General features: G+C 45.8%; 3 protein-coding genes across 3 annotated transcripts in view; 1 reads left to right on the top strand and 2 right to left on the bottom strand.

Annotated features, from left to right (window-relative positions):
- Positions 1-8,893, bottom strand: part of LOC113429182 (uncharacterized) — a 54,163-nt gene extending 45,270 nt beyond the window's left edge. The window contains exon 1 of the mRNA XM_087968948.1: positions 8,757-8,893. Coding sequence (XP_087825074.1) covers positions 8,757-8,814 — 58 coding nt within the window. The 5' untranslated portion in view covers positions 8,815-8,893. The remainder of the gene's footprint in view (positions 1-8,756) is intronic.
- Positions 8,894-17,155: 8,262 nt separating this feature from the next.
- Positions 17,156-50,151, bottom strand: TMEM209 (transmembrane protein 209). The gene is made up of 15 exons (XM_087968947.1): positions 50,132-50,151; positions 49,147-49,286; positions 46,901-46,959; positions 44,529-44,660; positions 42,525-42,763; positions 38,539-38,743; positions 31,621-31,796; positions 30,114-30,185; positions 29,725-29,821; positions 26,876-27,001; positions 25,729-25,826; positions 23,974-24,088; positions 21,742-21,839; positions 20,160-20,233; positions 17,156-17,669 (listed from the first exon to the last, which is right to left on the bottom strand). The coding sequence occupies exons 2-15, from the start codon at positions 49,281-49,283 to the stop codon at positions 17,615-17,617; spliced, it is 1,683 nt and encodes a 560-aa protein (XP_087825073.1). The 5' UTR covers positions 49,284-49,286; positions 50,132-50,151; the 3' UTR covers positions 17,156-17,614.
- Positions 50,152-69,262: 19,111 nt separating this feature from the next.
- On the top strand, positions 69,263-95,986 carry LOC113431429 (carboxypeptidase A2-like). Its single transcript, XM_087968942.1, has 11 exons — positions 69,263-69,504; positions 74,345-74,426; positions 77,238-77,372; positions 79,062-79,160; positions 81,371-81,472; positions 84,962-85,063; positions 85,796-85,906; positions 89,196-89,286; positions 90,698-90,897; positions 92,096-92,180; positions 95,452-95,986. Exons 1-11 carry the CDS (start codon positions 69,440-69,442, stop codon positions 95,637-95,639), a joined length of 1,260 nt encoding a protein of 419 aa, XP_087825068.1. The 5' UTR covers positions 69,263-69,439; the 3' UTR covers positions 95,640-95,986.
- Positions 95,987-105,756: the final 9,770 nt, after the last annotated feature.

Below are 105,756 nucleotides of genomic sequence, written 5' to 3'. Positions count from 1 at the left end.
GGCCGCAGAAATCTGGGGCTCAAGGACTGCCTGAAAATAGATGAAGAAATAACTCAGGACCACAACGGAGCTCAAAATTTCTGTTGCTGAGCGAGACGTTTGTTGAGTGAGAATTTTGCTCCATTTTATGACCTTCCTTGCCACCTTGTTGTTAAGTGAATCACTATCAGCTGATAAAACAGCAATCCGGTTGTTAAGTGAATCCGGCTGTCCCCATTGACTTTGCTTGTCAGAAGGTCACAAAAGGGGATTACGTGACCCCCGGGGACACACTGAGCGACCGTCATAACTATGAATCAGTTGCCAAGTGTCTGAATTTTGATCACCCAACCACAGGGACGCAGCAATGGTCGTAAGTGTGAATAACAGCCTATTTCAGAGCAGTTGCAACTTCAAACAGTCATTAAAGGAATGGTTGTAACTCAAGGATTACCTGTACATAAATAAATAAATATTCTATGCTGTGTTTCAGTTTATGTCCTGTTTGGGGAACTGCCCAGAAGCAACTGGCTGAGAATCGCTGGAATTCGATTGTAGGACCGCACCTCTTTTTTGTTTTTTTCCAGCAAAAATATATATATATCATAATCTCCTGCCCTTTGCAAAGAGAAAAACAAACATGGTCACAAACAGCATTGGAAAAACTAAAATGCAGACAAACTCAGCCAAATTCGGTCACAAGTTGTTATTGGCCTCCATGTTTATCTAAGAGATAAGCAAGGAGTACGGCTTTGCAAAATTCAGGTAATCCTCAACTTACGACCATAATGGAGGTTAGTATAGAAAACAATATAGAATAGAATAGAAAATGGAACAGAACAGGGTAAAATAGAATAGAATATAGAATAGGATAGAATATAGAATAGAATAAAACATAGAATAAAATATAGAACAGAATAAAATATAGTATAGAATAGAAAGGATACAATAGAATAGAATATAGAATAGAATAAAATATAGAATAGAACAGAATAAAATATAGAACAGAATAGAACATAGAATAGAATAGAATGGAATATAGAATAGAATAAAATATAGAATAGAATAAAATATAGAATAGAATAAAATATAGAATAGAATAGAAAAGGATAGAATAGAATATAGAATAGAATGAAATATAGAATAGAATAATATAGAATAGAATAGAATAGAATAGAATATAGAAGAGAACAGAATAGAATATAGAACAGAAGAGAATATAAAATAGAATAAAATATAGAATAGAATGAAATATAGAATAGAATAATATAGAATAGAATAGAATATAGAAGAGAACAGAATATAGAATATAGAAAAGAAGAGAATATAAAATAGAATAGAATATAGAATAGAATATAGAATAGAATAAAACATAGAGTGAAATATAGAATAGAATAAAATATAGAACAGAATAGAATGTAGAATAGATAATAATATAATAAAACAGAATAGAGAATATAACAGACTATAGAATAGAACAGAACAGAACAGCCTTGGATGGCGACCGCCTGCAATTACGACAGTCATGAAAAAAGTCCCCTTTTTCACAGTTACGACCTTTGCAGCCTCCCCAGGGTCACAAGGTCAAAATTCAGGCACTTGGCAACCGTCTCATACTTATGACGGTTGCAGCCTCCTGGGGTCACCTGATCCTCTTTTGCCTTACCTTCCGACAAGCAAGGTCAATGGGGTGGGAGCCAGATTCGCTTAACGACCGGCTTCCTAACTTATCAGCTGCAGCCATTCACTTAACAACGGCGGTGAAGAAAGGTCATAAAATGGGGGCAAAAACTCACTTAACAAACATCTCACTCAACAACCGAAATCTCGGGCTCCATTATGGCCATAATTCGAGCACTTCCTCTAAAGCAAAGAAAAACCCAAAGTCAGATCCTCAAGCGCAGTGATTTCACTTGAGCGACTGCTTCGCTTAATGACCAAGGGACCAGTCCCAATTGTGGTTGCTAAACAAGGACTATCTCTACAGTTTTAAATCTAAATAAATAACCTGGATTGGCTCTCAATCTGCCTTTATTCTGAACTGCGTTTCTTTCATTCTTGCAAAAACACCATTTAAAAGAGAGAGAGAGAGAGAGAGAGAAAGACGCCACGGTGCATAGCACCTGATTGCTAAGTTGTGTCGTTGCACTCCTTATTGCATTTTTCTGCCACAACTAGGTGCCAAATAGTTACAATATTTTGTATGGGAGGTGAGAGGAATGAGGAGCGTCAGCCGAGCGATCGATGGGCCCAGGATCCCGAACAAAATTTAAATCTTTCCTAAAAATGGATATTTTTCAGGAGACCTGAGGGATGAAGGAGAAGAGAAAATGGCCAGGGAAAAATAACAGATAACAGATAATCAGAGTTGGAAGGGACCTTATAGGTCATCTAGCCCAACCCCCCGCCCAAGTGGGAGTAATATAACTTACTATGGTATTGCGGGAAAGAAAAAGAAAAAACAAATTCAGTGAAAACAGTGAAGACTAGTCACTCTCATAGTCCAGGCTTACAGATTAGATTAGAACAATTTCAGTTTAAGTGTGGTGGTTTTTAGACAGGCTACTAATAAGAGGGATTGTATGGATGTATTTATGGGGTCCCTGGTGCTCACTTGGTGGTTTTCTTGCAGACGTTTCATGACCCAACTAGGTAACATCATCAGTGCTAGAAGGGAGTGAGGCTTACAGGGAGGAGGAGGAGGAGGAGGAGGAGGAAATGGACTATGGGGTCCTTGGTGTTATGTGAGCTTGGTTGTTTTCTTGCAGATGTTTCATGACCCAATTAGGTAATATCATCAGTGCTAGGCCTAGGAGGGAGTAAAGTTTGTGGAGTGGAGGAAGAGGAGGAAAAGGAGAAGGAAGAGAGGAGGAGGTGGAAGAGGAGGAGGAGAAGGAGGAGGAAAATGGATATGGGATCTATTGTATTCGCTGTGCTTGGTTGTTTTCTGGTAGATGTTTTGTGATCCAACTAGGTAACATCATCAGTGCTAGAAAGGAGCAAGGAAATTTTAGCACTGATGATGTTACCTAGTTGGATCATGAAATGTCTGCAAGAAAATAACCAAGCCCAGAGCGCATCAAGGACCTCACTGCTCTTTTTCTCCTTCCTTCCTTCCTTCCTTCTTCCTCTTCCCTTCTCTTTCTTCTACTCTTTCTCCTCTGCTCCATCAACCCTTCCAACACTGATGATGGTACCTAAACGTCTGCAAAAAAAACCACCAAGTTCAAGAGACCACCAAGGACCTCACTGTTCTTGTCTTTTTCCTCCTCCTCCTTCCTTCCTTCCTTCCTTCCTTCCTTCCTTCCTTCCTTCCTTCCTTCCTCCCTCCCTCCCTCCCTCCCTCCCTTCCTTCTCCCTCTTCCCTTCCCTTCTTTTTCCCTTCCTCCTCTACTCCACAGACCTCATTCCATTCCAGTGCTGCTGATGTTACCTAGCTGGATCACGAAACGTCGGCAAGAAAATCACCAGGACCCCACAGATCAACCCTGAGCTACAAATATTCTCTCCTTTTCTTACGGATCAGATTTCTACCTCTCTTCTGTTTGCAACACAGCAGCAAATCATTCTGATAGTTAAGGAGGGAACATCGGCGATCGCTCCAAAACAACAGCAAAGGTTGCACGCTGGAGCCACCAAAGCCCGCTGGAGTTTGCAAATGTCCAGCTTTGGCCATATTCCCAGTGGCCACTGATGTGGCTGCAGAAAGCAAACAAGCCAGACATCTCTTCGGAAAGCACACTAGGTGAGACTGTCCCACAGGTGCTTTTCCAGGAGGCAACTGGACTTTCTGTTTGTTTGTTTGTTTTTTCTTTGAAGAGGTTTCGCTTCTCCTCCGAGAAGCTTCTTCAGCTCTGACCGAATGGTGGGGAATGAAAGGACTGATATTCCTTGCAGGCTGCTGGTCATTTCTATCCTTTTGAGAGGGTCGTTCAGGCCATTTGGAAGTTTACCTGTGTACTCAGAGCCACCCCAGTGGTGCAAATGGGTGTGGAGCCTTTTTGGAATTGCACAGTCCTTTTATTCCGCACCCATTTGCACCACTCAGGTGACCCTCAGGACAGAGACAAACCATTTGCATCCTTTGAGAGGGTCGTTGAGGCCACTTGGAGGTTTATCTGTGTCATTTGAATAGTACAAAGGGGTACGGAGCCTCCTTGGAACTGCTGAAAGGACCGTGCAATTCCAAGAAGGCTCCACACCCATTTGCACCACTCAGGTGACCCTGAGGACGCAGACAAACCTCCAAGCGACCTCAATGACTCACTAAAAGCCTGCAAATGATCTGCAAGGAGTATCAATCCTTCCATTCCTCACCATCCATTCAGAAGGCTCCACATCCACTTGCACCACACAGGTGGACCCTGAGGACACAGACACACCTCCAAGCGGCCTCAAGGACTCTCTAAAAAGGCTGCAAATGACTTTCAAGGAGTATCAATCCTTCCGCTCCCCACCATCCAAGAAGCTTCTTGGATGAGAAGCAAAATCTCTTCAAAAGAAAAGAAAAAAAAAACAAGAAAAGTCCAGTTGCCTTCCTGAAAAAAAATGCACCTTTGGAACAATCCTGACCTGGAGGATGGAGGACTTTTGGAGGACAATCCTGACCTGGAGGACAATCCTGACCTGGAGGACAGACTTTTAGGTGAGGCTGGTTTTGTAGATAAAGTGGGAAAACAAGAAAATGCACACAGAATCTGACGCAGCAGGAGCAACACAACGTTGTGATCTCATTTGTAGAAGCCTTCAAGGTGACAGTATCTCTGGGGTTTGGTCACCTTGATGGGAGGGGAAAAGGACGAGTGGTGGGCTTAGCCTGGATTGTTGAAGAAGGAATGTTTTATTGAGATTAAGATCACCTTTTTATCTGGAAAGGTCCCAAAATGCACGTCCGGGTGGAAAACTCCACACCTGTCCCGTCCCGTCCCTGGCTGAGATCACTCACCTATCGAAGGAAGGCTGTTTTTTCCATGATCTGCCACCAAACTGTGGCAAAACACCTCTATAATACCGATAATGGAGAATATTTGTAGCTCAGGGCTGAAATGTGAGGTCCTTGGTGCTCTCCGAGCTGGGTGGTTTTCTTGGAGACGTTTCATGACCCAGCTAGGTAACGTCATCAGTGGTCGAAGGGAGTTGGATTTGGAAGGGAGGAGGAGGAGGAAGAGGAGGAGATGGGGAGAACTGTGGGCTCCTTGGGGATCTGTGAGCTCGGTTGTTTTCTTGCAGACATCTCATCACCCCACTAGGTAACATCGTCAATGTTGGAAGGAAGTGGGGTTTGCAGAGAGGAGGAGGGAGAGGAAGAAGAGGAGGGAGAAGGGGAAGAGAAGGAGAAAGAGAAAGAGAAGGACGACGATGACCGTGGGGTCCTTGGTGCGCTCTGAGCTGGGTGGTTTTCTTGGAGACCTTTCTTGACCCAACTAGGTAACATCATCAGTGCTAGAAGGGAGTTGGATTTGGAAGGGGGGCGGGAGGAGGAGGAGGAGGAGGAGGAGGAGGAGGAGGACGAGGACCACGACTATGGGGTCCTTAGTGTTATGTGGTGGTTTTCTCTGAGACGTTTCATGACCCAGCAAGGTAACATCCTCAGTGATAGAAGGGAGTGGGGTTTGTGGAATAGAAGAGGAAGAGAAGGAAAGAGGGAAGGAGACGAAGCAGGAAGAGGATAGGTATAAATAGGAGGAAGAAGAGGAGGAGTAGAATTCTGAGGTGGTATCTATAAGGTCTCCTGCCTTAGGGAAGGGATTGAACATTACTTTATTATTATACAGCTTTATTACTCTACTTCACACAATATATTTAACAAAGACATTTATTTAATATTGGATCAAGTTCTTGACTTAATGACCACAATTGAATAAAGATATTCTAAAGACAGAAGAAGCCAAATGTAGTCCAAATGAACCCAGCAGGCTGATAAATCATTAACCGAAGCCTGCATAATGTGCGAAAAAGCATATTAAAAACATTCTTAGAGACCAACATCACTTATTTTAACTTGCTCCCCTTTTCTCTCTTTCAAAACTGATTTTCCCGCCCCCCAATTCTACTTCCTCCAAATTCTGTCCCCGGGTTTTCTGCTACTTTCTCTATGCTAATTTATTCACTGGCTTAATTTTAACACCTGGTTGAAATATAAAAATATACAGATATCACAAGACAGAATATCAAGGTTGGGTTTTTCCCATTTGCCTTCAAAATACTGATATGGAATTTGACTCCATCAATAAATGATCTTTATAGGTCAACATTTTTTTAAAAAAATATATAAATTTTATTTAGGTGCGACACTTTCGGGTCAACATTTCTGACAATGGGACGACAATTTAATTTCTTTTGTTTTATATTTAACGCCTTTATATAGATCTCATATACGTGAGTCTGGAGGGCTGATTGTTAAAACATGATTAAAACACAACAAATTATGAACATAAATGAATTTAAATTAAATTAAGTTAAATTAAAGCCAAACACAGCATTCCGCAATCAATAGATGGAATTCCTTGGTCGTCCCTGAGCTGGGTGGGTTTTTATTTTGCAGACGTTTCATTACCAAGCTAGGTAACATGATCAGCACACTGAGCAGTAAGGATGTGAAGCTTGGCAATGAAATGTCTGCAAGAAAATAACAGAGCTCAGATATCACCAAGGACTCCACAGTGCTCCCCCTCCTCCCATTCCCTGTGTCAGCCTTCAAGATTTTCTCCCCTTGCTTTGCATCTTTCGGCTGTCATAAGTAACGGAGGGGGAGGAGGGGGGAATGGTTATGGGAAGTGAGCTGGAGGTGTTACAAACCAGAACTGTATAAGCTGGGGGGGGGGGTAGATTCTTGCTTAGGTTTCTATCCTATGCTATGCGCAGCTGCAACCCTTTATCAAACTATGTCAAGGTCAACGGACAGAGGCCTCATCACCACCTGGAGATGCCCACATGATGATCTACTCAACTTTTAATTGGATGAGCCAATTGAGCTATTGGGGGTGGGAACGTTGCCATCACTTTGTATGTGTGATTTACGCACCTATTTTCTCAGATTCAGAATTCTTTTGTTGCTACCACTTGATTTCCAGTAAAAGATATCTTTTCTCTGATTAAAGGAGTCTTAAGTATTTCTTTCTTGGATTTTGAATGGAGCACCAGCTGACAACCCCTTCCAGCACTGATGCTGTTACCTAGTTGGGTCGTGAAATATCTGCAAGGAAACCACCAAGCTCTCCTCCTCCTCTCCTCCTCCTCCTCCTCCTCCTCCTCCTCCTCCTCCTCCTCCTCCTCCTCCTCCTCTCCTCCTCCTCCTCCTCTTCCTCTCCTCCTCCTCCTCCTCCTCCTCCTCCTCTTCCTCCTCTTCCTCCTCCTCCTCTTCCTCCTCCTCCCTCTTCCTCCTCCTCCTCCTCCTCTTCCTTCTCCTCCTCCTCTCCCTCCTCCTCTTCCTCCTCTTCCTTCTCCTCCTCTCTTCCTTCTCCTCCTCTTCCTCCTCCTCCTCTTCCTCCTCCTCCTCCCTCCTCCTCCTCCTCCTCCTCTCCTTCTCCTCCTCTTCCTCCTCCTCCTCCTCCTCCTCCTCCTCCAAAACCCCACTCCCTCCCTTTTAGCCCTGATGATGTTCCCTAGTTGGGTCATGAAATGTCTGTAAGGAAACCACCCAGCTCAAAGAGCACCAAAGACCCCGCAGTCCCCCCCTCTCCTCTTCCTCCTCCTCCCAATCAATCAATCAATCAATCAATCAATCACAGAAACCCAAAGCTGCCCAAGGAAAGTTTCTGAGGTTCACTCGTGCTTTGCAAATTGGTGTGCAAGAGGAGGTTTCCTCCAGAGGTGGATTATGGGGGACCCTCGCCTGCCCATCACACCACGGCCAGCCCTCAGCCCCTCTGGGGTGGGCTCAGAAAGACCCTTCCCCAAGACCCCCCCCACACACACACACCATGAACAGAGGAAAAACTTTCCCTAAGCCCAGGCTGCCCCCCCTCCTGCCACACCAGCCGGTGCTGGACTCCCATCCTTCCCAGCCCCCCTCCTCCACCTGGGGGCAGGACTCCCATGCCCATCCTTCCCAGCTGGGTGCAGGACTCCCATGCCCATCCCTCCCAGCTGCCCTCCCTCCACCTGGGAGCAGGACTCTCATCCCCATGCTTCCCAGCAGACTCCCATCCCCATGCTTCCCAGCGCCCCCTCCCTCCACCTGGGAGCAGGACTCTCATCCCCATCCTTCCCAGCTGGGTGAAGGACTCCCATCCCCATCCTTCCCAGCGGGTGCAGGACTCCCATGCCCATCTGTCCCAGCTGCCCTCCCTCCACCTGGGAGCAGGACTCTCATCCCCATCCTTCCCAGCTGGGTGAAGGACTCCCATCCCCATGCTTCCCAGCGCCCCCTCCCTCCACCTGGGAGCAGGACTCACATCCCCATCCTTCCCAGCTGGGTGCAGGACTCCCATGCCCATCCTTCCCAGCTGCCCTCCCTTCCCCCAACTGGGAGCAGGACTCTCATCCCCATCCTTCCCAGCTGGGTGCAGGACTCCCATCCCCATGCTTCCCAGCCGCCCCCCCACACCCCACCCCAGCCTGATAGCCAGGACCCTTTCTCGCCCCCGACCCACTCCAGCCTTGGGGCCTCCGGACTCCCTCTGCCCTCCTCCCCCGCCAGCAGCCGATGGGCTCTGTAGTCCCGGAGGAGGAGGAGGGGCGGGGAGAAAGGCAGGCAGGCGGAGGAGGCTCCCCGTCCCGCAGGCTCCGCAGCCGGGCAGCGGAGGACGGGAGCCGGGGCCGGCAGCCCCACTCACCGTAGCCGTCCTGCGCGGAGCGGCGGCGGCGGCTGCCCAGCTCCCACTCGCGGGACATGACGGCCGGGGAGAGAGAGAGAGAGAGACCCGGCGGGGCGGCGGCGGCGGCGGCTGCAGAGAAGCCGCGGCGGGTCTGGGACTCCCCGGTCGAGGCAGGCACGGCGGGGCGCGGCGGAGGTTGGACCGGGGCGGGGAGGGGGGAGGAAGGCACCGCCCCTGGTGGGTGGGTGGGGGAAGGAGACCAAGAGCCCCTCGGTGGAGGAGGTGGGAGGGGCGGGGGGCTCCGAAGGTGATAAAGGGAGAGAGGAGAACCGCTGTAGCTCAGGGGTTGGAGGGGGGTCTTTTTGCAGACGTTTCATGACCCAACTAGGGAACTTCATCAGCGTTAGGAGGAGTAAGGTTTGCAGAGAGGAGGAGGAGGAAGAGGAGGAAGGGAGGAGGAGACTGCAGAGTCCTTGGTGCTCTCTGAGCCTGGTTATTTCCTGGCGGACGTTTCATGACCCAACTAGGGAACTTCATCAGCGTTAGGAGGGAGTAAGGTTTGCAAGGAGGAGGAGGAGGAAGGGAGGAGGAGACTGCAGAGTCCTTGGTGCTCTCTGAGCCTGGTTATTTCCTGGCGGACGTTTCATGACCCAACTAGGTAACATGATCAGTGCTAGAAAGGAGTGGGGTTGAAGGAGGAGGAAGAGAAGCAACGAAGAGAAGGAGGGAGGAGGAGGAGGATGGCTGTGGGGTCCTCGGTGGTCTCTGAGCTGGGTGGTTTCCTTTCAGACGTTTCATGACCCAACTAGGGAACATAATCAGTGCTACATGAGTGGGGTTTGTGGAGAGGGAGGAGGAGGAGGAGGAGGAGGAGGAGGAGGAGGAGGAGGAGGAGGAGGAGGGAGGAGGAGGAGGAGGAGGAGGAGGAGGAAGACAATTGTGGGATCCTTGGTGCTCTCTGAGCTGCGTGGTTTCCTTTCAGACGTTTCATGATCCAACTAGGGAACTTCATCAGTGCTAGGAGGGAGTGGGGGAGGAGAGGAGGAGGGGAAGAAGGAGGAAGAGGAAGAACTGCAGGGTCCTTGGGGATCTCTGAGCTGGGTGGTTTCCTTTCAGACATTTCATGACCCAACTAGGTAACATCATCAGTGCTGGAAAGGAGTGGAGTTTATGGAGAGGAGGAGGATGGGGACTGGGGCTCTTGGTAGTCTCTGAGTTTGGTTTCTTTCTTGCAGATGTCTGACTGGCTGGGGGATTCTGGGAGTTGAAGTCCACAGGTCTCAATGTAATGTGCTTCACACGTTCCATCTTTCCTCCCTTTTATTTCTATACAGCCAATATGAATTTTGGGGCTATAAGACTCTGGCGGCACTAGCCGACTTTCAGAGGTAGTGAGTAGTGCTCTGATACAATTCCCCCCCACACACACACCTCCCATCTAACCTAGTTTAATTTCCCTCTTTTTCGAAAGGTGCGAACCAGAAGTCTGGGACAAGCAGGACTCGGTTATGACCCGTTGCTTAGCTCAAAGTTACGACAGAATCCTCCAAAGATACTTATAACTTGGTTCTGAAGTTTGGACAATCATGTGACCGGCATGTGGCCAACAACTGGCCAGCATTTCCCGCTGTTTGCAGCCACGTGACCAAGTTTTATAAGTTTTTTTTTTTGCAGAAAACTGACCCTTCTGCTTTCCTTCAGAAATGCTCCACGGTGGTCCAATCGATTTAATGGGTTAATTCATTCGATGTATTGTTAATAAATGCAGCCAATTTATACACAAAAAAGGCTTTTGCCAACCGACCTGATTAGTCATTTGCTAAACGATGGCTGGCGTTCTCTTTTACGATGGCCGCTAAATAAAATTAAAAAGATCGTAACGTCAGGTGGGTCAGGCGAGCGACCTGCTTTGCAACCGTCACGACTTAACAACCGCCCATTTCAGCCGTTAAAAGTCGAGGACTGCGAGATACCAACTGCATGAGATGGACGGCACCTTCTATTGTATTCTACATTTTTTATCTGTATATATAAAAGTGAAATACAATTCACGCATCATCACAAAATCTCCAGAACCGTAAAGGCTACAAACTTGAAATTAGGCACTTATGTTCCTCTTGGCTTCTAAGGGCTCACTAAGAAAGGATTTTTCGAAATGACCATCAGAGCAATTAGAGTATTTCCTATATTATTATTATTATTATTAACACGCTCTGATGCTAAGGAGTTCGACTTCCCCTCCCCACCTGAAAAAAAGAAATCTCTTCCAAATGCAAAACAGAAGCAGAGGAGTTTCAGTTTCCGTTTCAGAGCACCAACCAGCTTTTAGTACAGAACAGTTGAGCTAAGCCACGCCCAGGCTCCTTGCTGTCTCCTTCTTGCTCATACAGCAAATACTGTTTCAGTTTCCAAACAGCCCTCAACTCTCTCACACACTGACAGGATGCTAGCCAGATGAATCCCGATGGATGCTGGCAGGCAGAGGCAGAATTTTTTTCTCCCTTATTTTCCTCCCCCAAAACTAAGCCCCACCACATAGTTTCATAGCAGGGGCATCGAGCTAGTAAATAAATACTAGTAAATAAATATGGGTATCGAGCTAGTAAATAAATACTAGTAAATAAATATGGGCATCGAGCTAGTAAATAAATGCTAGTAAATAAATATGGGTATCGAGCTAGTAAATAAATACTAGTAAATAAATATGGGTATCGAGCTAGTAAATAAATACTAGTAAATAAATATGGGCATCGAGCTAGTAAATAAATGCTAGTAAATAAATATGGGTATCGAGCTAGTAAATAAATACTAGTAAATAAATATGGGCATCGAGCTAGTAAATAAATGCTAGTAAATAAATATGGGCATCGAGCTAGTAAATAAATACTAGTAAATAAATATGGGCATCGAGCTAGTAAATAAATACTAGTAAATAAATATGGGTATCGAGCTAGTAAATAAATACTAGTAAATATGGGTATTGAGCTAGTAAATAAATCACCAACGTGGCGAGAATAGTTGCAAAACGGAGCAAACTCACTTTAATCAATTTCACACTGAACAACATAAATTGGTAAGTTTCACAGCCCCAAGCAGCTTTAGCACAGAACAGTTGAGCTAAGCCACACCCAGGCTCCTTGCTGTCTCCTTCTTGCTCATACAGCAAATACTGTTTCAGTTTCCAAACAGCCCTCAACTCTCTCACACACTGACAGGATGCTAGCCAGATGAATCCCGATGGATGCTGGGAGGCAAAGACAGAATTTTTTTTCTCCCTCCCCAAAACCTAAGCCCAACCACATAGTTTCGTAACGAAGCACGGGGTCTCTAGCTAGTATTTTTATATTTATACTTCTATTTTAAAAACCTTTTTTTCAAAAAAGCCTTGCATGGAGCTTATTGTTAAATAATCGAGGCAGCATCCTTAAAAGTTCATGCATAGATAAGTGATTTGACAAGAACTGAAGTCGAGGCCATCCGGACGGCCAACATTTTTAATTTGTACGGCTGCGGCGTATCTCCTGATGCGAATCACAAGAGGGCTGTCATCCCATCTTCCCCTTTATAATCAATTATTATAAATTTAAGCCTTTTTTTAAAAAACAAAAATTGAGGTGGGGCAGAGAGATGTGCTCAGGGTTTAAGAACCTAGGGACGGCTGGATGTTACAGCTACGTAGTCCCTGACTTAACAACAGTGGAAACCAAAGTTTCCATTTGCTAATGAAGCAAGACAGCTCTGCGATGACTCATTTGCCCCATTTTTAGCACTTTGTTTGTCACGGATGTTGTGAATCCCCGCCATGGTTAAGTTAGCAACATGGTCGCTAAGCGAATCTGGCTTAGTTGACTTTGCTTGCCAGGTCACAAAAAAAAGGGAACGCTGCAACCATCATAAATGCTGCAACGGTCATAAGTATGAAAAATGGCCCTAATTCACCTTTTTTTCCAGTGCCATTGCGACTTTGAACAGTCACTAAATGAACGGTTGTAAGTCGAGGACTGTCAATAACGGGTCTCTCAACGTTTATGACCTGGCCACCTGGAGCTACCGGATGTCCATTCAAAAGGGCAGCACGCAGGGAGTCCTCGACTTATGACGGTTATAAGTTGAGAGGATCCTAATGCGGGTCACTCAGAAAACCAACCTGTTTTTACGATTGGTTTTTTTCCCCACGCCGGTCATTAAGTGAACACTGGTTAGTAAACCCTTTTTTTTGCCACGGTCGCTAAGCAAACCACTGCAGTTGTTAAGTGAACCGTGCAGAATTTTAAGCAAACCCAACTTCTCTATATCGACTTGGCGCGTCGGATGGGAAGGTCACAAGAGGGGATCGCGTGGCCTCCCACCAGGACAGTGCAACCGTCGTTAAGTACATGCCAGTTGCCTGAATTTTGATCAGGTGAGCGTGGGGGTGTCATGATGGTCGGTAAGTGTGAAACACACCATGTTCTGGCCCCCGCCCTTTTCCAACAAATCAAACCCAATCCAAAGGGAACAGAAACCTTTTAATGCTTCTGCAAAATAATTAGCTGTGATAAGCACAAGCCTTGCCAAACTGTGCGAGGCTTCCCAAAAGATAACAGACAAGAAATAATTTTGCAAGACATGAATCTTCAAATACAAACTCGGGATACTGGAATGTCCACGAGGCTGAGTTTCAAAACGTTTTTGCTTCCTGCAAAGAACGTCCGATTCACAGCTGGTTTTATCTTCTTGAAGGAGGGGCCATTACCTTGCAGCCTTACTCCCGAGTTGCCCATGCTGTGGTAACTGCTGTTTTCTCTGAGCAATCCTGCGCTCACGCGCAGTTACACAGACTCCTCGGGAATCTCCTCATCACTGCTGCCAGCCCCCACAATCTCTGAAGGCAGAAGTCCACTCCTTAATGGTCCTGGCCCCTCATCTGAGTCCTCGCTCTCCTCAGCCATCCGCACCTGCTGCCAGCTAACCACAACACACCATCATAACTGATGTCAACTAAAAAAATACTCCTTTGGTCTTTTAAGTTGCCAGCAGAAAGGGAGTGTGGGGGGGGGGAAAAGTAGTGCATTCCTTAAATGCTTCAGATAATTGCGAGGCAGCCGAAGTTGTTGGCACGCAAGATTATTACTGGAGAGCATGATTGATGATTCTTGGCTATTCTTGATTGTACCCTATGACTATCATTAAGTGTTGTACGTTATGATTCTTGATTCTTAACGAATGTACCTTTTCTTTTATGTATACTGAGAGTATTTACACCAAGACAAATTCCTTGTGTGTCCAATCACACTTGGCCAATAAAATATTCTATGGATGTGTCTCATTGGAGAATATGCATCCAGGGGATAGGGTGGGGAAGACCAGGGTCAAGGGGGAAATGTACGATGTGTCTCAGAGTCGGTTGCAACCAGGAAACACGGATACATTAACTCCTAATAAATCAATCTTTTTTATTCTGAGAGACTTATGATTTGAATGGGAATGGGATGACCCGGAGTGTAACACAAACGTAGCAAAATCCAAAATGTACATAAATGTCCTTTAATGCCCCCAACTTGGCCTCACTGTTCAATAATACTCAGTTAAAGATAAAACGTACTCAAAAATAGTCTTCAAAAGAAAGCAGTACAGTCCAAACTTAGTGATCAGATAGAGGTGAAATAGAAAACCAAACAAACTACAATGATGAAATTTCCACAACAGAACAGAAGTATTTACCAAATTCAAGGAGATAACAAGGCAGAGTCTGTTGGAAGGACGCCAACCAAGATAGCTTCAGCCCAAAACAAAACACACTTTGATTCTGGCAACGCTGTGTTGTAACCGTCTCTCTTATATACTATTCTCCCCAGCTGCAACCAATGAGGGGATCATGGCCGCTTCCTCTTTCGTAAGCCAAGTTGTTGCTTTCTCCGTTCCTCCCTGCGTGCCCTAGGATGAAGAGGGGATGGGCCTGGTTCTTCCTCTGACTGCCCAGCCGGCCTTTGCCCTTCCCCAGCCTCCTCCACGACCTCCGGAGCCACACCTCCGCTCCCTGTCGGCTGTTTCTCCTCTCCCTCGGAGTCCGACTCTACCAAGGGCATGGCAGGGCGTGCATGTCGGTGTCTTGACAGCTGACTTTTTTCCGTGCGATTCTAACTTCAAACAGTCTCTAAGCAAATGGTTGTAAGTCAAGCACTACCTGTATGGGCTAATGGCAGAAAACCTCACTTCTGCTTTTGAGTTACGTCGAAAAAGAGGACGGGATTAAATGCACAAAAACCAGAAAGAAATAGCAGGAAAGTCAGGGAATCTGTTCTGATCCTGGGATCTGTTCCCAAGATCATGAAGCCGACTCCTCGTCCAGATAAAACCCCTTTTATTTAGGTTAAAGGGAAATCCTCTCCAGCAAAGTCCCGGCAAACAGCCTTTCAAGAGATTGCACAATGACAGGCCTTTATCAGGCTTGGAGAGCTGCCAGGCCGATAGCTTTCAAACGCCACGCTGTAGCAGCAGTGACTTGGAAAGAAGTCAGGAACAGATCTTCACACTAATTAAATGAACTAATTGTCTCCTACAAACCCCATTCCCCTTTTGCTCCTCTTTTAATCCCTATGGGAGGGGCCATTCACTGTCCACCTGTACCCTTACTCCCTTGTTCCTTAACTGTGCCCTTCTTCTGGCAGCTCTGCGCATGCCAACACTGGGAACAGGCTCCAGCTGTTCTTCTTCCCCACCGATCTCCAACTCCAAAGGCAGCTGATAACTGTCAGACAGCCCTGGCCCCATCTCTGCCTTGTGTTCCTTAAATGTTCCCTTCTTCTGGCAGCTCTGCGCATGCGAACACTGGGAACAAGCTCCAGCTGTTCTTCTTCCCCACTGATCTCCGATTCCAAAGGCAGCTGATAACTGTCAGATGGCCCTGGCCCCATTTCTGCCTTGTGTTCCTTAGCTGTTCCCTTCTTCTGGCAGCTCTGCGCATGCGACTCTGGGAACAGGCTCCAGCTGTTCTTCTTCCCCACTGATCTCCGATTCCAAAGGCAGCTGATAACTGTCAGATGGCCCTGGCCCCATTTCTGCCTTGTGTTCCTTAGCTGTTCCCTTCTTCTGGCAGCTCTGCGCATGCACACTCTGGGAACAGGCTCCAGCTGTTCTTCTTCCCCACTGATCTCCGATTCCGAAGGCAGCTGATAACCGTCAGACGGCCCTGGTCCCCATCTCTGCTTCCGACACAGAGCCCTCGTCAGAGCCTCCCCCAGACTCCAGGACCGGCCCATGCTCCTCCCCCAACCTCCTCACTCACTTCGAGTCCAACAGGCATCGAGACAAGATTAACCAAAATAATTCCATTTAATATCAAGACATTTAATATCAAGATAATCAAGACAATCCCCAAATGTCTCGGCACCGACAAGGAAGACCCACAATTACAAAATAGTACATTCCTCAGCTGCAGACACACCCCTGCCATATCACGCTAGCTCTTGTTGTAAACACAATGCACAAAGAGTCGTTAAAGGCAACTTGCTTTACAATCGGGACGCAACTAGTGAGAAACACGATCGGGTAACGTTTTGTAGCACTGGACGTGTTAAGATGCGTAGCAAAAAAATTTTTTTTCTTTAAAAAGCACTCCATTTGCTAATCTTTTAGTGGAATATTAGCTAAAATCACCTTTTAAAAAAGTTGCTTTGAAGAGAAGTGGTTAAGATATATATACAATACATATTTGTGAGCCGCTGCAGTAAAAGAGGTAGTTTTTAAAACTTCTACTGCGGGGTGACAGAGGATGCAAGTAATTTTTCCGCTCTTGGGTGAGGTCTACTATTTTGGAGGAAAATCAATTGCAGGATTTTCTATCAAGATGTCCACAATTAGGTGGGTTTTTTCCCACACCCCTGCAACCTTGGGGGTGTGAATGCTTGTAGGCATTCTTGAATGCATTGCTCAATTTTGGCAAGTGTTAAGATAGGTGGACTTCAACTCCCAGCATTCCCCAGCCAGCATGTCTGGCTGGCTGGGGAATTCTAGGAGTTGAAGTCCACCTATCTTAAACTTGAGAAATACTTTTATACCTATTGAAAAAAAAAAAGTACATTATTCTCACAATGTCGTTTCTTCCATTGCCCAGTTACACAGAGGGGAAAAATTCCTATTTTCTTTTTTCCAGAATGAACTCTTGATAGGACAGCATAAAGTTTGATATTTTTAAGAATCCTGCAAAAAAAACACCACCCCAATCCTGTTAAAAAAAACAGACCTTTAAAAAAAAAAAGTTTTAAAATAATGTTTAGGAGTGTTCTCAAAGCGAAACCGGATGCAAAACCCGGCTCTGGAAATAACATAATATTTTCACCTCAAACCACGCACACGGAGTCAGACAAACACATTACAACTTTTCTGTGCTAGTTGTCGAAAGCACATACTTTTGTGAAAAGGAGAACACAAACGGCACAGGATCCAGATTTTAATATATCTTTCTCGATTAGTGTTATTTAATGCATCGGTTGTAGAGAAGGAACAATCCTTAATATATTTAGGGACTCCGTATTCGATTCAAAAGTATGATTTGGGGTTTGGGCTCCAGATTGATCAATGGAAAGTAGCAAACCAGATTTTGTTTTTTCAGGCTGATTTCCTCCAAAATTTTTTCCAAAAAAGCAGTTCCGTTCATCGAGTAAGAATTAAACATCCCTTCCGTTTAAAACTCCTGCTTAGAAACAGCATTTAAAATATGTCTTTTTTCCCCCCTGGACTCTTCCGTTGTTGTAAAACTAATAATAATAAAACACCCCTCTTCTCTTTGTGTGGCCGTGAAATCCAAGGCAGTTACAATCTCAGAGCTAAATTCCCATCCTAGGGAAGGAATTTATCCTCTCGGAGTTAAAAAGAGTTCGTGGCTGGGAATTCAGCTAGTCTCCAAAAATCCAGAGAACATTCACGCCGGATAATCCAAGGTTGACTCGCCTGTGAAGAAAAGGACATGATTAGATCACAAAAATTCCATTGGAATTTCACATTTTATTTTATTTTTTTGCTCTAGCTAGAAATGAACTGTGCTGAATAATGGAAAAATGAAGGATTATGTGTTGACATAGTTTATATATGACAACATTAGATCGAAGTAGCAACTTTCTTGGCCGTATTAATTATTAGAATAGATACAAGAATTTAGAAATGGGGGAACATTGTTATACATACTAGCTCGATATTCCTGTGTTTCGCTATGAAACTATGTGGTGGGGCTTAGTTTTTGGGGAGGAAAATAAGGGGAAAAAATTCTACCTCTGCCTACCAGCATCCATCGGTGTTCATCTGGCTAGCGTCCTGTCAGTGTGTGAGAGAGTTGAGGGCTGTTTGGAAACTGAAACAGTATTTGCTGTGTGAGCAAGGAGACAGCAAGGAGCCTGGGCGTGGCTTAGCTCAACTGTTCTGTGCTAAAGCTGCTTGGTGCTGTGAAAGTGAAACTGAAACTCCTCTGCTTGTGTTTTGCATTTGGAGGAGATTTCTTTTCAGGTGGGGAGGGGGAGTAGGACTCCGTAGCATCAGAGCGTGTTAATAATAATAATAATAATAATAATAATAATAATAATAATAATAATAATAATAATAATAATAATAATAATAATAATAAATAATGAAATACTAATGCTCTGATGATCATTTTGAAAAATTCTTTCTTAGTGAACACCTAGAAGCCAAGAGGAAGATATGGGCCAAATTTCAAGTTTGTAGGCTTTACGGTCCTGGAGATGTTGTGATGATGAATGAAGGGTATTTCACTTTTAAATATATAGATTAGAATAGATTAAAAATTTTAGAAATGGGGGGAACATTGTTATACATACTTTTATTCAATATATATAAAGTGAATATTAAAGGTTAAGATCCGAATTTGAAAGAGGATGTTACTAGGTAGGCTCAAAAGTAAAAGTTATTACTATCAGAAGAATGGGGCAAATATTAATAATTGAAAAAACGGAGGAGTAAGTGCTGATACAATTATGTGTAACAACATTAAGACTACACAAGCTGGACTAATTGAGTAATGTTTTTATGTATTATTCTTGCTTTTGTGTCAAAATGATGACACTCGGATACCACACCGTTCACAAAATGATACTGATGTATGTTTTTAAGAATAAAAAAACATATATATATATATATACACAGACGAACACAATACAGAAGCCTGATGATGGCAGATGAGATTCTGCCAAAACGTTGCTACAACTTTAAAAGCACAACTACAATGACGTGGGAAAATACCTGAACAAAGCTGAATACCATTCATGTAAGTACCCGCGAAAACTTAAGAAAACATATATGCTGCTCTATTTTTAAATCTTGTTATGCACCCAAAATCACATTTTGGGTTTTCTTTTCTTTCTTTCTTTCTTTTTTTTTTTTTTTTTTTTTTGGGGGGGACAGAACATTTGCACCAAGACTTGGTGTGTTCAATCCTTGAACACAACAAGACCTTGTGTGTTCAATCACACATGGCAAATAAAGAATTCTGTTCTATTCTGTTTCCATTCCCTATTCTATTCTTATTCCATTCTACTCTACTCTTATTCCATTCCCTATTCTATTCTTATTCCATTCTACTCTACTCTTATTCCATTCCCTATTCTATTCTATTCTATTCTATTCTATTCTATTCTATTCTTATCCTATCTTATCCTATCCTATCCTATCCTATCCTCTATTCTATTCTATTCTATTCTATTTTATATTCTCTTCTCTTCTCTTCTCTTCTCTTCTCTTCTCTTCTCTTCTCTTCTATTCTATTCTATTCTATTCTATTCTATTCTACTCTACTCTTATTCTATTCTATTCTATTCTATTCTATTCTATTCTATTCTATTCTATTCTATTCTATTCTATTCTCTACCCTATTCTAATTCTATTCTAACTACTGGGGAAGAACAGGTTTGAAAAAGCCACCTGTTTAGTTGTAGATTAAGTTGGGAAGTCGGAATTGGGCCGTGGGAATGGCTGTCCGGAACCCCTGTATGGGCAGCACAACTTGTGAGCACATCGGGCCGGTGGGCATTTGTGTGTGTGTGTGTGTCAGCCCTCCACTCACACAAATCTAACTGCATTGCGTGCACACTGGCCCACTGTTGTAGATTGGTGTGTGTGTGTCTGTGTGTGTGTGTGTGTGTGTGTGTGTAACTGGATTTCTTCGAGAGCTGGATCAGCTCTGAAGTTCTCCGTGGGCCGGCTGGGGGTGGATGGATGGGAGACGGGTCAGGCGCCTTCTGCAGCAACAATTTAAGAACGGCAATTTGTTTAACAACTGTGGCGAGGAAAGTCGTAAAACGGGGCAAACCCCATTCAACAGATTTCTCTCTCTCGGCACCATGGACGTTGGCCTTCATCGTGGTCGTAAGTCGAGGACCACCAGTATTAGCTGTAGGGACAGGAATAGATATAAAAGAGAATCCTACGTACCCGAGCATCCCCGATTCCTTGGTCTTGATGATGTACAGGAACATAAGCAAGGTGTGGAACAGGTTGTTTCTGCCCTAAACAGGAGGGACGAGAAGAAGGCAAACAGGTGAGAGCCTGACCAGTTTACGCTTGCAACAAGGTGTGTCTTTTCCCCCCCTCTTCCCTTGGGCCTAGTTTTGTTTTTACCCAAAGCTGTTTGGCTTTGCTAAAGAATGTCAGAAAGGGTGTCAGGGTTGAAGTCTACGCATCTTAAAAATGGCCAAGGTTGAGAAACATTGCTATGGGTATGAAAGGAGGAGGAGGAGGAGGAGGGAGGAGGAGGAGGAGGAGGAGGAGGAGGAGGAGGAGGAAGAAGAAGGAAGGAAGAAGGAAGAAGGAAGAAGGAAGAAGAAGAAGAAGAAGAAGAAGAAGAAGAAGAAGAAGAAGAAGAAGAAGAAGAAGAAGAAGAAGAAGAAGAAGAAGAAGAAGAAGAAGAAGAAGAAGAAGAAGAAGAAGAAGAAGAAGAAGAAGAAGAGGAGGAGGAAGAAGAGGAGGAAGAAGAGGAGGAGGAAGAAGGAGAAGGAAGAGAAGGAGAAGGAGGAGGAGGAGGAGGGACTGTGGGTTCCTGAGTGCTCTCTGAGTTTGGGGGTTTTCTTACAGACGTTTCATGACCCAACTGGGTAACGTCATCAGGGCTAGAAGGGAGGAGGATAACAACTGTGGGGCCCTTGATGCTCCCTGAACTTGGTTGTTTTCTTGCAGACATTTTATTACCCAACTAGGTAACAGCATCAGGGCTAGAAAGGGAGGAGGACGGTGAGGCCTTTGGTGCACTCTGAGCTTGGTAATTTTCTTGCAGACGTTTTATGAGCCAACTAGGTAACATCATCAGTGCCAGGAGGGAGTGGGGTTTGCAGACAGGAGGAGGAGGAGGAGGAGGAGGAGGAGGAGGAGGAGGAGGAGGAGGAGGAGGAGGAGGAGGAGGAGGAGGAGGAGGAGGAGGAGGAGGGGAGGAGAACGACAACTGTGGGGTCTTTGATGCTCTCTGATCTGGGTGGTTTCTTTGCATACCTTTCATGACCCAACTAGCTAACATCATCAGTGCTACAAGGGAATGGGGGGAATGAGGTTTGCAGAGAGGAGGAGGAGGAGGAGGAGGAGGAGGAGGAAGAGGATGACAACAACAATAATTGTATGTCCTATGCTTTCTGAGCTTGCTGTTTTTCTTGCAGACGTTTTGTGACCCAACTAGGGAACTTTATCAGTGTTAGGAGGGAGTGGCATTTGTGGAGAGAAGGAGAAAAAGGGAAGGAGGGAGGAGAAAGAGATGGGGAGGAGAAGGAGGACGAGTGTGGGGTCCTTCGTGCTCTCTGAGCTTGGCTGTTTTTCTTGCAGGCGTCTCGTGACCCAACTAGCTGTAATATCAGCAGCTAGAAGTTTCCCTCCTCCCTTCTAAGCACTGATGATATAACCTAGTTGGGTCACGAAACGTCTGCAAGAAAAACAGCCAAGCTCAGAGAGCACGAAGGACCCCAGAGACATATCAATCCACCCCCCACCCCCCTGTTCTGGGAAAGTCAGAGAGAAGTTGCGATACTCCCACCTTAGGAAGATTGTAGACCTGTTGTTGATAAACCAGCTCATAATGGGGAGGATTGACGCTACTCTGGTAGACGCAGAACAGGTTCTCGTTCGACATATCTGCGAGTGAGAAGAATCGGATCTGGCCTCAGTTGAAAGCCCGATGAAACAAGATTAAATGAAGTTCTATTGCAACATGGAACGAGATGCCATCTGGATCAGGGGGTCTCCAACCTTGGTGACTTTAAAGACTTGTGGACTTCAGCTCCCAGAATTCCTCAGCCAGCAAGTCTTCAAAGTTGCCAAGGTTGGAGACCCCTGATCTAAATTACTAACTGGTGGAGCCCAGCTGGTTATACCTAAATGCTTGCTTCCAGCAAGGAGTTGTGTGCAAACCACCCCACTTATAGCCTGTTCTCCCAGCTGCAACTAAGGAAAGGGATCGGGGCCTTTTCCTCTCCCGTAAGCCATGTTGCTCCCTTCTCCGTTCCTCCCTGCATGCCCTAGGATGAAGAGGGGGTGGGCCTGGGTCTTCCTGTGAAGGCCCAGCCGGACTCTGCCCTTCCCCAGTTTCCTCCACAGCCACCGGAGCCTCACTCCCACTCCCTGTGGCCTTACTAAGGCTTTGTAAAGTGGTACTAACCCTTCACACAATCTAATGATGTTCGTGATGGCCCTATCTGTGCATTCAACGATTGTGGAATCCAGGCCTTCTAGTTACAACCGTTCATTTAATGACTGTTTGAAGTTGCAAACGGCCCTGAAATAGGCTGTTAATTCACACTTACGACCATTGCCGCATCCCCGTGGCTGGGTGATCAAAATTCGGAGGCCTGGCAACTGATCCATATTTGTGACGGTTGCACATTCCCATGTAAGTAATATCCAATATTTTTTATTTCACGAGCTTCTCTTACTGCTTTATAAATACATCTAGTCCATTTTAATTTGTTTTAGTTTCTAACCACTGATAAAACAATGTAATATTCAGATTCTTCTCTTTAATTTCCAACGTTCACCTATTCCTTTCTGCACATTCAAATGTTTTCTCAATTACTTTTCCTTCTATCGGTATCACTTTTCCAACACTGAGCAAATACAATTCTAGGAGCTGTTAATACATGTATGATTAAATATGTTTTTTTCTTTATTGCAACCTTCGGGTACCATTCCTAATTAAAAAATACTTCAGGTTTCAAATCTATACGTTATTTGATCATTTTTTTCCAACCGTATGTGTATTTTAGTCCAATATCTTTTAGCTTCTGTGCAAGGCCACCACATATGGTAGTATGTTCCTGGTGTTTGATGACACTTCCAGCATTTGGCTGATTTTATCTTTAAACGTTTTCGCTAGTTTTACTGGTGAACTGATTCATATTTATGACGGTTACAGTGTTTCCCAGGGTCACGATTCCCCTTTGGCGACCTTCTGATGAGGAAAAGTCAATGGAGGAAGCTGTCATGCCCCGGTTAGAATCTGACTCCAAGGGAGAGGAGGAACAGCCAACAGGAGAGTGGGAGTGTGGCTCTGGAAGTTGTGGAGGAAACTGGGGAAGGGCGCAGGCCAGCTGGCCATTCAGAGGAAGACCCAGGCCCACCCCCTCTTCATCCTAGGGCACGCAGGGAGGAACGGATAAGGGAGAAATGTGAATGGCGTGGTCTACGGGGGAGGAAAGGGCCCTGATCCCCTTCATGGGCTGCAGCTGGCATGGGCCAATGCTGGAAGCAAAGCGTGAAAAAAATTATAGTCTGTCAGTTCTTATCTGAGTTCTGGCATCCTTCCCAGTGTGTATTTCAATATCCGTGGACGTCTTCAAGCCCTTATCCTGCCTTGTCTCCTTAATTGCTTCAGTGTGGTTTGTGTTGTTGTTTTTTCTATTTATAATTTATATGTAAAGTTTGAACGGAATTTCTTCCTTTTCGCAACTGTTTGTGGGGGAGTTTTTTTTCTCCAATCAATGATAATTGGACCTTGGAGGCCCAAAGTTGAAGGAATTAAAGGGACTTTTACCTATTTGGGTGACTTTGTTGCTTTTGTATCCCACCCCGGGTTATCACAGAAGCCAGGTTTGCTTAACGACTGCACAATTCACTTAACGACCCCAGGGATTTGCTTAACAACAGTGGTGAAACTCACGTAACAAACTTAGCAATAGAAATCAGGAGGTTCTGAAAATCTGAAATTTGTGGTTCTTAAATTGAAATTCTACTCATGTTTTATTTTTTTTTTAAAAAGGACACCCTACATTACCTGGTTTATCAGGGGTTTGAATGAAATGCTGGGAGGTGAAGGTTTTCCCGTCGGGATACTTAGGATGGGGAGGCAGCCTGGAGTCAAGATACGTGCAGAATATGTGCATGAGGATCTGGAGGGAAAGAAGGGAAGGGAAGATTTAGCACCACGTCGGACATTTCAGAAACACACACGGTGAGTTCTAGTTCCACTTTAGGTGTGAAAGGCAGCTGGGCGACTTTGGGCCAATCGTCTGGAGACGGTGAATTCTAATTCTACCTTAGGTGTGAAAGTTGCTTGGTTGATTTGGGGCTAATTAGCAGGCGCGAGTGAGTTTTAGTTCCACTTTAGGTGGTGAAAGCCAGCCCGGTGGACTTTGGGCCAGCCACTGGGAGAAGGCGAGTTCTAGTTCCGCCTTAGGCATGAAAGCTGTTTGGGTGGACTCTGAGCCAATCACCAGGAGACGGTGAGTTCTAGTTCCGCCGTAGGCATGAAAGCTGTTTGGGTGGACTCTGAGCCAATCACCAGGAGACGGTGAGTTCTAGTCCCACCTTAGGCATGAAAGCTGTTTGGGTGGACTCTGAGCCAATCACCAGGAGACGGTGAGTTCTAGTTCCGCCTTAGGCATGAAAGCTGTTTGGGTGGACTCTGAGCCAATCACCAGGAGACGGTGAGTTCTAGTCCCACCTTAGGCATGAAAGCTGTTTGGGTGGACTCTGAGCCAATCACCAGGAGACGGTGAGTTCTAGTTCCGCCTTAGGCATGAAAGCTGTTTGGGTGGACTCTGAGCCAATCACCAGGAGACGGTGAGTTCTAGTTCCGCCTTAGGCATGAAAGCTGTTTGGGTGGACTCTGAGCCAATCACCAGGAGACGGTGAGTTCTAGTTCCGCCGTAGGCATGAAAGCTGTTTGGGTGGACTCTGAGCCAATCACCAGGAGACGGTGAGTTCTAGTTCCGCCTTAGGCATGAAAGCTGTTTGGGTGGACTCTGAGCCAATCACCAGGAGACGGTGAGTTCTAGTCCCACCTTAGGCATGAAAGCTGTTTGGGTGGACTCTGAGCCAATCACCAGGAGACAGTGAGTTCTAGTTCCGCCTTAGGCATGAAAGCTGTTTGGGTGGACTCTGAGCCAATCACCAGGAGACGGTGAGTTCTAGTCCCACCTTAGGCATGAAAGCTGTTTGGGTGGACTCTGAGCCAATCACCAGGAGACGGTGAGTTCTAGTTCCGCCTTAGGCATGAAAGCTGTTTGGGTGACTCTGAGCCAATCACCAGGAGACGGTGAGTTCTAGTTCCGCCTTAGGCATGAAAGCTGTTTGGGTGACTCTGAGCCAATCACCAGGAGACGGTGAGTTCTAGTTCCGCCTTAGGCATGAAAGCTGTTTGGGTGGACTCTGAGCCAATCACCAGGAGACGGGGAGTTCTAGTTCCGCCTTAGGCATGAAAGCTGTTTGGGTGGACTCTGAGCCAATCACCAGGAGACGGGGAGTTCTAGTCCCACCTTAGGCATGAAATTTGGCCGGGTGACTTTGGACCGATCGTTCTCTCTTTCAGCCCAGCCCACCTCACAGGGTGGTTGTTGTGGGGGAACGCAGGAGGAGGAAGACATGTTGTATACGTTCACTGCCTTGTAAGTTATTTGTAAAAATAATAAAAGACGGGATACAAATAACTCTGCAAGCCGACTTGCTGGGAACAGAAAAAGCGACAACGAATCGGATGCAGCTGCTTTGACTGACTTAAGGAGGCTTTTGGACCAGGTGGTGGACTTACTCCGGAGTCTGTGGGTAAATCCGTATCCCACGTGCGTGCTTTGAAGTCTCCTCCTCGGTTCCATCGGAACGAACTCATGCACCCGCCTTGGGAAAGCTCTGTCGGTTAGCAAAAAAACAACACTGTGAAGGGCCAACATGGGGGAAATAATTTTTTTCCCAGCTCTTTTTCGTTTGTTTCACTGTCAGCTCTACTACAGGTAGTCCTCGGGTTACGACAGCAATTGGGAAAGGGATTTATGTATTCATCGTATATCCGTAGGACTGGGAGTTCTAGTTCCGCCTTAGGCCCGAAAGCTGGCTGGGTGACTTTGGGCCAATCACCAGGAGACTGTGAGTTCTAGTCCCGCCTTAAGCATCAAAGCCATCTGGGTGATTTTGGGCCAATCACCAGGAGACTGTGAATTCTAGTCCCGCCTTAAGCATCAAAGCCATTTGGGTGACTTTGGGCCAATCACCAGGAGACTGTGAATTCTAGTCCCGCCTTAAGCATCAAAGCCAGCTGGGTGACTTTGGGCCAATCACCAGGAGACTGTGAATTCTAGTCCCGCCTTAAGCATCAAAGCCATCTGGGTGACTTTGGGCCAATCACCAGGAGACTGTGAATTCTAGTCCCGCCTTAGGAATAGAAAGCCATTTGGGTGACTTTGGGCCAATCACCAGGAGACAGAGAGTTCTAGTCCCACCTTAGCCACAAAAGCCAGCTGGGTGACTTTGAGACAATCACCAGGAGACAGGGAGTTCTAGTTCCATCTTAAGCATCAAAGCCATTTGGGTGACTTTGGGCCAATCCCCAGGAGATGGTGAGTTCTAGTCTCACTTTAGGAAGGAAAGCCAATTAATTGACTCTGGGCCAATCCCCAGGCGATGGTGAGTTCTAGTCTTGCCTTAGACAGAAAAAGAGCTCATTAGGTTTCTTTGGGCCTATCCCCAGGAGACAGCGAGTTCTAGTCCTGCCTTAGGCATGAAAGCTGGCTGGGTGACTTTGGTCCTATCGCTCTCTCTCTCTCAGCCCAACCCGCCTCACAGAGTTGTCGCTGTGAGGAGAACAGGATAACTGCTGGGGACTATTCAGTTACGTTCGCTGACTTGAACGATTCAGAGACCAACAATTAAAGGCAGGAGAGAAATAAAACAGCAATTTTCACCTTTGATCCTCTCGACTAAATATTCCTGGTTTGGGGTCAGGTCCAAGTATTGCACGATGGTGTTCAGGGTGGGAATAAGGGGTCCTTTCACCAAAGCTGCTTGCTTCAGGCTGCTCAGGCTGGCCTCTGCAAAAAATAAAAAATAAACACACGCGCACACATGTTGTGACTCTGAGACTTGAACCTGATCAGTCAGCAGATGTGGGTTCGAGCGAGGAAGAAGATCTGGCACTGAGATTCGAGCCTGCATTATTAAGTGACTTGGAGGGGAGTCAGGTACAGGGAGAGGAGTTGGATTCGAGAGATGAACCTGATTTATTGGAGGTTTCAGAGTCCATTCCCTCCCCTGAAGCTACTTCCCTAGTTACACCTCAGGTGTTAACTGTTAATCAGGAAAGTGTGTCGGAGGCTTCAAGCGGTGACGAAACTGCCGGACGCTGGCTGGATGCCAGAACTAGGAGAAGATTGAGACGTCAATCTCAATTAGAAAAGAGCCGTCCAGCAAAGGATTAATTAATGAGACTGACACGCCCTCTCTCAGAGGATACAAGGGAGCGTACGAGTTCGTAATCTTTGCTGGAAAACAAAGTGAATTTTGCCTTGGAAAGTTTTGCGTCTGACTACAGCGTTGTGATTTACGAACTATACAGAATTGCCGGACAGATTCTAGGAGGATCGCCAAAGGACTGTGAAAACAGAGCAATTGAATCTTCTGTCTCTGGTTTTGTTTGCGTAAAGTATTTGAACTCTGTAACTCTGTATTTGAACACACACACACACACACACACAGAGAGAGAAACTATTACCTTTGTCATCATCAAGAAAGTCCCCCCGTTTCGTGTCTCGGTAACAGCTGAGGACTTTCTTTTGCTCAAGCGACAACCTCACAAATGGGAAGTAAGTAGCTGCGACCGAGAGTTCTTGATTCTGCAGCGCAAAACGCTCGAGAGGCCTAAAAGTCTGTGGAAATTCCCACTCCACCAGGTTACGGTTGTCTCAAGGTGCCTTCCCCCAAGAGGCAATTGGATTTTCTGGGTTTGTTTGTTTTGTTTTGCCTTTTGAAGATGTTTCGCTTCTCCTCCAAGAAGCTTCTTTGGCTCTGACTGGATGGTGGGGAACGGAAGGATTGACCCTCCTTGCAGACAAAACTGGTCATTTGCTTCCATTTAGAGGGTCGTTGAGGCCGCTTGGAGGTTCCTCTGCGTCCTCAGGGTCACACCTGAGTGGTGCAAACGGTTCCTTATGTAGGCTGCAATTTTTCTTCTCTGGAAATCCATTCCTCCTCCCAGGCCATTCCAAGGGTGTCCATCCCAAATTGCAGGCCGCTGGTCATTTCCGAAAAAACTGCAGAATAGAGGAACCCTTGGCCCCACTCGCGTGACTCTGAGGACACAGGTAAGCCTCCAAGCGGCCTCAACGGCTCGCTAAAAGGATGCAAATGACCAGCGGTCTCAAAATTAATATAATAATATAATATAATATAATATAATATAATATAATATAATATAATATAATATAATATAATATAATATAATATAATATAATATAATAATATAATATAATAATATAATAATATAATATAATAATATAATATAATATAATATAATATAGTAATATAATATAATATAATATACTATAATATAATAAATATAATATAATATAATATATTATAATATAATAAATAAATATAATAATATAATATAATATAATATAATATAACAATATAATATAATATAATATAATATAATATAATATAATATAATATAATATAATATAATATAATATAATATAATATAATATAATATAATATAATATAATATAATATAATATAATATAATATAATAAATATAATATAATATAAATATAAAATATAATATAAACCCTTCCATTCTCCACCATCCAGTCAGAAGCTGAAGAAGCTTCTTGGAGGAGAAGGGAAACGTCTTCAAAAGAAAAACCAGAAAGTCCAGTTGCCTCTTGGGAAAAAAAAAAAAGGGTACCAATAGGACAAGATTCAGCAGTCCATCTGCATTTAAAAGACAGCTAGCTGGCTGGGGAATTCTGGGAGTTGAAGCCCATCCATCTTCCATCTTCTATCAATGGAACTGTATAAAACATTCTATCATCGTATGTTTTCCCCCCACTACACAATTGACAACTTCAGATGCTTCCAAGCTAGGAAAAGCCCTTTTCTCTAGAACGCTGCTACATTCTAAGCTCGTTTGTAAAAATATCATGTTTCCCCCCCAAAATAAGACCCTGTCTTATATTTTTTGCCACCAAAAAAAGGCACCAGGTCTTATTTTTGGGGGCGAAGTCTCATCCACTGACTAATCTCACTTGTGTGCGTCGCTCCCGGCCTCCTTTTCGCTGTCCGAGGCCTTCAGGAATTTCTTCTTCTGCGGCCGGCAAGGCTTTCCTGAAGGCCCCTGCAGCCTTCAGGATCGATCCAGAGCTTTGTTCTCAGCTCCAGAGGCCTTCAGGAAAGCCTTTCCGGCCGCGTAAGAAATGGGCCGGCCAGGCAGGTGTCGGGGTGTGTGAGGCCTGGCTACACCTGTCCAAAGGTAAGTAGTAGGGCATCTCCACCCCCCCTATCCCCACCTTAGCTTAATTTTTACCTGTGCACTCTGGAGTGGGAGGGATCTTAATTAGGGCTTATTTTGGGGGTAGGGCTTATAATTGGGTGCATGTGTAAAAAAAAAATCTTGCTAGGACTTACTTTCAGGGTGGGTTGTGTTTTCGAGGAAACAGGGTAAATTACAATTTTAATCCCTATATTTTAGTTGGAGCACATGATTACGGACCAAAGGTTTTTTGTGTGTGTTTTTTTCCCCGCAGAGTCACCGTACCTCCAATCTGTAGCTCTGGACACCCCATTCTCCGCAGCTGGGTGCTTACGGAGTCCATCTCTTGAACCAGCGGCACCAAAATCGTCTCGTTGACCCACTGTGGGATCCAAAAAGGATTTGAGAGGTGGGAGGATGGGGTGGAGTGGGGAGAAAGGACAACAGAAGTTAGAAGGGCGACACGTTCTGGATGCTTTTCTAGGTTGCTATGTCTCGTGAAGGGACCGGTTGTAAGGAGCGGACCAGGTGCACTTCGGGTCCAATGGCCCCCATTTAGCCTGAGTCGCCCACTTCCCTGAGCTCCAACCTCAGAAGGGGATTTCCAGGGCTGTGTCACATTTGAACACACACACATACGCACGCACACCCCCGAGGCCAAAAGCAAAACTCACGTTTCTGAATTTGGCAGTCCAAGAATCCATGTGATCGAACAGCTGTCTGCTTGTTGAAACCCGGGCCCAGACCTGGCCAGGAAAACACAAGAAGTTTTGAAGGATCTCTCTCTCTCATCTATCTATCCATCTATATCCACCCACCCACCCACCCACCCATCTACTCTTTATCTGTCATTGTCTATCCCCTGTCTGTCTGTCTGTCTACCTACCTCTATCTATCATCTATCTATCTCTATCTTCTCTATATCATCTATCATATCTATCTCTTATCTATCATCTATCTAATCTATTTCTACCTATCATATCTATCTCTATCTCTCTTATCTCTATCATCTATGTATCTATCTTATCTATATCATGTATCTCATCTCTATCTCTATTTCTGTCATCTATCTATCTATCTATCTATCTATCTATCCATCCATCCATCCATCCACCCACCCACCCACCCACCCACTCTTTATCTGTCACTGTCTGTCTTATCTATCATATCTATCTCTTATCTATCATCTATCTATTTCTACCTATCATATCTATCTTTATCTCTTATTTCTATCATCTATGTATCTCTCTTATCTCTATCATCTATGTATCTATCTTATCTATATCATGTATCTCATCTCTATCTCTATTTCTGTCATCTATCTATCTATCTATCTATCCATCCATCCATCCATCCATCCACCCACCCACTCTTTATCTGTCACTGTCTGTCTTATCTATCATATCTATCTCTTATCTATCATCTATCTATTTCTACCTATCATATCTATCTTTATCTCTTATTTCTATCATCTATGTATCTATCTTGTCTATCTATATCATGTATCTCATCTCTATCTCTATTTCTGTCATCTATCTATCTATCTATCTATCTATCTATCTATCTATCTATCTATCTATCTATCTATCTATCTCTATTCATCCACCCACCCACTCTTTATCTGTCACTGTCTGTCTTATCTATCATATCTATCTCTATCATCTATCTAGCTATATCTATCACATCTATCTATTTCTATCATCTATCTATCATCTATCTCTTATCTATCTATCATCTATCTAATCTTTATCTATTTATCATATCTTTCTATCTCTATCATCTATTGATCTACCTATCTTATCTCTATTATCTATGTAGCTATCTATCTTGTCTATCCATCTATCATCTTATTTCTATCTATATCTCTATCATCTATCTCTGTCTGTCTGTCTGTCTGTCTATCTCTATCTTTCTATCTATCTCTGTCTCTCTCTCTCTCTCTCTCTCTCTCATCTCTGTTTCAGTTTGAACAGGGGCACCAGCTGGCTATCTCCAGATGTAGTTAATAGTAGGAACACAGTATACGCTTCCATTAACTCCACCAGCTGTAATTTACAGGTAGGTCCTCCACTTACAACAGTCCATTTAGTGTCCTTTTGAACTTAAACACCTCTGAAAAAGTGGCTTATGACCATTTTTCATAACGGAGAACCAACAGTTTCCCGTCGAGGTTTTTTTTACCTCTTCGGCAGCTTGCTTGGAACTCAGGTCGGCTTCGTCCTTGTGAGCCGAGGGGGCCTGGGACCTGTAGGCCGGCTGGTACTGAAATTTCCGGAGCATCTGGGCGTAGTCAGCCATGGAGCGACCGTAGCTCCAAAAAGTTGGGCTGTTTGACGGAGAGCTGGAATCTGAACTGCCTGCAACGAGCCAGAGAAACTTGAGCAAGGCAGGTACTGGATCTTACTACAGCTGTTGTGGTTAGCCGGCAGCAGGTGCGGACGGCTGAGGAGAGCGAGGACTCAGGTGAGGGGCCAGGACCATGAGGGAGTGGGCGGCTGCCTTCAGAGATTGTGGGGGCTGGCAGCAGCAATGATGAGGAGGTTCCCGAGGAGCCTGTGCCAAGTGCGTGTGCACGAAAGATTGCTTGGAGGAAAGAACAGTTACAACAGTATGGGGGACTCGGGAGTAAGGCTGCAAGATGATGGCCCCTCCTTCAAGAAAATAAAAGCCAGCTGCGAAATTAACCGTCTTTGCAGAAGGCAAAGACGTTTTGAAACTCGGCCTCGTGGACATTACAGTTAGTATTTAAAACTATTGTGTTGTAAACTATTTCTTATCTATTGTTTTTTGCCAGCCTTGCAAAAACTTGGCCAGGCTCTTTCTTGTCGGAGCTAATTAGTTGGAAGTAGCCTTTTATCTGTGAAAAAACAGAATTCATAGATGAAACATTAAAAGGTTGTGCTGCTGCCTTTGTCTTAGAACCAGGTTTGGGTCAGAACAACAGCCTCCTACGGCTGGGTGGCAAAGTCAGAGAGCCAGATTGAAGAGGTGGTGAAGATGGTGACTAGAAAACTAGGAGACGGTGAGTTCTAGTCCCGCCTTAGGCACAAAATCCGGCTGGGTGACTGGGCTTATCACTCAAAAAGACTAGAACTCACTGACTCCTAGTAATTGGGCCAAAGATGCCCAACTGGCTCTCATTCCTAAGGTGGGACTAGAACTCCTCGTCTCCTGGTGATTGGCCCAGGGTCATCCAGTCAGCTTTCATGCCTAAGATGGGACTAGAACTCCCAGGCTCCTAGTAACTGGACCAAATGTCACCCAGCTGACTGTCATGCCTAAGGGGGGGACTAGAACTCCCAGTCTCCTGGTGATTGACATAGTCACTCAGTCAGCTTTCATGCTTAAGGCGGGATTAGAACTCCCAGTCTCCTGGTGATTGGCACATAGTCACTCAGTCAGCTTTCATGCTTAAGGCGGGATTAGAACTCCCAGTCTCCTGGTGATTGGCCCAAAGTCACCCAGCCCGCTTTCACGCTTAAGGCGGGACTAGAACTCACCACCTCCTGATTTCTAGCCTGAGGCCTTAACCTATGGACCAGAAGACACACCGAACGGCGAGCAACTTATCTTCTGAGGAGCTTCGGTGAAGGCAGCCACTCACCCAGCTGCACCCTGTGCTGTTTCTCCTCCTCGTTTCGAAGGAAGCTGTCGAGCGACTTCAAATCCGTCATGTAGTCAGCTTTTCCCGTGGGAGAGTTGTAGACGGTGGGCGAGGAGCGGTATCTGGCTCTCATCCCGCTGCCGTCCATGGGCCCAAGGCTAGCGGGGTACATCAAGGGACCCGGAGAAGGGCTGAAGGGCGGCACCTAAACGGGACGGAACGAAAAAGCTGCAATCACCTATCGCAGGGGCGGCTAACCTTTTCGGGCTCCTGGGTCAAAAATTGCGCGTGTTAGGGTGCTCGTGTTAGCATGCCAGCACCCAGAATGCCATGTGCCCCCCATGCTCCCTGCGCAGGCACGCGCAATCCCCCCACTGCCACCCCCTTAGCTGCATTGCGCCTCACAGCTGATTTTTCGGCTGGTTTGAGGCCTTTTTCGGCCTCCCAGAGGCTTTTCAGGATGAATAATAGGCCTGTTTCGTCACTTCCGGTATTACAGTGAGGTAAGTTTGCCTGCAGCTCGTGCGCCGCCACAAATGGCTCTGTGTGCCACTTGTGGCACGCGTGCCATAGGTTCGCCATCACGGGCCTATCGGAAGCCACCTTTTATTGACGTTCACTCTCATACAGGTAGTCCTCGATTCGCGACCACAATGGAGCCCCAAATTTCTGCCACTAAACGTGAAAGTTGCCATGTGAGTATTGCTTCCTTTTACTACCTTTCTTCCCACGTGTCAACTTGTAAAACATTCCTATGCCTGTTTTCGAGTTGCCATAAACAAGGGGGAGGAAGTCTGAAGGGGCAGTATGGCAGGGGTTGGACTGGATGACCTCCAAGGTCCCTTCCAACTCTGTTATTCTACGTTCTATTTTTTTAATAAATAATTTTTATTCTGAGTTTCAAAAAATTAAAAAAAGAAACATATTCTCAATTTTGCAGCATTGTCATAATAGTATATATATCTATTAAGTGTCAATTAAGTTCATTTACTTCATATATATCTATAACTTATTTGCTAAATCCTTATTTGTATTGTTATTAAGTTACAATAGTTATTTACTATTATGTATATGTAAATAATGTAGTTGGGTTGACAATATATAAACTACAAATATATATGTTTGTAGCTTTAAGGAAAAATACTGTATATTATGCTGTGTTCTGGTTGGTTGATTATGCTACAAGTTGCCATAAGAGGGAGCTATAGATCATGGTTTAATTCTCTTTCTCTTTTTCACTGAAGATCTCTCTTGATACTAATACTTACTGATTACGGACTGATACTGACTAACTTTGTTTATTTTGATATTCTGTTGATATCGAAGGATACATGTTGTATTATGGTTTGATATTTGTCTGCTGTAAAAGACGTGAAACCGGTAAGAAGACTTTATAACTGGATACTTCTGGACTGTTAAAAACGTGTATGACATGGACTGTTTATTGGACTGTGCTATTTCTTCAAGTAAACATTAATACCACTTGTTTAACTCTGTGTGACTGTACATCTATTCATAACTGCTCTCATAAACCGTTTCCGTGTGCATCTCCTTTTTATATAAGGGTTACTCTGCACATATCCTAACAATTACTTTACATGTATACATGTCTATATACCGTATTTGCCGGCGTATAAGACGACTTTTTGCCCTGAAAAACATGCCTCCAATTGGGGGTCGTCTTATACGCCGGCAAATAGTAATTGGGAAGCACTGCGGCTGCCGCGGCTGAGGCACTTTGCGCACCGTGGAAACGAATCCCGTGAAGCCGAAAGGAGCAGCCAGCCTTCTCCCAGCTCCCAAGGAAACGAGGCTCGCACCGCCCGAGCTCCGCTGAGGTATCCGGCTGGGGCTGTCAGGAGTTGTTACCGCTGGGGCGGCTCCCGCGGCTCCAGTCGCGCTTTTGCCTTTCCCTTCCCGAGGCAACGTGGGACTGGAGCCAGCGCCAGCGGTAACAACTCCTGACAGCCCCAGCCGGATACCTCAGCGGAGCTCGGGCGGTGCAAGCCTCGCTTTCCTTGGGAGCTGGGAGAAGGCTGGCTGCTCCTTTGGCTTCACGGGATTCATTCCACGGTGCGCAAAAGTGCCTCAAAAAAAAAAGTGCAAAAGTGGAAGGCATGCGGAAGAGGGGGCGAGTATATAACAAACTATATTTTGAGTGGAAATGTTGGGGGTCGTCTTATACGCTGGCATATACGGTACATATTCGTCCTTTTTCCTATTTCTTTAATCATTTTCACTAAACATCTTTACTTCCATTTTACTCAACCATTTGTACCATATATTCCATATGGTGAAGAAGTCCCCTTCTTCCTTGTTTTTTAATATCATGGTTAATCTAATCATTTCTGCGCATTGGTGAATTTGATTGATTACTGCCAAATCTGTGGGAACCGTTGTCGATTTCCAGTTTTGAGCAAATGCTATCCTGGCCGCTGTAATGATGTGTAATATTAAATGCTGATGCTTCTTGTCCCATGTCGGTCTGACATTCCCAATAAGAAGGTCTCTGGGTTAAACTTAATATTTTGTTTTGTCAATTCTTCTAGCCGTGCCTGGATCTTAAGCCAGAACTATGTTCTATGTTCTAAGTACATTCCAGCATTATCTTAAAAAGTGCAGCAGTTTAAAACCAGAAGTACATTCCAACATTTATCTTACAAAGATTGTAGCTCGGCTACCGGATCTTCTGCCCTTGAACACCCTTAATTGGAGAACGTGATTGATGACACCCAGCCTGTGAATGGGCTTAATTGGAGAATCTGATTTATGACACACGGGGGGGGGACACGGGACAGGGTCACAGGGGACTGTGAATTATGCCAGAGTTGGCTTAATGCCGGCATGTTGCTCCTACTAAATCAGTGATGGCTAACCTATGACATGCGTGTCACTCGTGACACGCCGAGGCACTTTGACTGACACGCCTGTTGGTGTGGGAAAACCTGCACATTTAGAGGCTGCCTGTGCTCTGCTCCAATCCCTGCTCCCTGCTTGTTGCGTGGAGGCGTGGTGTCACCGCTCCCGCAAGATCTTTGCAGCAGAGAACCAGTTTTAACCGCCATAAACTGAGGTTTGTCAGTTTCATTACCTCAGGAACGCTACAGGAGGAAAGGAGATCCATGAGGTTCACAGCCCTGTAAGGTGGCCTTCCGATCCCCACATCCTGCACCTGCAGCCCTGAGACCAGGGAGACGACTTTCACAGCCCTGTGTGATCACCCCAGCCCAGTCCGTCATAAACCAAGTTATTGATATTTCTTGAAGTGACACACGACCCGAGGAAGGCTACACTTTTCCCCGATTTTCGACACACCAAGCTGAAAAGGTTAGCCATCACTGTACTAAATCTTTTGGATTCCTTTGAAGCTTGGCTCTGAGGCTCGTAAATTTAATTAGGGCAATCACCGGAACCCTGACATCACGGTTGTTAAGTGAATCTGGCTTCCCCACTAACTATTCTCAGGGTCACTGCAACCATCATAAATACGAGTCAAAGCGTCTGAATTTTATTCACGGGATGAGGGGGATGCTGCAATGGTCGTAAGTGTGTGAAAAACTATCATTATGTTGCTTTTTTCAGTGCCGTAGCTTCGGTCACTACTGTTGCAAATCGAGGACCACTTGTATATAATAGAAGGAAAATATGGGAATGCAGATGGGGAAAAAAGGGGGAAGAGTTAAGACCTTCAGATTTCAAGGGTCTCAGTCTCGCTTAGCAACGGAGTTTCCGATCCCAATTCTGGTCGTATGACGAGGAACTACTTGTAAATGAAACCATAGTAAATGTCTATGGACATTTGTCCCAACGGTGCATTTTTTTTCAGGCAACTGGACTTTCTTGTTTTTTTTTCTTTTGAAGATGTTTTGCTTCTCATCCAAGAAGCTTCCTCAGTTCTGACTGAATGGTGGGCAATGGACGGATTGATACTCCTTGCAGACAGCTGGTCATTTGCATCCTTTTAGAGGGTCATTGAGGCCAGTTGGAGGGCACAGGGAGGGCAAAGATAAACCTCCAAGTGGCCTCAACGACCCCCTAAAAGGATGCAAATGACCAGCTGTCTGCAAGGAGTATCAATCCTTCCCTTCCCCACCATCCAGTCAGAAGGCTCCACACCCATTTGAACCATTCAGGTGACTCTGAGGACATAGACACACCTCCAAGTGGCCTCAAAGACTCTATAAAAGACTGCAAATGACCAGATGTCTGCAAGGAGTGTCAATCCTTCCATTCCCCACCATTCAGTCCGAGCCGAGGAAGTTTCTTGGGTGAGAAGCGAAACGTCTTCAAAAGAAAAAACAAGAAATGTCCAGTTGCCTCCCGAAAAAAGCACTTTTGGGACAACCACGGCATGGAGGACTGAGAATCTCTACAGACATTTAGTTATACAATTTGGGATCAACGCCCTTTGAGTGGTGTGAGAGTAGGAATGGATTTCCAGAGGAAGAATTGAAGACTGCGGGAATCATTTGCACCGCTCAGGTGATCCTGAGGACACAGAGAAACCTCCAAGTGGCCTCAACGACCCTCTCAAAGGATGCAAATGACCAGCTGTCTGCAAGGAAGATAAATCCTTCCATTCCCCACCATCCGGTCAGAGCTGAAGAAGCTTCTTGGATGAGAAGGGAAATGTCTTCAAAGAAAAAGGAAAAAAACAAAACAAGAGAAGTCCAGTTGCCTCTTTGGGAGAACTGTCAAGAGTTCTCTGGAATAGAGTTTAGTAACAAGGTCAGCCAATGAGAGCTGAATTGAAGGCTGAGAGAATCTGGGCCTGGTTTAATCCTCTGTTCTGGTGATTGGCACATAGTCACCCAGTCAGCTTTCATGCTTAAGGCGTTATTAGAACTCCCAGTCTCCTGGTGATTGGCACATAGTCACCCAGTCAGCTTTCATGCTTAAGGCGGGATTCTGGAACTCCCAGTCTCCTGGTGATTGGCACATAGTCACCCAGTCAGCTTTCATGCTTAAGGCGGGATTAGAACTCCCAGTCTCCTGGTGATTGGCACATAGTCACTCAGTCAGCTTTCATGCTTAAGGCGGGATTAGAACTCCCAGTCTCCTGGTGATTGGCACATAGTCACTCAGTCAGCTTTCATGCCTAAAACGGGACTAAAACTCCCAGGCTCCTAGTAACTGGACCAAATGTCACCCAGCTGACTGTCATGCCTAAGGGAGGGGAATAGAACTCCCGGTCTCCTGGTGACTGGCCTAAAGTCACCCAGTCAGCTTTCATGCTTAAGGCGGGATTAGAACTCCCAGTCTCCTGGTGACTGGCCTAAAGTCACTCAGTCAGCTTTCATGCTTAAGGCGGGATTAGAACTCCTTGTCTCCTGGTGATTGGCCCAAAGTCACCCAGCCAGCTTTCACACTTAAGGCAGGACTAGAACTCCCAGTCTCCTAGTTTCTAGCCTGAGGCCTTAACCTATGGACCAGAAGACACACTGAACCGCAAGCAACTTATCTTCTGAGGAGCTTCGGTGAAGGCAGCCACTCACCCAGCTGCACCCTGTGCTGTTTCTCCTCCTCGTTTCGAAGGAAGCTGTCGAGCGACTTCAAATCCGTCATGTAGTCAGCTTTTCCCGTGGGAGAGTTGTAGACGGTGGGCGAGGAGCGATATCTGGCTCTCATCCCGCTGCCGTCCATGGGCCCAAGGCTAGCGGGGTACATCAAGGGACCCGGAGAAGGGCTGAAGGGCGGCACCTAAACGGGACGGAACGAAAAAGCTGCAATCACCTATCGCAGGGGCGGCTAACCTTTTCGGGCTCCTGGGTCAAAAATTGCGTGTGTTAGGGTGCTCGTGTTAGCGTGCTAGCACCCAGAATGCAATGTGCCCCCCATGCTCCCTTCGCATGCACGCGCAATCCCCCCCACTGCCACCCCCTTAGCTGCATTGCGCCTCACAGCTGATTTTTCGGCTGGTTTGAGGCCTTTTTCGGCCTCCCAGAGGCTTTTCAGGATGAATAATAGGCCTGTTTCGTCACTTCCGGTATTACAGTGAGGTAAGTTTGCCTGCAGCTCATGTGCCGGCACAAATGGCTCTGTGTGCCACTTGTGGCACGCGTGCCATAGGTTCGCCATCACGGGCCTATCGGGAAGCCACCTTTTATTGACGTTCACTCCCATACAGGTAGTCCTCGATTCGCGACCACAATGGAGCCCCAAATTTCTGCCACTAAACGTGAAAGTTGCCATGTGAGTATTGCTTCCTTTTACTACCTTTCTTCCCACGTGTCAACTCATAAAACATTCCTATGCCTGTTTTCGAGTTGCCATAAACAAGGGGGGGAGGAAGTCTGAAGGGGCAGTATGGCAGGGGGTTGGACTGGATGACCTCCAAGGTCCCTTCCAACTCTGTTATTCTACGTTCTATTTTTTTTTAATAAATAATTTTTATTCTGAGTTTCAAAAAATTAAAAAAAGAAAAGAAACATATTCTCAATTTTGCAGCATTGTCATAATAGTATATATATCTATTAAGTGTCAATTAAGTTCATTTACTTCAAATATATCTATAACTTATTTGCTAAATCCTTATTTGTATTGTTATTAAGTTACAATAGTTATTTACTATTATGTATATGTAAATAATGTAGTTGGGTTGACAATATATAAACTACAAATATATATGTAGCTTTAAGGAAAAATACTGTATATCATGCTGTGTTCTGGTTGGTTGATTATGCTACAAGTTGCCATAAGAGGGAGCTATAGATCATGGTTTAATTCTCTTTTTCACTGAAGATCTCTCTTGATACTAATACTTACTGATTACGGACTGATACTGACTAACTTTGTTTATTTTGATATTCTGTTGATATCGAAGGATATATGTTGTATTATGGTTTGATATTTGTCTGCTGTAAAAGACGTGGAACCCGTAAGATGACTTTATAACTGGATACTTCTGGACTGTTAAAAACGTGTATGACATGGACTGTTTATTGGACTGTGCTATTTCTTCAAGTAAACATTAATACCACTTGTTTAACTCTGTGTGACTGTACATCTATTCATAACTGCTCTCATAAACCGTTTCCGTGTGCATCTCCTTTTTATATAAGGGTTACTCTGCACATATCCTAACAATTACTTTACATGTATACATGTCTATATACATATTCGTCCTTTTTCCTATTTCTTTAATCATTTTCACTATACTTCCATTTTACTCAACCATTTGTACCATATATTCCATATGGTGAAGAAGTCCCCTTCTTCCTTGTTTTTTTAATATCATGGTTAATCTAATCATTTCTGCGCATTGGTGAATTTGATTGATTACTGCCAAATCTGTGGGAACCGTTGTCGATTTCCAGTTTTGAGCAAATGCTATCCTGGCCGCTGTAATGATGTGTAATATTAAATGCTGATGCTTCTTGGGACTGACATTCCCAATAAGAAGGTCTCTGGGTTAAACTTAATATTTTGTTTTGTCAATTCTTCTAGCCGTGCCTGGATCTTAAGCCAGAACTATGTTCTATGTTCTAAGTACATTCCAGCATTATCTTAAAAAGTGCAGCAGTTTAAAACCAGAAGTACATTCCAACATTTATCTTACAAAGATTGTAGCTAGGCTGCCGGATCTTTTGTCCTTGAACACCCTTAATTGGAGAACGTGATTGATGACACCCAGCCTGTGAATGGGCTTAATTGGAGAATCTGATTTATGACACACCCAGGGGGAGACAGGGTCACAGGGGACTGTGAATTATGCCAGAGTTGGCTTAATGCCGGCATGTTGCTCCTACTAAATCAGTGATGGCTAACCTATGACACGCGTGTCACTCGTGACACGCCAAGGCACTTTGACTGACACGCCTGTTGGTGTGGGGAAAACCTGCACACTTAGAGGCTGCCTGTGCTCTGCTCCAATCCCTGCTCCCTGCTTGTTGCGTGGAGGCGTGGTGTCACCAATGCTGCCGCGAGATCTTTGCAGCAGAGAACCAGTTTTAACCGCCATCAACTGAGGTTTGTCCGTTTCATTACCTCAGGAACGCTACAGGAGGAAAGGAGATCCATGAGGTTCACAGCCCTGTAAGGTGGCCTTCCGATCCCCACATCCTGCACCTGCAGCCCTGAGACCAGGGAGACGAGTTTCACAGCCCTGTGTGATCACCCCAGCCCAGTCCGTCATAAACCAAATTATTGATATTTCTTGAAGTGACACACGACCCGAGGAAGGCTACACTTTTCCCTGATTTTCCACACACCAAGCTGAAAAGGTTAGCCATCACTGTACTAAATCTTTTGGATTCCTTTGAAGCTTGGCTCTGAGGCTCGTAAATTTAATTAGGGCAATCACCGGAACCCTGACATCACGGTTGTTAAGTGAATCTGGCTTCCCCACTAACTATTCTCAGGATCACTGCAACCATCATAAATACGAGTCAAAGCGTCTGAATTTTATTCACGGGATGAGGGGGATGCTGCAATGGTCGTAAGTGTGTGAAAAACTATCATTATGTTGCTTTTTTCAGTGCCGTAGCTTCGGTCACTAAATGAACTGTTGCAAATCGAGGACCACTTGTATATAATAGAAGGAAAATATGGGAATGCAGATGGGGAAAAAAGGGGGAAGAGTAAGACCTTCAGATTTCAAGGGTCTCAGTCTCGCTTAGCAACGGAGTTTCCGATCCCAATTCTGGTCGTATGACGAGGAACTACTTGTAAATGAAACCATAGTAAATGTCTATGGACATTTGTCCCAAAGGTGCATTTTTTTTCAGGCAACTGGACTTTCTTGTTTTTTTTCTTTGGAAGATGTTTTGCTTCTCATCCAAGAAGCTTCCTCAGTTCTGACTGAATGGTGGGCAATGGATGGATTGATACTCCTTGCAGACAGCTGGTCATTTGCATCCTTTTAGAGGGTCATTGAGGCCAGTTGGAGGGCAAAGATAAACCTCCAAGTGGCCTCAACGACCCTCTCAAAGGATGCAAATGACCAGCTGTCTGCAAGGAGTATCAATCCTTCCATTCCCCACCATCCGGTCAGAGCTGAAGAAGCTTCTTGGATGAGAAGGAAAATGTCTTCAAAGAAAAAGGAAAAAAACAAAACAAGAGAAGTCCAGTTGCCTCTTTGGGAGAACTGTCAAGAGTTCTCTGGAATAGAGTTTAGAAACAAGGTCAGCCAATGAGAGCTGAATTGAAGGCTGAGAGAATCTGGGCCTGGTTTATCTCTGTTCTGTGCTCCGCTCTAAAGTGAAAGAGAAACTAACTTGCTTACTTTGCCTGCTGAACTAAAGTGAAACTGAGGTTCTGTTTCTGAGCTCCTGAGTTGCTGCTGAAGCTCTGAACCTGTAACATGTCTGCTTCTGTTTGAGTTTGGAGAAAGTCTACGACTGGTACTGTAAAATTCACTTTATGTGTTTATAAAGAAGTGAAATGAAGCCGAAGCCTCAGCTGCGTTTCCTTTTCTGGCGCTGAATTTCCACTGCAATGCTCCGAACAAGAACCACAGCTAATAAATCCTTAGCTCTCTTACCTTGCTATAGCTGCTTCCTGGGGAGTAACTGGCCGCCGTGCCGTAGGACCCGCTGCTTCCTGACAAGGCCTGCAGCTGAGGGCTGTAACCGGAGATGCAGCCCGTGGCAAATTTGGGGCTGGTGCTGGGGGAGCGGGATGGGCTGTAGCTCAGGACGCTCTGCCCCTGGATGGGAGGGGAGGGAGGCGAAGGGGGCGTCTTCCTGGGCATCAACTCCCGGGGTGGCGTAGTCTGGACCGCTGGAATTAAAATCCCATTATGGAAGGTTGAAGAAAGAACAGCACACGGACAGACAAATTATAATTGTTGGTGTGTGTGTGGGGGGGGGAATAAAAATTAAAAGTTTCTGGAGGAAGGCAGAGCAGAAACGTTGGAGGTGATTTAAGAAACGTGGAATTTCAAGGACAGGTCGTCCTCAACTTACAAGGGTTTATTTAGTGGCCGTTCAAAGTTACGACGGCATTGAAAATTACGTGACTGATGGTTGTTTTTTGGGGGGGTTTTTACACTTACGACCGTTGCATAGTCGCGTGTTCAAAAGTCAGACCCTTGGCAACGGGTTCCTCTTTCAGTCAAGGAGAATAGAGCTGGAAGGGATCTTGGAGGTCAAGTAGTCCAACCCCCTCCTCTGGCAGGAGGCTTGATACCAGCAATGGCGAACCTTTTCGGCACCGAGGGCCCAAACCGGAACGTGTGTGCATGCCCGTGTGTGCTGGAGCCGGAAAGCCAGCTGGCCTGTTTTTGGCCATTTCGGGGGGCATTTTTAGGCTGTTTTCTGGGCTGTTTTCCAGGCAATTTCAGGCTGTTTGGGGGGCCATTTTCAGGCTGTTTTCTAGACCATTTCAGGCCATTTTTGGCCCGAAAAAAGGCCTGAAAGCAGCCTGAAAACCACCTGGAAAATGGCCTGGAAAAGGCCCCAAAATGGCCGTTTTGGGGGCTGTTTCCCGGTGCTCCGGCACCTGCAAGGACCAGCTGGCCGGCGCACATTTGCGTGCCAGAAACCAGAAGAGCGGCTGGCAACGGCGCCCACGCCCACAGAAAGGGCTCTGCGTGCCACTTCTGACACATGTGCCACAGGTTCGCCATCCCGGCCCTATAGAGAAGGGACTGTCCAGGCTCTTCTTAAAAACCCTCCAGGGATAGAGCCCCCACAACTTCTAGAGGCACGTGGCATCCCATTGGTCACGGGATGCAAAATTCAGACGCTGGCAACCAGTTCATATTTACAATGGTCGCGGCGTGCCGGGGTCAGGTTATCTGGCCTTGTCATGCGCCTGGTGGAGATTGACTCTGAGGGAGAGGAGGAACAGCCGACAGGGAGTGGAAGGGTGGTGGAGGAGGTGGTGGAGGAGGCTGGGGAAGGGCAGAGGCTGGCTGGGCAGTCAGAGGAGGACCCAGGCGCATCCCCTCTCCATCCTAGGGCACGCAGGGAGGAGCGGATAAGGGAGAAACGTGAGTGGTGTGGTCTACGGGGGGAGGAAAGGGCCCTGATCCCCTTCATGGGCTGCAGCTGTGACAACTGAATAAGAGGACGGACCTGCGTACTGGCGAACGCTGGGAACAAAGCGTGTAAATATCTCTAGTTTATGGTTCCTCTCTGAGTTTGGCGTCCTCCCCAGTGTGTGTTATCTGTGGACATCCTCCAGTCCTTTATCTTGTCTGGTTTGTGTTGCTTTTTTCCTTCTTCGTGTAACTGTTTGTGTGGGAGTGTTTTTTGTCTTCCGTCAAAAGATATTCGGAGCTTGGAAGCAAACTGAAGGAATAACAGGGGTTTTTCACTTGTTTTCTGTGACTCTGTTTTGTATCCCACCCTGGGCCAGCACAGCACTTGACCAGCAAAGTCACTGGAGAAGCCACATTCGCTGAACAGCCGTGTTACTAGCTTAACCAATGCAGTGATTCACTCAACAACAGGCTGGCTGGGGAATTCTGGGAGTTGAAGTCCACGAGTCTTAAAGTGGCCGAGGTTAGATTAAAAAAAGAACAAAGCCAAACAGGCCCCACCTGCGTTCTGCAACCCCAGCAGGGACTGTTGTCCAGGACTCATAACTAGGCTGGTGGGAGCCATGGTATACTTGAAGTACCTCCAGAAATCGAATAAGGCGTTGAGGCTGAACAAAGAAGCAAACCCAAGTTCTGGAAATGGAAACAAAACAAAACACGAAATTACAGTGAACCGTTAAAAGAAAAAAAGATCAGTTTGGTTGGGGATGGAAGGAAAATGCATTGTTAAGATAAGGTTGTGGGATCTTTGGTGCTCTCCGAGTTTGGTGGGTTTTTTGCAAGGCGTTTCATGATCCAATTAAGTAACACCATCAATGCAAGAGGGAGAAAGGACAAGGGGAAGAAAGGGAAGGAGAAGGAGGAGGAGGAGGAGGAAAAGGAGAGGAGGAGGAGAAGGGGGGGAGGAGGAGGAGGAGGAGGAGGAGGAGGAGGAGGAGGAGGAGGAGGAGGAGGAGGAGGAGGAGGAGGAGGAGGAGGGAGGAGGAGGAGGAGGAGGAGGAGGAGGAGGAGGAGGAGGAGAAGGAGAAGGAGAAGGAGAAGGAGAAGGAGAAGGAGAAGAAGAAGAAGAAGAAGAAGAAGAAGAAGAAGAAGAAGAAGAAGAAGAAGAAGAAGAAGAAGAAGAAGAAGAAGAAACAATAGCAACTGTGGGGTCCTTGGTGCTCTCTGAGCTGGGTGGTTTCCTTGCAGATATTTAATTACCCAACTAGATAACACCATCAGTGCTAGAAGTGAGGTTTGTAGAGGAGGAGGACTGTGGGAAAAAGAAGAAGGGGAAAAAGGAGGGGAAGATGAAGATGACAATGATGAAGGAGAAGGAGGAGGGGAAGAAGAGGAAGGAGGAGGAGGGGAAGAAAAAGGAGGAGGAGGAGGAGAGAGCGGAAGAAGAATAGAGGAGACGCTTCATGACCCAACTAGGTACCATCATCAAAGGGAAAAGGAGGAGGAAGAGTTTTCTTACAGACGTTTCATGACCCGACTAGTTAATATTATCAGTGCTAGAAGGGGATGGGGCTTGTGTCAAAGAGGAGAAGGAGAAGAGGAGGAAGAGGAGGGAAGAGGATGAGGAGAAAGGAGTAGGAAGGGAAGGAAGGAAGGAAGGAAGGAAGGAAGGAAGGGGAAGTCCTCTGAACTTGGTTGTTCTCTTGCAGACATTTCATGACCCAAGTAGGGAACATGACAGAAGTAGAAGGGGAGGTTAAGTTCTGTGTATATATTGGTGGCTTGCCCTGCCAAGGTTGGTGGGAAGGTCCTTGGGGATCCCTTGACAAAGCTGTTGCTTATTGTTCAATTGTTCATTTGAATTGATAGTCCCTCGACTGGGGCCTTGTTTACACCTCGGTGTTAACCTCTGCTTATCGGGACCTTGTTTGCTGGTGAGGAGGTTCGACCCTGAGCTACAAATATTATTTTCTCTGGGTGGGAGATAAGGTTAGTAGAAAGTCTGTGGAGACTCTCCATCATCCAGGTCGTAGCTGTCCCAAAGGTGCCTTGAGGGAACTGGACTGTCTGCTTTTTTCTTTTAAAGACGTTTCGCTTCTCCACCAAGAAGCTTCTTCAGCTCTGACTGGGGAACGGAAGGATTTCTACTCCTTGCAGATAGCTGGTCATTTGCATCCTTTTTAGAGAGTCATTGAGGCCACTTGGAGGTTTGTCTCTGTCCTCAGTTGTCCCAGAGGTGCTTTTTCAAGAGGCAACTGGACTTTCTTTGTTTTGCCTTGAAGACGTTTCGCTTCTCATCCCAGAAGCTTCTTCAGCTCTGACTGGATGGTGGGGAAGGGAAGGATTGACACTCCTTGCAGACAGCTGGTCATTTGCATCCTTTTTAGAGAGACGTTGAGGCCACTTGGTGGTTTGTCTGTGTCCTCAGGGTCACACCTGAGTGGTGCAAAGGGGTTTGGAGCAAAAGGACTGTGCAGTTCCAAGAAGGCTGCACATCTCTTGGCACCAACTCAGATGACCCTTAGGCAGATAAACCTCCAAGGGGCCTCAATGACTTGCTAAAAGGATGCAAATGACCAGCTTTGTCCGCAAGGAAGATAAATCCTTCTACTCCCTACCAGCCCAGTCAAGAGTTGAAGAAGCTTCTTGGGTGAGAAGCGAAACGTCTTCAAAAGAAAAAGCTAGCAGAAAGGGAATTTCGCCAGAAAATGAAGAGGGGTGGAGGGAACTTCAGGCTACCAGGTGTGTAACTAAAGTCAACACATTAGGCCGAGTGTAATAAGGATGGAAGGTAGCAACGTGGAAAGGAAGTCTTTCAAAGACAGCAACAGAGGACTGGCAACTTGCTTAAAACAAACGAACAAGCAAACAGAGACAAAGGCAGATATCTTAAGGCACTGAAATGAACCATCATTTTCTTGCTGGATACTTACCTACATACCAGACGATCCAGCACGAAATATTGTAATAGGAACTTATCAGTTTTCCAGACCTAGGACAAGAGAAAGGCACAGGTTGGCATTCTTATTTCTGTTTTTTTCAGACTTTCACAATGCCATAAGATAGTCCTTGACTTATGACAACGGAGACCCGAATTTCTGTCGCTAAACAAGGCGGTTATTAAGGGAATTGTGTCAAATTGATGCCCTGTGTTTTTTTTAACCGCCATTACGAAGCACAAATAGCTACAGTTGTTCAATGAATTAGATGGTCATTCCTTCATGGATAGAGCCCTAATTTTGATTATGTGACCTTGGGGATGCTGGGATAGTCGTAAGTGTGAGGACTGGTGGTAAGTCACCTTTTTCCCCCTGGTGTCGTTGTAACTTCAAACAATAAACGGTTGTTAGCCAGAAAATACAGGTAGTCCTTGACTTACAACCATAATGGAGCCTGCCATTATCAGGGTCGTAAGTCGAGGACTATATTTTCAGACAGTGATAAAACAAATCATGGTCGTTCAATGGAATCCACAGCCATTAAATCATCATGTGACTGCATGTCATAACTTGGGACAGTCATACACACGGAGGATAAAATATATGAAGAACCGTTGCAGGAACTGAGAACATCTACTTTATTGAAGAGGAACGTGGGGGCTCAGGGGCTAAGACGCTGAGCTTGTCGATCAGAAAGGTCGGCAGTTCGGCGGTTCGAATCCCCAGCGCCACGTCACGGAGTGAGCTCCCGTTCCTTGTCCCAGCTTTCTGCCAACCTAGCAGTTCGAAAGCAGGTTAAAAAGGTGCAAGTAGAAAAATAGGGACCCCTTTGGTGGGAAGGGAACGGCGTTCCGTGCGCCTTTGGCGTTGAGTCCTGCTGGCCACATGACCACGGAGACGTCTCCGGACAGCGCTGGCTCTTCTTCGGCTTTGTAACGGAGGTGAGCAGCGCCCCCTGGAGCTGGAAACGACGAGCACGTATTTGCGAGGGCAACTTTTACCTTAATGAAAAGCAGGACTGGGAGTGACATGATAGCAGCGTTCCAGTATCTCAGGGGCAGCCCTAAAGAAGAGGGAGTCAAACTATTCTCCAAAGCACCTGAGGGCAGGACAAGAAACAATGGATGGAAACTGATCAAGGAGAGAAGCAACTTAGAACTAGGAGAAATTTCCTAACCATGAGAACAATTAACCCGTGGAACAACTTGCCACTAGAAGTTGTGGATGCTCCCAACATTTTTTAGGAAGAGCAACCATTTGCCTGGAACGGTCTAGGGTAGTGTTGGCGAACCTTTTCGACATCGAGTGCTGAAATGGGAGCATGGGAGCGCATGTGTACACCAGAAACTGAAAGAGCAGCATGCGTACTCTTGGAAGCCGAGCTTCCGGTTTCTGGCGCTCCCGCGTGCATGAAGTAGCAACCGGCCGACGCGCATGTGCTCCCCAGAAACCGTAAGAGCAACAGGAGACGGCTGATGTGCTCGGAGAGAAGGCTCTGCATGCCACTTCCAGCATGTGTGGCAGTCATGCCCTTGTTGGAATCTGACTCTGAGGGGGAGATTGAGCAGCTGACAGGGAGTGGGAGTGTGGCTCCTGTGGGAGTGGAGGAAACTGGGGAAGGGCACACAGCCCGGCTGGGCATTGAGAGGAAGGCCTTCATCCTAGGGCAGGCAGGGAAAAATGGAGAAGGGAGCAAGGTGGCTTACGGGAGAGAAAAAGGCCCTGATCCCTTTCATTAGTTGCAGCTGGGAGAACTGGATATAAGTGGGGCGTTTGCACACAGCTCCTTGCTGGAAGCAAAGCGTGCATTATCTTGGTCAGGCTTACCTGGGTTTTAGCGTCCTCCCAACTGTGGGTGCTACGTTATCTTTGGAAGTCTGCAATTTATCATCCTGGTCTGTCGTGTTAAGTGGTTTGTGTTGGGTTTTTTAAATTTCTAATTATCTTTACTTTGGGTTTAGACTGCATTTCTGCCCTTCATAGACTGTTTTCTGAAGAGTTTGATATCCAGCCGAGGATAATTGGACATTGGGGGCCAAGCTGGAGGCAATAAAGGGAATTTATTCTACGTTGGTGACTTTTGTTATTTTTGTGTCACACCCTGGGCCGTCACAGTGGCGTAGGTTCACCATCACGGGTCTAGGGTCTCCTGCTTCAGCAGGGGGCTGGACTAGAAGGCCCCCGGGGTCCCTTCCAACTCTATTATTCTGTTATTCAGTCAAGCAAGCTCTCCAGCTTACATTTCCGTGTAGATCATGCCAGCGAGTGACAGGTTGAGAATCCCCCAGACCAAAAGGACTTTTCTGGCTTCCGTTTCCTTCCTCATCTTGATGGTCCTGTCAATCAGGCACTCGGGTGGATTTCGTTCCCCCTGCATTGTCTAGAAAGAAGAGGAAGAGAACATAAAATCGTTATTCCTTCCACTCGTATGCCGTCCCTTTGAGTACAGGTAGTCCTCGACTTACAATACATTTATGATTATGATTATTTGATAATAATAATTATTTGAAGCTACAACAGGATGGGAAAGTAGGGACTTAGGACCGTTTTTCACTCTTACGACCGTTACAGCCTCTCCATGATCTATTCTGACCTCGGCTTCCCCAAAAAGCACTAAGCAGACTCTTTGTCCTGGCAAAAAAAAACCTTTTATGAAACGAAGGTGAATTTCTTGCATTCGCATTCAGCCCTTTAAAGGCCTGGCAAACTGTCTTTCAAGGGTCTGATTAGGAGCACAGACCTCATCTCGCCTGGAGAGCTGCCAAGTAACTATTTCCAAACGCAGTGCTGACAAGGAAGGACTCAGCACAGAGACCTTGAGATGCACAGACAGATCTTCCCACGGCTGCAACCAACAAATGGTTTCCTGCAAAAGACCCCTCCCCTTTTGCTTCTTTTTTAATCCCTATGGGAGGGGCCATTCACCATCCACCTGTGGCCTTACTCCCTTGTTCCTTAGCTGTTCCCTTCTCCTGGCAGCTCTGTGCATGCGCACACTGGGAACAGGCTCCAGCTATTCTTCTGCCTCACTGATCTCCGACTCCGAAGGCAGCTGATAACTGTCGGATGGCCCTGGCCCCATCTCTGCCTCGTGTTCCTTAGTTGTTCCCTTCTTCTGGCAGCTCTGCACATGTGCGCACTTGGAACAGGCTCCAGCTGTTCTTCTGCCCCACTGAACTCCGAAGGCAGCTGATAACTGTCGGATGGCCCCAGCCCCATCTCTACCTCCGACGCAGAACCTTCGTCAGAGCCTTCCTCAGCCTCCATGACTGGCCCAGGTTCCTCCCCAACTTCCTCACTCTCCCAGTCTGCTGCCAGCTCCACTAGCCAGTGGTGGGGCCACAACACGATCATCGGATCAGAATTCAGATGCTTGGCAACGGACTCATAATTATGACGGTCAGTGTCCCTGGGGTTTATAGGGATCCCCTTTTGCGACCGCCTGATCAGCCAAGCGTTGGGGGACAAAAGAGAAAGAGAAGTTAGAAGAGTGACATGTTCTGTATTTACTGTAGGGAGTCCTCTTAGTGACAGTTCGAAGTTACAAGAGTATTGAAAAAAGTGACTTACGACCATTTTTCACACTTACGACCATTGCCGCATCCCTACAATCACGTGATTTACATTCGGATGCTTGGCAATGGACTCATATTTACAACGGTTGTAGCATCCCCCCTCCGGGTCCCATGATTCCCCTTTCGCTCCCTTCTGACAAACAAAGTCAAGGGCGAAGCCAGATTCACGTAACATTCACTTAAGAACTCTGACAAGAAAGTTCATAAAACGGGACACAATTCACTTAACAACTGCCTCGCTTGGCAACCCAAATTTTCAGGCTCAGTTGTGGGTCGTAAGTAGGTGAGTTACCTGTACTTCCTTTTTGTAGAAACCCTGTTTTGCATCAGATTCACTTAACAACTGGGCTACAATCGCAGCGATTCACTTCACCGCCATGTGCGAATAGGTAGCAATATAAATTTTCTAAATAACAATAAATCTATCTATATAAAAGCAAAATTCCACTCATGCATCATCACAAAATCTCCAGGACTGTACGCAAAGCCTACAAACTTGAAATTTGGCACGTAGGTTCCTCTTGGCTTCTAGGGGCTCACTAAGAAAGGAATTTTTGAAATGGCAATCGGAGCATTTAGAGTATTTCCATTATTATTAATTATTATTATTATTATTATTATTATTATTATTATTATTATTATTATTAACACGCTCTGATGCTAAGTTCTACTCCCCTGTCCCCACCTGAAATCTCTTCCCAAATGCAAAACACAGAGGAGTCTCAGTTTCAGAGCAGCAACCAGCTTTAGTGCAGAACAGTTGAGCCAAGCCGTGCACAGCCTCCTTGCTGTCTCCTCCTTGCTCACAGCAAATACTGTTTCAATTCCTGAACAGCCCTCAACTCTCACACACACATTGACAGGATGCTAGCCAGATGAATACTGATGGATGCTGGTAGGCAGAATTTTGCCCCCTGCCCCTTATTTTCCTCCCAACACTTAAGCCCTATCGAGCTAGTAAATAAATCAATCACCAACGTGGCGAGAATAGTTGCAAAAGTGGAGCAACCTCACTTTAACAAACTTCATACTTAACAACATAAATCGGGCTCCACTGTGGTGGTAAGTTGAGGACTAGCTGGGTTTGAGAGCGTTTCGCCTAAGTTGGGATCAACAGCGCCATCGTGAGGCTGCCCAGGGAAAAATCAATGAAATGAATGAATGAATGAATGTTATCTGAGTCAACGGGGAGGGGTTCCCTGTCCCCCCCCCGCACGCTCAGCCCCACAAAACCTAACCACCATTGTGCCTACCCCACGTTCACACGTTGCGCGCACGAAGACGCCAGATCGGATCCAAGCATGCCATCTCCCGCTGCAAAGACAAAACGCGGCGGCGCGTTTAGATGACGCAGGGCAGAATCGGGAGGACGCCTTTTAAGCGCGGCGTTGGGAAACGACGCCGTGGCGCGAGGGATCCTGGGAGTCGTGGTCCAACTCCTCTCGCGGGCGCCATATTGGGAGGCGGGGCTTCACGTGGATTAGCTTTTTTTAACCTCGTGGTGCCGGTCGGAGGGGGCTGCGGGGCTAGGAGATCCCCATTCCACACACACACATACGTCAAAACGGGGCGGAAAGAGCATGCGCGCTCCCGATAACGGAGGAGAAAAATACAATCAAGCGACACCCCCAAATTATCCCGCACCCTTCCTCTCGCTTACCAGCACGGATTCGCCTTCTTTGCCCGAACTGCGCCTGCGCAGCGAGATTTTCCTTCCTTTCCCCCCCACTCCACTTTTACGGGCAAGCGAGGAACGAGGACGCCGCGGCGAAGGCGGGCTTTGTTGTCGAGGCGACGGGCGCTTAAAGGGGAGATTTGTGGCCGTCCTCGTGATCACCGCCGATTGGTCGAGCCTCTCTGACGTTTTGGCGGCAGAATTTGAAAGGGTCAAATGCCTGCTGGGTTTGAGGCGATTTTTCTGATTTCCTCAAAATGTTTTATGAGGCGCTGAGTTTGGGATTTTAGCTGGATTCATGGAGAGGGAGGGTTCCAAGAGGAATCCACCCTTGTGATAGATCTTCAAGGAGTAGAATGCAAGCACAAAAGAAATAAACCATGGCTTGTCTAACCATGATAGCATTCATACAATATCTGTCAAGCCATCAATCCAGTTGAGGTTTACAATCACCAACTGGGTTTACTCAGACATGCCTTGTCTAACCATGATAATATTCACACAGTTCTAAAGTTCTGTCAATCCAATTGTGATTTACAACAAGCTGTGTTCACAAAGGACCTTAACCCTGGCTTCTTTAACAATATCATTCAGGCTATATTGACAGCCATTGATCCAATCATGCTTATAATCACAAGCTGAATTCATACTACAGGGTCTAGACCATAGCTTGTCTAACTATGATAGCATTCACAATGTCTGAAGCCATCCAATCATAGTTCAACCACAAGCTGGTTCACTCAGGACCTAAACCATGCCTTGTCTAACCATAATAGTGTTCACACAATGTCTGAAGCCATCAATCCAATGATGGTTTAACCACAAGCTGGTTCACTCAGGACCTAAACCATGCCTTGTCTAACCATAATAGTGTTCACACAATGTCTGAAGCCATCAATCCAATGATGGTCTAACCACAAGCTGGTTCACTCAGGACCTAAACTATGCAGGTCTAACCATAATAGTATTCACACACCATCTGAAGCCATCACCCCAATCATGGTTTGTCTACAAGCCAAGTTCACTCAATTCCTAAACCGTATGGCTCATATAACCACGATAGCATTCCCACAATGTCCAAATATAGCAATCCATCCGATTCATGTTTTCACATTGTGGTGGCTGGATTGTCCTAACAGGCTAAGCCCTAATTCACCCAGCAATGTTATTTATTATGACTGTGTCATCTGAATGTGACCACACCAACCCAGAAAATCTTGTGCAGCATTTTATGAGCTTGCACAAGTCCTAATGGCATGTTGCATGCCATGATACCATGATATGTCACTCCCCACTCCACAGACATGCATGCATTGCCTTGTCTTCCATCATTTGTCCTTGATTATGAGAACATGTCCCTTCATGTTTTTTCCAAACCCAGGGAATTATTTGCTCCTTCAGGTGACATGGATGGATATACCTCCATATGCCAATCAATCAATCAGAATAGAGCTGAAAGGGCCCTTGGAGGTCTTCTAGTCCAACTCCTTGCTCACGCAGGAGACCCGATCCCATTTCAGATAGGTGGCCATCCAGTCTCTTCTTAAAAATGGAACACCCACAACTTCTGAAGTTTAATTGTTCTCTCTTCCGGTTAATTGTTCTTCCTGTTAGGAAGTTTCTCCTTAATTCCAGGTTGCTTCTCTCCTTGATTAGTTTCCACCCATGGTTTCCTTTTGACAATGATGTTATCCATTCAGTTGTATCCAACTCTTGATGATCCTATAGACCAGGTATTTCCATGTATTTTGATCTTGCAATGCTTCTTTGAGTTGTTTTCTGCTCTGGCTGGTGTCAGCTTTGATGGTGCCGACCTCCTTTGACCACTAATTCTTCCAGGCAAAATTGCTTTCTCCAGTGAATTCCTCTGCATGATGTGGCCAAAATAAGTTGAGACGCAATTTCGTGATTTTGCCTTCCAATAATACGTCTGGTGTTATGCATTCCAGAGCTTGCTTGTTAATCGCCTTTGCTGTCCAAGTGTGGAAGTGTGGGAGTCTTCAATAGCACCAACAGCTCAAATGATTTTCTTCCTGTCTTCCTTTCTTAAGGTCCAACTTTCACAACCATAGGTAGCTACCGAGAACATCATGTGGGCTAACGTGTGTTTTGGTTGCCAGGCTGAAGTCCTTTGTCTTCCAGCAATCATGCAACAATCCATATGCAACAATTTGTTTGTAAAGTGCATTCTTCACTTCCAAAATTGCTACAAGGTGTGATGGCCACTAAGACGGCCATTTTAAGAGGAGATTGAATACATTCATTGGTGACAGGCCCCACAGTATTAGCGTACTTTTAGATTGGGGCCAGCCAAACTTCAACTATAGGAGAACAACCGTAAGGAGAGAGATGGATCTCCATCTTCTTGTCAACATCTGCAGGTATCAAGTAAGGAGAAACCAAACCTGAACTAGGATAGGTGTTGGCCTGATCCAACAAACCTGTTCCTAGGTTTTCTGAACATCTTTCCCACAAGACAATGTTGTGGGCCATCATCTTGGGCAGCTTGTAACTAGAGATGGGATAAATTCATGAAGGAACGGTCAATTGGGCCTTGAAGACTCCATACTACGTCTAGGTTGGGGGCATCATTTCTCCAAATAGCAGCTGTAGAAGACCAACAGTGGAAGAGAGAGATGGGTCTCCATCTCCTGGTTGAGAACATCTCAAAACCCCCTGCGAAAAAGCAGATTTACAGATTAACAGAGTTGGAAGGGACCTTGTAGGTCATCTAGTCCACCCCCCGTCTACACCACAACTTCCGGAGGCAATTTCTGTTCCATTGGTTGATTGCTCTCATTGTCAGAAAATTCTTCCTTATTTCTAAGTTGAATCTCTCCTTGATCAATTTCCATCCATTATTCCTTCTCTGGTCTTCAGGTCCTTTGGAAAACAGGTTGACCCCTTCCTCCTCTCTGTGGCAGCCCCTCAAATATTGGAAGGCTGCTATTCTGTCTCCCCTGGTCCTTCTCTTCACTAGACTAGCCAGGCCCAGTTCCTGCAACCATTCTTCATAGGTTTTAGCCTCCAGCCCCCTAATCCTCTCTTCACTCTTTCTAGAGTCTCAACCTCTTTTTTATAGTGTGGTGACCAAAACTGGATGCAGTACTCTAGGTGTGGTCTTACTAAGGCTTTGTAGAGTGGTATTAGTACCTCACTTGATCTTGATTGTATCCTTCTGTTAATGCAACTTAGGGTTGCATTGGCTTTTTTGGCTGCTGCCGCACACGGCTGGCTCCTTAGTTGGGCAACTTAGCTGGACAACTTTAGCTGGTTGTCCACTAAGACTCCAAGATCCCTCTCACAGTTACTGCTACCCAGCTGGATCTTGACCCGTTCCAGCAATGATAATCTTCTGATACCCAACAAGTTCATTACAGCATCGCAAAACACAACAAGTCCATTACAAACTCCAAAAGTTAGACAGGCTATTCAAAGAAAGCTTGGTGGTCTCCACAGTTACAAGAATGCTCCAGAACCAAGGTTCTAGGTCTTGCAGATCACAGCTTGGGAAACTGGGCGTGTCAACACAATCCGTTGCTTGGCCACTGGACCGCTTGCTGCCTTGGTTCCCATTTTCTCGGGAGCCTTTATTTGACATTTTCTGCAAAGCAAGGTTTTTCTCTGATGGCTTTTCCTTTTCTTTATTCCTGGTGGCATTATTCCGACAAAGGGCATATGGTCTCCGACCCCCGCCAGGAAATCCCTTGTGAGGAGGAAGAGGAGGAAGATGAAGAAATTTGTTGGTTCCTGGGAGAGATGCTGCTTTTTTACTGTTTGGCTGTCCTCGTTCTAAAACTCGGTTCCCTCGGGGCAAAGAGGGTAAGAGTTGGTGATTCGTTGTATTGTGTTATTTGAGGAGAGGACCTCAAGCGATTAAAAAAACAACCTTCCTTGAAACAGCGCGGCTGTGTTATGCCCATAACAGACAACCAAAACATCCAAAAAGATTCATGGAACCAGTCCTCAAAAGCTAAAATCTGCTGGTATGGTTGCAGGAACCTACAGATAGACTGCTCCTGCACGTGAAGCCTGATGTGATGACGCAACGGGGCACGACACAAAGGCAACACAGTCAGATAATCAGTAGAGTCCTTTTATTAGCTCCAAGTTTTCCCCCAATGTCCTGATTACCTTCTGGCTGCAATAAAACTCTCCCAAGAACAGCCTTTGGCTGCAGGGAATCGAGTCCAAAACGTGGTCAACAAAAGCTGTAACTATAAGTCCAATCAAGGCAAGATGAGGTAATTAGTCAGGAGCAAGAATTCCAGACATAAAGGCGTGGCAAAACTCACATGGTTGGGAAGACACCAGGAACACAGATAACTAAAGTCAACACAAGATAAACTCATGGTTGCTCCCAGCGGCCGCCGCATTCAGCATGCATTTCTTTTAAACTCTCATTCCCAGCTGTGGCTAATGAAGGGGATCAGGGCCTTTTCCTCCCCCATAAGCCACGCAATCCACGTTACTCCCTTCTCCATTCCTCCCTGCGTGCCCTAGGATGAAGAGGGGGTGGGCCTGGGTCTTCCTCCAAATTCCCTCTCCCTTGTTCTACCTCTTCCTTGCTCTGCCCAGTTGGACTTTGCCATTCCCTAGTTTCCTCCACAGCCGACGGAGCCACACTCCCACTCCCTGTCAGCTGTTCGTCTTCCTCCTCGGATTCAGACTCCGACAGGGGCATGACACCTCCTCGTGATAAGCTGAAAACAACACAGGTAGTCCTGGACTTAACAGCTGCAGCGATTCACTTAACAAGGGTGGCAAGAAAGGTTGTAAAACGGGAAAACTCACTTAACAACAGCCTTGCTTAGCAATCAACATTTTGGAGTCAATTGTAAGCCAGGGACTACCATATTTCCCTGAAAATAAGACCCTGTCTTATATTTTTTTTGCCACCCAAAAAGGGAGTAGGTCTTATTTTGGGGGGACGTCCTCCACTGACTCACCTCACATGTCGTGCTTTTCCCCCAGCCTCCTTTTCGCTGTAGGGACAGATAACAGATAACAAATAATCAGAGTTGGAAGGGACCTTATAGGTCATCTAGTCCAACCCCCCCACCCAAGTGGGAGACCCTACACCATTTCTGACAAATGGCAGTCCAATCTCTTCTTGAAAGTCTCAAGTGATGAAGCTCCCACAACTTCCGAAGGCAACTTCTGTTCCGTGGGTTGATTGTTCTCACTGTCAGAAAGTTTCTCCTTATTTCCAGGTTGAATCTCTCCTTGTTCAGTTTCCAGCCATGATTCCTTGTCTGGCCTTCGGGGTGCTTTACAAAATAGCTTGACCCCCTTCCTCCTCTCTGGGGCAGCCCCTCAAATATTGGAAGACCTCTATCATGTCTCCCCTGGTCCTTCTCTTCCCTAGACCAGCCAGGCCCAGTTCCTACAACTGTTCTTCATATGTTTTAGTCTCCAGTCCCCTCATCATCCTGGTGGCTCTTCTCCGTACTTTTTCTAGAGTCTCAACCTCTTTTTTATAGTGTGGGGACCAAAACTGAATGCAGGACTCTAGGTGTGGTCTTACTAAGGCTTTATAGAGTGGTATTAGGACCTCCCTTGATCTGGATTGTATCCCTCTGTTAATGCAATTTAGGATGGTCTTACTAAGGCTTTATAGAGTGGTATTAGGACCTTCAGGAACCACTTCTTCTGCAGCCGGAAAAGCTTTCCCAAAGGACTCTGCATCCCATAACTGAGCTCTGGATTGATCCAGAGTTTTGTTATTAACTACAAAGGCGTTCAGGAAAGCCTTGCCAGCTGCAGAAGAAATGAGCCAGCAAGGCAGGTGTCGGGGTGTGCGAGGCCTGGCTACAACTGTCCCAAGGGAAGTAGTAGGGGCAGCTCCACCCCTCCACCCTCACCCTACCTTAATTTTTACCTGTGCACTCTGGAGTGGGCAGGATCTTAATTAGGGCTTATTTTGGGTGCACCTGTAAAAATCAAGCCGGGACTTACTTTTAGGGGAGGTCATATTTTGAGGGAAACAGGCTTCCTGTAGACAAATTTTGACGTCTCCCAAAGGGAACTACTATGGCTTCCAATTTCACATTGGGACCCGGTTCAAATCCATAAGCCGTGTTCACACAACACGCTAAGGTCATAGTTAATGGAACAATGGCTTGGAATGTTGCGTGAACGCAGCCTATGGTTCTTCAACACCCCCTTATCCTATGTCCACATGACCCTGATCCTTAAACTCTGAATGAATCAACCATCAACAATGTGATCTGTTTTTCGCCTATGCAGTTTTCCCGTTCCTTTCAAAATCGATAACTCAAAGTTTCCATGTTTCCCGCCGCAGTTTTTCCTGAAACAACCTTGTGGAACTCTGTCTTGCAACTGGAAGGTCCATTCGAAAGGTAAATAACTACGTTTCTCCGAGCATCACACCAAGGTTGTCCCAACCTTGTCAACTTTTAAGACCTGTGGACTTCAATTCCCAGAATTCCCCAGCCTGCCTGCCAGGCAGGCTGGGGAATTCTGGGGATTGAAGTCCACGAGCTAAGTTAAAACTTTAACAAGGTTTCTACCAACTTCTACCAACTTTCAACTTCTACCCAAAAAAAACAATGCTATAGGGCACTGCACACCAGAACAACTAGACACAAGGACGGTTTTTTCCCCACACGCCATCCCTCTGCTAAACAAATAATTCCCTCAACACTGTCAAATTATTTAGTAAATATTCTTCTTCTCATCTTTCCTATTACCTAACTCCTTTTCTACTTATGAACTACAACTTTGTTGCTTGTATCTTTACGATTGATATTCTTTTATTTAGTTTCCTAGTACGGTTTAATGTTGATTCTTATCACTAAGTGTTGTATCTTCTGGTTTATGACGAATGTATTTTTAGGGTGATGATGATCATGATTTATCACATATTATAGCTTTTATGTACAATGAGACCTTATGCATTGAAGACAAATTCCTTGTGTGTCCAATCACACTCTGTTGAATTCTACTGTATAGTACAGTGGTCTCCAACGAGTGGGCCAGGGACCACTGGTGGTCCACGAGAAAATTTGGATGGTCCGCAGAGAAATGTCCCCCCCAAAGCAATTAATCCAGGCTGCGTGGGAACACAAGGCTTGCGTCGCTTGCATTGTGAACACCACGAGGTAGTGAGGGAGGAGGGAAAAGGCGGAGGGGGAACTTGCCTCATGCGCCTGGCCTGGCCACTGGGCTGCTTCTTTCTGCTTCTTTCTTCTTCTGCTTTTGGCTGCACACAATGAAAGCAGCCAAAGTCTCTTTTCTCTCCCCAAACTCCACCAGAAACGAGTCTTTGGGACCCTGCAAGGCCTCCTGCTCCAAGAGGCTGCAAAGACTCATTTCTGGTGGAGTTTGGGGAGAGAAAGAAAGACTCTGCTGCTTTCCTTGCATGAAGCCAAAAGTCGGATCTCTCTTTCTCTTTTTCTTTCTCTTTCTCTTTACCTCTCTCTCTCTCTCTCTCTCCCCCGCCCCGAGAACAGAGCTGGAGACGGTATCCTGTGATCCCAAATAAAGAACGATCGATCGGTAGGAAAACGGGGTGGAGAATTTTGCTGCAGACATTTCTGGGGATTTTCCTGGTGTGAGAAAAATCACACAACACAACTGGAGAAAGTAAACAAGAGATTTATTATTAAGCTTTTGCAAAAGGGAATTCCACTCAGAGCAGAAGGCATCTTTCCCAGGAAGGCTGGGGAATATATATACAGGTTCAGATATTCCCCTTTCCTGGGTTCACAATCTATCCAACTACGTAAGTCCTTATGCCAAACCCATTCGTATCACCTGTTTCCCTTTCTTTGGAAACCACCCTTGTTCTCATGGCATCTTCCTGTAATGTTCTTCTGAACACAATGGATCATTATTCAGTTCCGTTCAGGTCTGAATGATCCTAACATCAGCCAAGGAACATGACATTTTACTTCAGAACACAACAACATAACAAGTTACAAAACACTATTTGTTTGTTAGATACAGTTTTATATAACCAGTAATCATTCTAGAAGGTCACATCTTGAACAAAAATGGAGTCCCTTTGATTCTATGCTTTTGTAGGTGTAACAGGCAAATATATACATATATATATATATGGTAGTCAGCTTTGTTCAGGTATTTTCCCATGTCATTATAGTTGTGCTTTTAAAATTGTAGGCGCAACGTTTTCGCAGAATCTCATCTGCCATCATCAGGCTTCTGTATTGTGTTCGTCTGTGAGTCAGACTTTCACAGCTGTTTCTGTTTTAAATTTGGGGCTAGTCTACTGCTGTGCCAGAATGTTTTTTTCTTCACCCTGATTGGTTGGGAGTCTTGGTCTGTGTTTATTGGTCTTGGAGTTTGCTGTGTTCTGCTTGATGGGTTTCTCTGATATCTTCTGTCTGTTTTTTGGCTCTTTTTGTATCTTGATTGGCTGGCAAGCATTGTGTTACTTTATTGGAGGCCTTTAGTGCAGCTTGGCTTCGGGTAAATGGACGGCTATCATTAGTTAGGAAGCTGGGTTTCATCTGGGTGCCTGGTTGGGGTGTGTTTGAGCTGGAGGTATCAGGGGGATCTGTTTGTGCCCAGGTGTTTGCCTGGCTTGTGGTGTGAGAATTTTTTTGTTTGTGAGTGCAGGCTTCCAAATGATTGACAGTCTGGTGGAATCATCTCTTCTATTCATGCTTTCAGGTCTTTTTTCACACCCCAACCAGGCACCCAATACAGAAACACAATGTTGCCAGCCAATCAAGACAAAAAAAATGCTACAAAACAGACAGAAGATATTAGAAACCCCAATCAAGCAGAACACAGCAAACTCCAAGACCAATAAACACAGACCAAGACTCCCAACCAATCAGGATGAAGAAAAACCATTCTGGCACAGCAGTAGGCTAGCCCCAAATTTAAAACTGAAACGGCTGTGAAAGTCTGACTCACAGACGAACTCAATACAGAAGCCTGATGATGGCAGATGAGATTCTGCTGAAACGTTGCTACAACTTTAAAAGCACAACTACAATGACGTGGGAAAATACCGAACAAAGCTGAATGCCATATACATACATACATACATACATACATACATACATACATACATATAATTTCCACATATAACACCCAGGGTCTCTGGTCCGCGGGATTTAAAATGATGAGTTTGGTGGTCCAAAAGGTTGGCAACCCCTGGTGTAGTACACTGAAGATGGTATTTAATTTCATTGTACTGGGACAATAAAGTAAACAAGACCCTCCCTCTGCAATTTGTCTCTTTTTTTCTGCCCCCCCCCCCGGCTTTCAGGCGGCCAAGGGTGCAGCTGCCAATGTCACTGCAAGATCACCCTCTGCGGCCTGTTCAGGAAGGTCTTTGGGGGCAAAGGAAATGGAGAAGCCGGGGACCCCGTGGCCTCGCCCCCTGTGAAAAGACGCCTGAAGAAGCGCCTCTCCCTGCTCAGTCAGCAGACCTTCTGCGACAGCGACTCCTCCGGCACCGGCAGCCCCGATTCCCAGCTGTCCACCTGGAAGTGGAGCCAGACGGGTGATAGTGTCAGCCTGGCCAGCCGGATGAAGAAGAAACCGCGGGCGGCCAAAGCCCCCGGGACCCCGAGACCGCCTGGATGAGGCAGCAGCCCTGCCTGCGTTGCAAAGCCAAGCGGACGCGCGAGTGGCTGATCCGGCACTTCTACAACCAGGAGCCGCCCTCGTAAAGCAAGAAAAACTGAGGCCCGGTCAAAGGGGCCCTTCGGGGACACCCCCTCCCTCCCTCTGTGCTGGCCAAGTCACTTTTGGAGGGGGCACCTTGCAGAGGTGGCTTGGTGACCCTGCTGGGATGGAGCGACCGACATAAACCGTGTCAATAAAAGATAGAGATGCCTTGTAAGTTAATGGTGGTGTTTTTGAGACAGCTGCAAAGGTGTGGGTTGGTGAACGTACATTGGGGGTCTCCAGACATGGTCACTTTAAGACTTGTGGACTTCAACTCCCAGAATTCCCCGGTCAGCCATACAGGAAGATGTGAGGACTTCAACTCCCAGAATTCCCCAGTCAGCCACACAGGAAGATATAAGGACTTAAAACTCCCAGAATTCCCCAGTCAGCCATACAGGAAGATATAAGGACTTAAAACTCCCAGAATTTCCCAGTCAGCCATACAGGAAGATATAAGGACTTCAACTCCCAGAATTCTCCAGTCAGCCACACAGGAAGATATAAGGACTTAAAACTCCCAGAATTCCCCAGTCAGCCATACAGGAAGATATAAGGACTTCAACTCCCAGAATTCTCCAGTCAGCCATACAGGAAGATATAAGGACTTAAAACTCCCAGAATTCCCCAGTCAGCCACACAGGAAGATATAAGGATTTAAAACTCCCAGAATTCCCCAGTCAGCCACACAGGAAGATATAAGGACTTAAAACTCCCAGAATTCCCCAGTCAGCCATACAGGAAGATATAAGGACTTCAACTTCCAGAATTCCCCAGTCAGCCATCCAGGGAGATTTGAGGACTTCGACTCCCAGAATTCCCCAGTCTGGCTGAGGAATTCTGGGAGTTGAAGTCCACAAGTCTTAAAGTGGCCCACGTTAGGAGTCTTCTGATGTACAGTGTCTGATTTTACAATGGTCTATTTACACTGCAGGGTCCTTAATCTTGCTGGCCTGGCGTCACATTCATTAGATGCGACGCAAACATTTGGTTTTTAAAAGTGCTGCTAGGCTGCGAGATTCCGTACCCGCCTGGCCTTGAAGTGGGTGTGTACATGTGTTTTGTGGGTGTGAATTTCCCAGCCAGACCCCGTTCAAGGCCCGACAGGCTGTGAACGGTGGCAGCTGTACAGCATATGCCTGAGAAGGTTTAAGCTCAGGGTTTAGTTAAATAAACTGAACAAACTTTCTCATTGGAAAAGAATGCCAACACATCCCGAAGGTTCTTCTTGCATTTATTAGAAGTCACATTGTGCATCGTTCTGTTGTCCCCAATTCGGGTCTGAGCCTGGTGCCAAAGCCAACACCAGACACGAGGTGCAGGTTTTCTGATTGCTTTTTATTGGAGTATACTCCAAGGAAAAGGGCTCCTGGTCAAAAGGCCAAGAGCCCAGAACAAAGGATTGAGTAAGTTTTATACATTTGTCACTAAAGGAGAAGGTGGGACAAAGCGAGATAATAAGAAATATCATCTAATAAACATTTTAGTAATAATTCTACAATTGGTTCTACTGGTCTCTAGCTATCCCTATTCCCAAGTCTTGGCTAATGAATGCCCTAGGAATTATCTAATACACATTTGATTTGCTGCAAGCCATCTCTATCCCTAACTGTTAGCTGAGATCTGCAAGTTGGTTAACTTGTGTTACTTTTCTCAGCTTTCCAATTAGCTAGGATTGTTACAAGATTTACACATGGGCTGCATTTGCACACTTTTCTGCGCTGTGGCTTGTTAACTATAGTTGATTCCATTCCAAATAGAAACTGTAAACCACAATAGTTCTGAGCCCATTAAACCCAAACAAAACCAGCCACATTGTTGTTTAACGTGATGCATAATCCTTGCCAGTGTGTTTCTTTCATCAGAGCACAGAAAGGCCTCATCCTGCCTATATGTCATTTTGCAATTGAAATCACTTCGTTTGCTCTTTCTTCCCAGTGGAAATTCACAGGGCTGCTGTCTATATTAGGGGGTCTTCAAACTGGGCAGCTTTAAGACTTCGGGACTTCAACTCCCAGAATTCCTCCTCCAGTCATCTTAGCTCAGGAATTCTGGGAGCTGGAAGTCCACAAGTCTTAGAGGGGCCAAGTTTTGAAGACCCTTGGTCTAAACACTTGGCTTAGCCACAGTTTCCCATTCTTTGCACATTTATCTGCTGAGCTGCTTCAAGCATACTCAGTTCTGAACAACAATATTAACTGGGTCAAAAATAAAATATGAAATGTAGAACTGTAGACTCACAATAACACAAGACACTATTAGAACCTACCCCAGAATGAAGGGAATTTGGATCCAGCAGGAAGGATCAAAAACAATGCTCAGGCCTTCAAATAATGATTTAAAAAGCCAGATCTTTTCAAAACTCAGTAATGGAGGAGATAAGCTGATATCTAAAGCAGCATTTCTCAAAATTAGCCACTTTAAGATGGGTGGACTCCAACTCCCAGAATTCCCTAGCCAGCCATACTTTAAGATGGGTGGACTTCAATTCCCAGAATTCCCCAGCCAGCATGCTTTGAGATGGTGGACTTCCACTCCCAGAATCCCCCAGCCAGAAGGCTTTGAGATGGGTGGATTTCCACTCCCAGAATCCCCAGCCAGCAGGCTTTGAGATGGGTGGACTTCCACTCCCAGAATCCCCCAGCCAGAAGGCTTTGAGATGGGTGGACTTCCACTCCCAGAATCCCCAGCTAGCAGGCTTTAATACAAATGGACTTCAACTCCCAGAATTCCCCAGCCAGCAGGCTTTGAGATGGGTGGACTTCCACTCCCAGAATCCCCAGCCCAGGCTTTGAGATGGGTGGACTTCCACTCCCAGAATCCCCAGCCAGCCAGGCTTTGAGATGGGTGGACTTCCACTCCCAGAATTCCCCAGCCAGCAGGCTTTGAGATGGGTGGACTTCCACTCCCAGAATCCCCAGCCAGCAGGCTTTGAGATGGGTGGACTTCCACTCCCAGAATTCCCCAGCCAGCAGGCTTTGAGATGGGTGGACTTCCACTCCCAGAATTCCCCAGCCAGCAGGCTTTGAGATGGGTGGACTTCCACTCCCAGAATTCCCCAGCCAGCAGGCTTTGCTTTAAGATGGGTGGACTTAGATGGTGGACTTCCACTCCCAGAATTCCCCAGCCAGCAGGCTGAGATGGGTGGACTTCCACTCCCAGAATGCTTTGAGATGGGTGGACTTCCACTCCCAGAATTCCCCAGCCAGCAGGCTTTGAGATGGGTGGACTTCCACTCCCAGAATTCCCCAGCCAGCAGGCTTTGAGATGGGTGGACTTCCACTCCCAGAATCCCCCAGCCAGCAGGCTTTGAGATGGTGGACTTCCACTCCCAGAATTCCCCAGCCAGCAGGCTTTGAGATGGGTGGACTTCCACTCCCAGAATTCCCCAGCCAGCAGGCTTTGAGATGGGTGGACTTCCACTCCCAGAATCCCCAGCCAGCAGGCTTTGAGATGGGTGGACTTCCACTCCCAGAATTCCCCAGCCAGCAGGCTTTGAGATGGTGGACTTCACTCCCAGAATCCCCAGCCAGAAGGCTTTGAGATGGTGGACTTCCCTCCCAGAATCCCCAGCCAGCAGGCTTTGAGATGGGTGGACTTCCATCCCAGAATTCCCCAGCCAGCAGGCTTTGAGATGGGTGGACTTCCACCCCAGAATCCCCAGCCAGCAGGCTTTGAGATGGGTGGACTTCCACTCCCAGATTCCCAGCCAGCAGGCTTTGAGATGGGTGGACTTCACTCCCAGAATTCCCCAGCCAGCAGGCTTTGAGATGGGTGGACTTCCACTCCCAGAATCCCCCAGCCAGCAGGCTTTGAGATGGGTGGACTTCCACTCCCAGAATTCCCCAGCCAGCAGGCTTTGAGATGGGTGGACTTCCACTCCCAGAATCCCCAGCCAGCAGGCTTTGAGATGGGTGGACTTCCACTCCCAGAATTCCCCAGCCAGCAGGCTTTGAGATGGGTGGACTTCCACTCCCAGAATTCCCCAGCCAGCAGGCTTTGAGATGGGTGGACTTCCACTCCCAGAATCCCCAGCCAGCAGGCTTTGAGATGGGTGGACTTCCACTCCCAGAATTCCCCAGCCAGCAGGCTTTGAGATGGTGGACTTCCACTCCCAGAATCCCCCAGCCAGCAGGCTTTGAGATGGGTGGACTTCCACTCCCAGAATTCCCCCAGCCAGCAGGCTTTGAGATGGGTGGACTTCCACTCCCAGAATCCCCCAGCCAGCAGGCTTTGAGATGGGTGGACTTCCACTCCCAGAATTCCCCAGCCAGCAGGCTTTGAGATGGGTGGACTTCCACTCCCAGAATTCCCCAGCCAGCAGGCTTTGAGATGGGTGGACTTCCACTCCCAGAATTCCCCCCAAGCTTTGAGATGGTGGACTTCCACTCCCAGCCAGCCAGGCTTTGAGATGGGTGGACTTCCACTCCCAGAATTCCCCAGCCAGAAAGCAATTTGAGATGGGTGGACTTCCACTCCCAGAATTCCCCAGCCAGAGGCTTTGAGATGGGTGGACTTCCACTCCCAGAATTCCCCAGCCAGCAGGCTTTGAGATGGGTGGACTTCCACTCCCAGAATTCCCCAGCCAGCAGGCTTTGAGATGGGTGGACTTCCACTCCCAGAATCCCCCAGCCAGAAGGCTTTGAGATGGGTGGACTTCCACTCCCAGAATCCCCCAGCCAGCAGGCTTTGAGATGGGTGGACTTCCACTCCCAGAATTCCCCAGCCAGCAGGCTTTGAGATGGGTGGACTTCCACTCCCAGAATTCCCCAGCCAGCAGGCTTTGAGATGGGTGGACTTCACTCCCAGAATTCCCCAGCCAGCAGGCTTTGAGATGGTGGACTTCCACTCCCAGAATTCCCCAGCCAGAGCTTTGAGATGGGTGGACTTCCACTCCCAGAATCCCCCAGCCAGAAGGCTTTAAGATGGGTGAACTTCAATTCCCAGAATCCCCTATCTAGCAGGCTTTAATACAAACGGACTTCAACTCCCAGAATCCCCCAGCCAGCTTTTTAAAAGATGTCTGGACCTGAACTCAACCTCAACTTCTCGGGCTGGGGAATTGTGGGAGTTGAAGTTTTCCCATCTTAAAATGGCTGCCATTGAGAAACACTGGCCGTAAGTCACATTTCCCCCCCCAGTGCTGTTGTAACTTAGAATGGCCACTAAGTGAACCGTTGTAACCTGCCTATATTTGATCAACCAACAAGAGCAAACTCAGCCCTCTGCCCCTGTTCCCCTGGCCCAGAGGAGGCTCAGCTTGAGAGGGTCCTGTGGCCCAGGGGGATCCCGTCTCCCCCTTCAGCATTCAGAAGGGACCTGATAGCCCCCTCCCAGCATTTGAGGGGCTGCCCAGAGAAGAGGGCCCCCCACTTCTCCTCCAAAGCCCCCGAAAGCACGAAAAAGGAACAACAACGGAGGGAAACTCCTCAAGGAGAGAAGCAGCCGGGAATGAAGGAGGAACTGCCTGACAACAATGAAGCAGTGGAACTCCTTGCCACCAGAAGTTGTGGGTGCTCCATCACTGGGGGCGGGTTAAGAAGAGACTGGACAGCCATTTGTCTGGAATGTCGTAGAGTTTCCTGCCTGAGCAGGGGGTGGGACTAGAAGACCTCTAAGTTCCATTCCAGCTCTTTTATTCGGCTCTTCTTTTTCCTTCCTTTCCTTCCTTCCCCTTCCTACCTTTCCTTCCTTCTTTATTTCCTTCCTTATTTCCTTCCTTCCTTCTTCCCTCCCTCCCTTCCCTTCCTTCCTTTCCTTTCCTTCTTTCCTTCCTTTCCTTCTTTCCTTCCCTTCCTTCTTCCCTCCCTCCCTTCCCCTTCCTATCTTTCCTTTCCTTCTTTCCTTCCTTTCCTTCTTTCCTTCCCTTCCTCTTCCTTTCCTTTCCTTCTTCCCTTCCTTCCTTCCTTCTTCCTCTCCCTCCCTTCCCCTTCCTATCTTTCCTTTCCTTCTTTCCTTCCTTTCCTTCTTTCCTTCCCTTCCTCTTCCTTTCCTTTCCTTCTTCCCTTCCTTCCCTTCCTTCTTCCTCCCTCCCTTCCCCTTCCTATCTTTCTTTTCCCTTCCTTTCCTTCCTTTCCTTCTTTCCTTCCCTTCCTCTTCCTTTCCTTTCCTTCTTCCCTTCCTTCCTTCCTTCTTCCCTCCCTCCCTTCCCCTTCCTTCCTTTCCTTTCTTCTTTCCTTCCTTTCCTTCTTTCCTTCCCTTCCTTCTTCCCTTCCTTCCTTCCCTTCCTTCTTCCCCTCCCTCCCCTTCCCTTCCCCTTCCTTCCTTCCTTCCTTCTTCCTCTTCCTTCCTTCCTTCTTCCTTCCTTCCCTTCCTTCCCTTCCTTCCTTCCTTCCTTCCTTCCCTTCCTTCTTCCTTCCCTTCCTTCTTCCCTTCCTTCCTTTCCTTTCCTTTCCTTTCCTTTCCTTTCCTTTCCTTTCCTTTCCTTTCCTTTCCTTTCCTTCTTCCTTCCTTCCTTCCTTCCTTCCCTTCCCTCCCTCCCTTCCTTCCTTCCTTCCTTTCCTTCCTTCCTTCCTTCCTTCCTTCCTTCCTTCCTTCCTTCCTTCCTTCCTTCCTTCCTTCCCTCCCTTCCTTCTTCCTTTCCTTTTCTTCTTCCCTTCCTTCCCTTCCTTCCTTCCCCTTCCTCCTTTTCCTTTCCTTCCTTCCTTCCTTCTTTCCTTGTTCTCCATCTCTGGAGATTTTCAAGAAGAGACCGGACATCCATTTGTCTGAAATGGTCCAGATAGTCTTTGACTTACGACCCCTGGGGTGCCCAAAATTTCTGTTGCTATCTAAGACATTTGTTAAGTGAGTTTTATTACCCCCATTTTATGACCCTTCTTGCTTCAGTTGCTAAGTGAGTCGCTGCCCTGGATACATTAGTAACCCGGTCGTTAAGTGAATCTGGCTTCCCCGTGGACTATGCCGGTCAGAAGGTCGCCAAAGGGCACTACGTGACCCCCCGGCGAGGCTGCAAACTGTCATAAATACGAGTCAATGGCCAAGCGCCTGAAATTTGATGACACGCAAAGGTAGCAAGTGTGAAAAAAACACTCACTAGTGACTTTCTCCAAAGCCGTTGTAACTTTGAACCATCACTAAACGAATTGTTGTAACTCAAGGACTACCTGTTTGAGCACGGGGGGTTGGACTAGAAGACCTCCAAGGCCCCTCCCAAGTTCTGTTATTCTCTGGAATTGGAAAGCAGGAGGGAAGAAGGGAAGAAGGGAAGAGAAAAACGTCCAGAGTGTAAAAAAGGAAGTTCTGTATTCCCCTTAAGGTTACAACCCCAAACCTCCCTTAAAAATGTGTATATGTGGTTTTTTTTTACCCCCAAAGGAGGAGGAAAAGACTAAATGTCTGAGTCACACAACCACCCTTGCCAAACTAGCCCTGGGCAAATTGACAACAGGGGTGTGTGTGTAGCTACACCTAAGTTACTAATCCAACAATTCCTCTACCCTGACATGACTGCGTGGCTTCTGGCGTCGTCGTTGTCGGCTGCCTCTTGGGAATCCAAGCAGATGGAGCTCTTTTAGGAGTCGAGAAGTGGGGAAGGGGGTGTGGGTGGGATCCACGGCCATAAATACAGCTCACCTGGACCTTCCTAATCGCCTCTTTCTGGAACTTTCCATCATGGAGCTCATCCTGTGGTTTGCAGTTTTGCTCGGCGTCGCCTGCAGCCGGGAAACGTTTGAAGGGTGAGCTGGCTAGCTTGCATTGGGGCCTGGGTTAGAAGAATCAAACCATGGTCTGTGGCGGGGAGTCCCAAATTTGCAACTTGGAGACCGGCGACTTTTAACTCCCAGAATTCCCCAGCCAGCTCTGCTGGCTGGGAATTCTGGGAGTTAAGTCCGCCGGTCTCCAAGTTGCAAATTTGGAGTCCTGGCTTTAATGGGGTTGGGTGGTTTCTCTTCCCTGGATTTCTTGAAGCTGGACAATCCTTTTTTGGGGGGGGGCGGGGAGATGCAAGGGGGTTGGACTAGATGACCCTCCAGGGCTCCTTGCAATGCTAGGATTTCAAATTCCCACAGGAGGCTAAACCTTAACATGGTTTGCTTGTTTCTAAATGATGGCCGTGGGTTGCAGGGGAACTGGGCTGATTAAGTTTAACCCTAAAGGGTGTTTTCTTTTTTTCCAAAAGGAAAAAACTCTGGACTTTCTTGAGGGGTTTCCCCCTCCTCCCTGAAAACATTTTGTTGCTCATCCAAGAAGCTGCCTCAGTTCTTCATAACAGAGTCGGAAGGGACCTTGGAGGTCTTCTAGTCCAGCCCTTCTCTCGGGCAGGAAATCCTATAGCATTTCAGACAAATGGATGTCCAGTCTCTTCTTAAAAACCATCAGTGATGGAGAAGGAAGGAAGGAAGGAAGGAAGGAAGGAAGGAAGGTAGGAAGGAAGGAAGGAAGGAAGGAAGGAAGGAAGGAAGGAAGGAAGGAAAGAAGGAAAGAAAGAAAAAGAAGGAAGGAAGGAAAGAAAGAAAGAAAGAAAAGGAAGGAAGGAAGGAAGGAAAGAAAAAGAAGGAAAGAAAGAAAAGGAAGGAAGGAAAGAAAGAAAAAGAAGGAAGGAAAGATAGAAAAGGAAGGAAGGAAAGAAAAGAAGGAAGGAAAGAAAGAAAAAGAAGGAAGGAAAGAAAGAAATAAAAAGGAAGGAAGGAAAGAAAGAAAGAAAGAAAAAGAAGGAAAGAAAGAAAAAGAAGGAAGGAAGGAAAGAAAGAAAGAAAGAAAGAAAAGGAAGGAAGGAAGGAAGGAAGGAAGGAAGGAAAGAAAGAAAAAGAAGGAAAGAAAGAAAAAGAAGGAAGGAAAGATAGAAAAGGAAGGAAGGAAAGAAAAAGAAGGAAGGAAAGAAAGAAAGAAAAAGAAGGAAGGAAAGAAAGAAATAAAAAGGAAGGAAGGAAAGAAAGAAAGAAAAAGAAGGAAAGAAAGAAAAAGAAGGAAGGAAGGAAAGAAAAAGAAAAAGAAAAAGAAAAAGGAAGGAAAGGAAAGGAAAGAAAGAAAAAGAAGAAGGAAGGAAAGGAAGAAAAGGAAAGGAAGAAAGGGAGAAAAAGAAGGAAGGAAAGAAAGAAAGAAAAAGGAAAGAAAGAAGGAAAGAAAGAAAAAAGGAAGGAAAGAAGGAAAGAAAGAAAAAGAATAGCAGAATAACAGAGTTGGAAGGGACCTTAGAGGTCTTCTAGTCCAACCCCCTGCTCAAACAGGAGACCCCTCTACCCTTCCAGACAAATGGCTATCCAGTCTCTTCTTAAAAACCTCCAGGGTTGGAATACCTACGATTTCTAGTAGCAAGCAGTTCCCCGGGTTAAATGCCCTCCCCGCTAGGAAATTCCTCCCGAGTTCTAGGTTTGCTTCTCTCCTTGGTGAGTTTTCATCCGTTGCTTCTTGTCCTGTTCAGTTCTGAGAAGCTTCTTGGGATGCGAAGTGAAATGTTTTCAAGGGGAAAAAGAAATAAAGTCCAGTCGCATTTTGGAACCCTGATCTGGAGGATTGAGAATCTCCATAGATGAAACGCAGTGTATTCACAACTATGTATACACTTATACTTATTATCTTGTAAACAATTGGCAAATCAAATAAATAAATAAATAAATAAAATAAATAAACAAATAAATAAATAAATAAATAAATAAATAAATAAAATAAAATAAAATAAAAATAGGTCAGGGGTGGGCAACTATGGCCCTTTTATGAATTATGGACTTCAACTCCCAGAATTCCTGAGCAAGCATGGCTTGCTCAGGAATTCTGGGAGTTGAAGTCCATAATTCATAAAAGGGCCACAGTTGCCCACCCCTGACCTAGGTTGAATGCAACGTGCAATCCTCCACCGAAGGCGTTGCACCACTCAGGGCTGTCCATCTACTGGAGTCACGATGTTCTCCGATTTTAGGAAGAAATCAAATTATTTTTTTTCTATTTTTTTCTTCTTCTGAAGGCAGAAGAAGCAACAGAGAGAAACTGATCAAGGGGAGAACCAGCCTAGAAATACAGAGAAATTTACTTTTTTTTTTTTTTTAAACAAGTTTTATTAATTTTTGAAACCAATACACAAACAAACAAAACATAGAATATAAGAACATAAAAGATCTTTTCTGGAAAAACAAATAAGGCATCTTATTTAATAACAAAATAATTCCAAATGATCATATTTCCATACAAGCACAATTTAATATATATATATTTATCTTATCTGTTCAACTTCATATCTTTTCCCAACTTCTCTTTATTCCTCCCTTTCCTTCTATTCAATTATATTTCTTTTACCTTGAATTATATATTTTCATTGTATCCATCTGCCTTATTTACAATTTCATTATTCTCTTCCAACGTTCTTTTAGGGTTTTAATTCAAACATAGACATCTATGAAATACAGAGGAATTTTCCAACACTGAGAACAATTAGCCAGTGGAACAGATTGCCACTAGAAGTTGTGGGGGGCTCCATCACTGGAGGCTTTGAAAAAGAGACTGGACAGCCATTGGTCTGAAATGGTATTCTCCTGCTTGAGCAGGGGGTTGGACTAGACAACCTCCAAGGTCCCTTCCAATTGCGTGATACATTTTCAAAAGGCCCCCCCTGTTTTCCTCCTGGTGTAACTCTCCCCAAAACTCCCAGGACCGGTTGGATTTTACCTTCTCAAAGATGGGAAGAAAGAGAAGGGGGAGATGAAGGGAGAGAGGGAAGTGGAGTGGAGGAGAGGAGGGGAGAAAGGGAAAGAGAGGGAAGCGGAGAAGAGGAGAGAGGAAGTGGGAGGAGGAGAGGAAAAGAGAGAGAGAGGGAAGGAGAGGGAAGGAGAGAGGGACGAGAGGGAAAGAGAGGGAAAAGGAGAAGAGGAGAGAGGAAGGGGAGAGAAGGAGAGGAAAGGGGAGGAGAGGGAAGGAGAGAGGGGAAAGGAGAAGGAAAGAGGGAAAGAGAGGGAAGTGGAGAAGAGAGAGAGGAAGGGAGAGGAGGAGAGGAAAAGGGAGGAGAGGGAAGGAGAGGGAAGGAGAGAGGGGAGAGGAGAAGGAAAGAGGGAAAGAGAGGGAAGGAGAAGAGGAAGGGAAGGGAGAGGAGGAGAGGAAAAGGGAGGAGAGGAGGAGAGAAGGAAAGAGGGAAAGAGAGAGGAGAGAGAGAGAAGAGGAGGGGAGAGGAGGAAAGGAAAAGGAGGAGAGGGAAGGAGAGAGGGACAAGGAGAAGGAAAGAGGGAAAGAGAGGGAAGAGGAGAAGAGGAGAGAGGAAGCGAGAGGAGGAGAGGAAGGGAGGAGAGGGAAGGAGAGGGAAGAGAGAGGGAGAGGAGAAGGAAAGAGAGGAAAGAGAGGGAAGCGGAGGAAGAGGAAGGGAGAGGAGGAGAGGAAAGAGGGAGGAGAGAGGAGGAGAGAAGGAAAGAGGAAAGAGAGGAAGAGGAGAAGAGGAGGGGAGAGGAGGGAGAGGAAAGGAGGAGGAGGAGAGGGAAGGAGAGAGGGGAAAGGAGAAGGAAAGAGGGAAAGAGAGGGAAGTGGAGAAGAGGAGAGAGGAAGGGAGAGGAGGAGAGGAAAAGGAGGAGAGGGAAGGAGAGGGAAGGAGAGAGGGAGAGGAGAAGGAAAGAGAGGGAAGGAGGAAGAGGAGAAGAGGAAGGGAGAGGAGGAGAGGAAAAGGGAGGAGAGGAGGGAGAGAAGGAGAGGGGAAAGAGAGGAAAGAGGAGAAGAGAGAGGAAAGAGAGAGGAAAGGAAAAGGAAGGGAGAGGGAAGGAGAGAGGACAAGGAGAAGGAGGAAGAGAGGGAAAGAGAGGGAAGCGGAGAAGAGGAGAGAGGAAGGAGAGGAGGAGAGGAAAAGGGAGGAGGGAGGGAAGGAAAGGAGGGAAGGGAGAGAGGGAACAAGGAGAAGGAAAGAGGGAAAGAGAGGGAAGGAGAGAGGAAAAGAGGAAAGGAGAGGAAAAGGGAGGAGAGAGAGGAGAGAAGGAAAGAGGGAAGGGAGAGAGAGGAAAGAGGGAGAAGAGGAGGAGAGGAGGAAGGAGGAAAGGAAAAGGGAGGAGAGGGAAGGAGAGAGGGACAAGGAGAAGGAAAGAGGGAAAGAGAGGGGAAGCGGAGAAGAGGGAGAGAGGGAAGCGAGAGGAGGAGGAGGAAAAGAGAGGAGAGGGAAGGAGAGGGAAGGAGAGAGGGACAAGGAGAGAAGGAAAGAGGAAAGAGAGGGAAGCGGAGAGAGAGGAGAGAGGAAGCAAGAGGAGGAGAGGAAAAGGGAGGAGAGGGAAGGAGAGGGAAGGAGAGAGGGACAAGGAGAAGGAAAGAGGGAAAGAGAGGGAAGCGGAGAAGAGGAGAGTGAAGAGGGGAGAGGAGGAGAGGAAAAGGGAGGAGAGGGAAGCCAAGGAGAGAAGGGAAGAGATGGAAGGAGAAGGGAAGAGACAGAAAGAGAGGGACTGTTGATATAAAATTGAAAATATGACATATTATAAAGAAAATTGTATAATGAAAACTTTTTAAAAAATAAATAAAAGGTGACACCCAACGTCATGGGCCAATGAACACAGAACGCTTAGCAGTGGGTCAAACTGGACGAAACATTAATCTTATTACTTTGAATTTTGGCTCTTTCAGTGACCAGGTTCTCCACCTGAAACCGCGCAACGGGGAACAGATTGAGTTGCTGACAAAATTGGGAGGCCTGAAACATCTCCAGGTGTGTGAATTTGCACAGGGTAACAATCCCAATGCAGGTCAATCCTCGACTTGCGACCACCATTGAGTTCAATATTTCGGGTTGCTGAGCGAGTAGGTTTTGCCCTGTTTTACGACCTTATTTGCCACGGGGGTTAAGGGAATCACTGCAGTTGTTAAGTGAGCCACATGGTTGTTAAGTGAATCTGGCCTTTATCAGGCAGGCATAAAAGCAGATCACACGACCCCGGAACACTGCAACCATCTTAAATAGGAGTCAGTGGCCAAGCGAATTTTGACGACAAGAGGATGGTGCAACGGTCGTTAAGTGTGAAAACAGGTCACAAGCCTCTTTTTTCAGGGCCGTTGTAAACTTCAGTCGCTAAATGAATGGTTGCAAGTTGAAAAGTGCCTGTATTCTGATTAAATTAACCATTCTGACCTACATACTCTCCTCCCCTACACCTAGGAGTTGAAACATCCCAGGACTGGGTGAAGGATAGGACGGCGTGTAGAGCAGCTGGTTTAACTACCTGCCAGGTTGCCCAACAGGTTGCAATTGGGGAGGTGTATGTCTGTCTCTTAAGTGCTGGTTGATTTAAGCCTTCTGCATCCTGAAATAAGTGGGCCAACCGGTTGCAGCCGCAGATCAGGAGGCAGGAGAGATCGATATTTCCAACTAGCTCGATTCCCACGTTTTGCTACGAAACTATGTGGTGGGGCTTAGTTTTGGGGGAGGAAAATAAGGATTAAAAAAATTCTGCCTCTGCCTACCGGCATCCATCGGTATTCATCTGGCTAGCATCCTGTCAGTGTGTGAGAGAGTTGAGGGCTGTTTGGAAAATGAAACCGTATTTGCTGTGTGAGCAAGGAGACAGCAAGGAGCCTGGGCGTGGCTTAGCTCAACTGTTCTGTACTAAAAGCTGGTTGGTGCTCTGAAACTGAAACTCCTCTGCTTGCGTTTTGCATTTGGAAGAGATTTCTTTTTTTTCAGGTGGGGAGGGGGAGTCGAACTCCTTAGCATCAGAGCGTGTTAATAATAATAATAACAATAATATAGGAAATATTAATGCTCTGGTGGTCATTTTGAAAAATCCTTTCTTAGTGAGCCCCTAGAAGCCAAGAGGAACGTATGTGCCAAATTTCAAGTTTGTAGGCTTTACGGTCCTGGAGATTTTGTGATGATACATGAGGGGTATTTTGCTTTTATATATGTATATATGTATGTATGTATGTATGTATGTATGTATGTATGTATAGATACAGATACAGATACAGATACAGATACAGATACAGATCCATCCTTGCCTAGTGTTTCAGTCAGTCCTTGATTTACATCCATTGGTTTAGTGACCGTTTGAAGTGTCCATTCCACTGTAGAGGTGACTTACAACCGTTTTTCACCCCTACGACCGTTGTAGCCTCCCCGTGGTCAGGTGATCGAAAGTCAGAGGCTTGGCAACTGGCATGTACTTATGTCAGTTGTGGTGTCCCCTTTGACAACCTGACAAGAACTGTCAATGGGGAAACCAGATTCACTTAACAACCAGGTGACGTTCTTAAACAACTGCAGTGATTCACTTAACAACGGAAGCAAGAAAGGGGATAAAAAATGGAGCAAAACTCACTTTAACAACTGTCTCACTGAACAAGGGAAATTTGGGGCTCAATTTGTGGTCATAAGTCGAGGACCATCCTCGTTCATTTTCCTGCCCAACCCCGAAACAGGTTTACAATCCTGTGTGGCGTCTAGAGTGGTTAAGATTTTTAACATGGTTGTTAAGCAAATCTGGCTTCCCCGTTGACTTTGCTTGTCGGAAGGTCCCAAAAGGGGAATCGGATGACACTACAATCATCATAAATACGAAATTGGTTGCCAAGCGTCCAAATTCTGACCCCGTGACCATCGAGAAGTTGCGATGGTTCTTAAGTGTGAAAAATGGTGGTAAGTCACTTGTTTCAATGCCATTGTAACTCCAAACGGTCACTAAAAGAAACCGTCGTAAGTCGAGGACTGCCTATAGCAGTGGTGGGATTCTACCAGTTTCCCTACTGGTTCAGCTGATCGTCAGAGGCTTTCCTTTTACTACAGGTTCGGCTGAACGGGTAGCATTTTTGCTACCAGTTCGGTTGAACCGGACCGAACCGGTAGCATTTCACCACTAGCCTATAGCCCAGGGATGGCGAACCTACGACACGCAAAGCCATTTGTGTGGGCACGCGAGCCCCAGCCAAACTTACCTGCACTGCGCAGGCATGCGCCTCACAGCTGATTTTCGGCCCGTTTGAGGCCGTTTTCACCCTCCCGGAGGCTCGAGGGAAGCCTTTGCAGCCTCGGGAGGCCGAAAAACGGGCCTTCCGGAAATATCGGAAGTGCTGAAACGGGCCCATTTTTTGGCCTCCCGAGGCTGCAGAGACTTCCCTCCAGCCCCCAAGAGGGTGAAAACGGCCTCCCCCAGGCTTCGGAGGCCCTCCGGAGGCTGAAAACGGGCACTTCCGGGATTTCCGGAAGGCCCGTTTTTCGGCCTCCCGAGGCTTCAGAGGCTTTCCCTAAAGCCTCCGGGAGGGCAAAAATGGCCTCAAACGGGCTGAAAATCAGCTGTGAGGCACCTGCATATGGGGGTGCTGTGTGCGTATGCGCAGTGCGGCGGGGCACATTGCATTGTGGGTGCTGGCGCGCGCGCGCTTTCAGCACACCACAACGAAACGTTTTGCCGTCACTGCTGTAGCCCTTTCCTTTACATCGAGATTCATCTCTCTGTTTTTTAAAGACATATTTTGAGACGATCCGGCTGCCTCCTTTACTGGCTTTTTCTTCTCTTCTTCTCCTCAGCTGGATTTCTGGAGGTCTCCTTCGTACCCCAAAGAACCGGTCGATGTCAAGGTGCCCTTCACTTCCCTCCAAGCTGTCAAAGTCCTTCTAGAGTCCCACCAGATCGATTACTCCATCCTGATTGAAGATGTGCAGGTACGATGGAAATGGGGGCAAAAAAATATATCAATGAACGGGATCGTTGTCTGGGAATATTTTCCGTGCGTTGTATTGGGACCACACGTCCCATCGCTCTTCTTCCTAAGAACCACAGTAACAATCATGCTCGGTCTAGGCATTGGAGGGGAGTAGGGTGATAGTGGACTGATGGGTTGAGTTGTAAGAGGTTTATTTGTGCTCCTCTGGATGAGGGTTTCTCCGGTTTAGCAACTTGAAGATAGGTGGACTTTAATTCCCAGAATTCCCCAGCCAGCAGGTTTTGAGATGGGTGGACTTCAATTCCCAGAATTCCCCAGCCAGCATGCTTTGAGATGGGTGGACTTCAACTCCCAGAATTCCCCAGCCAGCTTGGTTTAAGATGGGTGGACTTCAAATCCCAGAATCCCCCAGCCAGCATGCTTTGAGATGGGTGGACTTCAATTCCCAGAATTCCCCAGCCAGCAGGCTTTGAGATGGGTGGACTTCAACTCCCAGAATTCCCCAGCCAGCACGCTTTGAGATGGGTGGACTTCAACTCCCAGAATTCCCCAGCCAGCAGGCTTTGAGATGGATGGACTTCAACTCCCAGAATTCCCCAGCCAGCTAATTTAGGATAGGTGGACTTCAACTCCCAGAATTCCCCAGCCAGCTTTAAGATAGAGGGACTTTAATTCCCAGAATTCCCCAGCCAGCAGGCTTTGAGATGGGTGGGTTTCAACTCCCAGAATTCCCCAGCCAGCTAATTTAGGATAGGTGGACTTCAATTCCCAGAATTCCCCAGTCAGCTTTAAGATAGGAGGACTTCAACTCGCAGAATTCCCCAGCCAGCTAATTTAGGATAGGTGGACTTCAATTCCCAGAATTCCCCAGTCAGCTTTAAGATAGGAGGACTTCAACTCCCAGAATTCCCCAGCCAGCTAATTTAGGATAGGATGACTTCAACTCCCAGAATTCCCCAGCCAGCTTTAAGATAGAGGGACTTTAATTCCCAGAATTCCCCAGCCAGCTTTAAGATAGAGGGACTTTAATTCCCAGAATTCCCCAGCCAGCAGGCTTTGAGATAGGTGGACTTCAATTCCTAGAATTCCCTAGTCAGCTTTAAGATAGAGGGACTTCAACTCCCAGAATTCCCCAGCCAGCTAATTTAGGATAGGAGGACTTCAATTCCCAGAATTCCCTAGTCAGCTTTAAGATAGAGGGACTTCAACTCCCAGAATTCCCCAGCCAGCTAATTTAGGATAGGTGGACTTCAATTCCCAGAATTCTCAGTCAGCTTTAAGATAGGAGGACTTCAACTCCCAGAATTCCCCAGCCAGCTAATTTAGGATAGGAGGACTTCAACTCCCAGAATTCCCCAGCTATTGTTTAGTTAATTTCCAATTCCCAGAATTCCCCAGCCAGCTTTAAGATGGGTGGACTTCAACTCCCTGAATTCCCCAGCCACCATGCTTTGAGATGCATGGACTTCAACTCCCAGAATTCCCCATGGCTGGCTGGGGAATTCTGGGAGTTGAAGTCCACCCATCTTCAAGTTGTTAGAAATTGAGAAAGACTGAATCACTGTAGTTCCCACAATTCTTCCACCATCACACCGGGTGAGACTGTACGGCCTGCACAACTTCACCCGTAATGGGTGACAAACAACAGGTGAACAAATCTTGACTATCTCCCACGTTTTTCTTGTAGGCCCTGCTGGACGAAGAATCTCGCGAGATGCAGAGTAACCGTCAACGGGAATACGGCAACCAGAATTTCAACTACGGAGCTTACCATAACTTGGACACGGTAAGTCGCTTGAGAATGCTTTGGCTCCCATTGGCCTGAATCTCTCACTCAGAGAAACCATTGTATACAGGGAGTCCTTGACTTATGACCACCACAGAAGCCAGAATTTATGTCGCCGAACAGAACCAACACACACACACACACACACAGAGCGTGCAGTTCTGGGACGGCTGACAAAATGGAGTTGGAGTAGGGTGGGTTTTTTCTTCTTTATTCCTATGGGGTCATGTAGGGGTCATGGTTGGCTCTAGAGGCAAAAGAAGAAATGCAAATCCTAGGTGTTTTTCTGAGCTCATCTTGTCAACGTTGGTCTGCCTAGTTGGTACTGCTTATCAGGTGTTTCCGTCTGACCCAGCCTTTCTGAATGGATTTGATATTCCCCAAAATATTTCATTCTCTAGGAAGGTGGGTGGGTGCTGACTTCCTACAGGGGGATGGTTGTTAAGTGAATCATGCTGTTGTTAAGTGAACTTTGTTGGCTTTGCTCGTCAGGGGCCAGCTGGGAAGGTCGCAAAAGACAATCGTGGGAAGTTTCCACCGTTGTAAATACATGCCAAGCATCCAAATTTTGATCATGTAACTGTGGAGAATGCCGGGATGGTTATAAGTGTGAGGACTAAGTCATTTCCCCCCCCCCAGTACCATTGTAACTTCAAATGGTCATTGAACGAATAGTTCAAAAGTCAGGGATCACCAGTATATGAGAATCTAAGAAGATCTAAAAATCTTGCTTTATACACCCCGTTTGGTGGTGAGCATTGCAGGATATTCAGCACTGGCACTCAAGGTCCTCATTTAGTGACCGAAAGGGAATTTAATGTGTCATAAATCAGATTCTCCAATTAAATATATTCCTGGGCAAAAGCTCTGGTAGTTTAGCTACAATCTTTTAAAGATAAGAGTTGGAATGTACTTCCAGATTTCCTCCCCTTTTTTATGGCAGCTACCGAAACAGGCCTAGGAATGTTTTATGAGTTGACACGTCGGCTCAAAGGTGGAAGTCAATGCGGTTAACTCAAAGCGACGGAGGAGAACCGAAGGTGGCCAATTAGCTTATCACTAGGCAAGAAGGCCTTCTAACAGCACGAGTCACGTCCGGTGAGATGGCTGACTCCATTAATAATTTGAGAAATGCATACATGCATAAATAAACAAACATGTTCCTTCGCAGTTTGGGTGGAGGAGATGGCCTCGTTTTTGGGACGGGAGGGATGACTCACACGTGTCCATCATGAAGGGATGTGATGGGGTGAATATTCCTGCCCAGAGGTAGCCAAAAATATCAAGATGGCGTCCTACCACGACTCCACCGGCAAATCACCGTCTTATTTTCGAACCCGTGTTGCATTCCGTCACGTGCTTGCAGCCATCGCCTCGCATTCTGGGGACCTTCCCTCTGATAGAGGCCCCTGATTGGTCAGGTGATTTCCAAGGTGGTAGGTCTAGACCAGTCTCTCTCGACTTTGGCACCTATAAGATGGGTGGACTTCAAGTCCCAGCATTCCCCACCTGGCCATGGAATTCTGGGAGTTGAAGTCCTCCCATCTTAAAGGGACCTTGAAGTCCAGATATCTTAAAACTGGGGAATTTGGGACTTGATTTATACTAGAGCCTGATGGCTGGGGAATTCTGGGAGTTGAAGTTCATTTATATTAAAGCGCTGACTGGAGAATTCTGGGAATTGGAGCCCCACCCATCTTAAAAAGTGAACTAGGGAACTCTGGGAGTTGAAGTCCACTTATATGAAACCCTGCTGGCTGGGGAATTTTGGGAGTTGAAGTTCATTTATATTAAAGCGCTGACTGGAGATTCTGGGAATGGAGCCCCACCCATCTTAAAAAGTGAACTAGGAACTCTGGGAGTTGAAGTCCACTATATGAAACCCTGCTGGCTGGGGAATTTTGGGAGTTGAAGTTCATTTATATTAAAGCGCTGACTGGAGAATTCGGAATTGGAGCCCCACCCATCTTAAAAGTGAACTAGGGAACTCTGGGAGTTGAAGTCCATTTATATGAAACCCGCTGGCTGGGGAATTTTGGGAGTTGAAGTCATCTTAAATTTGCCAAGTCTGAGAAACACTGGTTTGGACTAAAAAGGCAATTTATACAGGTGAATTTATCCTTTTTACAAGATGGTTTTTAAGCCACCAGGTGTGTCCTTTTCTGTCCTTTTCTGAATTCCACCTGTCTCCTCTTTTATATCCTCCTTAGATTTATCAAGCAATGGATGATATTGTGAAGGACTATCCCCAGATCGTCAGCAAACTCCAGATTGGACAGACCTATGAAAAACGACCTCTGTTTGTTCTCAAGGTAATACAGTATTTGTGTCTGTGTATTAAAATCTTGAAATTATTATTATTATTTAATTTTTAGTGAGATTCACGGCCTTGGGGCTGGTTGGTAGCTCAACAGCTCGAGTCCTAACCAAGGACCTAGGAACTGTTCAGGTAGCATCAGAGGATATAAGCCAGGGGTGTCCAACCTTGGTAACTTTAAGACTTGTGGACTCCCAACTCCAGCAGAATTCTGGGAGTTGAAGTCCACAAGTCTTAAAGTTGCCAAGGTTGGACACCCCTGATATAAGCTGTTCCAAGTAGGGTGGTTTTTGTAGGATCAAGATATTCAAGTCTAATAAATTCAGAATTTCCAAATCCGGGGTATTGTGTTCCAAAATTATAATTATAATTATTATTATTATTATTATTATTATTATTATTATTATTATTATTATTATTATTATTATTATTAATTATCTTCCAGTATATTGGCAGAATGAATTGTGGTTTGTTTGACAATTAAAATACATACTGTTTATCAGAGGTCTCCAAACTTGGCAACTTTAAGACTTCCAGAGTCATAAACACGAGTCAGATGCAATGGTCTTGAGTGTGAATATACAGTCATCAGTCATTTTTGCCTCACTGCCTTTGTAACTTTGAACGGGTCACTAAATGAAGTGTTGTAAGGCGAGGACTACCTGTATCTATTTACCGACCCCTCTGTTGGTTTCTATACTCTTGGTATAGCGTTTAAAAGATGAATTTAAAAAAAAATTAATATGTGACTTAAACTGGGACCGATTTAGGAAATGCTGCATTTTGACAGCTGCATTTGGAACACCCAATTCCGGGAATGAAGTCACCACGATCGTCTTTGAAAAAGATGCATAACAATTTGGTATGCACAGTCAACATCTTAAGAATGAACACATCTCTATTCAAATGTACACAAAGAGAGGGTGTGTATATTAAAGGTGGAAATTGCTGCTGTAAGAGGCTATATAAAGAACACTGACAAAGTTGGTTACAGGTACAACCTGTGATCCATCAGGAAGCGGTGGAGGATAGCTACAATTGCAAATTAATACAGAATAACTGCAATTGAGATGCTCATTAAGACACAACAAGCAATTATTATCATATGTATCTAACAAAATGAAATTCAACGTAGAGAAAAGTAAAGTCCTACACTTAGGCAAGGAAAACCAAAAGTCCACATACAGACTGGGTGAATCCAGGCTCAACAACAGGAACTGGGAGAGGGATCTTGGAGTCTTAGTGGACAACTAGCTAAATAGGAGCCAGCTGTGTGCAGCAGCAGCCAAAAAAGCTAATGCAATCCTAAATTGCATTAACAGAGGGATACAATCCAGATCAAGGGAGGGACTAATACCACTCAATAAAGCCTTAGTAAGACCACACATAGAGTACTGCATCCAGGTTTGGTCACCACACTATAAAAAAGATGTCGAGACTCTAGAAAAAGTACAGAGAAGAGCAACCAGGAGGATTAGGGGACTGGAGGTTAAAACATACGATGAACGGTTGCAGGAACTGGGCCTGGCTGGTCTAGGGAAGAGAAGGATCAGGGGAGACAGGATAGCCATGTTCCAATATTTGAGGGGCTGCCCCAGAGAGGAGGAAGGGGGTCAAGCTATTTTCTAAAGCACCCAAAGGCTAGACAAGGAACAATGGATCAGAAACTGAACAAGGAGAGATTCAACCTGGAAATAAGGAGAAACTTTCTGACAGTGAGAACAATCAACCCATGGAACAGAAGTTGCCCTCGGAAGTTGTGGGACCACCATCACTTGAGATCTTCAAGAAGAGATTGGACTCCCATTTGTCAGAAATGGTGTAGGGTCTCCCACTTGGGTGGGCGGTTGGACTAGATGACCTATAAGGACCCTTCCAACTCTGATTATCTGTTATGTGGTGGAGTTGCACAAAAGCAAACAACAAACAAACAAAAAATTGGGCAAGAAGAGATGTTAGGGAAACATGTAGATTTTAAACCTGAACTGTTTTTATTAGGTATAACATCAGAGAGAAAAAACTGATAAGAAAAGTATGCACAACATTACATGTCTTAACAGCCGCAAGGATTATCTTCGGCCAATACTGGGGAAAAATGAAGATGTACTGCGAGGCGAAGAGATAGTCAGGAAGCTACTATAGTGTGCAGAAATGGATAAGTTGGCATTGAATATTATCAAACATGGAATCTATTCTACCAGCAGTTGGAAAAAAGGGGTGAAGATTAAGAATGTAAATTTGTATTGTTAAGCACATTAAATACCCAGACAACACGATGTTTATTAAGCACTAAGAAATGTGTTTAATAGAAAATCAACTTTTAAAAAAGGCACAATGACATGTGGTTAATTTATTGCATTGCACAGATTCCGAAGGCTTTATTGGACAAATTACCGTCTGTCACAGGCTTAAATGCAATTAAGCTGATTTTTGGCTGAACTATTTTCAGTACCAATGTTTTTCAACCTTGGCTGCGTTTCAGTGGGGTGGACTTCAACTCCCAGAATTCCCTAGCTGCGGGATTCTAGGAGTTGAAGTCCACCCCTCTTAAAGAGACCAAGGTTGAAAAATCACTGCTTTACACATTGAGATGTTGGGTCTCCGAAAATGCACAACTTATTTTGTTTTGTTGTCATTTTTCCCTAGTCATTTTTATATTTTAACTAGCTCGATACCCGTGCTTTGCTACGAAACGATGTGGTCAGGGTGAGGCTTAGTTTTTGGGGAGGAAAATAAGGGGAAAAAAAAAATTCTGCCTCTGCCTACCGGCATCCATCGGTATTCATCTGGCTAGCGTCCTGTCAGTGTGTGAGAGAGTTGAGGGCTGTTTGGAAACTGAAACAGTATTTGCTGTGTGAGCAAGGAGACAGCAAGGAGCCTGGGCGTGGCTTAGCTCAACTGTTCTGTACTAAAAGCTGGTTGGTGCTCTGAAACTGAAACTCCTCTGCTTGTGTTTTGCATTTGGAAGAGATTTCTTTTTTTTCAGGTGGGGAGGGGGATTCGAACTCCTTAGCATCAGAGCGTGTTAATAATAATAATAATGTAGGAAATACTCTAAATGCTCTGATGGTCATTTCGAAAAATCCTTTCTTAGTGAGCCCCTAGAAGCCAAAAGGAACAGACGTGCCTAATTTCAAGTTTGTAGGCTTTACGGTTCTGGAGATTTTGCGATGATGCGTGAGGGGTATTTTGCTTTTATATATATAATGAAATATATAATGAAGAAATAATTATATAATAAATATATAATGAAACTTATTGTCTAGACTGCTGATCTATAATAAATGTGGCTACCTGTCCCGATCATGGGACACTTCTAATCCATTTTAGATTTAGAATTAGTTTTAGATTTTATGGTAATTTTATTTGATAGTGTCTTTCACCGGCTCTCATTCTGCATGGCTGTTTTGTGGTGTTTTATAGCAAAATAATAATAATCATAAAAAAGAGGATTATTTGTTAAAATCTACATTCCGTCCAACAGTTCAGCACTGGGGGAAACCGACGCCCTGCCATCTGGATCGATGCTGGGATTCACGCCCGAGAATGGGTGACCCAGGCCACGGCTCTGTGGACAGCTAAAAAGGTCAGCTGCTATGGAATGGCTGTGGTGGGAGGGTTTCTATCTGGCCCCGCCCACTTTAGGGGCAGGCCCCACCCCCTCAGGGCAAGGGAATTGTGAAAGGTGTCAGATGAGGGGAGGGGGGTCATCTTCACGAGGGTTCATTTGGGGCTCTCTGAGCTGGGTGGTTTCCTTGCAGACGTTTCATGACCCAACTAGGGAGCATCATCAGTGCTGGAAGGGAGTGGGATTTGTGGAGAACAGGAGGAGGAGGAGGAGGAGGAGGAAGAAGAAGAAGAAGGAGGACTGTGAAAGTCCTTGGTGCCCTTTGAGCTTGGTGGTTTCCTTGCAGACGTTTCATGACCCAACTAGGGAACATCATCAGTGCTGGAAGGGAGTGGGGTTTGTGGGAAGGAGGAGGAGGAGGAGAACAATTGGGGGGTCCATGGTGCCCTCTGAGTTTGCTTGTTTTCTTGCATACATTTCATTACCCAAACTAGGGAACATCGTCAGGTAGTCCTCAACTTATACCGTTAATCGAACCCAACATTTCTGTTGCTAAAGAGAAGCATTTAAGTGAGTTTGGCCCTGTTTCACGACCTTTCTTTCCCCAGTTGTTAAGTGAATCACTGCAGCTGCGGTGTTCATAACACAGTGGTTTTAAGTTAATCAGGTTTCCCCAGAAGCTCACAAAAGGGGATCATGTAACCCCCGGGGATAATGCAACTTGAATCTTCTCCCCCCCCGGCCTCCCAGATCGCTTCTGACTTTGGGAAAGATCCTTCTGTGACCTCACTCCTCAACAAAATGGATATTTTCCTGCTGGTGGTTGCAAACCCTGATGGATACGTCTTCTCTCACACCAAGGTGAGTATCGAGTATCGAATTGCAGCAGGAGGCCTCTCGTCTTTCTGCCTCGATCAATATTGGTCAATCTTGGCAGCCTTTAAGAGGGAGGGTTGCTGGCCCCCCCAGCAGGCAAAGGAGGAGGAGGAGGAGGCATAGGAGCCAGGGCCAGCAGAGAGAGAGAGGGAGAGGGAGAGGGAGGGAGAAAGAGAGAGAAGGAGGGAGAAAGAGAGAGAAGGAGGGAGGGAGAGAGAGAAAGAGAGAGAGAAGGAGGGAGGGGGAGAGAGAGAGAAAGAGAGAGGAGGGAGGGAGGGAGGGAAAGAGAGAGAGAGGGAGGGAGAGAGAGAAAGAGAGAAGGAGGGAGGGGGAGAGAGAGAGAAAGAGAGAGGAGGGAGAGAGAGAGAGAGAGAGAGAGGAGAGAGGGAGGGAGAGAGAAAGAGAGAGAAGGAGGGAGGGGAGAGAGAGAGAAAAGAGAGAGAAGGAGGAGGGAGGGAGGGAGAGAAAGAGACAGAAAGAGGGAGGGATAGAGAGAAAGAGAGAGAAGGAGGGAGGGAGAGAGAGAAAGAGAGAGAAGGAGGGAGGGAGAGGGAGAGAGAGAGGGAGGGAGGGACAAGGAGAAGGAGGGAGGGAGGAGAGAGAGAAAGAGAGAGAGGGAGGGAGGGAGAGGGAGAAGGAGAGAGAAGGAGGTAGGGAGAGAGGGGGGAGGGAGAGAGAGGGAGGTAGGGAGAGAGAGAGAGAAGGAGGGAGGGAGGGAGAGAGAGAAGAGAGAGAAGGAGGGAGGGGAGAGAGAGAGAAAGAGAGAGGGAGGGAGGGAGAGAGAGAAAGAGAGAGAAGGAGGGAGGGAGAGAGAGAAAGAGAGAAGGAGGGAGGGAGGGGGGAGGGAGGAAGAGAGAGAGAGAGAAGAGGCGGAGCCTTAGCTGTCTGTCAGCCCTCAGATGGGGAGTCAACAGCCCCCAGGTCTGGAGGTGGCTGATGAGGAAGAGGAGGAACAGATGGGTCCAGTGCCTGAGGCTCAGATGCGCAGAAGGCAGAGGAGAGGAGAGCAGTGGAAATCTGTGGGCCGGTCCTTGGGACAAAAGAGCCACTAGCGAAGCTCCACCTAAACTCTGGGGATAAAAGGCAGGGGGAGGAGATGAATAGACGTAGCAGACAACTATTCATCTCCCTGCTGGATGGACTTGTTAGCCTGCCGTGAGAGAGAAACCTTTTGCCGGAGTTGCCGGCATTCCTAATAAAGGAAACTTTAACTTCAGAGGGTTTGTCGTGTTTGGGGAGCTGGGTCAGAACAGATGGACTTCAACTCCCAGAATTCCTCAGCCAGCTGTGGGAATGAACCTAGAACAAGAGTCCCCAATCTGTGGGCTGTAGCCCACAAATGGGCCGGGAGGGGTTTGTAACCGGGCCATAGAAACGGCCGTCGAGTGTGTTCATGCACGAACATCCTCACTTGTGCAAACAGTGGGTGAACATGTGTGCCAGCTTCGGAAGCCATATTAGAACCTGTCGCTTCCTCACTGCCACCTTCTTGAGCCTGGGAAAGTGGGAGAGGGGGGAATTTCTTGGAGTGTATGTAGTTAGACGTAATAACATCCTTTTTCTAAGTCAAGGTCATGTTATTTCTGCACCTGGGTGAGGGGAAAGTCTCAAGTTGGGACGGTTGGTGATTGGGGCATGTGATGTGATGATGAGGTGCAGGGGGTGGATTTGTAGTGTTTACTTATTGCAACAAAGCCCAGAACATTCAGGATGTGCCAATTTACTATCCAATTAAAACAGAACTTTTGAGAAGATATCGGTCCCGGAGTTATTTGTTGGAGTGGAGGTTTTCTGGAACGCCGACAGCGTGCACACTCCATTCAAATGCACGCCTGCTTGCCGGTCATTTAAATGGAGCATGCACACATTCACAGTTGTTTGCACATGTGAGAATGCATGTGCGTGGACACTCACCGGCCGTGCCCACCCCTCGTACAAATGGAGCTCCGTGCAGGCGTACTTGTCATGGGGTACCAACCTCCACAAAGCCAGAACCGTTGCGGAACCTCTGATCCGCAGCCTCTCGATGCAATGGCCATATATTGTTGGCTTGTTGTCGCTTGTAATCCAGCCCTTGCTTATCAGTGGAGACTGAGTGGAGCAAGTGGCCAGTTTTAAGTTTCTGGGTGTTACCCTAAAAGAGGACCTGACCTGGGGGGCCCACATTGCAGCCCTGGTCAAAAGGGCCCAGCAGAGATTATGCTACCTGAGGCTTCTCAGAAAACAACAACGGAATGGAAAACTGCTGGTGACCTTCTACCGCTGCACCACAGAAAGTATCTTAACTCACTGCACCTGTGTGTAAGGTTTGCCAATTGTACAAGTGGCAGATAGGACAGCACTCCAGAGGGTGAACATCATTGCCCAGAGGATCATGGGTTGTCCTCTCCCCTCTTTGGAAGAGCTTTAAGAAAGTTTAAAACATTCTCACGCTGCCTCAAGAAAGTTCAAAACATTCTCAAAGATCCATCTCATCCTGGGAACCCTATTTTTTTTTTTTTTGAACTATTACCATCTGGCAGACGGTACAGGAGAATAGTAAAAACAAGGGACAAATAGGCTGAAAAACAGCTTCTATCCCAGGGCAGTAACTTTATTGAATTCTACTGTATAGTGCAATGTTATTGCACTATCAGGGGTTATCAATTCAATGTACAGACATGTGAAGGATGGGTGTTTGTGTTTATTTTCACAGTCATAATGTACATTGAAGATGGTATTTAATTTGTACAAGGTGTAATGACAATAAAGTAAACTAAACTAAAATAAAATAAAAACAAGGACAAATAAGCTGCAAAACAGCTTCTATCCCAGGGTAGTAACTCTATTGGATTCTACTGTATGGTACAATATTAATGCAATATTAGGGGTTTTCAATTCAATTATATAGAATGTGAAGGATGCATGTTTGTGTTTATTTTCATAGTCATGATATGCACTGAAGATGGTATTTAATTTCATTGTCCGAGATGCAATGACAATAAAGTAAAATAAAATAAAATAAAATAAAAACAAGGACAAATAGGCTGAAAAACAGCTTCTATCCCAGGGCAGGAGCTCTGTTGAATTCTGCTGTATAGTGCAGTGTTGGTGCGATATCAGGGGTTTTCCATTCAATATGTGGCGTGTGAAGGAGGTGTGTTTGTGTTTATTTTCATGGTCATGATGTGCACTGAAGATGGTGTTTGATTTCATGGTCCGAGATGCAATGACAATAAAGGAAACTAAACTAAATAAAGTAAACTAACGGCACCACTTTCTCTTCCACGTCCAGAATCGTATGTGGCGAAAAACCCGGTCCAGAATACCTGGCAGCCAGTGTGTCGGGGTCGATCCCAACCGAAACTGGAATGCCGGCTTTGGAGGTAAGTTACGCATTGCTTTTGTCCGCAGCTGAGTTCTTGCATCGGCTTGTGCTGGTGTTAGGGAGTCCTCGACTTGCAACAGTTCCTTTAGCAACCGTTTGAAGTTACAAACCGCACTGAAAAACGGGGACTTTATGATGGTTTTTCACACTTACGAGCATGACAGCGTTTCCACAATCACATGATCCAAATTCGGATGCTTGGAAACTGGCATGTACTTATGATGGTTGCAGCATCCCAGGTTCATGGGGCACCTTTTGCAACCTTCGGACAAGCAAAGTCAACGGGGAAGCCAGATTCACTTAACAACCATGTTACTGGTTTCAGAACAGCGGGGAGAATCGCGACGAGGACATTCATAAAACGGGACAAAATTCACTTAACAACTGCCTGGTTTAGCAACGGAAATTTGGGGCTCAATTGTTGGCATAAGAGGGTTTGCTACTGAGCTTCTACTGCAATCCTGCAATCTCCCTGTGTGTTAAACCAGGGGTCGCCAACCAGTGGGCCGGGGGACCACGGGTGGTCTGCGAGAAAATGTTGGTGGTCCGCAGAGAAATGTCCCCCCCCCAAAGCGATTAATCCAAGGCTGCGCCGCCCACATGGCCCGCGGGAACACAAGGCTTCCGTCGCTTGCATTGCGAACAAGACGAGGCAGTGAGGGGAGGGGGGAAAGGGCGGAGGGGGGGGAACTTGTCCCACTTGCCCCACGCGCCTGGCCTGGCCACCGGGCTGCTTCTCTCCGCTTCTTTCTTCTTCTGCTTTTGGCTGCACGCAAGGAAAGCAGCAAAGTCTTTCTTTCTCTCCCCCAAACTCCGCCAGAAATGAGTCTTTGGGACCCTGCCAGGCCTCCTGCTCCAAGAGCGGTGCCGGCAAAGACTCATTTCTGGTGGAGTTTGGGGGAGAGAAAGAAAGACTTCTGCGGCTTCTGCTGCTTTCCTTGCATGAAGCCAAAAGTCTCTGTCTCTCCCCCCCACCCCGAGAACGGAGCTGGAGATCCCAAATAAAGAAGGATCGATTGGTAGGAAAACGGGGTGGGGGATTTTCCTGCTGATTTTTGGGAGGATTTTCCCAGGGTCTCTGGTCCGCGGGATTTAAAATGATGTGTTTGGCGGTTCCTGAGGTCCGAAAGGTTGGCGATCCCTGTGTTAAACAGCCGACTGCCACACAAAGCAGCTGAGCTTGAAAACCAGGAAATAAAGGTCAGAATAGAGCCGGAGCAGACAGGTGGGCCCAACAGCTGATGGCTCACAGATGATCCTCGGAGCTACTGGTTTGGCCAAACCAGGCTCAACCAGTAGAAGCCCCTCACCGCTTAGTATCCAGTTGAAAATGGGAGTGTCTTGAATGTGGAACCTTGGATTCTTTTTTTGTTTTTTGACCGGATTCATTTGCCTTCCCACCCTGGCAGGACCCGGGGCCAGCAACGACCCCTGTTCCGATTCCTACCGCGGACCCAGTGCCAACTCAGAAGTCGAAGTCCGGTCTATGGTGGATTTTGTCAAGAGGCACGGGAACGTCAAGGCCTTTATCAGCATCCATAGCTACTCCCAGCTCCTGATGTACCCCTATGGCTATAAGTGCGCCAAGCCTAAAGACGCGGAAGAACTGGTAAAGCTCCGGGTTCATGGGACGGTGATGTTGTGGCGGAGTCGGAGAGTGAGGAGGTTGGGGGAGGAAACTGGGCCGGTCCTGGAGTCTGGGGGAGGCTCTGACGAGGGCTCTGTGTCGGAAGCAGAGATGGGGACCAGGGCCGTCTGACGGTTATCAGCTGCCTTCGGAATCGGAGATCAGTGGGGAAGAAGAACAGCTGGAGCCTGTTCCCAGTGTGCGCATGCGCAGAGCTGCCAGAAGAAGGGAACATTTAAGGAACACAAGGCAGAGATGGGGCCAGGGCCATCTGACAGTTATCAGCTGCCTTCGGAATAGGAGATCAGTGGGGAAGAAGAACAGCTGGAGCCTGTTCCCAGAGTGCGCATGCGCAGAGCTGCCAGAAGAAGGGAACATTTAAGGAACACAAGGCAGAGATGGGGCCAGGGCCATCTGACAGTTATCAGCTGCCTTTGGAATCGGAGATCAGTGGGGAAGAAGAACAGCTGGAGCCTGTTCCCAGAGTGCGCATGTGCAGAGCTGCTAAAAGAACGGAACAGCTAAGGAACACAAGGCAGAGATGGGGCCAGGGCCATCTGACAGTTATCAGCTGCCTTCAGAGATTAGTGGGGCAGAAGAACAGCTGGAGCCTGTTCCCAGTGTGCGCATGCACAGAGTTGCCAGAAGAAGGGAACAGCTAAGGAACAAGGGTTGACTCGGGAGTTAAAGGCACAGGTGGACAGTGAATGGCCCCTCCTTTAGGGAATAAAGAGGAGCGAAAAGGGAATGGGGTTTGCAGGAGACAATTAATGCGTTTAATTAGTGTGAAGATCTGTTCATAACTTCTTGCCAAGTCATTGCTGCTACAGTGTGGTGTTTGGAAGCTATCGGCCTGGCAACTCTCCAAGCCTGATAAAGGTCCGTCATTGTAAATCACTCTTGAAAGACTGTTTGCCGCGACTTTGCTGGAGGTGAATGAGAGGAATTCATATTAGCCTGAATAAAAGGACGAGGTGGTTTTGGGAAGCCTGGGTCAGAACAGGTGACCCTCGTAGGGTTTCGCTTGCGGTGGGCTGAGTGGCTGCGTTCACAGGTCGGCTGCCTTCCCACGACGGCCGGTGCTTCGGTAGCATCATCCTAGCCGCCATCTTAACTGTTTTGATCCCGCTGGGTGGGTATCTCCGCTTCCAAGGGGTTAATTTCTGATTTTTATTCCTAGGAGAGAGTGGGAAAATCAGCCGCGAACGCCTTGACGTCGCTGTACGGCACCCGGTATAGAGTTGGGCCCATCTGCTCGGTCATTTGTAAGTTTTGGGGATGTGTTTCAGCCTGGGACTCTTCTGGGGGTGGTGGTTGGGGGTTCTAGGGTTTAGGGTCTAGGGCAGCGTTTCTCACCCATGGCAGCTTGAAGAGGGTGTGGACTTCAACGCCCAGAATTGCCCATAAATGCCACCCCTGTTCAAGTTGCCAAGGCTTAAGCCCTTTTCCGGAATGGAAGTCACAGCCCATTGCATTTTTAGAGGATTAGGGAGAGTGTAGTACCTTTGGAAGATATTCCGGCCTTGCCCTTTTGCAGTAAGGGGTGTGTGTGTGTTTGTGTGTGTGTGTTGTGTGTGTGTGTGTGTAAAAGATGACAGACAAATGATTACATGGATGGATGGATGGAGAGACATAGAAAGATAGATAGATAGATAGATAGATAGATAGATAGATGATAGATAGATAGATGATAGATAGATAGATAGATAGATAGATAGATAGATAGATAGATAGATAGATGATAGATAGATAGATAGATAGATAGATAGATAGATAGATAGATGATAGATAGATAGATAGATAGATAGATAGATAGATAGATAGATAGATAGATAAGATAGATAATAGATAATAGAATAGGGAATAAAATAGAGTAGAGTAGAGTAGAGTAGAAGAGAATTCTTTATTGGCCAAGTATGATTGGACACACAAGGAATTTGTCTTGGTGCAAATGCTCTCAGTGTCCGTAAAAGAAAAGAGACATTTGTCGAGAGTCAAGAATCATCAGGTGCAACACTTAATGATGGTCATAGGGTACAATAAGCAATCAAGTCATACTAGGAAACAGTCAATATAAATTGTAAGGATACAAGCCACAAAGTTATACAGTCATAAGTGGGAGGAGATGGGTGAGAGGAACGATGGGAGGATTAATAGTAATAGTAGATAATAATGCAAATAATAATGCAGATGATAGATAGATATAGAGATAGATAGATTAGATGGATGGATGGATAGATAGATGATAGATAGATAGATAGATAGATAGATAGATAGATAGATAGATAGATAGATAGATAGATAGATAGATAGATATAGATAGATGATAGGTAGATGATACCGTGTTTCTCCAACAATACGGCCTCCACCAATAGGAAGACCCAGCATGTTTTCTAGGCATAAAATCAAATTAAGCCCCTCCCCCCAAATTTAGGCCTAGTTTAAAACATGCAAAATAGGGGGAAGGGTGGGGGGACTTGCCATTTGGAGTGCCGTTGGAGCCACCACCGCCATTTGGAGTGCCCTTGGAGCTGCTGCCGCCGTTTGGAGCTGCCTCTGCCGTTTGGAGCTGCTGCCGCCGTTTGGAGCACTACCGCTGTTTGGAGCACCACCGCCACTCCAAACACGGCGGCAGCTCCAAACACGGAAGCAGCAGCTCAACGTGACGTGGCGCACTCCAAACGGCAGCGGCGGCTCAAGCGGCAGAGGCAGCTCCAAACACGGGAAGCGGAGCCACCGCCGCCATTTGGAGCTGCCGCCGCTGTTTGGAGTACCATTGGAGCTGCCTCTGCCGTTTGGAGCTGCCTCTGCCGTTTGGAGCTGCCGCTTCGCGTTTGGAGCACTACCGCTGTGTGGAGCACCACCGCCACTCCAAACACGGCGGCAGCTCCAAACGCGGAGTGGCAGCTCCAAACGACGGCGGCAGCTCCAACGGCGGCGGTGGCTCCGCTTCCGTGTTTGAGCTGCCTCTCGCTTGGAGCTGCCGCCGCCATTTGGAGTGCCGCCGTCACGTTTGGAGCTGCTGCTTCCGTGTTTGGAGCTGCCGCCGTGTTTGGAGTGGCGGTGGTGCTCCAAACAGCGATAGTGCTCCAAGCTGGGCGGCAGCTTCAAACGGCGGCGGTGGCTCCAAACGGCAGAGGCAGCTCCAACGGCAGAGGCAGCTCCAAACGGCAGAGGCAGCTCCAATGGTACTCCAAACAGCGCGGCAGCTCAAATGGCGGCGGTGGCTCCGCCCGTGTTTGGAGCTGCCTCTGCCGTTTGGAGCCGCCGCCGCCGTTTGGAGTGCCGCCGTCACGTTTGGAGCTGCCGCTTCCGTGTTTGGAGTGGCGGTGGTGCTTCAAACAGCGGTAGTGCTCCAAACGCGGAAGCGGCAGCTTCAAAGCGGCAGCTCCAAACGGCAGAGGCAGCTCCAAGCGGCAGAGGCAGCTCCAAACGGCGGCAGCAGCTCCAACGGCACTCCAAACGGCAGTGGAATGGGCAGAAGGGAAAGCAACAGAGGCAGGTGCCAAAGGTCTTGGGTCTGCAGCAAAGGTGTTTGGTGGGAGTAGGGAGCTCTCTGCGCCGCCATGATCGCCCCTTAGGAGCAGCTGGTGGCGAGGCTGCCGCGGGGGCTCTAGATGAGGATGAAAGGGGGAAATTAAGTTACCCCCGAAAAAGCGGCCTAGCCGTTTTTGGGCTCCAAAAAATAAGGCCCGGCCTTATTATGTGACAAACATGGTAGATAGATAGATAGATAGATAGATAGATAGATAGATAGATAGATAGATAGATAGATAGATAGATAGATAGATAATGGATAGATTAGATGATAGATAGATGGATAGATAGATAGATAGATAGATAGATAGATAGATAGATAGATAGATAGATAGATAGATAGATAGATAATGGATAGAGATAGGTAGATGATAGATAGATGATAGATAGATAGATAGATAGATAGATAGATAGATAGATAGATAGATAGATAGATGGATAGAGATATAGGGATAGATAGATAGATAGATAGATAGATAGATAGATAGATAGATAGATAGATAGATAGATGATGGATAGAGAGATGATGGATAGAGAGATGATGGATAGATGAATAGATAAATAAGATAGGATATGAATTTTGTTTTAATGGTCTGTTTAAACTGAACCCTTTTTTTCTCTGCCTGCTTCATATGAAGCCCTATTCAGACAACCAACTTAACCAGTGCAAGTCATGACTTAGCAGATGCATTCCTACCACATACTAAGCTGGGTTAGTGTTAACCTGGATCATTTGGGAGGATCCCTCATCTTATGGATGACCATAGCACATTTGCATATAACACAATGGGTCCCCTGAATCCAGAACAAGCAATAATTCAACCAGCCTGTTAAAGAGATAGTGTGAATGGAAATGCGGGGTATAGAACCTCAATGACTTTCCTCAGCCAGCTATGTTGGCTGGGGAATTCTGGGAGTTGAAGTCCACAAGACTTAAAGTTGCCAAGTTTGGGGCGCGCTGGCTTAGACCCCTGTTCTTCTCCTGCATCTTCCTTCTAGACCAAGCCAGCGGCGGAAGCATCGACTGGAGCTACGATTATGGGATCAAGTACTCCTTCGCCTTTGAGCTGAGGGACACGGGGCGCCACGGTTTCCTCTTGCCCGCCAATCAGATCATCCCCACCGCTCAGGAGACGTGGTTGGGCCTGAAAAAGATCATGGAGCACGTCCGGGATAATCCCTACTGAGGACTAGAAGATCCGGGAGAAGACAGGAATTTCGGCTTCCCAATTCTTACACTAGCAGGAATCTGATTACAGGATCGACAGATCCTTTTAGATGCCCCCCAAAAAGAGAAAAATAATAATAATAATCAAATTTTAAATAACCATTGATAGGTCAACTCAGATAATGGCCACTGGGGGCAGCAGAGGTGCAGAAATCTCTTAGTTTCTGCCCCCTAGTGGTTGACTATGTTTTTTGCAGCTCAGTTCTAATACGCCTCAGATACGCCTAAGCTTATTCAACACAGTAAAGCCTCATCGATGCGGCCTCTGATGTGTTTGGATTACAACTCCCACAATCCTCTAACCCAGTGATCCCCAACCTTTTTGACGCCGCGGCCCGGTACCGGCATCAGCTGGGCGCCGCCCAGTACCGGCATCAACTGGGCGCCGCCATCTTTTTGACGAAAAGTGCTTCCGTGACCTCACCGGAAGCACTTTTTCGTTGTCAAATAATGGCGGCGCCAGCGCCTCGTGAGCTTTTCGGGTAGAAATGGCTTTCTACCGGAAAAGCTCACCGAAGCGCTGGCGCAGCCATCTTTTTGATGAAAAAGTGCTTCCGGTGAGCTTTCTACCGGAAAAGCTCACCGGAAGCGCTGGCACCGCCATCTTTTTGATGAAAAAGTGCTTCCGGTGAGCTTTCTACCGGAAAAGCTCACCGGAAGCACTTTTTTACCAAAAGATGGCGGCGCCTAGCAACCAGCGGCCGGTAAGACTTGTTCCATGGACCGGTACCTACTCTAACCGACAGGGTGACAAATTTAGCAGCAAGCTTCTTCTTTGGATGGATTGGGACTACATTGCCCAGCATTCCCAGACAGCAATGGGGAATTCTGGGAGTTGTAGTCCCAGCTCGTCTCAAGGTCATTGAGGAAAGCTGTTCTGGCATATTTAGCATTAAGGAATGAAGGCAAATATTGTCCAGACCTAAATCTTCCTTTTTTCTCTTATAATTCCTATGTGGCTTCTGAGACAAGTAGACATTAATATTATAGATAAAACCTCCTTGAGATGTTTTTCAGCACTTTATCAATAAATCCTGCTTCCAACTGTCCGCTGGCCTTTGTCTTCTTCATTTGTCTTCACTATGGATTCTCTTAATGACTTATGGCCCTGGGTATACAGGTGGTCCTCGACTTATGATGACAATTGAGCCCAAAATTCCCATCGCCAAGTGAGACAGTTATTCAGTCAGCTTTGCCCCATTTTACGAACTCTCTTTCCACAGTCGGTAAATGAGTCGCTGCCGTTAAGCTAGTGACACGGTTGTTAAGTGAATCGGGCTTCCCCGTTGCTTGTCAGAAGGGGAAAAAGATGAACACACCACCCCGGGACACTGCAACCGTCATAAATATGAGTCAGTTGCCAAGCGTCTGGATTTAGATCACTTGGGGATGCCGCAATGGTCGTTAAGTGTGAAAAACAGTCACATTTTTCACTGCCACTGTAACTTCAAATGGTCACTAAATGAACTATTGTAAGTCGGGGAAACACCTGTAACTTTGATTAGTTTTGAGAAGTCCTCAGCTTGGTAGTTTGCTTGCAGGTGTTTCATTACCCAACTAACTCACATCATGTTGTGGTTAGCCGGCAGCAGGTGTGGATGGCTGAGGAGAGCGAGGACTCAGGTGAGGGGCCAGGACCATGAGGGAGTGGAGTGCTGTCTTCAGAGATTGTGGGGGCTGGCAGCAGCAATGATGAGGAGGTTCCCAAGGAGCCTGTGCCAAGTGTGCTTGCGCGCAGGGCTGCTCGCAGGAAAGAGCAGCTGCAGCAGCACGGGCGACTCGGGAGTAAGGCTGCAAGGTAATGGCCCCTCCTTCAAGAAGATAAAAGCCAGCTGTGAATTGGACGTTCTTTGCAGGAAGCAAAAACGTTTTGAAACTCAGCCTCGTGGACATTGCAGTATCTTAAGTTGGTTTTTGAAGATTCTTCTGTTGTAAAATATTTCTTATCTGTGATTCTTGGCAGCCTTGCACAGTTTTGGCGAGGCTTGTGCTTATCAAAGTTAATTAGTCTGCAGCAGCCTTTTAACCGGGGATTCGTAAGAATCATTAAAAGGTTTCCTGTTCCCTTTGGTTCGTGTTTGTCTTATTGGACAAGGGTTTGGGTCAGAACACCTCATCAGTGCTAACAGACACGTAGAGACAAGTCACATTTACACACCATTCAAAAGAGACCATAGAAAAGCCAACAAGAAAAGACATCCTCTCCAGCAGCCAATAGATAAGCAGGGATTAACACCAGACAAACAAGCAAGCAAGCAAGCAGAATACAATGCCCCAATCAACCAAGGAGCACCAAGAACGCCCATCAGTCAACCCTGAGCTGTAGAGATTCATGGATGGATGGACTGATAAAAAATTATTTGCCACCCATCCTGTATCCAGCGATGACCTTCTACTGATTAATTTTATTTGTGGCTTAGTAAATGGAGGGAAGACAACTGGTTTGCCGAATTCTAGCCAAGTTGGAAGAAACTGGAAGGACTTATTAGATGAACATAAATCAACGCGGTTGTGTCCCAACAACCATGTCCATCTGTGTCTGCCTTCAGATGGCTACTCTGGCTTAAAAATGAGGTCCTTCCCCCAGATCTTTGGGGGTGGGGGTGTGGAGACCATGGGGGAAATGCCCCCGATAGGGAAGCAAAAGGAATATTCAAATTATGGCTGGTAAGATCCAGAAGGATGACTCTGGAAGAATGCAGAAGTACGGATTGGTTCATTGCTCTCAGGCCAACATCGGCATCTGGAATTTTTCAGATATTTTACTTGGCTGCACCAGAAGCTTCATAGAGGGACGATCACAGATAACGTCGCAAATAACAACCCTAAAATATCAGAGAGAATAGAATAGAATATAGAGAATAGAATAGAATTAGAATAGAATAGTATTAAATAGAATAGAATAAAATTAGAATAGAATAGAATAGAATTAAATAATAGAATAGAATAGAATTAGAAAATAGAATTAAACAGAATAGAATTAAACAGAATAGAATAGAATTAGAATAGAATAGATTTAGAATAGAATAGAAAATAGGAATAGAATTAGAAAGAATAGAATAGAAAATAGGAATAGAATAGAATAGAAAATAGGAATAGAATAGAATAGAATAGAATTAGAAAGAATAGAATAGAAAATAGGAATAGGAATAGAATAGAATAGAAAATAAGAATAGAATAGAATAGAATAGAATTAGAAAGAATAGAATAGAAAATAGGAATAGAATAGAATAGAATAGAATACAATACAATACAATAGAAAAAGGAATAGAATAGAATAGAATATGATAGAATAGAATAGAATAAATAGAATGGAATTAGAAAGAATAGAATAGAAAATAGGAATAGAATAGAATAGAATATGACAGAATAGAATAGAATAGAATAGAATGGAATAGAATAGAATAGAATAGAATAGAATAGAATAGAATAGAATAGAATAGAATAGAATGGAATTAGAAAGAATAGAATAGAAAATAGGAATAGAATAGAATAGAATAGAATTAGAAAGAATAGAATAGAAAATAAGAATAGAATAGAATAGAATAGAATAGAATAGAATAGAATAGAATAGAATAGAATAGAATAGAATAGAATAGAATAGAATAGAATTCTTTTATTGGCCAAGTGTGATGGGACACACAAGGAATTTGTCTTCAGTTCATAAGCTCTCAGTGTACATAAAAGCTATAATCATAGTTGTCATAAAACACATTCATAGTGAATCATAAGATAGAACACTTAGTGATTGTCCTCGGATACTAAATAAGCAATCAACATAAATCATACTAGGAAACTCAATAAAACAATATAAATTGTAAAGATACAAGCAACAAAGTTATAGTCCTAAATAGAAAAGGAGATACAAGCTTTGTTGCTTGTATCTCTACGATTTATATTGTTTTATTGAGTTTCCTAGTATGATTTATGTAGCTTTAATATCACCACCTCTGGATTTGTAGGCCCTTGAAACCATACATTTGAAAAGCCTTTAGGACCGTATTTATCGACAATCTCAGCAACCTGAACATGTGTGGACTTCAACACCCAGAATTCCCTGGAGGGAGAATTCTGGGAGTTGAAGTCCACCCATCTTAAAAGGTTGAAAAAGATTGAAAAAGGCTGCTGTAGAACAGGGGTCTCCAACCTTGGCCACTCTAAGCCTGGAGGACTTCAACTCCCAGAATTCCCAAAGCTGTCGGGGGGAATTCTGGGAGTTGAAGTCTGCCTGGCTTAAAGTTGCCAAGGTTGGAGACCCCTGCTTTAGAAAGTATACAGTGATGGAAACAGTGCCCTCTAGTGTCCAAAAGCGAGCATTACAAAATCCTTTGTGCCGGAGAAATAGCAAAATAAAATAAAAATAAATCAGAAACAGCTCCAGAATGGATGTGCCCAACAGGAAACGGGCTGCTCCTGAGGAAAGGGGATTCTGGGAGTCGGAGTGCATCTGAGACTGGTTGAGGAACTCTGGGATTGGAAGTCCGGGCATTTTTAAAGTTGCAGAGATGGAGAATTCCGTTTTCGAAGGTCAAGTGCAAGGATGGCCGCAGTATATAAAACACACACACACAAAAACAGGCGTGGACGGCTGAGGTCTCGGAGAGCGAGGACTCAGATGAGGGGCCTGCGTGTGAGGCAGGGATGGGGTTAGGACCGTCAGGGAGTGGAGTGCGGCCTTCGGAGGTTGTGGAGGCTGGCAGCAGTGAGGAAGAGGCCCCCGAGGAGCCCGTGCCAAGTGCGCCTGCACGCAGGGCTGCTTGAAGGAAAGAGCAGTTGCCGCAGCACGGGTGACGGGAGTAAAGCTGCAAGGTGATAGTCCCTCCCTTAAGGGATAAAAGCCAGCCCTCAGAGGTGGGATCCTTGGCAGGAAGCAAAGAAGTTCTCGCACTTCAAGCCTTGTGGACATTCGGAATATCTTGGTTGGTGTTTGGAGACTCTTTGTGTTTGAACTATTTCTTAGCAACTTTATCTAGCGTTCTTGGCAGCCTTGCACAACCTTGACAAGGCTTGTTCTTATCTGGGACCATTAGTTTTAATAGTGTTTTTACTGTGAATGAACAGAATTCACAGAGAAGCATTTAAAAGGTTTGGCTTTTCTCTCTGTTTTGGTGTTTGTTTGTTTTGAACCAGGCTTGGGTCAGGACACTTTTATCTCTGCCCTGTGCCAGGCCCAACCCCCTGATGGTTCACTCCCCTGTAAAGCAAAGCTTCTCTTCTGCAGAAAGCAAATTTTTAAAAAAGTAGAACAGAACAACAGAGAGACTGAGTTGGACGGGGCCTTGGAGGTCTTCTAGTCCAACCCCCTCCTCAAGCAGGAGACTTTATACCATTTCAGACCAGTGGCTGCCCAACCTCTGTTGTAAATAGGCTATATTTTAACGCATGCATTTGCATGCAGCACAGTTCCGGCAAAGCCACCTGCCTCTGAATCGGCTGCTTCCAAAGAGAGATTTCATTAGGGCTCTGCTGATAAGGCAAATTCGGTATGGGCCGTAGCTTTGGAACATTTCAAAAATGGCACATCTGCCCTAGGAGAAAAGTGTGTGTGTGTGTGTGTGTGTGTGTAAGAGAGAGAGAGGGAGGGAGGGAGGGAGGGAGGAGAAAAAGAGACAGAGGGAAAGAGAGGAAAAGGAAAAAGAGAGATAAAGAAAAAGAGAAAAAAGAGAAGGAAAAGAGAAAGACAGGAAAAGAAAGGAAAAGAAATAGAGAGAGAGAGAAATAGAAAAAGAGAAAGAAAAGAAGGAAAAAGTGAGGAAAAGTGAGGAAAAGAAAGAGAGACAGAGCAAGAAAAAAAGAAAAAAGAAAGAATGAGAGAGAGAGAGAGAGAGAGAGAGAGAGAGAGAAGAGCAAAAGAGACAAGAAAGGAGAGAGAGAGAGAGGGAGACAGACACATAGACAGAGATGCTGAGCCAGGAGATTTGGGATTCAGAGCATCTGTTTATGTCACATGAGCTGGGTGGGAATTTTCCACTGGGGGGAACAAGAAATCAAACCGTTAACCATTAACCAACCTGACGTGGTTGGAAAAATCTTTTCTTGCAGCAGAGAGAGATTTTCTCATCATTAATCAGGGCCGTCTCGAGAGACCTTGGAAATTTAACCAACGAACCAACAGCTCTGCAAACCCTCTGAGCCAACTTGTTCTCAACCTCATCCATTTTGAAACGTGCGGACTACGACTCCCAGAATCCCCTGGCCATACTTTGCAACGCGTGGACTTCAACTAGCAGAATTCCCCGGGGATTAAGGGCGTGCCCACAGTATCTGACCTGATAGGACCAGTAGATGTCCTTAGGGAAAGGCGATCCTATAGATTAATCTGGTCTTGTGCTTTAAAAGTGAGGACTAGCACCTTGGATTGCGCATGGGAAGAAACAGGGTGCAGCTTGTACAATAGTGCTGTTACATGGCAAACTAAGGAGCAAATAAATGTAATAAACCAACCAACCTAGGAACATCCATCATGGTGCACATTGCCACATTGCCACGTTGAGACACACATTCTTAAAGATCCATCTCATCCTGAGCACCCTTGTTTTTGAACTATTACCATCTGGCAGACAGTACCGGATAATAAAAACGAGGACAGCACCAGCAAGATTGACGAAAATTTACTCAAATATGAACCTGGAATGCTGGAAGTGTAAAAATAAACAAGGTACATTATTTCACATGTGGTGGTCCTGCCTCCAAAGCAAAAGAATACTGGAATAAAATTAGAACAGGGTTGCAAGAAATTACTGGGTTGCAAATAGGATTTAAGCGTAAAATGTTTGTGCTAGAGATAATCAGAGGAACATTTAAGAAAGAAATTGAATACATCATAATGCACATTCTAACAGCAGCAGGAATCACCTATGCCCAAAGTTGGAAATGAGATAGCACTCCCAACAGATAGTATGATCACAAAGAAAATCATGGATTATGTAGAAATGATAAAACTCACATTGGAATTACAAGAGAGAGAAGAGAAGGAAGTTTGGACAAAATGGTATAATTGCTTGGATGATAGGACAGTAATAATATTACTATTATTATATTATATAATAATAATATTATATTATATAATAATAACAAATGTATATATATATTTATAATATAGATAGATGGTTAACAATAACTGGGAAAGTCGATGTCACAACATTGTAAAGATTGTATTTGTGTTGTTTTGTTGTTGTGCTGTTTTGTATTTGTGTTGTTTTTAATTGTATAAAATTCAATAAAAATTTATTTTAAAAACAAACAAACAAGGACAAATAGGCTGAAAAACAGCTTCTATCCCAGGGCAGTAACTCTATTGAATTCTACTGTCTAGTGCAATATTAATGCAATTTCAGGGGTTTTCCAATCAAGTGTACAGAATGCGAAGGATGCGTGTTTGTGTTTTATTTATATAGTTATAATGTACACTGAAGATGGTATTTAATTTTATTGTACAGGGTGCAATGACAATAAAGTAAAGTAAAATAAACTGGCCTGTGCAAGACCATGGTTAGAGTGAATGGTTGGAATAGAATAGAATAGAATAGAATAGAATAGAATAGAATAGAATAGAATAGAATATAGGAATAAGAATAGAATAGAATAAAATAAAATACAGGAATAAGAATAGAATAGAATAGAATAGAATAGAATAGAATAGAATATAGGAATAAGAATAAAATAGAATAGAATAAAATAAAATACAGGAATAAGAATAGAATAGAATAGAATATAGGAATAAGAATAGAATAGAATAGAATAGAATATAGGAATAAGAATAGAATAGAATAGAATAGAATAGAATAGAATAGAATAGAATAAAATAAAATAAAATACAAGAATAAGAATAGAATATAGTAATAAGAATAGAATAGAATAGAATATAGGAATAAGAATAGAATAGAATAGAATAGAATAGAATAGAATAAAATAAAATAAAATACAAGAATAAGAATAGAATATAGTAATAAGAATAGAATAGAATAGAATATAGGAATAAGAATAGAATAGAATAGAATAGAATAGAATAGAATAGAATAGAATGTAGAGTAGAGTAGAGTAGAGTAGAGTAGAATAGAATAGAATAGAATAGAATAGAATAGAATAGAATAGAATAGAATAACAAGAGTTGGAAGGGACCTTGGAGGTCTTCTAGTCCAACCCCCTGCTTAGGCAGGAAACCCTGGACCACTTCAGACAAATGTCGGTCCAATAATAAGTCTTGGGATCTGAACATCATTCTGCCAACATCAACTATGGTCTGAATGAAAGTCCTACCTCCAATGATCGTTTGGTCAGTGATGGTGTATGATCTCACCAGCACTCAATTTGGAATGGCTGACAGATATCCAGGTGCTCCAACACGGGAGGTTTTCAAGAAGAGACTGGGCAGCCATTTGCCTGAAATGGTGCAAGGTCTCCTGCTCGGGCAGGGGGCTGGACTAGATGCCCCCCCAAGGTCCCTTCCAACTCTATTCTTTTATTCAAAGCACTTGAAGGCAGGACAAGAAAGAATGGATGGAAACTAATCGAGGAGAGAGGCAACCTAGAACTTCCATACAGTGAGAAGAATTAACCGGTGGAACTATTTGCCACCAGAAGCTGTGTGGGTGGCTCCCAACACTGAAGGTTTTCAAGAAGAGAATCGGACAACCACTTGTCTGAAATGGTATAAGCACCTGAAGGCAGAGCAAGGAACAATGGATGGAAACTAACCGAGGAGAGAAGCAACCTGGAATTAAGGAGAAATTTCCTGCCAGGGAGAACCATCAGTGGAACAGAAGTTGTGAGTGCTCCATCACTAGAGGGTTTTAAAGAGGAACATAGACGGCCATTTTGTCTGGAATGGTGTAGGGCAGGGCTCTTCAAACTTGACAGCTTTAAGACTGGTGGACTTCAACTCCCAGCATTCCTCCTCCAGTCAGGTTAGCTCAGGGATTCTGGGAGTTGACGTCCACAAGTCTTAAACTGGCCAAGTTTGAAGACCCTTGATCTATTCTATCTATCTGTCTGTTTGTCTGTCTATTCTATCTCTCTCTATCCTACCTCTTTATCTATTCTATCTATTCTATCTTTCTCTCCCTCTCCCTCTATCTATCTATTCTATCTATCTCTCTTTCTCTCTATCTATTCTACCTCTCTTTCTCTATCTATTCCAGGGCTCTTCAAACTTGGCAACTTGTGGACTTCTAGAATTCCTCCTCCAGTCATGTTAGCTCAGGAATTCTGGGAGTGAAGTCCACAAGTCTTAAAGTTGCCAAGTTTGAAGACCCTTGATCGACTCTTTCTTTTTCTTTCTTTCTTTCTTTCTTTCTTTCTTTCTTTCTTTCTTTCTTTCTTTCTTTCTTTCTTTCTTCTTTCTTTTTTTTCTTTCTTTCTTTTTCTTTCTTTCTTTCTTTCTTTCTCTTTCTTTCTTTCTCTTTTCTTTCTTTCTTTCTGTGTCTGTCTGTCAATCTATCTATTCCATCTATTTATTTATCTATTCTATCTATCTATTCTATCTCTCTCTCTCTCCTACCTCTCTTTATCTATCTATCTATTCCAGGGGTCTTCAAACTTGGCAACATTAAGACTTGTGAACTTCAACTCCCAGAATTCCTCTTCTAGTCATGTTAGCTCGGGAATTCTGGGAGTTGAAGTCCATAAGTCTTAAAACTGGCCAAGTGTGAAGACTCTTGGTGTAGGGTCTCCTGCTTGAGCAGGGGGTTGGACTAGAGGACCTCCAAGGTCCCTTCCAGCTCTGTTTCGCTATGTTCAAAATCCCTTCAGTTGTTAAGTGAATCCAGCTTCCTCCCCTGGATGTCGTTTGCAGCAGGCCAGCCTCGAAGATCACAACTGGCGACCACGTGATTCCAGGCGTCTGCAAACTCTTGTAAATACAGACCCACATTTGATCCCTTGATCATGGCGAAGTTGTGACCCTTTTCAACAAGCAAGGGCCAGTTATCCCTCCCCGTTTTATTTTCCACAGCCAACGTAACTTCAAATTGAACGAATGGTCGTACGTCGAGGACTACTTGAAACGCCGGGTTTTGTGTTGGCAAAGAAATCCGTCTTTGTCACGGTTTTGGGCAGAGAGAGGCACAGTAGAGGGC

Source organism: Notechis scutatus, chromosome 6 (assembly GCF_049901735.1).
Source record: "Notechis scutatus isolate UNSWTSFEM ecotype Mainland chromosome 6, rNotScu1.2, whole genome shotgun sequence".
Taxonomy (NCBI): domain Eukaryota; kingdom Metazoa; phylum Chordata; class Lepidosauria; order Squamata; family Elapidae; genus Notechis; species Notechis scutatus.
This window is presented reverse-complemented; position numbering and strand designations above follow the sequence as displayed.

What these genes read in the sequence shown, in the direction of transcription:
- LOC113431429 (XM_087968942.1), top strand. Translation starts at nt 69,440, where the DNA reads ATGGAGCTCATCCTGTGGTTTGCAGTTTTGCTCGGCGTCGCCTGCAGC. An exon ending in GAGGCCTGAAACATCTCCAG is followed by an intron (nt 74,427 to 77,237) that starts GTGTGTGAATTT and finishes TCTTCTCCTCAG; the next exon opens with CTGGATTTCTGGAGGTCTCC. An exon ending in TCCTGATTGAAGATGTGCAG is followed by an intron (nt 77,373 to 79,061) that starts GTACGATGGAAA and finishes TTTTTCTTGTAG; the next exon opens with GCCCTGCTGGACGAAGAATC.
- TMEM209 (XM_087968947.1), bottom strand. Translation starts at nt 49,283, where the DNA reads ATGCAGGGGGAACGAAATCCACCCGAGTGCCTGATTGACAGGACCATC. An exon ending in ATTTACCCACAGACTCCGGA is followed by an intron (nt 24,089 to 25,728) that starts GTAAGTCCACCA and finishes CTTTCCCTCCAG; the next exon opens with ATCCTCATGCACATATTCTG. An exon ending in AGGTCTACAATCTTCCTAAG is followed by an intron (nt 20,234 to 21,741) that starts GTGGGAGTATCG and finishes CCTCCTGTTTAG; the next exon opens with GGCAGAAACAACCTGTTCCA.